This window comes from Xenopus tropicalis, chromosome 2, assembly GCF_000004195.4.
Source record: "Xenopus tropicalis strain Nigerian chromosome 2, UCB_Xtro_10.0, whole genome shotgun sequence".
Classification (NCBI taxonomy): Eukaryota; Metazoa; Chordata; class Amphibia; order Anura; family Pipidae; genus Xenopus; species Xenopus tropicalis.
Window position 1 is genome coordinate 140,399,093 of NC_030678.2, and position 144,179 is coordinate 140,543,271.

The 144,179-nt window shown below is 38.6% G+C and overlaps 3 protein-coding genes across 9 annotated transcripts in view; 2 read left to right on the forward strand and 1 right to left on the reverse strand.

Annotated features, from left to right (window-relative positions):
* Nucleotides 1–7,172: 7,172 nt before the first annotated feature.
* Nucleotides 7,173–56,004, forward strand: LOC116408883 (zinc finger E-box-binding homeobox 1-like). The gene is made up of 7 exons (XM_031897170.1): nucleotides 7,173–7,320; nucleotides 41,915–42,079; nucleotides 45,725–45,861; nucleotides 47,823–47,928; nucleotides 51,936–53,095; nucleotides 53,668–53,821; nucleotides 55,148–56,004. The coding sequence occupies exons 1-7, from the start codon at nucleotides 7,230–7,232 to the stop codon at nucleotides 55,375–55,377; spliced, it is 2,043 nt and encodes a 680-aa protein (XP_031753030.1). The 5' UTR covers nucleotides 7,173–7,229; the 3' UTR covers nucleotides 55,378–56,004.
* Nucleotides 56,005–62,673: 6,669 nt separating this feature from the next.
* On the reverse strand, nucleotides 62,674–121,536 carry arhgap9 (Rho GTPase activating protein 9). 6 transcript variants are annotated; one of them, XM_031897171.1, is made up of 19 exons: nucleotides 121,397–121,536; nucleotides 117,974–118,278; nucleotides 116,497–116,732; nucleotides 107,376–107,603; nucleotides 103,989–104,081; nucleotides 89,309–89,479; nucleotides 84,852–84,956; nucleotides 82,909–82,970; nucleotides 82,163–82,250; nucleotides 79,933–80,028; nucleotides 78,017–78,115; nucleotides 77,353–77,473; nucleotides 77,109–77,222; nucleotides 75,966–76,064; nucleotides 75,440–75,517; nucleotides 74,688–74,741; nucleotides 72,797–72,931; nucleotides 72,124–72,229; nucleotides 62,674–63,539 (listed from the first exon to the last, which is right to left on the reverse strand). In XM_031897171.1, the coding sequence occupies exons 2-19, from the start codon at nucleotides 118,266–118,268 to the stop codon at nucleotides 63,350–63,352; spliced, it is 2,370 nt and encodes a 789-aa protein (XP_031753031.1). In that variant the 5' UTR covers nucleotides 118,269–118,278; nucleotides 121,397–121,536; the 3' UTR covers nucleotides 62,674–63,349. The 6 variants fall into 6 exon arrangements, with proteins under 6 accessions (XP_031753031.1, XP_012813282.2, XP_031753033.1 ...); XM_012957828.3 differs by having other exon boundaries at nucleotides 117,974–118,281; XM_031897173.1 differs by lacking the exon at nucleotides 103,989–104,081 and having other exon boundaries at nucleotides 117,974–118,281; nucleotides 121,397–121,535.
* Nucleotides 121,537–136,429: 14,893 nt separating this feature from the next.
* Nucleotides 136,430–144,179, forward strand: part of mars1 (methionyl-tRNA synthetase 1) — a 42,761-nt gene continuing 35,011 nt past the window's right edge. Inside the window, exons 1-6 of one of the 2 annotated variants that reach the window (XM_031895993.1) lie at nucleotides 136,430–136,888; nucleotides 138,206–138,296; nucleotides 138,958–139,036; nucleotides 139,172–139,306; nucleotides 142,133–142,208; nucleotides 144,155–144,179. The exon at nucleotides 144,155–144,179 is cut by the window's right edge and continues 148 nt beyond it. In XM_031895993.1, coding sequence (XP_031751853.1) covers nucleotides 136,786–136,888; nucleotides 138,206–138,296; nucleotides 138,958–139,036; nucleotides 139,172–139,306; nucleotides 142,133–142,208; nucleotides 144,155–144,179 — 509 coding nt within the window. In that variant the 5' untranslated portion in view covers nucleotides 136,430–136,785. 2 annotated transcript variants of the gene reach the window in all.

A 144,179-nucleotide genomic window follows, 5' to 3' on the forward strand; every position in this document is an offset into this window, starting at 1 on the left:
GATCCTGTGGCAAAAACCTACACTATCAGCAAGTTCTCCATTTTGCTCAAATAATTTTTACCCAGCTTCTAATAGAGAAAGGTGAAAAGAAGGTGAATAGAAGCTGTGTCTTGTTTGCACAAAAATGACCACATCACGTGATGCCATTGTGCCCTTTGCAAACAAATATTGATGAATAAGGAAAACAAATAAGCCACTAGCTGAAACTGACCATTAGTGATAAGTGAATTTTATCATTTTTTTGTAAAACTGTGGCGAACAACAAAGTGCCCTTTGACTTTAAATAGATACTGACACCTGAACTCAAATCTTTTTTTTTTACATCTGTTATAACCTTGTCTTTGCATGCTATTAATTATTTTGCTATAAAAGTATTTGCCTAATGCTTTTACATTACCTCTCTGGACCCCCATATTCCTCTATGAGGGGGCTACCATATTTGTGCAGCAGTAATACGTTAGCATTAGAAGCTGTAACTGACTGGCTAAGAAGGGACAGACAGGTTGGCAAACCAGTCAGGTTTAGGAACTGCAAGTAACAACTATCTACAAAAGCAACACTATCGGCGAAAACGGTCAACATGACCTATAGGGAACTTTTAATGTACATTAATATTTTTAAGAGTTGTTTTTCAATGTCAGTATGACTTTAATGTATCTGGAGTTAGAAAAAAGTTGTGCACGTGGAAAAAAAGTTGTAAAAACTGACTTGCGCTAAAAGAAGTTGTGTGGTAGCAACAAATGCATTTCACATATTATTTGCCATTCCGTGTATTTTTCAACAGTTGGCTGTGATGTTGAGTGGATATATGGCCATGGGGAAGTAGGTGTGGCATATAAAAAAATTTGTGCACTGCGGCCCCTTCCTGTCCCTGGATTTGACTTTGTACATCTGGTAACCCTAGATTAAGCAGTCAACGATGGGATCACCTGGGGTCCATCAAGCAGTAGACCCCATTCATTGGCCCTATATAGTGCTTACCCAACAGCCGCTCCAGCCTAACCAATCTGAAAGAGCCCAAAGCTGCTTACAGTGGCCAATAGGATACCAACTTGGTCAAGAATGGTCAAATAGGTGGTGAAAATCTGCTTGTGTAAGGCATCAGTTTTTGTTGGTAAAGTTCTATGCTAATTGATATCTGCAAAATACTAAGTAAAAATCATGGATTCATCAATTCACATGGTGATTTACCCATTCCTGCACAGGGCACCTGATGTACCACATGTCCGCAACTGCTCCTTCTAATACTGAAAGAATGAAGGCTTGTAAGGAGCAGGCATGTAGGTTTCCATGAGCAGCCCATGTCCTACCTCTTTCAGACACTTCAACTAATCATGTTACTTTATATGTTAGAGATGGCAGGCAGGATGCAGTTCAATGTAAAATTATCTTGTGATTATCTAATAAAAAGGACATTGAAGCCTATTGGGGCATTTGTAACTGAATCTGAAATTACAATTTCTCATTTATTCTGATTCTCTATGTCACACCAGCAATTTGTAGTAAGGTCCAGAGTTTTTATTGTTTCATTGGTGTGCTGCAATATGTAGTACATGATTATTTCCAAAAAATCTGCTCTCTTTTCAGATAACTAAAGATAATCATCTACCTATATTACATTTATAGAGTGTACCTAGATGGTGCTATAACAGGAATTATGATGCACTCATTCATACCAATAATAATGCACCTGGGCTACCCAAGGGTCCTATCTTCTCCTTTACCAAGGCTGCCTGCCTCAGTCTTCTATTAAGGCCTCCTGCCTCTGGCTCCTACTGAGGACTTCTGGCTTGGGCTCTCCAGCAATGAATGGAGTCCAAAGAAAAAGAACATGGTTTTATACCAAGGATTACCCATAACCCTCCTGGGCCAATGAGAACTTATCCCTCCCACAGGGTATAGGCTATAGTTAGGCTATAATTTACACAGCTAATTATCAAGGATAAAGCACAAATGTAGAGAGAGGGCAGGCACTCCGGTATTGTCAGTAATGAAAAGCGATTGTTCATAATCATAGCCTATGATTAAGTACCATGAGGTATGAAACGCGTAAGGCTCTTTGTATCATGTGTTAACTTAATAAAAGTTTTTTTATTTTACTTTTACCTCTCATGAACAATCACTTTTCATTACTGACAATACCGGAGTGCCTGCCCTCTCTCTACATTTGTGACGTATCCATGATGGCTCCCTTTGGCTGAAGGCCTGGGGCATGAGCACCTGGGCCCACCTATACTACGGGTGAGATCCTTTTCTATGAGCATATGTACTATCAGAATGTTATTTATCTAGAGTAATTATCAAGGATAAAGGTCCTAATGAGGACCTTAAGCCTATGTAAGAGAGCAAGCACTTACAGACTGTGATATATAAGTATATATATATATATACACATCGGGAAAAAGCCGGCACTCACGTCAGTGGGGTCACAGTAGGTTTGGTGCAGGTCCAGATGAAGAACTAGTTACAGCAATGAAAAGATCTACACTCACAGGACTATTGAGAAGACTAACGTTTCGGCTATATCACAAGCCTTTTTCAAGCTGTTTATATATGTTTAACCAGTATTCTCCAAATGGTAATAATGTTGTTAACCATTCACATTGAGTTCCAGTACCTGACCACACACAGTCATCAACCCGACTTTTTGCCAAGGCCTCACAGTAATCTTGCCATTTTGCCATCTGCTTGTTAATTGATAGGGTTTAGTGGCTGTTTCTGCCCTGTGTATGTGTAAAAGTTAACCCCTTCAAAGCAGCTATTGACTTCCCATCAATGGAGGGGATCCCGGACTTTGTACTTTTTCTTAATTCAGTAATCCAAAGACCTGTTCTCATTATTTGTTGCCTTTTACCTACAGCACGAAAATCTTCAAAGCAAGTTAAAGATATGTGTGTGTACCGAGTTCTGCTGAAGGAACACAGATGACAAAACACACATAAAGGTTGATAGAGATAGAAATCAGCTTCTCATGCTGTAAAGGCCACGTTTTCATCATTTCCCTGATTACGGTGAAACAGTGTTCCCCCAAGCTCTGACTATGCATGTTCTGAGTAGGCTCTAAGAAGATAAATAATGTGTATAAGCCATATGAGTGATATCATCTTGAAAATTTGTAACGTGCAAACTAATAAGGTCAGTAAACAAATAATTAGCATTTCCTACTAACAAATTAGCATTTGTTAGAAGGAAATGGCAGTAAACACGTATATGTGCTGAAAGGAAATTTTGACTCACCTTACCAGCTAAATATACAATCTAGAGATTCTACTGAACAGCAAGAAAAAACATATACTGTATGAATGGCATTATATCCATTATAAAATACAGAAAATCTGGCCTCTGGCCACTTATCTACTGTACATGAAACTGTGTAGAAGCATGACAAAAATGTAGGCTCAGCCGACACTTTGTTTGAGATGCTATAAATATTCAAAATTCATAACAACTAAGAATATTTAAAGCAATTGAGAAAGACACATGTAAAGGACTGGCACACCTATAGACCCATAAAATCTAACCTTTATTATGAAATTAATTAAAAGGGAATTACAATGATAGAAAAGCAAGAAAAAGAAATTTAAAAATCGATACCCTATGCTTTAATTATAGATTACACTGACATGTCTGTGAATAATATCACGTTCACTGCTCTCCAAGGTTTCAGAGTTCCTTGGATCAATATAACAAGTAAGTAACAAATGTGCTAAATGTAAGCAAATGAGGCCTCCGCTCTGTTGCAATGTAATGGTAATTGTATCAAGTTTGTACCATCCACAGAAGCACAGTTGTGAGGTAAATTTATTAACCTGTTTATTTCACATATTTCACAACAACTAAGAATATACTAAATAAATATAGACAGTGATAGAGGCAGTGCAGATAATATTTGATATAATCTCTAATCACAAATACATACTGTATTTAAACTGCATAATGAAAATGTTTAGTTACAATTATAGAATTCTTGGGCAATAATTGAATTCTATCCCTGTCCATAGCACCAAGCTTAACAATATGAAACTGATAGGATATATTTCCACTTTGTTTATTAGGGCGTAAAGAAAGCATTAAAAAAAAGTTGAAAAGTAACTCACCGTCTAGGCTAGGACACGTGACAGGACAGAGCAACAAGTAATGAGATTCCTAGGGAGCTCAGATAGAAGTCGCTCTTCCTATCTGGACACGCTGGCATTAAGATAAGCCACCAAAATCAATACACAGGAATCATCCCGAACTTCATCTTTGGCACCTTCAACAGATATAAGTAGTTTGTTGCGCTAACTGACCTAAGTCTATTTAGCAAAATGTGAGATTACAGTTTACCACAGAATAAGTCAACCACTTCCTATTCATTCCAATAGGATTTTTAGAAGTGTATTTATTAATGGGTTAAAGTTCACCATTTGATAACTACACGTCTAAAAATCCCATAGCAATGAATAAAAAATGGGTGAATTTTTCTGTGGTAAACTCTAATCACATTTAGATAAATCTGTCCCTTGGTCTTAAGAGATCCTGGTAACAATCCTTCTGTTCTGATTTTTGGTGTCATGAGTTCAAGCAAAGCGCCAGCTGTAGAGAATGACCTCCTTCATAAAGCTCCCACACAGCCTGAAGGCCCTTGAAGATAAGAACATGGATTTTAGAGGCTGGGAGAGGAACAAGTGCCAGAATACTGCAGTGAAGTCAAAACAAGCAAAGTTTTGAGCAGGAAAAATAAGTCACAGTTCAGTGCCACGGAAGGTCAGGACATGATGGACACTTTTGGGGGTCAGAATCAGGCCAGAGTCAAAACCACAGTGGCTGAGAGGATTCAATGTCACCAGGGCTGGCTGAAGAACATTTAAGCAGAAATGTTTGAAAGCAAATATATAATTGGCTGCGAGGAGTTATTAGACTTGGTGCAAAGTAATATTAATACCCTGGTAGTGATTAAGTGGTTGCTTGGATATTATACTTTTCCAAGTCATCCAAGCCATTCAGGCAGTAATAGAATCTGCCATCACCACATCACCCAGCAGGGGTGCACAAATTAAAAAGCAAAGGGCCAAAGACTGACCCCTGCAGTACTCCACTTACAGCACTGGCCCAATCAGAAAATGCTCCACTTACTATCAATTTTTGTTATTTATCCTTCAGCTAGTACTCTATGAAAGCGCAAATATTATAATTCAGGCCAGTATTCCTTTTTTAATTGAATTTAATCAGTAACCTTCAGTGTGGTACTGTACCAAATGCTTTAGCAAAATCTAAGTAGATCACATCCACTGCCATCCCAGAATCTTCTACCACATCCCTTCTGTTTTTTTTATACAATAATTATACCATATTAGCAATTTGCTAATCTCTCGGTACCATGCCATACCTCAAAGAATGCTGGAAAATTAAGTATAGAGGTTTAGCAATCCCAGAGTTTGGATCTTTTAGTGCCCTGGGATGAATACTTTCCAGTCCTGGACCTTGTTTACAAAATAAACAAAAACAGTTTTAAATCTCTGATTTTCCCTGCACGTATTAAAGGAGATGGAAAGCCATTTTGGCATTTTACTGCCTATAGATTTGCCACATTAGTGCAAGTTAGAACACTATATTTATTCCGCAGAAAGCTTTACCATACCTGAGTAAACAGCAGTGGAAGCATTATTCATTTGTTTAAGACAGCAGCTGCCATTTTAGCTTTGTCTGAAGCTTCCGTGTTGCAGCTCTACAGGGTGGTAGCTCAGATGACACATTCTGATGGAAAGGGGAGTGAATTCTTATGGGAGGGGGAGCAGTAAAAGGGAGAGAGGAGAGAGCTGTACAGACTCCACCCCAGGAATGAAGGGTTTTTCTGAGAGGGATGTGTACACAAAGACAATAAATCCTGTGTTTTGATAGAGGACTGCAGATTTTCTGTGAGTGCCTGATTAATGTAATCTACTTGTAATCCACTTGTAATCAAAACTTTTAAAAATCAAGACACACATCAAGCAGGGGCTGAATTAGAGGTCTCTGTTAGGGCAATTACACATGGACATACTCAAAACACTGAACTACCAAACTAGGGTTGTCACCTGTTCAGTTTTGAATCAGACCACCTAGATTTTCCTTGGTCTGTACGGTTCAAATTTACCTGTCAAGGTTTCACAGTTTTGAGATCCAAATAAACATCTGTGCTAGAGACAGCCAATTCCTTTCGTCACATTGAATAATCATCCACTGGCGTCACAACACCATTACCCCGCCCACTGACTAGATAGATTATCTCTATGTCATCACTCTTGCCAGCATCACTGATGCACCCCCATTACATTATCACCCCACCCTCTTTTTAAAGGAGAAGGACTGGCTAATAAAGAGTTAATATCAAGCTGCAGGCATACCTTCAGTTGTCTCAATAGTGCCCTCAAGTCTCCCCACATTTTACCTGTTCAGAGGATCAGAAGCCAAACAGGAAGAAAAAATGCTGAACTGTGTAGGAGGGAGGGGGGAGCAGGAGAGAGCAGAGAGCTGCGTGTCTCTGGCACATGAATTACAGACACAAGAAATCTTTTGACAGAGAAGTCAGTGCAGCATTTCTGTGAGTGCTTATGGCTGTATTTACATAGACCTTTCTGATAAAGCTTACTTAGTTTTTACCTTTCTTTCTCCTTTAATCACCATCTGAAAAGGTGTCAACCCTACATGGGAGCTTGTGCAGCAATGCATGTTGTACTGGGGGGATAATTCAACAAATGCATTCTGTGCTGTGGAACACATCAAAAAGTTGCCACTGGCCCTAACCTGGTCATGTTCAGTAGTATTCAGCAATTAGTGTAAACGAAAAACAACACATATTTGTCCCCTCTAGGATGACACCATAGACAATACATAAAAACCCAAGTTCACCTATTGAAGGCATTCATGTCAGCAAAGCCTTTTCATCACTTCATAAAGACAGTTCTATTTTCTTCAAGTCCAGCACAAAAGTCTTTTAATTGGTTAATGAAGAATTTCTGCAAGACTGAAACTGAGTGTGCCAGAAGGGATACACTTGTTAAAATAGCCCCTTTTAGAAGTAAACAGGGTTAACAGATATTGGAGAGTTCCATTGCCGTTGTGAATCATCGAGGACAGCCCCTCCACATGTGCCTGTGACATCACTGACAGAGGGAGTTGTAGGGTACTCCCCAGCATGTGTGTGTGTTAGAGATAGAAACAGAAAGCTACATTCAAATCTTTCCACTGCTCCAAAAAGCACATATTGAATGCTGGTGTCCCCTCTTGCAACATGCAGTATCATGCCTGAGGATTTCAAAGAGAAACGCAGAAAGCAAACACAACCAACGAGGAATGACGGTGAGCTTTAATCTCTCAGGTACCACCAGTGTGGAAGGGAAACTGGATACAGTTTATCCTAAGATGCATTTGTAGTTACCCCTGTCTGTATGTATACAATATTCAGTATTGGATGCAGAGTAAAAGGTTTAGGAATAAGCAGGCTAATAAGATCTGGTTATAGAGTAAGTACTATAAAATACATGCCATTATATCAGGTACCTGTAATAACATTTTATTTTTAAGCAACGTGTTTTTTAAATTTTACTTTACCCGTAGGAAGACACAAGGATATGGCAGCCCCCGAAGTAAAAATAGATATAGAGATTTTGAAGCATATGTGGTTAAACACAGACACCCAGACATGTACACAGGAAAACACATTACTGGACCGATATATAGTTGAGAAATGTATGAGCATGGATATGTAACCACTGGCTCTGTAGTTATGGGGATGGGGATACAACTCCCAGCAAGCTCAGTAAAGCAAAGCGGCTGTTGTTAAAATTTCTGCTTGGGAGAAAGTATTTCAGGCACAAAATGCAGAGAGGTCCAAATTACATGACATCCGTTACCCTTAGTAAATAATTTAGAATTTTTTCTCTGTAATAATAAAACAGTACCTTGTGCTTGGTGGTAACTAAGCTTCGTTAATCCATGTTGCTGGGTTGCTGGCATGGCAGTCCTATTGTGTTTATTTCTTTATTAAATGTTTTTTTTAGCAGACTTAAGTTATGGCGATCCAAATTATGGAAAAAAACATTATCTTGAAAACCCAATGTCCCAAGCATTCCAGATAATAAGAGTCAATACCTAAGGTAGGGCATATTGTGATGGCATTTGTGTGTGTCTATACCAGTATTTCAAGTACAGTGTGGTCATAAAGGGAAAACTCCCACCTCCCACTCCCATGTGTGGTGAATGGGAATCTTGTGCCTTATCTGATAGACGGACGGACATAGAGAGACTGCAAATACAGTGTATGCACCTGATGCACTTAAATGTCTCTGGAAATATACAAGCGTATTAGGTGCAGGAACTGGAGGCTAGCAGAGGTTTCTGGAACTTGTAGTTTAGACTCAAAAGAACTTCATGTTGGGATTACATGCCCCAGTATAGGAGGATACAAATAACACTAAAGTGGTGTGAATCATGTGACCTGGAAAAATTGGCACACTGTTTTTCATTACAATTGGCATATAAAAATATAGGCATGGGATCCGTTATCCAGAAATGATAAAATTGTGGGATGGCCATTTTCCATGGACTCTATATCAATCAAATAATTCAGATTTTTAAAAGTGATTTCCTTTATCTGTAATAATAAGACGGTACCTTGTACTTTATGCCAGCTAACTTATAGTTAATTCTTATTACAAGCAAACAATCCTTTTGGATTTAATTAATGTTTAAACGAGGTAAGGTATAGGTATAGAGATCCCCGAGCATTCTGGATAACAGGTCCCATAACCGTATTCATTTATGCAGTTTTATTGAAATATGACCAACAGCAATTGCATAATAAAAGCACTGAAATCCCAGTGAAACAAATCCATGCATATGGATCACATGTTTGGATCATAGGCAAATTAATATCATAAATTACATTGTAGCTAAAGGAGATATAAAATATATAAAGTGCTTTGCAAAATGTTTAAACCCTTTGCCAATTCTCTCATTTTGTGCCAGATTTAAATCAGTGAGAAAAAGTTATCTTGTGGTTTATCACGTGAAAACTCATGGTGAGATTAAATTTGAGGAGAAAAAATGTTTCTTCTAATTCAATTAGAAAAAAATGAATTGAAAGTTTATCATTTGAAAACTCTATTGAGGTAACACAGTAACATAGTAAGTAAGGGTGAAAAAAGGCACATGTCCCTTAAGTTCAACCATAATGCCAATATATAACCTGCATAACTCCTAGTTGATCCAGAGGAAGGCAAAAACCCCATCTGAAGCCTCTCTAATTTGCCGCAGAGGGGAAAAAATTCCTTCCTGACTCCAAGATGGCAATCGGACCTGTCCCTGGATCAACTTGTACTAAGAGCTATCTCCCCTACCCCTGTATTCCCTCACTTGTACTGAGAGCTATCCCCCATACCCCTGTATTCCCTCACTTGTACTGAGAGCTATCTCCCCTACCCCTGTATTCCCTCACTTGTACTAAGAGCTATCCCCCCTACCCCTGTATTCCCTCACTTGTACTGAGAGCTATCCCCCTACCCCTGTATTCCCTCACTTGTACTGAGAGCTATCTCCCCTACCCCTGTATTCCCTCACTTGTACTAAGAGCTATCCCCCCAACCCCTGTATTCCCTCACTTGTACTGAGAGCTATCTCCCCTACCCCTGTATTCCCTCACTTGTACTGAGAGCTATCTCCCCTACCCCTATATTCCCTCACTTGTACTGAGAGCTATCTCCCCTACCCCTGTATTCCCTCACTTGTACTAAGAGCTATCTCCCCTACCCCTGTATTCCCTCACTTGTACTGAGAGCTATCTCCCATAACCCTGTATTCCCTCACTTGTACTGAGAGCTATCTCCCTACCCCTGTATTCCCTCACTTGTACTGAGAGCTATCTCCCATAACCCCTGTATTCCCTCACTTGTACTGAGAGCTTCTCCCCTACCCCTGTATTCCCTCACTTGTACTGAGAGCTATCTCCCATACCCCTGTATTCCCTCACTTGTACTGAGAGCTATCTCCCCTACCCTGTATTCCCTCACTTGTACTGAGAGCTATCTCCCCTACCCCCTGTATTCCCTCACTTGTACTGAGAGCTATCTCCCCTACCCCTGATTCCCTCACTTGTACTGAGAGCTATCTCCCATACCCCTGTATTCCCTCACTTGTACTGAGAGCTTATCTCCCCTACCCCTGTATTCCCTCACTTGTACTGAGAGCTATCTCCCCTAACCCCTGTATTCCCTCACTTGTACTGAGAGCTATCTCCCCTACCCCTGTATTCCCTCACTTGTACTGAGAGCTATCTCCCTACCCCTGTATTCCCTCACTTGTACTGAGAGCTATCTCCCTACCCTTCCTTTACCCCTGTATTCCCTCACTTGTACTGAGAGCTATCTCCCATACCCCTGTATTCCCTCACTTGTACTGAGAGCTATCTCCCATACCCCTGTATTCCCTCACTTGTACTGAGAGCTATCTCCCATACCCCTGTATTCCCTCACTTGTACTGAGAGCTATCTCCATACCCCTGTATTCCCTCACTTGTACTGAGAGCTATCTCCCATACCCCTGTATTCCCTCACTTGTACTGAGAGCTATCTCCCATACCCCTGTATTCCCTCACTTGTACTGAGAGCTATCTCCCCTACCCCTGTATTCCCTCACTTGCTAAGAAGGAAAGGGTTTTACTCATTTTTTAGTATGTAATAGAGGGCCCCTGCCCCTACCTGAACGCTGAAATCATTTCTTCTAAAAATGCTCCTTTGCCCAGTATGGTCCTCCCGAAGTACACACTATTTCTCCTTGTCTGCGCCGCCATGTTTTAAACATGGTGCTCCACTAGCCTCCCCGCTTGCCTCTCCCCCCCCAGCACCTGTCAGCTGTCACCGTTCCTCACCGCTCCTCTCCCCTCCCCTCCCTTCGTCCTCTCATCCCTGCTCCTCTTCTCGCTTGCCTCTCCGCCCCAGCACCTGTCAGTCCTCACCGCTCCCCTCCCTGCACCTGTGTCCTCTTGTCCCGCTCACCGCTCCGCCCCAGCACCGCCAGCCGACACGGTTCCTCACCCCTGCTCACCTCTCCCCCTCCCTGTACCTGCGTCCTCTCGTCCCCGCTCCTCTCCTCGCTTGCCTCTCCGCCCCTGCCGGCTGCGTCCTATAATGGCCCCAGCTGCTGCTTCTAATGGCAAATAGCGTCTCATAACCAGACGCTAAGGGGAGCGCGCCTGCTTGTGCGCATGCGCCGCCTTTAATAGTAAGTCTCCAAGTCTTGGAAAAGAGCGATGCATTATGGGAATCTTTCTACCCAGCTCAGAGGTTTTTTTTCCTGTTTTGCTTCTGATCATCTGAACTGGAGATATATGGGGAGACTTAAGGGCACTATTGAGGCAACTGAAGGTAAGCCTGCATTTTGAGATTAACTCTTTATTAGCCTTTCCTTCTCCTTTAAAGTTATATAATGTATCAGCCAGCACAACTGGTTCAGGGAGGGAGTTCCACAACTTCACAGCTCTTACAGTAAAAAATCCTTTCCGAATGTATAGATGGAGCCTCCTTTCTTCTAATCGGATTGAGTTGATGGGAAAAAAAACTGTACCTGAATTAAGGTAAAAAGGTTTTCCTCCTTGAATTTTATCTTGTCAATCAGTTTTCACGTAATAAACCATGAGATAACTTTGAATTGCATCTGGCCCTTTTTGGATGACAAATCCTACACTAAGAACTGTTTACTGTATTTGTGTTTTTAAATGTCTCATTCATTTCTGTAAATAAATCTCAAGAAACATTGAAAAAAAACCTCTTTAACATGAAACATTAGCGGCCATTCTGGTACCAGCCCATGATCAGAGACCTGCAACTGTTATGGCTCATTATAATTTTACTCAATAGACTATTTAGAATATGTGTAATGCAATAGTTGCCTGTTATTAAGAATTCAAGGTAAGAGTTCTGTTTTAATGCTTTCCTACTAATGATAGACATTTTAGTTAAAAGTAATTGTTTTATAAAAATCCTGAATTCTGAAATGCAGCAAATAGAGACCCACAAATCAACAGACAATTTTTTGTTTCCCTGTCAAATTGCACCATCAATTACCACAGATTAAATCTTTATGAAATTATTACTGTCATCTGCAACAGACTAGGGCTGGTAGGGATCAGCACTGAGACCATTGGGGAGGATGGTGATGGTAGATAAAGGGTTGGTGCTGCTCTAAGAGCGACATAACATAATTGTACTTTAGAACTAAGGGGAAGTCTGTGCACTATAACACTTGTAATATGGGGCGTGCATTACAGCTTGGTGGATACTCTTTCCCTTTATTTCATGGAGGTCATGGAAGGTTATTTTACAATAGCTTTGGAAGCTTTTCTTACCCAGAATTCCTTACCCCTCTATTGCCTTGGTGCTACCCAGGTTATTTTGCTGGTCTGCTAATACTCAGAGTTCTGCAGAAGGCCAGGCAAGATAGTGCCAAACATATATAGCTGTAAGAGGCTTAATTAAAAGGAATAAAGGTAATTGAAATACAATGTACTGTACTAAAGCTGTGTAGCCATGTGGGCAGCCATTCAAGCTGGAAAAAGGCACAGGTTACATAGCAGATAACACATATCTCTGTAGAATAAAATTGTAACCTGCACAGCTTTTCTGTAAACTGCTATGTAACCTGTGCCTTTTCTCCTTTTTTCAGTTTGAACAGCTGCCCCAATGGCTACACAGCAGCTGTGTTAATATAAAATATAGTAGGGTTTCTGAAGCAAACACACAACTTTTACCAGTGCAGGGCAATGGTACATAATAAATGAATTTTGATACACTTTTTGGTATTACTGTTCCTTTAAGGAAAGTACAACACGGGGCAATCACTATTTATTGGGCTGGTGGGGGGCTGTTTGGGCCTCTATGTACTTGAAATGCCAGGGCCTGGTTTGATCCCAGTCCAGACCTAAACCAGGGAAAACAACGACCAGGAAAACCAGGCAAGAAACAAAAATCAGAGAGGGATACAAACCAGGAAGAAGAACATGTGGCAATGACCAGGGCAATAAAAGCAGCTTCTGCTGAAGGGAATTACTTTATGTGATGCTGCTACTTCATACAGTCATAAGCAGAGCCCTGAGTAGGCCCTGGAGCCTGCAGATATTGTACCCTTAAATACAGGTCAGACAACAACCAAATATTAGGTACAATGATAATACTAACAATAAATATCCTGCCTTGGTATTTATCTAATTGTCAGGCATCAATCAGCCACATAGACAGGAAGAATAAAGGTAAATAAATAAATAGAAAAACAAGATCAACTGCAAAAGTTAATTTGAACATAAGGTTCCAAATGAAGTAGTTCTAGTAAATGCACTCTAAAGGTTAAGTACTGGAAGCAAGCAGTAGTATTGTGGTCACATACAGTATAGAACCAAAGGTAGATGCAAAGTTTAGGAAAGATTGTCAGGCTGCACAGCACAGTGTATAATGTTCCGTTATGAATAGCAGAGCACTTTTCACCAGCACATTTCGGGACTCACACGCCCTCTCTCTAAAGAGAAATCCCCACTCGTCAGTCTCTTCCTGTAACAGAAGCAACACCTGGAGAGAGTATATTCTTTTTCTAAGTATATATCTGATATGAATAATCAGCTGTGCTGCTGAGAGATAACCTATGCTCAGTGTAGCTTCTATTGCACATCAGAGCATTGCACACAAACTAATTTGGTAATACGTTAATAGAACTGTATGAATATTTCCACTGTGGTGTATAAGTAATGTCAGCACCCAGCTACTAGCAGTGCATACAGTAGAGCAATACTCCCCCTCACTCATAGCTTCCCCAGAGCATATGACTAATCAGACCCACTCTTTAGATGTGATCACTTTCAATAGGGTCTTTCCTTTCATTAGTTCCATTCACGGGATTCCCCCTTTGAACAATATGCCGTAAAAAGTAATGCACAAAGGTGAAAAGTGATTTTAATTTCTTACTGTAACACTGAGCCACTGAGAGTAAACACACTCTTGCCCAAAACCTTTAATAGGCAGCACATAGTATAGCCATAATGTTATGTTCTCACAGCTCAGACTGTCAGCCTTATTTACTGAGAGGTATGCACTAGCACTGGAGTACTAAGGGTTCCAAAGAGAATATAATCACGAATATGGGAGAGAGACAGAACATAGTTTTCTATAACAAATTTATAAAATGAGTTACAAATACATTTAGGAAATAGGAAAGGGGACATACAAAGGGCCATTTGCATAGCAGAACACAGTGTGCAAAGTGCAACAAAAGGCCGCAAACATTAGACTCATGGGGCACCCTTAGATCCCTGAACACCCTTTTGGCTCCAAAATTGAGTGGAGAGCTACAAAAATTCAGTAATGTGCAGGGAAGGATGCAAAGTGTGAAAAATGAAAACGCTTCATAAATGACCCTTTATTAATGCACAAGTAAAATGAAAACTATACCTCGCTCTGCGGGTTCTTCCCTTGTTGCCTAGAAGTCAGCAGAAAACAGCATGGCATGTGGGATGCTCCTACTATCTCTCATATATAGGAGAGGGGCATCATGGCATCAAGGGCCATGATGCCACTTATATTGTAATGTCACCCACTGTGACCTACAGCACTTATACTGCATTTGCCTTTTTGTGTCTGTAAGTTCCCCTCCCATATAGATTGTAAGCTCTACGGGGCAGGGACCTCCATCCTCTTGTGTCTTTGACTCTTAACTTATTGCAACTGTATTTATCTTGTATCTATCTGTATTTATTGTTGTATTTTGTATTTATCTATTATTATCTTAATAATCCCCTGTTTGTATTAATGTATTCTACTGTACAGCGCTGCGTACATAAATAGCGCTTTATAAATAAAGATATACATACATACAAGGGCCCCTGTACAGAAACAGTGTTTTGCCTTTACCCCAACTAAGCTGGCACTGTGAGCGTTCCCTTACTTAATATGACCTCAATATTCTTTTCTTCTTCTGTGACTTCAGTTTTTATATATATATATATATATATTATATGTATATTTTAAATGCATATAGATTTGTGCAGAGCAGGAAGTGACACATGAATATAAGTTGAAAAGATTAGTATGGCAGGAATGATTTCCTGATAAGCTTCTGAAATGTGTTTCTCTCCCTGTGGTTCTGTGCAAGCATATAAAGAGACCTGCCTTTATATATATGTTAGAAATCTTTTTGGAGGCATGATACATGAATAATGCTATAAATGTCACTTAGTATAGGACGTGGTACATTTGTTTGAACACTGCATTTCCTCTTATACAGTGCTATGCCTGGCACTTTTTGTGAATGATACCAATATTCAGATCAATGGGAAGTCCCAGTTTATAAGATAAAAAAATCCCTAGGCTGCAAAATTCTTGGGAAAAATCATAATTACATCAGTCTGTTCAAATAACAGTTTCAGAATTATGCCTGATGCTAATATTATTATAAACAAATGGGAAGGCCAGTAGTTTCTTCCAGGAAAGGTGGCAACCCTATTATTAAGTACAAATGACATATTAGGGCTGATTCACTAAAGTGCGTTAAAATGTGCGTTATTTATAGCATGTGTTAAAATTTTTATTGCGTCTAATTTTTCACGTCTTTATGCACGATTCACTAAAAGGATATTTGCGTTAATTTACGCGCGATACTGCTTGCGTTAATTTAGTCACGAAGACTATTTTCATGCAGTATTTGACGGAACAAGCGCTAATCAACGCACCGCGTATAAATAGTTGCCGCGTGCGAACGCCATGTTAGCCATAGATGCCAATACTTAAGGAAAATTACTGTACTGAAAATGCCCATTTCCCTGCAAACTGGAGGCTGCATCACTCTAGGGCCAACACAGACTTGAATAAATCCCACTGCAAAGTCCATATTTTATTGCCAAAAGCTCATGAACTGTACTTTTCTATAATTACCGCCTGCCTCAAGTAGGTGTTAATTTTCACATAGCCTAATGCGATATTTAGCGCGTCTAAGTGTTTGTGAATCATGCGTTAAAAACATGTCTATACCACCATCTTTTTCACACTTTTGCACCCTGCTCTGTACTTGAACAGGTGCATTACCTACGGCTGGCAGTAAGAACAGGGTGGGCCTGTGCCTTGCAACCCTGCTCTAAACACCTCATGACAAATTTATTTTGCGAGGTGCAGAACTACCACTGTTATTTAGTTCAATACCTTTGTAAAATGATATGGAGTAGAACCCTCATTTTACATTTGTCAGGGGCTGGAAAAAATAATGTAATATCCAGAAAAATTTTAAATCATAGAAATGCATTAGGCATTACATATTGGTGGGACAACAAAAAAGGTGTAAAATGGGGGAAAACTTAAATTAGGTAAACTTCAGAGGCTTCACTGCACATTGTATATAAAATATATATTTGAGAATAACAAAATATTTTTCAAATGTGCATTTTGTGAACGAGTGATGCAAATAACACAGTTGCCTAAAGGAGAGGAATAGAACTCACTATAAGTAAAGATGTAATACATCAAATTCTAATCCATGCTAGCAGAGAATACTGTGACAAAAGGAAAAATACAACTTGTATGCAGAGAATACATATTTATGAACCTGCTAAAGAAAAATATCAATCCTATCCAAGGGCAGAATATTATTAGAGAGGAAGAGAGGTACCTGGGGGAGACAGGTACACAGAAGCATATCTCTACCTGCAGAAAATGATTAATCTCTTACACCTTGTATCTCTTTAACCCCTACACCTGCAGTACACGAGGTAAAGCTGAAAAGGTGCCATTACTCTTCATAAGAGATGCAAAGAGGAACTGAAGAATGATTCACAATTCCCTATCAGAGATAAGTGCCCCTTAGTGAAATGAGTGTATGACTCATGTAGAACAGGCAGAGCTTGTAACAAACACCTGCCATTATTTATGGGTGTATTTACCCTAGAAACAAAAAGAGACAGGAACAAAAAAAAAACTGATTGTATGGAGCCCCACATATTAAGTCTGAGGGAGCCATTTACTAAGCCGATTCAGATATTTTAGCACATATTTTTGTTCACAGGAAAAATAACATGAATTTACTATGCGTAAAAACTGCTAAAATCCAAATAAGACAATTTACCAGCTAAAACTTGCCGAGAGCATGTAGAAGTCAATAGCAGATTGGAGGATCCTTCTTTTGCTTCTAAACTTTAGAGGTTTCAGATCTTTGACGCTGTTTTTGAGTCCAAATTTCAAAAAAGTAGAGGTTTCAGTGTGAAAATTCCAACATTCGTGGAAACAAGTTTATTTGAATTTTAAAATAAAAAAAATTAGATAATATGGCACAGAAAACAGCCCACTCAGTCACTCAAATTTGGTGACTGCCCTTTCCTATTTCCCACAGTAGGGGAGAGCTACCCACTTTGAGTAATACACTTGTGGAAGTGTTGGGTGCTTGTTCAGAAGACTACTCTCTTGTAGAGTGAAGGGTGTTTATTTAGCCCATATACACATGTACAGAGGGCAATGTTTTGGGCCCTTTTCTATTTCATCATGATAATGTTAACATACAGAATTGGCTTGCAGATATAGGAGCATAAGAATTAGACCTTACCAGATAGTGTTTGTGCACCTTTTTTTGCTGAAGGAACTCATGTCAAATAGATTTTCCCTTTAACTTGGAGTAACAGTTAAAATGGGGAGTCAGATGAAATCCTGTCTTCTACCTCAGCTATTGACCAGTTGCACAGGTTACCCTGCAACCTTCTCCCTCCAGCTGAGCCCTTGCAATGGTATTGGAGGAAGGGTGATGGTAAGTAAATTGTAACTCGCAACATCCAAATGCTTGAGAAATTGAATAGGCATAAGTAGTAAAAGTTATGGTTAATTAGGAGAGGATTATTACAATATAATAATAATGTGTTGCATATGCAGTAATATACAGTAGCACATAATTATATCTTATTTGATTTTTTTTGTATTTCTCTCTCTTCTTTTTTTTTTGACTATATTCTGTGTATTCTCAATAAGCTGATCCAGGCACCTCTTTACAAACTAAAGTCTGAGATATGTAATCTGAAGAAGAGATAAACATTGGCCTTATAAAATGAACACATGCTCTTAGGGTATATGTTGCCATATTGCATTGACCGTAGTTTGCCCTTCGAAAGGTTATTCTTCTGGTGGTTGGTCTTTGTGAGCTCTGCTTCTTGTGTTTCATAGTGTTTAATGTTGCTTCATTTTGAAACCTGTGCATCGTGGGGCAAAGGATTTCCCCTTATCTGGAATTGTTTATAGATCCTAAGAACTCACAGGATGTAATTTGGACTCTATCAGTGAATGTACAGGTACAACTTGGAACCAGCTCCTCCCATGTACTGAAACTGATAGATCTCTGACCACATATGTACCTGGTCCTCCCACACCAGACTCACCTCAGTTATCTGTTTCCAAACATTCTCTTTCCAAATGAATGCCTACAGAATGATATGAAGTAAAAATACCTTAATAAATCAGCTCCCTGATAGCCATCCAGTAAGCTGTAGTCCAGAAGTTACCCAATGTGTTTGGCATTCTACGTGTATTAATTGTTAAACTTCAGATAGGATTCTGGGCAAAAATAAACCGAAGAGATCATAATAGATTTATTGCAACATTAAATTCCTCATGTAAATTGTGGTTGATATCCCAAGCACACAGTGCTGCCAGTTAAAGACTTTACCTGAACTGGTGTCATCCCTATACAAAGAGTAAAACAGGGACATAATATTGGAGAGCTAGTACACTTTATTCCTGATTGCTCACTAAGGGCACATTCAGCAAATATAGGGTGCTTAATTAAGAACGGCTGATGATTTCCAAGTTGGCTTGGGTTCTTATGTGCAAGGGGGATGAAAAACGACATAATACTGACTGCAGCCATTCCAACTGTTGTTAAAATTAGAGATGCACTAAAGCCAGGATTCGGTTAGAAAATCTGCCTTTTTCAGCAGAATTTGGATTTGGCCGAATCCATAACTCTGGTTGAACCAAATCTGAATCTTTAAAGGAGAATGCAAGTCAAAATGTAAAAAGCCTACTGCCCAATAGTCCTCCTATTGTTTAGTAAAAACGCCACACTTTTGGCTCACCTAATCAAATATTTACTCAGTCACACTTACTTCACATTTTCTAGAACAGGCAGCCATCTCTAAAAAGGTATTCTCCCTTCCTTTCCCTCCTTGCTTCATACTGCACATGTGTTTCATTCCCTCCCCCCCCTCCCCTCTGCCAGATCCGCTTCTGATTGGCTGGTGGGCATGTGTAGCTCAGAACAGGAGACAGGATCAAGTTACACACATGCTCAGAGAATAGGAAGGCTGCCGCTGGCACCTACAGGAAGGGGAGAGAGATTTCAGTGATGTCACTGTAGGCTTCACACTGCTGTAGGCTGCCAGCACCATATCTCAGAGAAGCAAGCAGGGATCTGGGAATTTAGATATGCAGTAAGTACTTAAAAAGAATGCCTTTAGACTAACTTTTAATTTATTTTAACCTTTCATTGTCCTTTAAAATCATGTGAATTTTTGCCACATAAACACAGAAGCTGAAAACTTGAAAACGTTTCTCTTTCACCCTGCATATGCAAATTAGCATTTGGTTCATTATTCACCCGAATCTTTCACGGAGGGTTTGGCCAGATCCTAAAATAGTGGACCCTAGTTAAAATACAGCTATTTTTATTCCCTGGCAGCCTTATACAGTGTAAATGATTTCTATATGTATTTTAGTAAGCAAAAGAACCCTCTGATGCTAGGGTCATGGGTGAACGCCCCTCGTGCCCTATTCTGAAGCTGGCTTTGCTTAACAAGATGAAAAGTATCACCTTTTAGAAATACCATGCAACAATACCTCTGAGAGACTTCATGAATTTCATATTGCTAAGGCTTGCTCTTGGATTCACAAGGTTAGGCATTCAATAAGCCATCCTTATGTGTGAATAAACTTTATATGCAGTTTTCTTCTAGCAATGCCTGTTTTTAAACTAAGGAAACAAAGCCAAAAATGTTTGTTAATCACAGAAATACAACAAGTATTCTCATTGGTACTATGTAATGTGTATATATATATATATGTATAAAAATGGAATCATATACCCCCAGTTGTAAAATGGACCTTATAAATAACAGAGGAATTCCATAATCATATAATAGAATGAAAAAGCGAGGCCAAAGCTTGAATACTTTTATACAGATCAAAAAACACTGAGGTGACTTTTACACCTCTTAAAGCACCTTTTATAAGGATATAATACACAAGAGATATGCATATTCTGTAAATTATAGGTTTATAAATGGAGCTTAGTGATGTCATTGGTTATAATCAGTGCTTAGTGATGCCATTGGTTATAATCAGTGATTAGTGATGCCATTGGTTACAATCAGTGCTTAGTGATGCCATTGGTTATAATTAGTGCTTAGTGATGTCATTGGTTATAATCAGTGCTTAGTGATGCCATTGGTTATAATCAGTGCTTAGTGATGCCATTGGTTACAATCAGTGCTTAGTGATGCCATTGGTTATAATTAGTGCTTAGTGATGTCATTTTTGTCCCTTGACTCATTGAATCATGTGTATCATAATGAATAATGTACCGTTGTTGTAAAATATGAGGGAATTAGAAGTCACACTGGAGTTCCATAACCATTTCTGTGGTTGATGTGCCCTGTATACAAAATCTCATGGCAGTATAAATATTTTTATGGAGGTAGGTTTTATAGGTTATAGTACAGGTACTGTGGCCCCACTCTGGGACTCATAATAAATATTAACTGCATAAGGCATAGGTGTTTCATCTACTCTCAAATTTTAACATTTGCTGATTTAATACCAGTCTTTTATAACTCACAGCTGTGAATATGATGAGCACATTTTACCTTTCAAAAGTGTTCTACACTGGATACCTGGCTGGGAACAAGAGCCCCTGGAAGGGGTACAAATAGTAACTATCCCCTAGATTGGTACATCATGGTGTCAGTGTTAAATACACTCACAGTCTGTGTCTGTTGAACAGGAACCCATATCCAAAGAACACTGAGCATCATCAGAATTATGTTTGGTGATTTACTCCCCAGGTCGTTGTACTGATCATAAACAAGTCTATACACTGCTATTACACTGTCCATAATACACACACAAACATATATAAATTATTGTTTGGATAATATATTCATTTTATATTCCTTGTGCCCATAAAAGTCCCTTACTTAGTTACTATTGCACTGCATTGCTACAGGTTTGCACCAACGTAAGTTAACAAGGGCTACTTACTGGAGGTGTTCAAAAAATCCTACTATTATTCTTCTCTTGTAAATTAAATAGGTACTTTCTAATTCCCTCTCACAATATGCAAACACAAAAGGCCCCTTAGAAGAATGCCTGCTGGCTTATAGGCAGCAATATTACAGGAAAGGCCTTTCATAGCCCGTTATTAATAGATTTTCTCCTTGAAATCTTCCCATTGCCTCAGAGCTGTGGTTGGGAGTCTGGGAATAACTATGCAGTGAGAGCATTTACTAAATAAGTCCATAAGACTAAAGCCTTTGTCACACAATGAGCAGATGGGAACACATTCATTTCCCAGCTGCAAGTGCCCTGCAGGAGTTGGGTGCAAAAGAGGGCCTACTGTATGGCACTGGCATGCAAGCCTGTCTTGTTAGATCATTTGCTTGAACTATAATCTGAGATTTGATAAATATAAAAAATGAAATATACATATTTAAGTGCAAACATAATAAACTGTATGCTTTCCATGACATTAATCCACGTGCAATGGCATGTACACCTATTTGATCCATGTTTTTTGTTGGGTAATACAGTAACAAAATAAGTAATAAAACAATTTTGTTCTTAAACTTATGTATACAAGACGTACACTGTAAAAGCTTTGCCCTTTTTAGATACTACTACTACACATTTCTACAGAAACTACTATAGTACTTTTCTAAAAATAACCATTCATATCCAAGTGTATTCATAATACCATGCAGTCACTTAATGTGGGGTGATGACAGCCAATGTCCAATCCTAGAAACTACATTATATTGGGATACTGCCGATACGTTCAGTATTTTCTACTTTGGTTTGGTATGGCCAAAGAGCAAAGCTCCCTCAGTGCCTTCTTTGCAATCTTTAGTTCCCCAAAAATCATCACATTATTGAGTACTGAGTGCCACATATTCCTGATTAGACTTTGGAAAGAGCAAAAAACACTCTTATATTGCTAAACCAGTCTGATCAAAGAAGCCATAGGCTTCCATACTAAATATCCATATTAACTTGTATCAACATTTATTAAGGCTTTTTTTTTTATTAAATAGGTCTTGGCAATTTATAATACAATAAGTTCAAGTCTGTATTGGCCATACAAGAATTGTGTTATGATTTTGCATACTGGCTTGGCAACATGGTCAAATAAATAAGAAACAAGGGGCCAGATTCAATTCAATGAAAAAACATCTAATATAATTCCACATTTTTCAGTAGGGTGCAATGGAGTTTTCACATTTTAAAACATAATCAAACTAAATCTCTAAATGTATTTTAAATGTAAGATTCTAATCTACTTCAGATATCCATTTTTTGTGTTCACTGCGCATGGTATCTCACATAGGTGAGCACGGTAGTAGGCATAACTTTGAGATGGAAGGGGGTTGAAAAAAGTCAAGTATTAGGATATCAGACCCACAGTATTGTCTATTTACTAACCAACTCATTTTTATGGAACGGTTGCTGGCAATCCCATAGGCACATTGCACTTTTTCAGTCTTTAAGGCAACAAAGATATGCTGGGAAAAAATATGGGTAGGTCTGTGATTACATGACAGTATCAGTTTTTGGCTTTATAATGAGCTGGTCTGGGCAATCCCTTTCTCTTAAAAGCTACATGGGAGTAGGATTAAGCCTGTAAATCCAGTGTTTTGGTCTTGGCAAATTCCTATACTTTCCTATAAAAACTAATGGCAGGGGAGGACTAAGCCCTGCGAGACCAGTCCCTTGGTCAGGAGACGCTTATTCCAAAAATGACCACGCAGGAAGGTGCCAGCCTGTGACAAATGATCAAAGGTTAATAATTAGGGCCACCATATAGGGTTTTCCTTGACGTGGCATTGTGGCTTGCCAGTTTTGTGATCATAAATTTGTAACCCGTGTATTTGAAATTGTATGCACTTGCACAGATACTACATTAATAGTAAAACAGGGGATCAGGGAATGTACCTTGATCAATCCCCTCTTCTTTTAATGTTTATAGCTAACTTGGCTACATCAATTGCACTTCCATAGTACTTATACATTTTAATTAACCAAAAAAAACCTCTTTTGTGTCTATTTCTTTGCTTTGATATATCTAATTCAGCAGTTTCTTGGTGGTTTGGCTCTTGCTTGGTATTTAACTAACTAGGCATGCTGCCTACCCTGAATTGTGCTGTATTTCTGAATTCTGCCTGATGCCTACTTTCCCTGATCTCAGTTTGACTCACTGACCTCCCAGATCCTCTGGTTACAACAACAAGTGTCTTACAATTTGCACAATTGTACAGTTGCCTATCTGGGAATTGGAAGCTCTGATTGCTTGCCAGTATTTATATACCAGAGGCCTCAACCAGAATAAAGATGTGTCAGTAATAATGGTAAAAAATAAACATTTTTAGAGATATAAAAGCACAGAAAGTGGGAAGGGGCAGAGAACTAGGAGGTTTCCTTACATTCACCAACAAGTGTCTTTATTGAAACTAGATCATTTCCATTGGGCCACAAACAAACTGGGCAATCAGCTATGGTAGGTCCAAGGAGTGGGGCAGGATTACTGGGATTTATATATTAATATTCTGGAAGGTGATTCCTGCTCACTTTGTGCAAAAAGTACCGGTGTGTAGCTGTTTAGCAAGTGAAAGATGACATGCAGATTTTCATTACAGAAACTTTTATGTGGGGCTTGTACCACAGGTAGTATATATATATTATATTATCATTTGTACCTTTATTTAATATTCTAAGAAGTTATTCAGTGTGACACTCATATATCAACTACTACTGACCCTCTGCTTTATTGTTCAGAAGAATTTTAAAGGAAGCTAGTAGAAAAGATGGCTAGTAAAAATGAAAGGCCTTTAGGATTTGTGGCTAACACTTTGTCATTGTAAGCTTTTGGCTAGATGGTAGTGAAATGTATGCCTTCCTTTGCTTCCTTTCTGAAAGTATGGCATTATATGATCATAACATCCCCCCAGTGAGAACAAGTTACCTCATAACCAGTGAAAACCAAGATTCAACTGAAGGAGAAAAAACTTTTCTCCTAATTCAATTCAAAGTTTTTCCCATAGACTTCATTAGAACTTTTACTTGATAAACTGTGAGATATGTTTATCTAAAGTGAATATCTCAAATTTCCAGTTGTCATGTTTCATGTTTCTCATTAAACTGAATCTGGCCCAGAGTCTGCAGCATAAATGCCTGCAGCATAAAACATCTTCAAATAGTTATATAAAGATGGATTTTGATTACAAAGTTTCTTCGCTTGTGTCTATGTTTGCACCCATACTGCTCACTCAAAACTAGGCCGGCAACATCTTGTGAAATATGAAATATAGGTGTTTATTTGGAACCTTGGGTTAATTTGGGCAAGTTGGACAAAGTTAACATTTTATATAAAATTCAGTTGTTCCAGAGCAGGCATAAAACATTATTTCTGATGGAAAGCTAAAGAAATTTTCTTAACTTACTGAACTTTACAATTGTTGTGTAATTATTATGCTGATATGATAACTACCAGTATTAACTATTTCCTTCAATTTGTCAACAAAAAGAGGCTATTTTTCTCCAAAAAAACTTCAACTCCTACTGAAATATAATTTAGCTATAATTTGTCTGTTTATACAAAGAGCCCTTAATGGGGATGTGTTTCAGATTTTAAATAATAAGATTTCTGACTTTACCTTGTGTATAGATCAGTATTTGTATGTAATTTGTTTGCTTGATGTATACACCCTTCTGTTGTACAGTGCTGCAGAGTATGTTGGTGCTTCCTATATACATTTAATAATAGTATTTATTTGCATTTATTAATCTCACAGATAAAGGAAGGCCAATTAGTGAGGACAGTATAAACACCATGGAGGCAAAAAATGTTTTTCAACTGTCACTTCCATTTGCTAGAATTGAGATTCCTGGTGACTTTTAACTTGCCACTCCAACAACTGTTACAACATGCTGCAGTTTCAAAGTAATGATTTATGTAAAGAACCTTCCGTGTGAAAATATATGAAGAGATAGAGAGAAAAAATGTCTTTTCAGAGCTTCTAAACCAGTATTTTTATCATTACTTGATCCATAAACAGAGATAATATTCAGGTGAAGAATACAGATTAAGAAATAACCACAAGGATGCAGCATCAGCAGGAAGCAATATTTTTCCGACTACTTTAGTCAGCAGAAGAAGATTAATAAGATCTAAAGATCTTATGCATTCACCCAAATCTTTGCATTTCACTTTTATGACTGGTTAGGCCAATGCCTGGTACATATTAATTATCTTTATTAAAAGACTGTAGCCTTCCAGTCGTTTCATATGCTTTGCTGATAGGGTTAATTTATATATTTCTGGTGTGCTTCTTTTTATGGTAGAATAAGTGGCTCCCTACAATGAATAATTGTATCTAATGCAACCCCTATCTCTTAATTTGCTTCAACCTGTTGCTACTAGTTACTGTTTTTGTAATTTGATTCTTCCATCTTCCTATTTTTCTCTCCATTGTACATTTGTACCCCCCTTGCCCATCTCCCTTCACCCTCTTTTTTGCTTTTGCCCTTACCTTGTCTCCTTTCCGATATGTTCTCCCTTTCCTCCTATTTTCAATCCCATTTCCCTTTCTTTTTTGTCCATCCCACTACCCTTTCTCTCCTGCCCCCTACTTGATTCATTATCTGCCTGCCTTTCTCTAGGTCTTCTCTTCTTCATTCTCAAGCTTCCATTATCTCCCTTACTTTTTCTGAAGTCTTGACACAGAGCTCTTCTACAACACAGCACAGTACACTACAACAGGAAGCGACAGCTCCCTCACTGGTCAGTTAGCTACCCTACTCCTACCTCTCACTAATAGAGTCAGCTATTACAAGACTAGGCCTAATGCTACATTTCCCTAGTTTGTGGGGCCTTTCTCTTTGTAATGTTAGCATTACATCTTAGGAATCACTCACTCGTCTCTTGTTGTATAAATCCCTAATCTCTATGTATGTAAAGACTCAAGGACTCATTTTACAAATAAAGACACAGACAAATACAAAGCACAAACCTGATGGTTTTCCTTCTCAAAAATCTTTAGTGTATAAATTTTAGCAGTAAGTACAGAATCAAAATCAGCTTAGTAACAGATGAAGCACTAAAATGATTGAAGATGCTCCACGCTCTATACTATACAATATGGCCAAACAAATTACCTTCTGTGGTTTCTCCATGACAGAAATAGGAGCAGTTGCTCTAATAAAGGGTACTGTTTGCTAGTGAAGCAGTAAGAGAACTTTATACATTAGCATTTTGTTAACGGCCTCCATGTGGTGATTTGGTGATCTGGTGCCACTTTTGCCATTCTGTTAATAAATTGGTGGGAAGAGTCCCAGAGCTTTGCAAGTACGTTTACAATGTTTTCAGTTAATAGCTATTATGAGCTGGCCTACAAACAAAATATTGATCTTTGCTGGAGATAGAAATAACATTTAGAACATTTCTTTGGGTTGGTTTTTTGGGAAACCAACAGACTGACTAAATGTATGCTGCACACTTTATCTCCCTATAGCCATGTCCAAATAGCAGAAATATGTTATACGTAAAATACAAAAGTTTCCCTTTCACCAGCTACATATAATTATAGTCAAACTAAATGCTTGTACATAAGAGGTGTCATTTACAACTTAAACCACCTTGCAAAAATGTACAAAGTTGTTGCATTTATTGATGCCATTGTACTTGAAGCCGCTTTTTGCACTGCAATATATTCACACATAGTCACACACTTACTCTGGCGCTACCACCACCTTCAAGCTGGCAGTAATTTTCAGGTTCAATATGTGCAGTGAACTTTTTTTTAAATGTATATTTGTATTTAAGCTTACAGCGCGGTACATCTGTGCAATCATTTGCTTATTTATCAGTCTAAGTAGATTAAACCCACGTATTGAATGCTGGCTTATTTATTAATAAGAAAAACACGAATTAAAAAACTCAAATACCTAAAATTTTCGGGTTTTGAGTTTTTCTGAATGAAAAATATAGCTTGCCTTTGCCTAGGACAATTCCCATTGACTTCTATAGAAACTAGCTGAATTTGAGTTTTCATGTTTTTTGCACTTAATTAATACCACAAAATTTTGTTTTTGAACCATAACTTTGAATCATAAGTTTTATCTCTAAAAAAACTTGAATCCCGAAAGAAAAACACACTTGAACATTGATAAATCTCCCCCACATGTCAAATACATTTTTACTTTTATTTATTTATTTTTTCAAACAACTGAGCTGAGGTCTAAATTTTTAGTCCCGCCCCCAAATCAAATAATTTGGTTCCAGTTACCCCCACAAGCTGGTGGGTAAATGAGCGCAAGTCACTGTGCAAAGGGGTTGATCATTTCAGCTTGTACTATTTTCTACAGGGGAACCCATTTTGCATTGCTACATGCAGTATTTTGAATGCGTATATTAAATATTACACTTAAAGGAAAGTCATTATGGCATTTTACTGCCAATAGATTTGCCACATTAGTGCCACCTAGAACAATATATTTATTTTGCAGAAAGCATTACCATACCTGAGTAAAGAGCTGCCATTTTAGCTTGGTCTTCATAGCTTCCTGCTTGCAGGTCTAGCCATTATAGCATTACACATTCCTAAGGGAAGGGGGAGGGAATTCTTATATTCTTGTGGGAGGGGGGAGCAGGATAGGGGAGAGGGGAGAGAGCTGCACAGACTCAGGCCCCGTGAATTAAGGATTTTTCTGAGAGAGGAAGTCAGATACCCAAACAACATTTTCACAAAAAAGGAGACAAGAAATCCTGTGTTGCTTTTGATAGAGGACTCAGTGCAGAATTACTGTAAGTGCTTATGGCTGTATATACATAGACCTTTCTGATAAAGCTTACTTAGTTCTTACCTTTCCTTTTCCTTTAAAGTGAAATGGATTCAGTTCCGTTTTATAGGAATGTGCCATTATCAAAATATCCCTCAATCTTCTTTAGAAGATTCCATTCCAGCCTGCCCAGTCAAGAAGGCAGCCATGCAGGATTGTATTCTCTCACTCTTGGCTCAAAGGTGATTGTTCAAGTCCCTCTGTAAGGAAAAAGCTGGGGCAGTGTTTTTCCTAGTTCAAAACCTGGTGACCAAAACTGGATTTAAGCAAGGTCAACAAGTTCCTTCAGGTTTGTTACTTCAGGATAGAATTACTTGAAGCAGTAAGGTCAGCAATAGCTCCAGGAGATAGGATGTTTTCATTAGACATCAAAGATGCCTATCAGGGTGCCATGATACCTACATGAATATGCAAACGTTTAGAAGCCGAAGCTTTACATTTTTAAGTTTTTTAAATATTAAACATTTAAGTTTTGTGAAACCCCAAACAGGAGGCTCAATCACAAACAGGAAAGTGATTCTCTTCCTTCTACCAGGAAAGTGTCATTTTATCAAAGGACGTATCCATCATACTCCAACCGTTTTGCCTAGTAAGATTATATGCTCTTGTGAGCAGGGCCCTTTGATCCTATTTTTATACTGTTTGTTTTATTATTGTAAGACCCTTGATTTTTACAAACTAATGTAAAGTTCTGCGTATTTTGCTGGCACATCATAAATTAATGATGATAAATTGATTACTGATTGTGTGTAGTCTTGGTGAAAGAGAACACTACTTTGTACTACTTTGTACAATAATGGCAAGATCCCTTTTATTCACATTTATTATATAAAGGAGAAGGAAAGGTAAAAACTAAGTAAGCTTTATCAGAACGGTCTATGTAAATACAGCCATAAGCACTCACAGAAAAGCTGCACAGAGTCCTCTATCAAAAGAAACACAAGATTTCTTGTCTTCCCTTGTGTAAGCATGTTCTTTGGTATCAGACTTCCTCTCTCAAAAAAATCCTGGGGCCAGAGTCTGCACATCTCTCTTCTCTCTCCCTTCTCCTGCTCCCATAGAAATTCATAAGAATTCACTCCACCTCCCATCAAAATGTGTGATCTGAGCTACCAGCGGCTTCAGCACAGAAGCTACTGAGACCAAGCTAAAATGGCAGCTGCTATCAAACATGGAGCTTCAGGTACAGTAAAGCTTTCTGCAGAATAAATATAGCGTTCTAAGTGGCACTGATTTGGCAAATCTATTGGCAGTAAAATGACTTTTCTTCTCCTTTAAACTTGGGAAAGCACAAAACATGGACAAGTTGGACATAAAAAAAACATTGCTGATGAAATACCATCTCTAAGGGAGCATCCTGCAGGGATCTTTTCACCCCTCTACTTTCTACCAATAGTAAATTCAGGAAGAAGAAAGAATTTCACAGCAGAAGATTGGCTATTACAATAATATGCACATCTATATATGATACATTTATACACTGAGGCTGTAAAAACTAATTTTTACAACTTTAACTTTGGATAAAGTTTATGACCACCAGAAACTTATTTTTGCATTCAGATATAGCAGTTGGCAACACATTGCTGAGAAATAGCATGGTCACAATAGGAAGCTACGGAAGCATGCTAATAAACCATTCACATCTTGAAAACTGTAAGAAAAAAATAATACCTGTGAAAAAGAATTACTAAGAATTAATTTCAGTTTGGGAGCATGCTTCTTTCATTGACACTTCCCTTTAACAATTTTTCAACAATTACTACTTCTACTACAGGTATGGGATCCGTTATCCGGAAACCCATTATCCAGAAAGCTACAAATTACAGGAAGGCTATCTCCCATAGACTCCATTATAAGCAAATAATAGTTTTTGAATTTTGAAATCTGATGTGGGGGCTAGACATATTCTTAGTTTCCCAGATGCCCTTAGCCATGTGACATGTGCTCTAATAAACTTCAGTCTCTCCTTACTGCTGCAGTGCAAGTTGGAGTGATGTCACCTCGCTCTCTCTCCCCCCCCCCCCCCCCTGCAGCCAATCAGCATAACAATGAGAAGGCACAAAGATTACAGCTCCTTGACATCTACATTGCTAATAACGATCCTATTCCCCACCTAGTGGTAGATATGAGACTAGCAGTCAATAGTAAAACTTCCAAGTCTGGCCATGACTCCTCCAGTTACATTGAGTAGAAGAAACAATAGCTTATCTTAAAGCAGTTGCTCTGTGCAGGGTTGACCCATCTGAAAGCACAGAATCAGGCACAATGCATGGCTGCCTACACACAAATATTTCAGCTACAAATACATTTAATGGCTAAAGAATAAAAATTTTAATGATAAAATGAATTATTAGTACATTTAGGGGTGTATTTATTATGCTGTGTAAAACTAATTTGCCGATACAACGGAGTAAAAAGCTGTGTAAAATAAATGGAAAAGATCGCCGTCTGAACGCTGGATATTACGACGTTATTTTCCATAAGTTCCGGTGGAAGAAAAAACGCGTAAAAAAATGACGCTGATTTTATGTCGTTTTTACACGATGAAGCCTGCCGATGCGTGGCAAATTTTCTCGCCGTTTTTTACACAGCATAATAAATATGCCCCTTAGTAATAAAATCTACTCCGAAAAATCATGACAGAATCCCTTTAAATACAGTGTAAAGAAAAGAAACACCACTATACGGGTATGGGATCTGTTATCCAGAATGTTCAAGACCTGGGGTCTTCTGGATAAGGGATCTTTCCATAGTTTAGATCTCCATGCGTTACGTTTACTAAAAAATCATTTAAACAAAGATAAATCCGATTGGCTTGTTTTGCATCCAGTAAGGAGTACAAGGCACTGTTTTATTACTACAGAAAAAAAGAAATAATTTCTAAAAATTAGAATAATTTGTTTCAAATGGAGTCTATGGGAGGTGGCCTTTCCGTAATTTGGAACTTTCTGGATAATGGGTTTCTGGATAACAGATCCTACACCTGTATACACCTTAAAAATTCTTACAACCAAAGTCAGTGAGACCTTATTACAAAAAAATAAATTCATTTGACCTTTATTTTTAATAATGGCTAAATTAAAAGCAGAATGATGTTTAACTGTTCAAAGGCATTTTAAGACATTATGATGAATTGACGTATTATATTTGATACATTTCCTAATTCATTAAAAACTTTTCTTTAAACTATTGGGATTTTTTTTTTCCTGACAGTTAGAACAGTTTTGTAAAAAATATAAAATAGCTGGAAAAATATCAGGATTTCCCAGTTCCAAATGTAATAAATCTGCCCCCTTATTTATATTATTACCTGTCAACTTTTAGCTTCTGGATAATCTATGGCAAACAAAAAAATGCAATTATCAGAAAATGCAAACAAGTTAAGCAACTGATTTGCGTATTCTGCCATTGATTATGCCAAACATGAAATATGTACATATATGCCCTAGTGGCAGATTTATCAAAAACGGAATAAGCATTTTTTATCAATTGAGGAAAAAATGTGTTGGAAAAATACAAACAGGAATATACACCCAAGTATTTTCTTCAAGTCGGGATTTAAAAACACAAAAAGTAGCCAGAAAAAAACAGCAAGTAAAAGCTGTTGGGTTTCTGTAGAATTCGATAGGAATTGTCGCTAATAAATGTATTTATTTTCTCTGTTTATTAAACATTCGAGATGTTGAGCCTTGTTGATAAAGAATGGAGCAATGTAATTTTTGCTGAGACTAAATATTCTGTAGTGTTTTGTTCATGAATGATGTAGAAAAAAAGTGTGAAACAAAATTGAGATTTAGCATGTTTAATAGATAGAAAAGTGCTCCTAGCGAGAGTGCTGCTTTCAGTTTAGGTATGCTCACAGTTGCATTCGATCTATGCACATCATGTCCCCAGTATATGTATTATCCTATTTACACATCTGCAAAACAGCAGAAAACTATGGATGCCGAGATGCCTTCACACCAGCAGCTTCTGTATCTGGGCGACACCAATGACATTTCACATCACCACCTTTGGTCTATTTGTCAAGTTGTGGAGGTGGCTTTTAGATGTGGCACAGATGACTCAAAACAGAAACTTCAAACGCCTTTGTTCGATAGATATAGAGCAAGGGAGCCGAAAGGCCCTGTCATTCAATTGCATGTGTTTTGCAACTGGAAGGTAAGAGACTTTCTTCTTGCAGTTTAAGCAATGCGAGAGAGGTACGCTGTGCATTGCAGGTAAGTAATAATAAACATACAACAGACTGTATCATATATACATCTGCAATCCTGAATGATGATACAATTTAGGACTTGTTGCTTGCTGTATTTGGAGCCCCATGTCTATAAGCTTAAAAAAAAAAGACAAAAAAAAATAAATAGAACTTAATCTTGTAATGCACATAGATTTATAAAGGGTAAATTACAAGGCAGACATATTGCATCACAACAGTGAATTATGCTAGAAATAAAACAATTGTTTCAATAATAAAAAAATAAGAGATCTCATATCTGTCTTTACAAATCGTATCTTGCATTTTTTGCATTCTTCAACCTGAATGAAAGTTTAACTGTAGCTCATGAAAAGACATTTGTTTCGTTGTGACATTCTGGCTGATGTTCCATACGCAACTTTAGTTTTTTATTAGCAACAAGTTCCAAATCCGTTCTAAGAGCATTTTGTTATAAAGAAGATTTTAAGGCAGAATAACCCGTTAATGATTGTGAATGGGTTACTTCATATACAAATGCTTCCAGGTTTGGGATCAAAATTTTATGTAAAATTTTGCAAACTGCAGTCTGGCCACAAGCTGAAATCATTCATTGTACAACAAGACCCAGTTTCCAATAGCACAAATTCAGTCCAGCTATTTCACCCTACTGCTTCTAACTGACGAGAGACAATTTGGGGAGTTTTGCTAGTCCTATATCTGTGCCAGGGCATGGTCGTTTGTTCAAGGTACTTTTCTGTGTCTGACTTTGGGCAAGGGCTGCTATGATAAATGGGCAAAATGGTAATTTGCCAGGGGGCACCACCAACCATTATATCATCAATATCTTTTGAATAAAGCATCCCATAGACACCTTATTTCTCTATTTTAATCAATTAATCATTTATATAATATTTCCCTTTATTAGAAAAACAAATCCTGGAATCCTTATTCCTCTGTAGCTCACATTGCTTGTAGGCTGTGTAGAATAACCACATTTGTAGTGCTAGAAAATGCCCACAATAAGGAAGTAGACTGGGCCAATTAACTATGATTCATTTCAAATGTATTTATTTAGTAAGGCTGGTGGTGGCTGCAGAGGTCAGCCTGTGGGATTATTTCCCTGGGCCCACCAGTGCCTGAAAGCAGCCACACTTTGGGCATTCACATGTCTCTGAACAGAACAAAGGGGGCCTCTGGGCACACTGAAATTCCACAGGGCCATAAAACAGAAGTAAAAATCTTCTTTATTAAAGCTGAATTAAAAAACAAGCATCTCCAATGCCCCTACGTGTTTCGTAGTCATAGTCTTCACGTGTCTCAACTGATCTGAATAAATAGTGTCAGTACTTTTACAGCATACTGGTTTTATGAAACAGGTCAGGCTGTCTTAAGGATATTATATAAATAAATATTTATATTTTAATGTATCGTCTGATATGGTTCCAGATTACTACTGTTTTGTTCCTGTGCTTTTTCTTGTTTGTTGTTGTCATTGGTTGTTGCCCATGGGTTACTGCACAGCTGCAAAATTTGCCGGTGTTTATAAATTATTCCCATTGAATGCTAGATGAAGAAAAAGCCCAAGTATTGTATTAACAATTTGTATATGTGTATTTCTTTATAGCATATAAGAACATTTATACAACTTTATGTGTTTAGTTAACATTGAATTTGTTTTGTAAAATGTTCCCAGTGATAATCGTGCATGTGTAGTGCTAAAAACATTCCCTTTGATCATGAAGTTTTTGTAAAGAATCAAAATGCCACATTTTAGTAGATAAAGATACACAGGACACGTCCTGACGCTGCTGTCACTGAGCACCAGAGTGCAGAGGGCAGTGTGCAAGGGACACCAGTGCTCCATAGGTGAGCAATTAGGGGCTCCCCCTTATTGCACTTGCACCCCCTGGGGTTATGAATGACCCTTATATGTGCCACAATAAATGAAAACTTGTTTATGTGGAAATGAATCTGATGAGCAGACTTATCTTGGAGTGTTTTATTGGCCCCAGTCAGATGTATGAATGCATTTGTGCTTCCATTTTTTGGCATGCTAAGTTTGCCATTAACTGGAGATTTTAACTATGTATATATATGTCAAATATTTGGAATTGGAGTGCGCTTGATTCATGGAGAAATTTATATATGGAACAACCATTTGCAGCACCCAGAAAGACTCTGTGATATGTGAGTAAAAAGGAAGTGCGGACCGATTGCAATATATATATATATATATATATATATATATATATATTTATTTAATTATTTATTTAATTATTTATATAAGAACATAGAGGAGCACTACCCTTAACTGTAGGGCCAACTGTCCCGGGTTCAGGTAAAGAAAATTATAAAGAATGAAAGTACTGCACTCACAGAAACTTCTCAAAAAGAAAAGTGTTTTATTTACAAAATTCCAACATTTATATACAGTATGTATGCATAAACAAATACAAAAAGTTTATTAGGTTAAATACATATACTACAGGTATGGGATCCCTTATCTGGAAACCCGTTATCCAGAAAGTTACAAATTACAGAAAGGCCACCTCCCATAGACTCCATTATAAGCAAATAATTCTAATATTTAAAAATGATTTATTTTTCCCTGTATTAATAAAACAGTACCTTGTACTTGATCCCAACTAAGATATAATTAATCCTTATTGGGGGCAAAACAATCCTATTGGGTTCATTGAATTAAATGATTTTTAGCAGACTTAAGCTATGGAGATCCAAATTATGAAAAGATCCCTTATCTGGAAACCCCCAGGTCCCGCACATTCTGGATAACAGGTCCCATACCTGTAGTGGCCTAATAGTAAATTTTTTTTCACCAAATAGATTTTCTGTTTGGTCCTACTACTATACGTGTGCACCAGTTCTACTGATTATTCATTCTGTGCTGCCCTGAGGACATTGTTTTGTGTATATATATATATATATATATATACATACATTTAAACATATAATCAGCATTGTATATAGAACGTGTGCAAGAGTGTGCAGTGGCTTTCCCCCAGGATGGCGTCAGTCCTGCTACCTGAACTCACAATTTTTTAGTTTTTGATGTAGAATGAGGAAAAGGTTTTTGATTAGTTATCCTCAGCTACATGAAGCTGGTTGTTTATTTTATTCTATTAGCAGAGCTGTCAGCCTAGTCGCATTGGTTCTTGGGGGGATGGGGGGGTTGCAATACCCAGCAGCTGCGCATGCATGCTCAGAATTCACTGTAGGAGAATCTGGAAAAATTGGGAGAATGCTGCTGGGTGACCAGGGGAGAGTCACCAAAATTGAGTATCTCCCCAACAAATAGGGGGGGTTGACAGATCTGCATTAGAGTAAGACTGCCAGTAGTCAGATCTTGGCCAAGAATCTGCAGTGTTTTGTGGCCGGCACAGGCTATCAGCTTATTCCCATAAAGGCTTGCCTGCATCAGAGTGAAACAAGAACTTGTATGTATCATTCTTTAGGGCTCGGTTTCTTTGGTCTGGTGCCACCTCAGAATATTAATAACAAATGTGTAGGTACAGTCCCTCTGAAAAAGCTTTTCAGATTAGGGCAGTGATACAAGGTAGTGATATGCATATTCACGGCTTGTTTTTGCAAAGCAATTTTCTAATGATAGATGCCCCTTTTCTAACCTCAGTTTGATGAATTTCCCTGAGCAATGCACTGGCGTACTAATACTACAATCGAAAGCTGAAATTTATTTTTGTCATTTTGACATCACTGAAAAATTCCCACGCTAGGACCAGGGCAGAATAAATAGTTCAAACCAGTGTGGTTACTTTAAAGAACAGTGATTTGATACCTAAGGTACAAACCTTCACCCTTAGTCACATGCTCTGCAAACTTTTATTGTCTTTCTGCTTTAAAAATAATTTCATAAAACCAACTTAAATACCATGGGCAGTCTTGGTGGCCACCTGAACCACAAATGGAAAATTGCTCGCAGACTATAATTATTATCATAGGGATAATGGACCAGTCCAACGAAATAAAAGATAGTGGGCCTTGTCTTGATATCCTGTGAAAAAAATCTGGAGCAATCAGAGCAACCATAAAAAACACAAAAAACGGTTTGCACCATGCTACTTAGTCACAGCAGCAACTATGAAGTGCAAAAGGTGGCTTTAGACATAAGTACTTATAGTGAATGTAGTCTCTATTGTTATCCGGATTCCCTTATTTTACTGAGAGTCCTCTTAAAGCAAAGGATGTTGTACAGATGATAACAACTTACCCCTCCACTTTCTCTATAAAAGGAGAAACATTCCTTAGCCACATACTCATCCAGAACATCATTTGCTACTGGAGAATATGAATGCTGCTGGATTATAACATATTTCTGCTATGGAGAGTGCAGTTGATGCCCCTGTTCAGCTCTTCCATTGGACAAATCCAAAGCATAAATAGAAGGTATTATTTTTATAATGTAATTCTTTCTGAAACAATTATGGGCTTATTTAATCATTTTCAAGTTTGTGAATCCGATTTTGTTTTTCTAAATCAAATAAACTTGCATATTGAATGCTCTCTTATTTATTATTAAGGAATAAAAAACTCAAAAAACTTGAGTTTGAAAATAGAGCTTGACTTTGCCTAGGACAACTCTCATTGAATTCTATAGCAAACTCTGAAAATATTGCTTGGCTTTACCTAGGACAACTCTCATTGAATTCTATAGCAAACTCTGAAAATATTGCTTGGCTTTGCCTAGGATAACTAATGGTCTATGCATCAAAGACTTCCAATGAGCTTTAGGTTATTGTAGTTGCTGCAATGTGTGGGGTGCTGATGAGGGGTATGGTGCAGCAGATCTTACTTTCTCTTTGTCCCTCAATAATTCTTACCACATGGCAAATTTACGCTGTTGAATTGCTTTCACACCTGTCACTGAAATAAACCTTGAGAATGTGTGGCCGGATATCATTAGGGACCTCCACCCTTGAGAAAACCTCACTTAGATGTAGCATGCTCACCTCTTTGTCCATTGTGAGGAATAAGAGTGCAAAAGGTTGGCTGTGATGAAGAAACAAAGCCGCATGAATATGTGTATAAACTCACATCAAGTGCCTTATCATATCTGTGAAACGATGACAGGCCGACTGTGCAGAGTTTGTTATTAGATGTTATTAGATGAGCATAGCCATATGGTACCTCACTAGTGGTAATGTTACAGTGTTAGTGATACAAAGAACAGTCCCCAAAATGCTGTAAGAAAACATTTGTAACCATTGCAATGAAATAGGATTGTTTAAAAGAATAATAAAGGGGCAAGAAACCAAATTAGATTGACTGGATGGCACACACTCAAACCTAGAGACCAAGGGAACTAACTATCTAGGAAAGGGTTATAAAGAGTCCTCCACACATCTACATCAGTGCATTGCTTGTAATATAACATATCCACACACAAATGTATATAGAGCAGGAAGAGAGACACACACAAATAAAGCTGGCTTTATTGTATAATGGTGTATAATCTGGTTTAAAAAAAACAAAACTCCATCATGTTCATCCCCAGCACATATAGCATAGAAATCTATTCATACACTCCATACACTACATATTTAGAAAAAATTTATACTGGAGAAATATATATATATATATATATATATATATCTCCAGTGATCTCAAAATCTACTGTTACTTTCATATATATACTTTATATACTATATATACTGTATATATGTACATGCAAGGAGAGCCAGCACTCCCTGACGAAAGTTCCTGTGAGGAACTGAAACGTTGGATTAATAAACTACCATGTAAGAATACTTTTTGTCAACCATTTCTTGCTTTTTTTTTTCACAAAAAGCCCTGTGAGTGCTGGCTCTCATTGCATGTACATTTGTATTTTTCTGCTGCAGCACCCAGGTTCAACCCCTCTTTCTGTGGTGTGCTATCCATATTGGAACTGCCTATATATATATATATATATATATATATATATATACTGGATATATATTAGTAACTGTAGATTTTGAGATCATTGTGGCCCTGGATACTATGCGCATTGGGGTGCAATACCCTTTACATTTCCTTCCAGAATTGTGTTTACTACAAGGCAATACATCGTCTGGTATAGAATACCTAGCCCTGTGCAGAGAACCATTTCTGACCCTGTCCCTTACTACTTATATCCCCCAAGGTGAGCATTTCCTATTCATGTGCCTTCCAGACAAGGGGATAACAGGGGGGAATCAATAGCACACACTTAACATATAACATTCAACCCCAATGTTCCTGATCATGAACTTTCCTGATGAAGGGAGGGTCACCCCCCCTGGAAACATTGATGCACAGGTGGTCAGAATAAATGAGGTAAGTTCCCTGCCTGCATGTTATATAGAGTGTGTGCAGCTAATACTTTGTATTACAGTGTAGGGCATATGCACCACCAATGTTTGGACTGTAATTTGTGTGGCTGCATATACTTTATAGCTGGCACACATTTGAAGTCATTAATGGAAGAAATAGATATGTGATGCTTACAGTAATGTCAGTATAGTTAGAGGACCTCTTAGGAGATGTGGTGATGAGTAATTTAGAGATCTGTTTTTTTCTGGCAAAAAAGGGCATTTGCGGTTTTAATACCAATTTACCGTATAAAATATAATCTTTAGGGGGGAAACAAAAGTTATAAATAGGGGAAAAAATGCATAAAACAGAACAAAATTTGCATTTCACAATGAAATAGTCTTTATTTGACAGTTGTTACACTGCCATTTTTTTATTGAACAAAGCGCATTTTTACGGCCTGCTTAAGGTGGTGCTATATTGTGGTGCAAAAGTAATGACTCCTTCTAGTAAGTTTTACATTATTAACTACATTTAACCCTGCGCGCTTTGAGTCAAACTTAAAAATTAACTAACTATTAAATTTCCCCATTAGTGTTTCCCCCCCCCCCCCCCACCCGCTGTAGAACTGAAGGTGCCAGCACCATGGATTCTGTAGCTCTAGGTTTCAATTTGATCTGTGAGGCAACACATTTTCTGGCATCAAAAAGAGCTGGCAATAAAAGGGTTAATATCTCTTTACCCAGAATATGATGACCCATTCCGTGTACTAACACCACTGTCTATTTAAGCTCACTTACACCGTCACTTATTTTAACACCTAATGTGAATACCCTGTAATGTGAATGGTTAGCAATGATAATGATGGTTAACACTGCTTCACACCTAGACCTGCTGACCTTTTCCTTAGCACAAGAACCCACAGCTTTCTGCGCATATATACAGTATATATATATATATATATATATATCTGCACTCAGATGCAAAAATCATATACGCGGGGGTGCACATTTACAATAGATACACAAAAAAATATATAAAACCGGCACACCCTATAAAAAATGTCCAACGTTTCAGTCCTTATTAGGATCTTTCTCAAGGATAGTTGAATATTATTTAAACAAACTTTAATGCACTACAGGTATTGTTTAAAATATATATTTCTAATTATCATCTCTGCTGGACTGATATAAAAGCCTAAAGGGCTCATATACGAAAACAATGCAACAGGCAAAGTGCAAAATTCGGATACAAAGAATGTTGGTGTAACTTGCATGTGATGCAGTAATATGGTTTTGGTAACCTGAGTGCAAGTTGGGTTATACATTTTTCCACAGTTTAATACAAAAATACCAAAACTTGCTCTAAGTCACTCAGCACATTAAGCCTAATTTAAAATTTGAAACAGCCAGTCTCAATTTGCTTCACAGAGTTGGTCCAGGTGCCTTGCCCCGGACCCTTCACCCAGGGAATTTTTGTTTATTCTCACGACAATTTCTTCATTAAATTATCACGTGAATGACAGTTTTTCATGGACACTCACCCCACTGATCCGGTGGTCCGGGTGCAGCACCCCAGACCCATAGCAAAGGGAGACCCAGCAGTCCCAAGCACAATTTCTCAATGGGTACGCACTTCAGACACAGGTGAAGGTGGTTAAGAAATAACTTTATTCACAATTGTCCTGACACATTTTGTGTCTTTCAACACGTAGTCATAGGTATCATTTATGGTTACCTATGACTACTTGTTAAAAGACAGGAAACGTGTCAGGACAATTGTGAATAAAGCCATTTCTTAACTACCCTCACCCATGTCTGGAGTGCGCACCAGTCAAGAAATTATTCTTATACATTTTCCCCCATCTGCATTCGAGGCCAAAAGCTGTCACTTCCAGTACGTCAGAAATGGCGTCAAACTCACTTTGCTCAAGTCAGTTGTTTACTACTTGGTCCAGGCTGCTGGTAATTCAAGGGTTCCCTTGCACTTGTGCATAATCCATGTACAACCAGGCATAAGGACACAAATACATTTTTTGGATCCCAGTAATGCATGCTCATTTTTTTCTCCATTAAAGCACTTTGTACGTGTCTCTTTTTATACAGAACCACTTTCAGTCTAACTAGTTTCTAGGGTCAGTGTTGGCAGCAACCAGGTACTAACTTCATTGTTAAACCAGAGAGAGGGCCAGTAACTTCAAAAAAATATCAGCCCTAAAAAGATTTCTATATCAGTTCAACATAGTCTGCACTTAAAAAAAAATAAATTGCCATTTCTAGAAAGTGAGCTAGTTTTATTTGAAAATAGCAGTAGTTCTTCTGCTAACAGCGTACTTCATAAACAAATATGAACTTTGTTAAGACAACAGATACAAGAAAACTTTAAGCATAAATAGGCAAGTCAAATTATTCATTTATTTTGGTGGTACTGGGCCTTAAGTGCCGGCAAATGCAGAATCTGTGTTGGCATGAATGTACCATCATGATCGTGGTAGAGGTGTAGATAATATGTTTCTGGGTTTCAATTGATTTATGTCATGCTGCCCAGTCCGACCCTGACCCCTTGATAAAGGTGTCAATTCTATAAAGACCATTGGGTTTTTCATTTAGTAAAAGTGCAAATTATATAAATGGCCTGAGATGCTGTTTATATCTGTTATGGAAACACCATTGCATGCTGCCAGACATTATGTACTCAGAGATGCTGACTACTGCTGATTGGGATGATGATTTAGTGGTACAAAGTCATAATCTGCTTTAGAAAGTGGAGATGATATCAGTTCATTGGTGGTGCTCATTTGCATACCAGGGACCAAGATATAATACACAGATACATTACAGACACATTAATATGAGAAAAATATGAATATATCATTAATAACTAGTTAACTCAACTTGCTAAAATAAAATATTACTCATTCACTTTCCAAGTAGTCAGAAAACTTTTGTATAACATCAGTCACTTTATATATCTAAAAAAAGGAAGGGCAACTTAAAACCAGAATTAGAAGTTGTAAATTTGGTTTAACCTTTGGGGTTACTAATACAGATGGAGAGACTGTGATGATCTGGTAGAGATTCCCCCATTGAACCTCAGTAAAAAATGAATTTCTACTTCTCATTGGGCAACTATGTTTTCTTTCTTTTTGTATTAATGCATTAAAGATCTCCCTGTGTAAACACAACCTGTTCAAAATCAATGTATTCCCTGAATGTTTATATCATACAAAGATTCACAGCATATAATGTAACCAATAGTGATGTGTTTTGTTTGATACCCCATTCAGGTGATGGTGACAATGATGAGCAGTGTCTAATGGGAATGGAGACCATCACTAACTCAGATACAGAGGGAGGAGAAGTTATTGCCGGCAGGTGTCTGTCCTTGACATTATCACCAGCACACCAAGGCATTTCTTATAGGGCCAACAAATCTGGGGAGCCTTCAGACCGTAAGTTATCACTGTGGTTTAGCTTAGTCAGAGTGCAACGCCAGTAAGCTGGATAGTCAATAATGCTTTGCAGTATGGATAACACAACAATGTATGTAATATATGGCACAATGATTATTAATTATTTAATATTTTAGATTTGTCCGTAACATTGCCAGGTGAAGGTGGGTACTTTCTGAAAACCCTCAAATTATGCAAGTAAAGAGAAATGAAAGAAAGAGTATTTTTCTTTCCACAGAAAGTATTTTAATTCCTATAGAACATACAGTTCTTAATTTCGCCTGGCCTATTATCTTACATGACCCTGATGTTGAAGGGCCTTTATGTTCCTTCTGCTCATTTTCATACTTTTATCAATGATCCACGTAAACCCACCCATTTTCTAGTTATAGATATAATAGTCTTAGGTATCACCTACTATCGGTATTACTGCCTATCAGCACAATATGTTGTAGGTGTCACTGCACACATAGATATCTTGAAGAAATGTCACACAGTGAAGTCTAACAATCACCCACAAAGATGACAATACCCCTTGTCTATTTCTGTAACAGAAGGCACATTCCTATGACGGACAAATGCATTTATCTAAAAGGACTCAAATCCTATGTTTTAAATTAAATGACATAAATGACATAAACAACTACAGAGAACAACAACTAACATAGAATTATACATGTAAAAAATAATACTCATATATAAATGTACAAAAAGGTTTATTATAAACTCACTCCTTCTAAAAATCATCAGTCTTCTCCTAATGCCACCTTGTCACTCCACATTCAACCAGTGTTCTATTTAAACCTTAACCATGCTGTTAGTAGCTAGACATTAATCAGGAGTTATTGTTATATAGTGTTATATGATTTCTAATATATACAGAGGAACCCATGTACATTTTGTGAAGCAAATTACCTATTATTAATGGGGTAATCTGGTAGCAATGGGTTACTAGATACGGGCAAACCTTACATTTTTTTTTATTACATTACCTTGTGATCTGCAGATATTACAATAGTTAGGCTGCATTCATTAATCATATCACTAGAGCAAGGAGAGAAACTATGTTTTTTTTTACATTCGGGTAACTGTTAAATGTCCTCAAAAATTAGGGAAATAATTAGGGAAAGAAAAGACAGTATCCCTTACAGATACAGCTACTTATATTGTAGTTAAAATGGGCACTATTAGTTTCAGAGCATGTTAAAAAATGTTGAAAGGGTTAAAGTCTGATGAAATTATATGTGATATTGTAAAATAAAGTAATAACAGAAATAATAGAAGATGCCAGATTGTTCTTTTTGTGTCCACATCAGAAATTATTTCTGCCACAAACTGCAACTGGTCCTTATGTGTGCTTGTGTACATACTATTTGTGCATTAGCGCTCTAAACAGGGGACTGGTAGATTAGTTTAGGTGGTATTTTCCATTAATGACAGGTGTAAGAGTATTTCAGGGACAGTGGTTATTATGATAATAAGAGCTTATTCAGTAAAGGTCATATATAAATAAATGTGTTTGTAAATGCAACGTGTTTGGTCACTGACCAATGAGTGATATTTGTTAATTGTCCATCTAATAAATCAAGTAGGGCCAGGCACTCCAACTAGAGGTGTGCAGACTGGATTTTGCTTTCTAACAGATTTTATGGGCTCCAGTCTATTAGACAATATCACTGAGTTTCATTCAGCTCCCCAAATATATATTGGATAACTGTGCCACCATACTGAAGCCTCCTGATTACTTTCTTATGTTCTAGTGTTTTGGCTTCCCTCTAGAGTCTATTACAAAGGAGACCTTCATTAACTGGTTTCTGAGTGGTGTAAACTGAAGCAAAGAAGCAATTTAAATTGTCTGCCTTTTCCCTGTTTCCATAAACCAATTTACCTGTCACCAATAATATTACTATTTACTATTAAAGTATATAGAGACAAAATAATGTAGGATTTGCTTTATGCTTTCTATAACTTCTGCTTGCATGATTGCTTGTTTCAGATAATCCAGGTAAGGTAAATGCCTAAGATGTATGTTTTTTCTTACCTATTCACTAACGTTTCTGGTAAAACAAAATGGTTACTATTAATAGATACAATAGTATAATTGATTACAAAATGCAAATACAGGAAGATTATTTTTTATTAGTAGCCATGCATGTTATCATATACAAAAAATATTAATTTGCAAAGGTTTTTTGAGTGCTCAAATTAAAGTATCAGGCTAGGTCAACCAGATACTCTCGGTGGCCCGCATTTCCATTGCAGTCAATTGGAAGACAATCGCTATCCCCTCACTCTCAGAAGTAAAACAAAAAATCAATTACATCAAACAATTTGAATACAATCTAGCCTGGCTACAAAATAGAACCCCACTGTGGGTAAAAATATGGTCACCCTGGGACCTACTCACACAGCCAACACAAACTTAAACTTGAATACCTCCCCCCTTTTTTCACCCATATGTTTCCCATTCAGTGTCCTCTTTTTCTCCTTTTCCTCTCACTCCAATACATGACTGTAACAGTAACTGTATAACTAAGGATACAACATGTTTTACTATGCTCTGTCCACCTGTGGAAGTGAAATTGCTAACCCCCTCCCCTCTTCCTTTCTGTACCCCCCAAATTTCAAAAAAAAAAAATTAAAGTATCAGGCTAATGACACAGGTGGTGGTTTTACCTCTGTCTATTTCAGCCATCACAGAAATGCCCAAAACCGCCAATGTTGCTCCCCATTGGATTTAATGGAAATTGTCTTAAACTGCTAGAACAAATGGTAATCAGCCTAAAAATCCAGCTTCTTAGATGGTGGACTTTGCAATATAATAAAAATAATTTTATTCAATAAATTAATCCACTCAGGCAAACAACCACTATCTACTCAAATTCAGCCAGGCCAATATCTAGTATTTACACTTACATTTGCCTCTGTGAGGGTGTAGTGAGATTAGAGTTTGGACTGTTCTGTGGAGCCCAGCCATTTCTGGTTATAGCTTTCAAAATACAGACAATAAAATCCTGTGTGCAAACCTAGAATGCATGAACACCTCATACTAGTGTGTTTTTATTTTTAACTCTTTAAAGTGTTTAAATCATTTTATATTTGGTTCTAGAGTGCTCTTTCTCCTAGCAACCTGGTTGTGGTTTAATTAAAAGACTAGAAGATTAATCTGTGAAAGCTTAGATAGAAAGATAAGCAATAAAAATAATAATTATACAAATCTAGCCTCTCAATGAATCTGTTTCTAGTTTCCATATAAGTTGGACAGAAAAACAATGTACAGTATCAAAGCCTACACCAATAGGTTTGACATTAATGAACGTGACTTATTAAAAAAAGGGGTGTGAAGCGTGTACACAGGTAATAACTATAGTCCATAACTTGTGTTCCTGCCAATGCAAGTCTTGTGTGTCCACAGTCTAAGTGGTGTAGATGTGAAACCACAACAGCTCAGTGTGTTGTACCACCACAATTATTTTAGTCATTGGCATCAATGATTGGCTGAATTTGGCCATTACCAAATGGCTTTAGAATTGCATTGCATTGCTTTATATGAGGCACTTCTGTTATATATTGCTGTAACCACAGATTTTGTACTTTGCAATTTATTGCACTTATTATATTGTTTTCTTACTATCTTATTCTAAGGAGTGGCTGTGAACTCTTGTGAAGTGTATAAGAGTAATTGCAAGGGTTACTCATCTCCCAGCAATCATCACCATGTACAGAGTGACCTGCCATTCTCCCTTTGCCCTTCAGATGGGATAAATGAAGACATCCTTCAGGTACTGGCTACATACCATTGGACTCACCATTAGTGACATATTTATCAAACAAGGGAAAGAATTGTCCATGAATTTCTACATCTCAATTAGATTTTTGTGTTTGTAATATTCATTTTCTAAAATGCCATTATTATTTCTGCCAATTATTCAACATTGAAACATTTGTCATTAATTTACATTCTTGAATTAAAAGCACTCTATGGAAAGATCAGCATATTGTAGCAAACAGCAATGATAGTTTCCACTTGGTAAACATTACTGAAAACAAATGTCCGAATCCTTTCTCCCCACATGAGATTGGCATCTGGGATTAATAATTCAGATGGCTGTTAGTAGTGAGAACAGAAGCCAGAGCCAAGAGTGCAGCGAATGTAAACAGTCAGGCAGATATTGCTTTCAGTAGAAAGTACATTTACAAACAGCTTTAAAACCATTGAAAAATATTAAAGAATGTATTTTGGAAAAATTCTTAGAATTATGTTTTCTTTCACTGGATAGGAAAAACAATAGATCTTTCTGAATTCCCCAGTTTGATCCTCAATAAATCTGCCCCAATAGCTTTTTAAGTGCTATAAGTTTAAGCCTTCATTGAACATATCCAAAAAGTAAATACAAAAGTATTGTTCAGCCATAAACTCCTTCATTGCACAGAAAACTTACAGGGTAATGGCACACAATACGATTTGTCACCCATGTTGCATGGGCAAGAGCAAGTCAGAAAATACTCTCACGTTGGTGTCAGTGTGGATCCTTGTTAAAACATTTGAAATTGCTTCTTCTGCATTTTCTGGCACTTACGTCACTCAAATGTTTTACCACAGACATTTTACACTGGCACCAATGTGAAGGTAATGAAACACACTATTTTGAATTAATGGGAAAATCTCTGCCTCTTGTACAAGATGGTTATGTCAGCAGCCTCATATCACCATTTTTATCATAATGTGTAAACTAACATTAACCAAGATGTTGCCCATAGCAACCAATCAGATCTTTGCTTTTGTTTTCTAACTTGTAGGTGACCATTCAAATCTAATAATATAATAACAGTGTTTTTAATTAATTTGACTTAGAATTGAGTGCAGGTGAGACTTTATTATCTTATGGTCCAATGTACTAAAGTTGGGACTCATTCACACTCCAAACTTTTTTACCCATGAGCCACATTATAATATAAAAAAAGTTCAAGAGCAGCACAAGCATGCAAAAAATTCCTGGGGGTGCCACATTTGGGCTGTGCTTGGCTATTGGTAGGCCATATGCAGACTGGCAGCCTACAGGAGGCTCTGTTACTCAGTACATATGGTTTTTATTTTACTAAAACTTGCCAAGAATTCAAAAATAAGCACCTGCTTTGAGGCCACTGGGAGCAACATCCAAGGGGTTGGGGAGCAACATGATGCTTGCGAAATACTGGTTGGGGATCACTGCTCTAGATGTTGCATACCACAACTTCTGGTATCTATGGGGTATGGGCGGAGTTGCAAGAGTTGCGTGTGACAGGTTCCATTTTTTTACTCTAAGGTTACCAGGTCACATAAAAAGTCAGGTACACATTTAACATTCCAGCAAGAAGGGCTGCGCTCATTGCAATTTAATTGGAACATGCATTAATTAGAAGTGTCCCTGAATTTTCAAGTGATCTAGACAAAGATTGCTCTTGACTGTAAAGCGAGAGATAAAACAATCTTCCAGATGGCACCATTTAGTACTGCTAATGTAAAAAGGGGATATGTAATAAAAGGCACTGAGTTTGCCCAGAAGCAGTGACCTATGGCAACCAATAGCAGCTAGAATTTACTGGTCACCTGTTAAAAAGCAAACACCTTATTGGTTGCTATAGGTTACTTCTCCTGGGCAAACTTAGTGCCTTTTATTACATATGGGGGTTAGGGGTTTGAGTGACCTAATTCTTGTACCAATAAAAAACAAATAAAATCTGTTTTCTTTCACTCTTTTAGACACCTACCAAGAAAGATACAGACATGAGAAAATTCAAATGTGTAGAATGTGGAAAGGCTTTTAAGTTTAAACATCATTTAAAAGAGCATGTTCGAATACATAGTGGTAAGTGGATTGAAGGATGTGTGTGCAGAACAGTATGCAAAAGGAACAGAATCAAATCTGCCTCCAGCAACCAAAAACAAGTACTGGAATAAAAAATTTAGCATAAAGCATCCATTCCAGTTCCCATAACAGACTGACATACAGCCAGTAAGTTCAATATGTATGTACGTACGAAACCAGCTCTTCCAGAGTCATTTATGCTAAAGTAATGCACATTATAAAATAATATATATAAATAAAAGAAATACCTGCACATTTTATTGTTGGCTTCCAACTCATACCCTTTTACCAGGGACCCATTTCAGGAACTTGGTCCCAGGGAAATTTCATTCTTTTGCAAAAGTCCCCATATTCTGGTTGCCTAATCCCATTCCCAAACTCTGATTGATTAAAAAAACACCCAAGTTGTGCCATTTGGAATTGTCTGGTGGAGGAATTTCCTGCTCAGCGTGCAGATTATAGAACAATACAGGACTCTTTTGGTGGCATTGCATAAAGATATCCGTGGTGAGGAAGTAGGGGTTGTAGCAGTACCAGTGGATTACATATTGCCCATTGTAGAAGCAGCCTGGCCCTTAGAACTTGGAATTCTCCCAATGCTAATTACAATTTAGCCAGTACATTGCAATGTGCTTAGTGTTTATTAAATGCAACACTATTTAGTGTATCTACTTTACTCAGGAGATATGTGTCCTGATACTTGCTCTCAGTGGGAGTGGGAAAACTGCCTTGTGCCTATTAAATAGCCTGGGGATGGTTGTGTCATGGTGCATATTGTAAGTATTACCATCTCTGCAATTTAGCAACAAGTAGAATTTGAGTTGCATATAATTTAACACTATGCACATTTTAATGTACCAGCCCTGTTTGTGAAGAAAAAAACATGAAGGCAGAAGGGGAATAAAAGGTAATGAGAGTCGACAATGAGAGACGGCAAAAGAAAACGTCAGGGGGCAGAAATTTGTACAAAGATCTGTATATTTATATTCATTTGCACCCATTGCATGCAGTGCTATTAGTCATTTTGATTGAACACAAGCAATCATGATGTTCTGTTCCATAAGTAACTATCAGGATCTTGTTCATCATCCCCTGATACTTGACTTAAATTTGTTTACCCCAGAGTAGGAGCCAAGCCTTTCTGTAATGACTAGGATGTCTTGACCTCTAATGCCCAACCCTAGTGTTGGGATTATAAGTTTTAAGAAGTGAACATGGGCAATATTTATTCAGTTATTTGTAGCAGTGTCTCTGAGTAATTATTATAAGCAGGGAAGACAGATCAGCAGATATGCTTCAATCTCTTTCCACAATTCCATTTTTGATCCAAGTGTCTAAACTCTAATTAGGCTTTGTGAGAAATCAAAGAAACACGTTCACTAAAGTACATGCACCGCTTATTCACCACAAGTAACTGGTTCTGGTATTAGCAAAAGGTGACAACCCTAGGGCCACCATATCTCTAAATCAAGTTTCCATGCTTTAGAGGTGTAGAATAGAAGAACTGATTTTGTATCAGAAAAAAAAATTGTGGTTTGTGGGAGTGTGATCAAAAATGGGCATTACCAGTCCTTCTAATCACTGCACAATCATATCATTACCATTTTCTTTTTAATACTAATGTTATACTAAAAATCAGTTAACCTCTCTTTAAGTCCTTGTATGTTTGGGTATACAAAGCCTTTAATGATTGCCAGTGGGTGCATGCTCAATAAAACATTCTGCTCATGGTAAGAGACCAAGCCTGGGGTGGAACAAGGAACATTCCCCAAAGTTGATCATATCCTGTTTAGAGAGATACCATAGGAATATGTCAGCACACTGTAGGCATTTCTCAGAACCAGTTACAGCATTTGTGTAATAATAAAACTTCCCCTACTATTAACAGTTAAATGACCTTCCATTCAAAAGTTTTTTCACATAGGCCAGGTAAGTAACCTTCAGCAAGCTATTGCAAAACTACATACCCTATTAATGCTCTGAAGGTTTAACTCATTGGGCATATTGGATGTTTTTTACCACAGCACACGGGCTACCCTGACATATAATGCCATTAGTGTTAGCTAGACTGTCTATATCTTTATGAACCACTTTGAAGCAGTGTTGTCAGTTTCCCTCAGTAGAGGGAATCTAATTACTTCCTATCTAATAACTTTACGCCAGTACAACAACATTACTTTACCCATCCAGCACATTCAATACATTTACAAACTATATCATATACTCAAAACCTCTTACTGGATTTAGAACAACCTACAGAATGCAGTATTTGCATCATATTTAACAGTATAAATACATATAAAATGTAACCATATATTTTATAGTGGTTATTAGACAAATCTTGTATGGAAATGTAATGAAACCAGCTGGCTCAAAGATGACATTTCATAAGTCTTTGTGGTCAGTGGTTTGGCCTAAAGTACCAGAGCAGTATGCCACATAAAGAGCCTTCTCCATACAGGCCGGAAACCAACCACACATCCTGTTTCAAGGAAGTTGCTGTGTTGTTCCCCCTATTGGCTGCCAGCCAGTTATGAGTAAACAGGAATATAAAAGATAAGGATTTATTTGCATACAATGGGGGAGGGTATATGTTTAATACCAGTCTGGTAATTGAAGACATTTTGTTTACAGTGGGCCCAGATGTGGCCCATTGTACCTATAAAATAATGAATAATAAATTGGGCCCAAACAACATCCTGTGCAGCCAAGCAGCCAAGCAGGCAACATGATATAATACACATATATGGGACCTATTGTATGTAATGTTATGTTGGTTTCTATCACTTGTATCACCATAGCATACAAAAACATTTAAACATTAAATAATCCCAACATAATTGTTTTGCTACCAGTATGAATTTATGCAGCTTAGGTACCATCAAGTACTAGCAACTTTCTTATTATTACAGAGAAAAAGGAATTCATTTTAAAAAAAATTGGAATTATTTAGTTAAAATGTACTATATAGGAAATAGCCTTCCTGTAATTCAGAACTTTCTGGATCATGGGTTTTTGGATAAGAGATCCCATTCATGTTCTAAGCCACATTCCCACTGGCATTCCCTACTGCCCAGCACACGAGGAACACATTCTGCCTTATTCTGCAGGCAAAGTGCATGTTCATAAATCAGCCTCTAAAGTAGCCTTGATCCTGTAATAAAACAATTGCACATCATCTAAAGAGTTACCCATTTGCAAATAAAATACATGGCCAATAGAGAGACTATAATAACTTGTTATGGATTCTGAACACAAGAATTGCACAAAGTGATGGTTATTATGGGCTGTCACACAGGCACTACAGATTAGTAGACTATCTTGAAGCTACCCAAGATCTATGTACCACATTGTGAAAATGCACAGTGTAAGGCATTTGGCATAAAAAACCTGTTCAAATATTTTTAAATTTTTAATTTTGCTTATAATTTATCCATTCTGGATTTTCTCATTATATTTTACTGACATAGGACTGAATGGGGAACTCCAGCTTCTAAACCAAAATTTGTTAATAAGCCCCACACAACATAGAAAACCCTAATATGCCTATCACTGTAAGTCTCTTTAAGAAGTATAAATGAATACCATTTTTATATGCTGAAATCCAGACAAACAGTTCTTCTCTTTCTGCATCATTTGAATTTCTACCAGGGAGGAGGGACTAAAACAAATTGTAACATCTTCTCCAGCTTACAGACAGCATGCAGTAACTATGTAACACAATGAACTGCTCTTTGATTTGACTGTTACATTTTATTTGAGTCTCAAAGTAGTCAGCCAGATCAGCAGGAGAAAAGAGAGCCAGGCTTAGAGAACTGTTCCAGATCATATTATTACATTAAAAATCATGAAAAGAGTGCATACATTTTAATTGATGTATATTGCAAAGTTTCTTCAAATGATATTTACTTTTCGATTTCGAGTTGTGTTTGGGTGGAGTTCCCCTTTAAAAGAGTGCAGAACACATGCAAATCTACTTTCCCTCCTTTCCCTCACTGTTTTTGTAGGTGAGAAGCCATATCAGTGTTCCAGATGCAAACGAAGATTCTCACATTCAGGATCGTACAGCTCTCACCTTAACAACAGAAAATGCTTTTCTAGTGACCAGACACCTACAATGCCTTCTGTTTTACCTTGCATATCGCAGGAAAGGACTGCCAGATTCACAAAACAAAATGAAGAGAGAAAACACCGCCACCCAGCCAGCCCAGGCCATGGAAATTGGCTGATTTATGATCCAGTTGTTGGACCTCTTGCAAAGATGCCAGTAACATGGTTAGATTATGACTTAAATAGTTTCTGTGGATCCATTGATAGGTTGTCAGTTGATATGAGGATGACACCAATGAGAACACATTTGGAACAGGCTACTGAAAACTGGTACAGCAATGCATGTTGGAGCAATGTACAACAATCCAAGGCTTATGGTTGGTCAGGAGTTGATATTGGACAGTATGGTGTTCATTTTCCAATGACCGTGCCAAAACCGTCTCTTATAACCAGTAACCCCCAACATGATCAGTACTTTTCAGATTCATTTTTACTTAGTCAACACAATCAACCAAGTTTATGTCATACAGAGTTTAAATGTGACCATTTAGTTCAAATGACCAATAGTTCTCTTACCAGCTGTCAAAATGCAGATGCAAGATTCCATAAAACAGAGCCTGGAAATTCCAAAAGTTCTACAGACCAAAAAGACACAAAGATCAGTGAGTCTCAACCAACATCAACCTCTGAGACTGAACTTGAGACTTCAGACTGTTGCCAACCAGATTTTCATGACTCTGCAATCCATATTCTTCCATCTCTCAGGAATATTATTCCCATGCCTTCTAACAGTATTCATAATGAACCACAAATGGAACCATTAGACTTATCTTTGCCAAAGTTAAACAGGACACTGCCCATAAATAATGGGTTTAAAATGAGCAATAATAGTAACCCATCTACTGTTTCTGTGTTGGCATATGATGCGCCACTAACTCCACCCTTTAACCTGCCTTACCTTCCAACCAGTGTGTTACACAGTTTCATGGGTAACAACAACTCTGTTTTTCAGACCAACCATCCTTTTAAAAACCTACAACTTTACCCATTTTTAAACAATCTTGACAGATATAAGACATTTTTTAAACCACTTTCTGTTGGGGTCCAAGGCCCAATGGTGAGTCAACTTGTTTCAATATTATATTCATTTCAGAGAACATAATGTTCTAAAGGGACGTTATGATGTTATTTGTTGCTTGCTAGAATATGGATTGAATGGATTTTGTTGCACGGGTCTATTTAGCCCCTTCAAAAACTAAAAAATAGAAACCTGTTTCTAGCCACTGGCATCCAGCCAAAAATGTGCATGCACACCACATGTGACCCTCCTGTTTCCCTTGGCACAGTTGCAGAATATGTCCCCCACAAAGTTATGACATTGCACTGAATCCAGGAATCCATTTAGAATTCAGCCAAATCCTAGCACTTTTTGCAGGGTCCAGATTTGCCAAATCCTAAATTGTAAACAACTGATGTAACTGATCCATTGCTATACATTTGTTTTTATCGACTACCTAGCGCACCATTATTACAGATCCAACTCAGTTGGAAGGTGCCAGTTTTTACATAGTTCCACCTTCCCCATTGTTCAATGAGCCCTGCTTAAATCCTGTATAATAAATTCTTTGTTAGCTCAATAGATAATATATCATTCTTACTGTGATTTTAACCCTCTGTTCCCCCCAAAAGGAAAGCATTTTAAAAGAAGTCTCTGGAAATGGTCAGAAGGCAGCTATAAGGAACAGGCTTCCGAAGGCAGAAAATGGATTATATGCATGTGATCAGTGTCATAAAATGTTTCAGAAAGGCAGTTCCCTCTTACGTCACAAATATGAACATACAGGTAAGCATGTTTTATCTTGTCAGACACTCCCTACAACCACAATGGGACCTTAGATATATTTATAAATAATTAACCAGAATCAATAAGATGAAAATATGGCATCTCTTAATTCAATTTCAAAATTTGATATTAAGATAAACTTATCTCTAACTGTTAATCAGATGCAATCTCTATTAAAGTCTATGGGGAAAAACTGGCACTGAGGTAAGAGAAAATTTGATCTCCTCAAATTCAATCTCACCCTTTAGTTTTCATGTGACAAACCATAAAAATAGTTTTATCATGAAACAGAATCTGGCCTAATATTTGATATATTTATTTGCTAAGCTAGGTCAGAGTTGGAGAATGGATATCAACCATAGATGTTTGACTTGTAACCCTCTAGCTCAGAGATCCCCAACCTTTCTTTCTTTTGAGCTACACTCAGATTTAAAATGTGTTGGTGATTTGGGATGCCAAATAAGGGCTGTGATTGGCTATTTGGTAGGTTTACCTGCAGGTTGGATTGGTTCAGGTCAGTATTTGCACAAAATGGGCAGATACGGGTGGATACAGGCTGAGTTCTTCCTTCCGCCCTCCCTGCCAACCTTACTGTGCCCGCTTTAAACTCTGGCAGTCTCTATATATAGGTGCCTGTCTGCCCCGCTCCCTTTGTAACATCAGAGATGGGCTGGGTCATGCTTGGGCTATAAATAGAGCTTGATTGCCAGTTGGAGATGGGTACAGGTTGGGAGTCTACAGGTTAATGCCGGGTTCCTGAAAGAGCACTAAGGGGCACGCTCTTGCACAAATTTATTTAAATATATTTATTGGAAATTCTCAATTTCAAGTTATTTACTTCAATGGTACACGGAACCAGCAATTCAGTGAATAGCAATGGGCAGACAGATTGAATATGTTGCAGTGGCACTTCACCATCAGCCTACAATCCATTTCCCAGACATCTTCATTTCTTTTTTTTTTTTTTACACACAGAGCATGCAAGGCATTGAGGGAAGCAGAGTTCTGGGTAGGGGGGAACTGACTATGGCAACATTGTTTCAATGGTAGATGAAGCCACAACCAGCAGTGCAGTGTATAGCAAAGAACAAACAGATACTATTGTGTTTTGTATAGGTTATGTAGAGATAGTGAGAAAATATCTAATGAGCATGTTAAAGGGATACAGGATACAAAATAGATAAAAAGAAAATAAATTGCGTTATCAGAAATGCAAAGATACTTTCAGTTCAAGCAGGCAGGAATAGACTCCCAATCACTACTTTATAAATCAAAAAGCCTATTTAGGAGCAGCCAAGGCTAACATAAACTTTATATTTAACTCAGGTAGCCGGCCTTATAAATGTGAAGTCTGCAGGAAGGCATTCAAGCACAAACACCACCTTATTGAACATGTCCGCCTGCATTCCGGAGAGAAGCCTTACCATTGTGAGAAGTGTGGAAAAAGGTTCTCCCACTCTGGATCCTTCTCTCAGCATATGAACCATCGATATTCCTACTGCCGTAAGCACGGAACAGACCCCTCTAATAAAGATCAGGAGAGCGGTGATCAGTGAGGCTGGTGCAATTTATTTTTTAATTTTAGTGATTCACTGGCCAGCAAGGCATCTGTACAATGAGCCACAGGGAACAAGGACACACTGAAGAAAAGAGTGGTTTTCCATACATCCAATTATTATTAGTCATGTAAAACATGGCAGGCAGGCTTTCTGCAGTGCATGTTTGGTATAAACTACTGTGTATTGAACTTCCAATGCATTTATTATGTTCAGCAAAAGCTTATGGATTCATATCATAAAGATCAGTCCTATTGCCAGTATATGAACCACTCCCGTTGCTATATACTTTCATATAACTCTATACCCAGGCAAGGCATGCAAGAAAAATATTTCCTGTAAAAACATCTTACAAGTGTCATGCATATTCTTAACTAGGATATCTACAGATCAAGATTAGATATGGTCTTTGTATCTCAAAAACAGTATGAGTGGTTGGTCAGCTCCACCTTAGGTGACAGAATTATTTAGAGTTTACAAGCCTTAAAACTTATTGGTTAAATGGGGTGATTACATAACCAGGCACAGTAACCAGCAGCAACCAATCTAGTAGCTTTTATTTGTCACCTTATTAGTTGCTATGGGTTACTGCTCCTGGGCAAACTTAGGGGCTGATTTATTAAAGTACGGCAATTACGAAATACAAATAATTTGTATTTGTTCGTACTGTGCGTATTTTCTGCGACTTTATCGTACTTTGCGTGACTTTTTCGTACTTTGCGTGACTTTTTCATACTTTGCGACAAAATTTGTGCGACTAAATTGTATTGTCACACCGTGTACGAAAGTTTCGAATTCATTCAAGCTTCAGTATCGTGACTTTCCTTGGGCCAGGTTGGAGCTGCAGAGTGCCATTGAGCCCTATGGGAGACTTTCCTTGGGCCGGGTTGGAGCTGCAGAGTGCCATTGAGCCCTATGGGAGACTTTCCTTGGGCCGGGTTGGAGCTGCAGAGTGCCATTGAGCCCTATGGGAGACTTTCCTTGGGCCAGGTTGGAGCTGCAGAGTGCCATTGAGCCCTATGGGAGACTTTCCTTGGGCCAGGTTGGAGCTGCAGAGTGCCATTGAGCCCTATGGGAGACTTTCCTTGGGCCAGGTTGGAGCTGCAGAGTGCCATTGAGCCCTATGGGAGACTTTCCTTGGGCCGGGTTAGAGCTACAGAGTGCCATTGAGCCCTATGGGAGACTTTCCTTGGGCCGGGTTGGAGCTGCAGAGTGCCATTGAGCCCTATGGGAGACTTTCCTTGGGCTGGGTTGGAGTTGCAGAGTGCCATTGAGTCCTATGGGAGGCTTTCCTTGGGCCACGTTGGAGCTGCAGAGTGCCACTGAGCCCTATGGGAGACTTTCCTTGGGCCAGGTTGGAGCTGCAGAGTGCCATTGAGCCCTATGGGAGACTTTCCTTGGGCCGGGTTGGAGCTGCAGAGTGCCATTGAGCCCTACGGGAGACTTTCCTTGGTCCGGGTTGGAGCTGCAGAGTGCCATTGAGCCCTATGGGAGACTTTCCTTGGGCCAGGTTGGAGCTGCAGAGTGCCATTGAGCCCTATGGGAGACTTTCCTTGGGCCAGGTTGGAGCTGCAGAGTGCCATTGAGCCCTATGGGAGACTTTCCTTGGGCCAGGTTGGAGCTGCAGAGTGCCACTGAGCCCTTTGGGAGATTTTCCTTGGGCCAGGTTGGAGCTGCAGAGTGCCATTGAGCCCTATGGGAGACTTTCCTTGGGCCGGGTTGAAGCTGCAGAGTGCCATTGAGCCCTATGGGAGACTTTCCTTGGGCCGGGTTGGAGCTGCAGAGTGCCATTGAGCCCTATGGGAGACTTTCCTTGGGCCAGGTTGGAGCTGCAGAGTGCCATTGAGTCCTATGGGAGGCTTCCAAAATCATGCATTGAAGGATCAAAGTTTACGATCATTCGGATATGAAAATTTTGTGACTTTCGATACACCAATACGATATTATCATGACTAATACGATTTTTTCATAAGCATTTTCGTGATATTTGCGATCATCAGAAATTATCGTATTTAATCCGAATTTTTCCCATTTTGAGATTCAAACTCTTACTTTGATGAATCAGCCCCTTAATGTCTTTTATTACACATGGGGTAAGTGCCTTATTAAAAATTATTATTTTAGAAGCAAAAACACATAACCTACATGGCAGGATGGGTAAATTATAAGTCAACTGTTCGCCTTATGATAATATAGAGACATTTCTATTTCCTACATATAACGCACTTAGTTCCACAGCACTAAATACAGGTCCAAGCTGATATACATTGCCCTTTGAAGTTTTAGCAAAGTGAAATATTTCCCATTAGAATAAATTATGTAGCATACCATGTACCTTTATAGCCATTGTTCATTTCCTTCCTATAGTTTCCTATAACTGGGTGCTGATGACACTGGGGGAGCAATCAGTTGAAAGTTATATAGTTAAGTTGGGTTGAAAAAAAACCATAGTCCATCAAGTTCAACACCTCAAAGTAAACCCTTCCTATGCTTATGCTTGTTCAAGAACTCATCCAGGCCCCTCTTATAGGCATTAACAGAATCTGTCATAACTACATCACTAGGAAGGGCATTCCCCAACCTCACTGCCCTCACCGTGAAAAACCACCTACGCTGCTTCAAATGAATATTGAATATGCATCTCATAACTTTAGCAGGATCCACCCCAGTTTTTGCTGTGACCCCCATGCTGTGTGCCTGTAATATGATAAATCGTAAAACTATGCCAGGCAATGTTAGCATATTCTGGGCATTTAATACAAATGCAGGCCAAATGCTCTAATATATATATATCTCCAATCTGAATTAAATGCCCTCAGGTCAACTTTAAACATAAAACTATCCAGAAAATGATTACTGCTAATAGTACACATTTGTGAACATAATAATGTGTAAAGAAATGATGGTAAATAATTGTAATATTAACAAACATAATGTTTTAAAAGAAATCACACTGCAGGGTTATAAATAAATGTGTAAATGGCTTCAATGCGCATTGTGTATAGCTAAAGCCAAAACGCACGCAGTTGTATTGGCAGCTTGTTTTGAATATATCAGTTCTCTCCTTGTGATGCTTGCTAATGCAGCCTAGAATCTGAGAGCATCCCCCTCCCACAAGTGTTGGCTGGAAGGAAAGAAGAAGAATCTAGTAAAGTTCTTTATTTAATCTCTTTGTGACTACACACTATATATCACGCACACAAGGCTTCCTTTCTCCAGTACACGCTGTCCCATTTCTCTTCCAAAAATGCTGCCCAGTTAACACACCCTAGCATCCTCAGGGTGGATTTGTTTAATGAAACAAACATATGTTTAATGAAACAAACATAGTTACAGTGGCCAAGGCTGAATGCATTGCATCTAGGTGGTGGGTAAGGGGAACACTATTCAGCTTTTTACAGAGGGCTACAGTGGCCTAGGCCTAGGTATTTTGGCATGCTTATAGACCCCCCTTGCATAGTAACCAAGTACAAAGGAATTTTTTATCTCATTTAACATTCAGCATCTGATGTGTCTGGTCCTCCCAAATGTTCACCCATCTTCTTATTTTTTTTTAATTTAATTTTCCATCTCGTCTCTATTTCTCGCAGGGTTTCAGTGTGTCTCTGCCTCCTTTCTTTCCTCCCTCCCTGTTTGCCACATGGCCCTATTCTCAGTACACTATATTAATATTTCCTGGAGCCTTTGCATCCTCCACTCAGGTACGGTGCTATTCTTGTTTTCCAATGTTTTTCCTTTCTCCAGACCCACATATGCCATTCTCCCATTTTACCTTTTTCCCCATGTGCCAATATTCTCTCTTTCCATTATCCCTATCTGCTATTCTTTCCTCTCTGTCTCACTGTGTGCCATTCTCTCTACTACCCTTCCCCATGTTCCAGTCTCTCCTTCTTTGCCCTAATTTCCTCATGAGCCAATCTCACCCTTTACCTACAGTATCTCCCATTCTCTGCCCCTTTATTCATTTTCCCCATATACTTTTTTATTCTAAATGTGCCAATCTCTTTTCCGTTCCCCCAACCCCATTTGCCACTGTATCCTAATGTTTCCTTAACCTGTGCCCATAACTTTATTTTTTTTTCTAAGCAAGATCTACCTAATGGCTGGGATTGATCTCAGCCGAGACAGGAAAAAGAGGGCTCCTGCATGAAAATACATTACATAGTTACATAGTTACATAGTTACATAGGGTTGAAAAAAGACCAGTGTCCATCAAGTTCAACCCATCCAAGTAAACCCAGCACACCTAACCCACACCTACCAATCTATACACTCACATACATAAACTATAAATACAACCACTAGTACTAACTGTAGATATTAGTATCACAATAGCCTTGGATATTCTGATTGATCAAGAACTCATCCAGGCCCCTCTTAAAGGGGCCTGGATTGTAAAGCTTTCTGCAAACAAAACAAAAGTGAGAGGTTTTTATCCTTAAATATGGAATTATGGGCAGAGACATGCAAATCACTCCTTAATCTTGATGTGGCCAAGTATGCATTCCAAGCAACTGGTTCAATAGCATACAACCTGTGTAATAATTCAGAGCCAGATACCCAAAGCTGCAGACACCATAGGGTTGATTCACTAAAGGTCGATAAAACGTGTGTTATTTATAGCGTGCGTTAAAAATTTTATCGCGTCTAATTTTTCATGAATTAAGGCACGATTCACTAAAAGCATACTTGCGTTAATTTACACGCGATGCTGCTTGCGTTATTTTAGTCGCGAAGACTATTTTCATGCGGTATTTGACGGAACACGTGCTAATCAACGCACCACGTACAAATAATCGCCGCGTGCGAAAAAACGCACACCATGTTAGCCATACATGCCATTACTTTCGGAAAATTACTGTTCTGAAAACTCCCATTTCCCTGGGTGCATCATAGACCCCTGAGCCCACAGGAGTTATACTTTTATCTTGTTTATAAACATATCAGTGAGTGTATCACAGGAGCCTGTATGTCACTGATAGGGATGCCTGTACAGTTCATGCAGTAGTAGAAAATATGTCTGTATTTGGATATTATTCACTAAATATTTATAGCTCCTAAGTATTATAAATATAATAGGAGTTACCTTGGAGTTGTATGACCTGAAGCCTATTTTAATATATTTTATTTAATATAATATTATCTCTTTTAAATAACCCCAATACCAGTATTACCTATGCAAATGTCATAATTGTATCTACTACTAAACCTTATTTCAGTATTTCAGTATAAACTAACTAACTATGCAGAATGAAGAAATGTAAATGTCCCTGCTTATGACAAGGGGGTTTGTATTTTTTTTTTACAATAAATATATTTTCTGTTTACATGCTTAAAAAAAATAGCTATTGTTTTTTTTTTAAAATGTGCTTTCTACACATGATAAATAGCAAATAAAGTATGCTCTTATTCCATTGTTCTTGCCTGTGTATTTTTAAAGAGAATGAAGAAGGAACCTGATTTAGTTCCAGGTTTCTTTTTTTCTACTACAAAGAAAATAAAATCAAATTGGTGCAGCTTTAGCAGTGCTGTGTGCCAAAGTCTGTAGAAAGAGATTTAACCCACCAGAACCTTACAGTGGCCTGAAGCTTTCCCTGGCTGCCCAGGTTCAGCATGCTGTGTATCCCCAGATCCAATTCAGTGAGATAAAGTTATCTTGTGGTTTATCATGTGAAAACTTACGGACAAGATTCAATACAAGGAAAAAAAATGTTTCTCCTAATTCAGTTCCAGTTTTTTCCCATAGAGTTTTCATGTGGGATACGTTTTTCTGAATTAAATTGCATCTTAAAATCGTGATAAACCATGAGATAACTTTTTCTCATTTTTTTGGCTCATTTTTGAGTGTAAGGAGTGTAGAGCACAAGTCATGTTCTGCTGGTGTGAGCACTAGGGGGCTTATGTTGCACAAAAAGGTCAATAATATTTTAGAAAAGTCAAAAGCTAATTTTTACATTTTTTATTGTAAATATCGTAAAAATATAGACTATACAGATTCACATCTTTGACACTACAAATGAACTGCATTGCTTTAGATTCAACATCTGCTTGTTTCATATATCACAAGTTACAAGAAGAAAGAAATTAAACCTCCAGCTTCCACCACCTAGCAGGTCTCCTAATTAATGGATCTGTACCAATAACAAGAGGATACTTATTAAGGCATTTGGAACCAGGGTTGTCATGTGATCTTGTTAGTTTTCCATTAATCATGATCCAGTTATTATTTGTTTATACAAGTGCTATTCTGAGTGCTTTAGATTTACAGCATCTCCTAACATTAACTCCTGTCACGGATTCTTATTGGTTTCCTTTCATGTGTATGCTGGCCTTGTAGTCTTTATACAGTTCTACCTTAAGACACTTCCACCATAAGTGGACTGTTGCCCCTGGTTTGGACCACACCCTGAAACATCGGAGTTCACACCATGAAATGTATTTGGAAATCCAAGCATATGTTAAATGATATCTGTGAAATAATTTGTATTCTGACTCCAGTAGACAGAGCTTCTCCGAACATTGCACCATCCCCTCAACCAATCAGAAAGTTTAGGGTCCAGCTCATCATCATCATCATCATAGAGATGAAAAGGAAATTAGGAATGTATGTTTTACAAAAGACACTCAAGTTTTGTTGCATTAAAAAAACAGATTTGAAAAAATCCTAATTACACTGAATAAAAGGAGTCCTCCACCCAAGCATAATACAACAAAATGTAACTCAAAGAAACTTTCTAATACATTTTCAGCGATAATGGATAAGGAATTTAGACATTTCCCATTTTACTTTCTCTTAATTCATAGAAATAAGTAAAATATTAAGAAAATATCTATTTAATATGCCTCGCCATAGCCACAGACTACAGTATTTGTTTTGGAGAAAGAAACTAAATGTTTGGTAAGGCAGTCTGGCACTCCCAACCTTGGGCCAGATTTAATTAGATGAAAAACTTCTTATGGTTAGGGCCTGTTCAATTAGACGAGAAAAGCTTATTCCCTAATTCAGTTCTGTATTTTCCCAGTTCTGTATTTGCCCAATGCAATTCAATAAGAATTCCCAAATTGAATCTCGCCCATATGTTTTCACAGCATAAACCATAAAATAACGTTTTTTAATGGAATTAAATCTGACTTGAAATATGAATCTCACCCAAAAGTTTTCACATGATTAACCAAAAAAAATAATGTTTTCTCATTTATTTAAATCTGGCCCATTGTACCTTAAGGAGAATGATAATATTCAATATCCCACTGATTTTGAGCAAACAGTTGTTGGTGCAAAAAAAAAATTTCCAGCCCGAGTAAGGTTTTTAATTATCACCCAAAATATGGCAAAAACAAATATGATAAGCTGAAGACAAACACAAATCCATACAAACAGAACATTAAACACACACAAGAGCTACTTTTAAGTGGTTGAGGGAAACAGTCTTCGTCTGCAATAGTAACATAATATTTGAAGTCCTAGCATAGATTACAGTAATCAGTATTATTATTTAGGTTGTGTTGTTTGTTGCACAGAATGATGTGACTCTAGAACTCAATAATGTAAACAAATGTAAAGCCAGAATCTTCCAGTGTTTAATTCTGTTTGAAGTCCTCTCATCTTGAGGCAAGACCTATTTCTGGTGGCCCTTGCCATAAGAAGAAAAGAACTCATCAATCGACGATAACCATCATGATAAAGGTCTTATTTTATCTGTAATTTGTGCTGTGTAAGTATATTTTATTTCTATAGCATTCCATGTACATGCAGTACTGGATATTTCAAAATGTTGAATTCCAGACTCTGAATTAGCTTATGCTGTTTAGACAAAGGCCATCTCCGGTGCTTGTATTTATCCACTGACGCATTCATATTATTGTTACTGCAATCAACTCAAACTAATCTGTAACATCTTAAAGTTTGAATGTAGCTTCAACTGCAGTTTTTAGGCTTGAAAACTGCACAACCTAGATCAAAGTTTTTTCTCTACTCCTCAGGGCCATCTGAAAAGAGCTCCTCATAGTAAGTGAGAAAGTGCTCCACTACTTGGTTCTGATATACCATATTTGCTGCAATGTTGGAAAACAGCTCTTTTTCTGGTCGCATCAACGTTGGTCCGAAAACAATCCCAATGTTCTGAGTGGTCATGCGGTTTGTTTCCGAGTGCTCCATTACTCTGAAAATAAACAGGGGCAAATAAATGATTTCATTAGGAAGTGCTGCCAATCAAAAACTAAACTTGTTCTGAAGAAGAAATTCTTCAAATACCTTCAGGTTTTACTGATTTCACAAATTTCCTTATATCTATAGTTTTATATTAGATCACTGTAATGTAAAAAGTCATCGAAAAGCAAGAGTTTTACCGTGGAGTAACCAGACATCACTGGGCCCTACAGCAACATTTTAAGAGCCCCTAAACCAATGAGGTGATGATCTATCATATATATATGCTACACAAGAGCAATGAATCACCTGTAAAATATAACCTTATAAACAATAATAAAAAAAATACATATATATATATATATATATATATATGATTAGTATCATTTGACAAAAAGAACTTTATGAATTACAGAAAATAATGCAACCCATCTATAAACCATGAGGTTAGAAGACACCTTGGCATATAAAAGCTCTTGCCCTTCAATCATGTGCTTTCATAAGGTCTTCAAACCCCTTGGTGATTTCTAAAATCCCTATTTTTTTACAGCAGGGGGAAATTATTAGTAAATAATATTGCAAATCAGTCATGACCTTCACAGTGGACTTTTGAGTCCACCCTAGTAGGTCTCCTGCCGTATTGTTATGCCCTTGGTACTGTCTTTAGTCATCTGTCTTTAGTTATCTCATTAAAAATAGTCCAGTGTTGTAACTATGATGAAGCAGACCCCGCGGTTGTTGGGGGGGTCTGGACCACAGGGTCTGCTTTCACTAAAGTTTTAGAAACTATAGTACCCATTTGCTAGAATCGCTTGTGTCCCCCGCTCTCCAGCTATGCTCGTATTGATTTATTTATTTATTTTATGTTTTTATTGAGCTTTAACAGTCCACAGTCAGAGTCAGTTCACATGTTGAGTTTTCTTTTCCTGCATAGTTAACAGAAGTATATGTATAGACATCATGGTAATTTGTTTACAGTGATATACAATTTAATTGTTAACATTAAAGTTTTACCTCCTGTATGTAACTCAATTAACAAAATAATGAATAGTAAACCAATAAAACATAATGACTCGCCTTCGAGTCCAGCCTGTTTTTGTGTTTAGGACACGTTCACTCTTGTTAGCAGCACCTATCTTTACCCTTGACTCCTGGGAGGCTCCGTTTGTTGTGATCTCTCATCACGTGGTAGTGTTTGTATGTAGTTTTGTGTTTCTATTAATAGTTGACTGTTTCTTATGAGTTCCGTGTCGTACCAAGTAGTATTCTGTAGGAAGTGTATTGTAAGATATTTTGTGTGGTCAGGGAGGGATGTTATGTAATTTGTCCAGTGTGTAAAGAATGTGTTTGTGTTTTGTTCTCTATGTGTCATTGTCTCCAGCCAATCCATATAGAAAATGTGGTGCAGTTTTTGCTTGGTCATTTCTTTTGTTGGTGTTCCGGGGTCAGCCAAAGGTGTAAAATTGTCTTACGTGCAGTTGCAGCAAAGGTATTCCGCGAGGACTCTTTGGAGTTGATTTGTTTAATTTACTAAAAAGGGCCCATTCGGGAGAGGGATGTAGCGGTTTACTTGTTAAGCAGGACTGATGGCTGATTTGAGTCTTGATTTATCTTTTGTTTAGCTGTTACATACAGACGTGGCCAAGAGTATTGTCCCTTTGAAATTTTAGCCAATTGCAAATAAAACCATTCACACAGTGTGTCTCAGTAATGGCAGCCTATACATTATGGTACCTGGCTGGTAAGGGTGCTCGGGGCACATTCCCAAACATCTTTTTTGAGAATGATAACATGCAATACAAGGCTACTCAACTTACCTACCCTGTCATTGGATTTCATTTAAACTATCTGATCAGTGTAAAGCAACTTTATATGCTGCCATATCTGGCAAAATGGAGTACAAAAATGCTGTTTTAAGAGAACTTTTACTGCCCATGTGGCATTGCACTCTTTTCTTGAAAATTATATTTATAATGAAACCTGATTTGCATCCAATCATTTAATGATCTCTCACAGGAAGCAAGTCAAGCTCTCTGTCATTTCCCACAGACCCTGAATCATAGTGGCCAACCTAGCTCTTAGAAAGAGTCTGCTGCAGCTGCTCCCCACCCGAGAGAAATGAGACTGCTACAGGGGGAGGCAGGAACTAAAAATATGACTCAACACAAAATATTAATCAGAGTAACTACTTGGCTGGTAACTCAACCTCATCTGCTGAAAAAGTCTGTAGATTATATAAAAGCTTGGGGACACACTATCTTTGATGTTCCAACTATCTACAGTGCCCAGTATCCCTTTGTCCCTTATCTGAGTTGGAGAGGAAATAGTGAGAGTTTTAAGTCTTCAAGATCTGCTTATTAACTGAAATGATCTCCGGTATCTCCAAGCAGCAAAGCTCTACTGAATGTAGAACAATCATGCCCAGCATTCCCTTTGGCTTTTAGTAGAGGTTGCAGTTTAAAGGAAAACTATGACCCAAGAATGAATACTTAAACAACAGTTAGTTTTTATCACATTAATTGGCCAATTAGAGAATCTTACCAAAATGGAATATATATATCAGTAAATATTATACTTTTACATCTTTTCCCTTGAGCCACCATTTAGTGATGGGCTGTGTGCTCCCTCAGAGATCAGCTGACAGGAAATAATGCAGCTCTAACTGTATCCTCTATGGCCTAGCATGTATGTGTGCCCTTGGTTTGTTTGTGAGCACCATGAATCATATGATCCCAGGAGCAGGTCCTTAGTAGTTAAAATGGCATAAAATTACAATTTTCTATTTAAAGGAGACATATCCTGTATAAATTAAGAACGTAACAGTGAATTATACTCCTCTAGATATAGAAGGATTGTGCTGAAAAAAGTTGTATTTCAGACTGATTTATTGAGAAATTCCCCCAAAACCCCACTAGTCCCACTAGTCCCGCCCATCTGTTCCACTTCCTGCTGGCTGAATTCTCTGGATGTGCAGGGGAGCCGGCGGCCCTCCGTACACTGCACTGTAGGATAGGAACCAATCAGCAGCTAGGCTGACCTGATAGGGAACTGAAGTCTGTCTGTGCTTGTGTGACTGCAGGGCTGTGATTGGCTATCCCCTTACTGCTGTGCTTCTGGCAGGGACCATTAGGACACACCCACCCTTAATTTGAAACACAGACAGCCAAATGATAGGATCTATAGGGAGCTCCAATAAAGGGGCCATTTTTACAGATAGGATTAATGTTTAGCCCAAAGTGAAACCAGCCATATATTATTCATAATTGCCTACAAAATTAGGGGTTTTTCCATTTATCCAATATGTCTCCTTTAACAGTACCCAATAGCACATACTACTAAAAAAGTACATTTTTATGAAAAGGTTTATATAGATGAAGCAGGGTTTTACATATGAGCAGGTTTATGCAATATATATTTTATAGAGACCTACATTGCTTGAGGGTAAGGAATTGTTCTCATGCCAAATTCATTGGAGTTAATGAGCATTTTTTTCTCAAGTACATTCATAAAAAATTTGCAAGTTTTCACCCCCCATAAAATAAAACACATGGTGAAATTCTAGCCCAGATTTGAGAAAATCTTCACTTCTTGTGGAAATGCAAATTTTGCTGCTATTCCTTACCAGGAGAAACATTCAATCATCCCTAAAAGCAAATTCATTTTGCCATCACTAGGCATACAAGTGTTTATATAGAAGGATCATTTTCATGGCAAATTGCACCGACACAGCAGCAATAACATGTAAAAAAAAACAAAGACAGAACTACATGCACTTTTTCTCCTTCAGTTTGTGGCCCATTAACTTGTTTATCTATATCCTTTCCTGCTGAAAAATGTTCTCTTATCTAATATAAACGGCTCTATGATAATAATGCACTGTTAGATAATGTGAATCAGTTGAAGGGAGCAAAAATATCAGAACTTTAGAGGCTGATTACTGTTTAAAAGATACTTAAGTTTCTTAAACTTTGTAAAAATGATTATAGGTCAGTCATGCATCCCACAGGCATTACTCAAGGGTAACTCATAGCCATGTTTATAAAGTGTATGTGTAACACCAACTGCGCTGACCAAGTTGTGTACTGCAAATCCTACTCCTGCTGAAATTCTTTCTAGTCATTTAGTCATTTTAAGGGAATTCTACAAGTTTCCTATAAAATTTATGCAGTAGATGCCTAGTAATTAAAATATAATGTGCTGTTGCTCTGCAAAAAAACTGGTGTTTTTGCTACAGAAAAGCTACTATGTGTAGCTACTATGTGTAGCCATGGGGGCAGCCATTCAAGCTGTAAAAAAGGAGAAAAGGCACAGGTTACATAGCAGATAACTAGTAGATAAGCCCCATATAATGGTGGTTTGTCTGTTATCTGCTAAGTAACCTGTGCCTTTTCTCCTTTGAATGGCTGCCCCCAGGGCTACACAGCAGCTAACGTATATAAACTATAGTAGTCTTTCTGAGGCAAACACACCAGTTGTACCAGTGCAGGGCAACAGTACATTATATTGTAATTACATTTATACACTTTCATTTTTTGGTGTTACTGTTCCTTTAAATGAGAATGTGATAGAACTGTGTTCTTCCTCTATTGCCCAGGCAAAAGAAATGTATGATACAGCTGCAGCTGTGCAACTCTATAACTGCTTCGCCCTGCCATATGGAGGTGGGAGGTTCCCAGAGGATTTGGAGAAAAGTTCTCCGAGACTACTACTCAGCATTGCTATATGGGTGTAACTTTGCATTACTTGTATTTTACTTTATAGGCACATGGACTGGGATTCAAAATAGATTCAGGCATTTCAAATACACAGAGGCCCAAACAGCCCCCCCATCAGCCCTTTAAATAGTGACTGTCTATGGGATCTGCCAGTTTGGGCCTGCATTGCCAACCTCCAAGGGAAGATCAGTTTGATAAAATTGCGATTATTTTAATAGTCCCTATATTCATTCAGCATATTTCTTACTAACCCCTTGGCTGTTGCTCCCAGTGGCCTTGAAGGAGGTGTTTATTTTTGAACTCATGGCTTGGAAGCAAGTTTTGTTTGTGTAAAAACTAGGTGTACTGCTAAACAGAGCCTCTCAAAGATTGCCAGCCCACATAGGGGCTACCAATAGCCAGACACAGTCCTTATTTGGTACATTTTTCATGCTTGTGTTGCTCCCCAACTCTTTTTACATTTGAATGTGGCTCACGGGTTAAAAAAAAAAAAAAAGATTGGGGATCTCTGCCTTAAAGGAAAACTATACCCCCAAACAATATATGTCTCTATAAAAACATATTGCATAAACAAGCTCATATGTAAAACCCTGCTTCATCTTAATAAACCATTTTCATAAAAATATACTTTTTTAGTAGTATGTGCTATTGGGTACTGTTAAATAGAAAATTGCCATTTTAAGAATTAAGGGCCGCCTCCTGGGATCATAGGATTCACAGTGCACACAAACAAGCCAAGGCACACATACATTCTAGGCCCCATCAGCCAATTAATGGACAGAGTTCTGCCTTTTGCTCCCACACTACTTCCTGTTACAGTTAGAGCTGCATTATTTCCTGTCAGGTGATCTCTGAGGGGGCACACATCCCATCACTAAATGGTGGCTCAAGAGAAAGGATGTAAAAGAGCAATATTTACTGATATATATATTCCAGTTTGGAGAGATTCTTTAATAGGTCACTTAACATAATATAAACTACCTGTTGGTTAAATTTCATTCTGGGGTTATAGTTCTCCTTTAAGGCAGTGATCCCCAACCAGTGGCTCGTGAGCAACATCCAAGGGGTTGGCGAGCAGCATGTTGCTCACGAGCCACTGGTTGGGGATCAAAAGTGGCCTCAAAGCAAGTGCTTATTTTTAAATTTCTGGTTAGGAGGGAAGTTTGATTGCATAAAAACCCAGTGAAATAGCCAAACAGAGCCTTCTCTAGGCTGCCAATCAACATAGGAGCTACCAAATAGCCAATTATACCTTTTATTGGCACCTCCAGGAACTTTTTTCATGCTGGTGTTGCTCTCCAAAACATTTTCCATTTGAATGTGGCTCACGGGTATAAAAGGTTGGGGATCCCTGTTAAGGTATGGTGCACCCCTTATACAGAAAAACACATATCCTGTGCATTCTGTATTCCTCTGCATTCCTAAACTTTACACCACAAATAATAGTCTGTTTTTGCTTATTTCATTTTTGCTTTTATTTTGTTTGTAATTCTCTTACATTATGTTTTTATTTCTTTAATGTTTTTGGCTCTTTTTAACGCAAATGAGAGATAATGTTTTAGAAAGAAGCCCCTTTGCTTTCATGATGTGACACACAACTGTATTCTGGAAACACAAGAGTGCATCTAAGCTACTTGGCAGCTTGGGGGAAACCAGCTCAGAGCTCTAAATTAATATCACCTGGGCTTTTGGCTAACGCTTTCTCATTTCTAGAATCCCTGTGGGGCCGTGTAGGCGGCTTTATTTGAGGCTTGTTTATTTAGAAATATCTTCATCCGGCTGAGTCATTCTCTTAACAAATGTTTTATTATTTATATAAACTTGAACTGTGTGATTTTGTTTGGTACCAGAAGATAAAAAGCAATACATGCATTAATGTATGTTCTGAAGTGTGGAACATGCAGTGAACGTAATCAGAAATGCACTGCAATGCAAAGTATCTGCAATCATACATGTAATGAATCCATAATGCCAGGATGGAAGTGCACTTCACAGGAGAAAGATTGGAAGTAAAAGATGATGAAGAGTGAGAGGCTGAACAAGAAACCAGGTTGCTGATTTGAAGGAATATTTGAACAGAAGTTTTTAAGCATGTTTATGAGATACCACCAAGAAAATTTGTAAATTGTGCTGCTTTACAAATTGTCCATGCACTAAATCATTTGGTTATCTGTCCAACTGGCCCCTGAACTCAAGAGTGGGCCAAGCCGACCGGGTGCCCCAGGCATTTAAATGGATGGTTGGTTGGTGTAACAGGGGGTGGAGGGGCAGGAAAAGCAGGCACGGTGTGCTCCTGATAATACCCTAAACACTATAGGGCTCATGTGCCTTGGTAAAAACCCAAATGCTAAAATTGTGCCCCTTAGGATCATTACAGATATTGTTTGCTTTTGTGCTAATGGTAGTTGGCTGCACTAGGTGCCTTGTGCCAGAATAAAAATGCAGTGAAACAGCACAGAGCAGCTCACACTGGAACAAATGAGCTCTGGCATTAAGGACAGGGCTTTCTTGCACGTTGTGACCCCTGGTACTCCAGCCTTCCTATTCCTCAAGCAAGGAGAAATATAGGGGCCTGTCGTTTGGGAGCCTATGTCTCCCTCATATACAACCAAACTCTTTGTAACTGTTCTACATCAAAAACATGCCCTGCACATCCCATTTAGCACTTGCCCCCCCTTTATAAATAAGCCCTTAAATATACTACACTGTAATCTTTTATCTTCTCTCCATTGTATTGTCCTCTGAGTGTGGTGTTCAGTAATATGCTGTATCACTTTCTTTATTCATTTAAGCATGGAATCAGCACTCCAAAAAGGACATGAAGTTAACATTTTAAGAAACTGAAACCTTGATTGTGTGGGTTCCCCTTAAAAGCCTTATGTGACCTGTGTGGTCAAAGACATACTGGAACGTTTAATTGTGCATATTGGTAGAATGTTCTGTTTTGGTTTTGTTTAGCTAGAAGCTAGCTCTTCAGATTTCAAAACCCTCTTAGCAGGTGACATAATTAAGTAATGATTAAGTACTTACCTGGGTCATTAATAAAAATAGAGCCCCCCCCCTAAAATTTCAGTACAAACTTTTACTCAACCAAAGTCATAAACATATTTAGATAAAAGCCAATGAAATACAAAGTGAATTAGCTGTCATGGAAAACCGCAGTGATCCAACAGGGAAATAAGTGCTGGATAATTGCCATTGTTTTTAATGGGAACTGCATTGTACATGGCTCATGGGAGTGACGAATATAAGAGAACACGGACTTTACCATTTTCTAAGAATTAGATTACCACATGAGCCATACACAATGTATTGGTTCACCCTGCTAAAAAATTGTGCTGATCCAATATCTTAGTATTACAATTATAGGTTTGTGTCAGGCTGTTAGTGTTACATCTCATACTTCATGTTCAGTGTCAAAAAAGCTGTAGAGAATTTAGCAAGTGGCACAGCAGCAGAGAAAGCAGACCTTGCAACTGGAAGGCCCGGGGCAGACCACCTCTGTGAGGCCTTTTGTAATGCATAATTTTAATATATCTTTGAGTAAAAAGTTCCCTTCCTGAAGTTTTTGGTTTCCTAAATGTCTACTTAATTCACTACAAAGACTAGCATACTATCAGTCACATATAATGCTACATCTTTGATTCTCTCAGAGTTCTTTACTTTTGCTGCCACCTAGAGACATAAGGCAAAATAGACACACATGTTGCATTAATAATAATCACTTATTTACTTTGCTGAAAATGAATAGCCTTGGTGTCCATAGTCAGAGTCATGAATTTGAAAGGCAGAGTTAAACATGACTACTGGGTACAAGTGTGTAGCCACTAGGTAATAGGTACAATTAGTTACAAGTGAAGAAAAGGGATATTAAATTCCTACCTTTTTAGATGAGATAACATGTGCTTTAATGTGTCATGGTTAGGCTCTGGCAAGGTGCTCACTAGATCTTTAATAGTTTCTATCCTTTCATCAAGATCTGGAATTTCTGTGCAAAGAATCAAGAATGTAAAAAGGTAGCACGTTATTTTTAAATACACACATGACAATGACATTACAATACATTTTGCAAAGTACCCGTGTGTTTTAGACATTTGTATTCTTCCACACAGCACAGTAAGACTGGCAGCATTATGTTATATTAGATTTTGCTCAATAAAGACCAGCTTGACTTTACTGTGGTGTTCTTACCCCTTACTCCCTTTGTTAGAAGAGGTAAGAACACCTTGAAACATTGTGTCTTTCTGGTATGTCATAATAAAAGCTAAGATTTATAACATTATAACATAGCTAATGGAAAGGGGGCCCAATTTTAACAGCTCAGCACGCAGTCCCGGTTCTTACTGAAAAGTCCCTAATTTCCCTTTGATCTCCTGCACTGAATACCAAAAAGATACAAAGTTTCTTAAACTTAATTAGACAAGTAGGCTTTTGGCAGAGAGTCCAGAATACTCAACTCCTGCAATGAAATACCTTGATATTACCTTGATGCACAATAAATGAACATTGTATATAGTTTTTGTAATGAGTGATAGCAACATGAGTGTCTACTTACGGACTGCTTCTACATACTGCTCAAACATGCTGAATGGAATGAGGGGTTCCGGGAGTTCTCGAAAGAACATTTTCAAAGCACCAGTGATCACATGCACATCTTCCCAATCACTGGTACTGAGGTCCAGCTTCTCCTCTAAATAAATCAGAAATCAAAAGGTAACAGAATATGTCATGGTACAGATTTCTCCATACCTACAAGGATAGGGTATATGCACTAGGGCTGTATTTAGGTCCGCGGCCACCCTAGGCTGAAGTCACTTCCCGCCTAAACTGTCTACAGCCTCACCCTCGCAGGTTTCATCTGGCGGTTGAGGAAGTTTTTTATTTTTTTTAAAAAAATGTTTCAATTATATAGGAACCTGAGGGCTGCCCCCCTTAAAGCTGCTGCCCTAGGCACAGGCCCTCGGTGCCTATATATAAATACGCCCCTGATATGCACCAATCATTTCATTAGGCAAACAAGCAATACACATTCTTCTGCACTGTCTTCTCTGCAAACCATGGAAAGACAATGAGGAATAACCTGTTAAGATGCTTGGTGTATGCAATGTCAGGACAAACAACATGGAAGCTTTTGTGTCCTCTTACTAGCTTTTTATTTGATATAACAGCAGTGGGTGTTATCAGTCAGCTTATGTGATTATAAAACATGTCAAGCTCAGGAGCTTATATGGTATTTTACAGATAAAGCAAATATAGCTACACTGCTTTCTTTCCCAAGTGCAGATACAAATGCAAAGCCTTAAGACAGCATGTAATGTCTCTTTAGATGTGTTACGAATCTTCCAAGCTGTATTTTAAATGCTGGCCAAATTCAGTTAAAAAGTCTACATAAACTACATAGTCAGAATGTAGACAAGGTACTCTTGCTGCGTTCAAGGTAGAGCACGTTAAGCAGTAGAATCTCCCATTAGTACCTCCTTCATTCAAAGGACCGCCTCCCAGACTTCTAAAGAGGTAATCTACATATCTTAGGATTCTTTCTCGATACTGAGGCCTGCTTAGTCTGCCCACCCTCAGTGGAGTGGAGGCCAAAGAGGCTAAAACTTAAATCCTCACCATAGGATACAGAGAGTGTGGATTAATTTGTGCTTCTGCAAGAATCAAATCACTCACATATGAGACTTTAATATAATATGTTATATTATATTATGGTCATTTAAAAAGCTGGCCAATAAAAGCTTTTGACTCAGTCAGGCTAGAAATGCCATATTTTATATACTGAACTTATTGCACCAACCTAATGGTTCAGGATCTCTATATTAGTAATGGTCCAGGTCTTCAGAGTTGTCACAGGAGCTCCCCTTGGATTGTTAGAAGTGTCAGTGACACTGCACATGCTCAGTGAGCTCTGGGCAGCTGTTGAGAAGATGAATGTGCAGCATTTCTGCCCTACTTCTTCAGCTGAGCTTTAGTTCTCCTTTAACATGTGTATAGGGCGCTCACAACTGCCAAACCAATATCTGTCCGAAATTGGGGGGGGGGGTACAGTATCTACTGGGCAGGTTTGAAAATCCCACTGGAAGAGGACTTGATTAATGTGGTCCTCCCGACAGGCCTGCAGAATGATATGATCTGACGCATTTGTCCCTGCATGTTGCCAAATGAGTAAATTGTGTCTGTATGGCCAGCTTAAGACAAAGCCTGCATTGTTCAGACAATTCCAGGATAATTCCTTAAGATCTAAAGGATGTTAGACCAAGCAACAGGAAGCAGAATATGCACAGATATGCAATATGTTTCAGTGCAAAGCTTTGTAGCGGTACAGAATTCTGACATACTGTAACAGACAATATTGTATTTAGTCATGGAAAGCACAGCAAAAGCAATGGTTATTAGGAACATTACAACTAACAGACACAGCCACAATGCAAAAGCTATGTGGCTACCTTGGGACAACTGCTCCGGGAATAGGTACCGTCCATCCGTTGTTACTGCCCTTTCTGTAAGAGAATAGGTGGGGCTACTGGTCGATTACAAGGAGAAGATTACAGTAGATTTTTGCTCCTATCAGCCACAGCGTTTTTTTAGGGGAAGGAATATTTAACTAAATAGTAAAGTTAATAAGCACAATTTAAGTGGATCCTGTATACTAACCAATCCTGGTTTTACCTCAGTTTTTAAACACTTAGCAAAATGTTATGTGATTATCTGTCTCACATTTGGCCACATTTGCACAGTAGCCTAAACCAAACAATCAGAATTGATTGTGAATTCAGTATTCTACTCAAAATCTAGTTACTGATAGGTTATTATGGATTAAGGCCTAGGGCCTGGGCCTATCTTTTCAGGAAAAGAAGGGTGTTGGGAATAAAAGTTTTATTGTAGACAAAGTTAACAAAATTTTATGGTGAAAAGCGTTTCTCAGGTGAACCCAAATATAACTGGCCATATACCTGCAATATTGTGTTGACTGCGGCAGTCCTTAAAAGTATTTCTTGAATTGTTATTGCTGTAAATATGGCCACAGGAGTCAATATTTGCAAGTGGATATGTGTAACGTATTGTAAAGTGTTAGTTATGGGCATGTAAAAACATATAAAACGTGTTTTATTTGTTTCTGTTACGAAGCATTGAATATTAAACACACTGAAGTTAAAACTCATCCTTATAGGCTAGAATCTGAGAAGCTTTGTCTTACCTCTGTCAACAATGAATCGCAGTTTCTGTATAGTTGCCAAGTTACCATTGACTCTATAAATCCCATCCGCCTCCAGACCTGTGGACAGAAAAAGTAAAAATGAATATATATAATTTAGAATACACAGATTTAATGTGACAGGTATTAAACAGTATCTTGACTAGGCAATAACAATTAGCTAGTATGAAATATCACAAAATGATTACAAATTTTAGCTTGTCCTATATCCCTCTATTATTAAGCTGACTATAGATAGCCCAGTCTGCCCATTTGGTTGAACAGGCAAATGTACAGTATATACTATTAGTTATCAATATTTTCACTAAACAAATATAAAAAGTTAAAAAAAAAAAACTTATAATGGCCCTTTACGTAAGTTCAAATCTATTTTAAAAACTTTTATTGAGCCTAATCATTTAGAATCCTGGCTGATGGAGTCTTGTTTGTGAAACAAAGGAAGGCTCTGCAGTACCTACAACACAGGAATTCAATAATATCTCTATAATACACAAAAATGTATTTGTACCTCGCTCATTTACAGCCTCTATGCACATACACACAAACTTAGGGACTGTACTGTTCTCTCGGTGACAAAGAGCATCAAGGCGGCATCCAAAAACCTGATCTGTGGAACAGAAAAATATTATAATATACAGTATTTTGGCATTTGATATGTTGCATCTTGATTAGCATAGTTACTTAACACACACAATATCTACAAGCTAAAACAGACTCCAAAAGACCCATATAACTATGCACCATATGTCCGCAGTCCATTATCTTGGATAAAGGCTTTTTCTGTCATTTAAATCACTTATATCTTAAAGTCTACTAAACATTTAAACATTAAATAAACCCAATAAGATTTTTTAACACTATAGATTTACACAGCTTAGTTAGCATCAAGTACAAGGTACTGTTTTATTATTATAAAAACATAAATTAAAATCGTTTATTTACGTTGTAACAAGGACTCTATTAGAGATGGCTCCTTAATAAGAGCTTTCTGGATACTGGGTCTCTGGATAAGTAATAACTGTATATGTTACATTAAAGTACAAGTTGGGCACATCTCCTCCACCCAAACCACACCATATACCCCTATGTTCGCCAGCACCATCACATCTTCCTAAAAAAAATGGCATCTTTCACCCAGCAGTCATTTTCCCTCTTACATATATTCAGTGACGTTTACATCTGCAAACAGCACATGTGCAATGCAAAGTTTATGCTTTGAAGAATGCAGGTCTACAAAGGCAGAACTTGGCCTGCTTGGATTGAACACTGTAATGGTTAAGTTAAACTCAGGACAGGAGGTTAGGATAAAAAAAACATGTTTCTCCAGCAGAATGCACAGCTAGAGCAGAGTTTCTAGGGAAACCAGCTTTACCATCTTTTAATTGGCTGCTAGACCAGAAGGTTTTTTGGTAACCTGAGGTAAGAAGAACTGAGCATGCTCAGTTAGCCCAGAGCCAAAGTCAGTTTGTGGGGGAAGTGATTAATGGGATAAATAAGTAAACTATTAAATAAAACAAAAACATGCTAAATAGGGGCACTGTACAATTTGCCGGTAAAGTGTATTATTTATATTCATAATGAGGATATATAGGACAATGTGATATATCTATGCACACAGAGAATAAGCAGCTGGGTCAGTAACATATATTACCTTTAATAAGGCCTTTTTCTTGAAGAGTCTGCAGTGGAGGTCTCCTTACCAACAGTTTCTTTAGTCTTGTTCTCACTTTCTTTTTGTCTGATGGATTCGAGCTCACCCAAGATACTAACAATAGGACACATTAAATAGATCAGTAGGTTGTGTTACCATCTTTTATTATATATGGAGCCACTTTCATCTGTTCTGTTTCTTAATAGACAAATGTTGGACTGTCCATAAATACTCTAATACATACATGAGAATTTTCGGTTGTCTTTGGTTTTTAGTGGACTTTCTTCCTCCCCGCCACTCCCATCCAAGACCTCCACACTGCCCGCTCTCCTTAAAATAATGTCATCCAGTGGGTTTTCTCGGTCCTGATTTGATTTAATATTAGACACACTAATTAAGCAAGTATAGTAAGAGGTAAAAGGTGCTCAAATATATATTTTTTTAATAATACTTTGCTTCTTTTAAATGCAAGGGATAACATTTCTGTTATCCAGAAAGTTTCACATGACAAAAAGGTCATCATCTATAGGGTCCATTTTAATCCAATAAATTTAATTGGTAAAAATGATTTCCTTTACTGTATAATAATAAAACAGTACCTTGATCCCAACTAAAATATAGTTAATCCTTAATGGAGGCAAAACAATCCTATTGTGTTTAATTAATGTTTCACTGATATTGTAATAGATTAATAACATTAATAATTTAATATGGTGATCCAAATTGTCAAAAAAAAACTTTTTTGGAAAACCCCAGGTACCAAGCATTCTGGATAAAAGGTCTTAAACCTGCACTGGGTGCTATTTTACATTTATTTTCAGTCAGTAGGCTCAGTAAGCTAGCTTGACATAATGCATTAATTTATCAATTACACTTTAGAAATTGTGTTTCTTAAAGAGGTCACCCACCAGCCTCTCAATGACTCTTTGTAGGGCATCATACCACTCCTGGATTAGGAGATCTTTGTCAGACTGCAAAAGGTACTCATTTCCTGTCACCATACGAAGCTGTACAGGGCACAGAGCATAGACAATAGTCATGATGTTGGTACTGTTGCCACCTTACATTCTTTTAGTTTAAAGCAAATGTTACAATGTGCTAGAAAACCACATCAAATAAAATCTCTTATATAATTCTTTAAGCTTCTTTAATACACATTCTTGTTTCCTTTGTAATCATGTAACCTTGAATTTATGGGGCAAATTTATCAAAAATGTTTAGAGCAGATGTATCAAAATGTTTACAGCTTAGTACATAAAATCTCACCCATGTCCTATTCATTCCTAACGCGTTTCGCACAAAGTGCTTCATCAGAGGATCCTCTGATAAAGCACTTTGTGCGAAACGCGTTAGGAGAGGCGCTAGGATGCACCTTGCCACTGTTTGGTATAGTATATATCTGAATTTGTTTTGTATTATGTTTTGAAAGAATCTTTGAGCCATTAAAATGTGGTTTTATTTTCACTGAATTTTCTGCTGTTATTTGTATATTGGTTCAGGGCCTATCAGTGAAATATAAAATGTGATTTCCTTTCCTAATCTATATTGTTGCAAGTAAGTGGGATTTTTCGAAGCATAGAGTTCACCATTTGATAAATACACTTCTAAAAATCCCATATGGATGAACAGAACGTGGGTAAGTTTTTATGTTTTATGTACAAAGCTTTCTAAGTTTTCATTTATCAATTGAATAATACAAACTCAAACGATGAGTATCTGCTGCAAAGACATTTATAAACCTGAAAGGGTTTTAGTATTATGCATTAACCTTTTTTCGAACCCAGTAGTATAGAATTATCTGTCTTTTTCACATGAGTGGCTTCTTTAAATACCTTACTTTAAAGGTTTAACAAAACATGCTGAAGGCATGGGGATATCCAAATTCCATACACATAATACAAAATATTTCTAATATATAGTCAATGTCTTTAAAGTGTTTATCTATACCTTATAGCTAGGGATGGCCAAATCAATTTGCTTGGCAAAAAAAATCACCAAACCACAATAAAATTCTCCGTGCCACTTCCTTTGATGCGGGTGTCGCTTTCTCTGATGCGCACGTCGGCTTTTAACATGCACGTCAAAATAATGATGCACGCGTTAAAAAACTACGGGCGCATCTGAGAAAATGATGCCCGCAACAAAGGAAGTGGCGCGGAGAATTTTATTGTGGTTTGGTGAAATTTTTTGCCAAGCAAATTGATTTGCCCATCCCTAGCTATAAGGTATAGATGAACACTTTAAAGACATTGACTATATATTAGAAATATTTTGTATTATATGTATGGAATTTGGAAATCCCCATGCCTTCGGCATGTTTTGTTAAACCTTTAAAGTAAAATATTTAAAGGAACATTATTTCACCCATCACTACTTATAGCACCTAAATTACAAAAAAATGTGTTAGATTTAGAAAGTTTGATTGCCCTTAAAATGAAAATATATTGTATATAGTTTTCCTAGGTAAACTAAGTTCCCCCCAAGAAATACAATTAAAGTGAAAGACCACAAAATGTTCATATATCAGCTAACACTTCATGAAAATGTAGTGCAAAAATTGACTGGCATTGAAATAGTTACATGTATGCAAAACCTTATGTTTTTTTTTTTTTTTATTGGTCCTTTATTTAACGTGTCTTCAGTACCTTAATCTACACTGATATACACAGATTGAACAAATTCATTCAGTCAGTTATAGAAAGGGTTTCATTCACTAAAACCAGACTGGTTGTTTTGTGCTATGAACCCCTATATTGTCTCATAATATATATGCAACATGATATCTCTTAAACGTCTAATATTTCAGTGGTTTATCATGACTTACATGGATCACATTTTTCTTGCTTGACATCTCCTGAGTCGAGTCAATTGTCGCACCTCTGAGGTCCACACTGCTTTCAGGCTTACTGTTGGATGGTTTCTAATACCAAAAAAAAATCAAAGTTTTTTAGAAATCAAAGTTTTAGAGGAACGGAACTTTCATTTGAAGCAGCGTAGGTGGTTTCTCACGGTGAGGGCAGTGAAGTTGGGGAATGCCCTTCCTGGCATATTCTGGCATATTCTGTTAATAATGCCTTTAAGAGGGGCCTGGATGAGTTCTTGAACAAGCATAATATCCAAGGCTATTGTGATACTAATATCTACAGTTTGTATTGATGTTTGTATTTGTAGTTTGTGTATGTGAGTGTATAGATAGGTCAGTATGGGTCTGTATGTGAGTGTATAGATAGGTCAATGTGGGTCTGTATGTGAGTGTATAGATAGGTCAATGTGGGTCTGTATGTGAGTGTATAGATAGGTCAATGTGGGTCTGTATGTGAGTGTATAGATAGGTCAGTATGTGTCTGTATGTGAGTGTATAGATAGGTCAGTATGGGTCTGTATGTGAGTGTATAGATAGGTCAGTATGTGTCTGTATGTGAGTGTATAGATAGGTCAGTATGGGTCTGTATGTGAGTGTATAGATAGGTCAGTATGGGTCTGTATGTTAGTGTATAGATAGGTCAGTCTGGGTCTGTATGTGAGTGTATAGATAGGTCAGTATGGGTCTGTATGTGAGTGTATAGATAGGTCAGTATGGGTCTGTATGTCAGTGTATAGATAGGTCAGTATGGGTCTGTATGTGAGCGTATAGATAGGTCAGTATGGGTCTGTATGTGAGTGTATAGATAGGTCAGTATGGGTCTGTATGTCAGTGTATAGATAGGTCAGTATGGGTCTGTATGTGAGCGTATAGATAGGTCAGTATGGGTCTGTATGTGAGCGTATAGATAGGTCAGTATGGGTCTGTATGTGAGTGGATAGATAGGTCAGTATGGGTCTGTATGTGAGCGTATAGATAGGTCAGTATGGGTCTGTATGTGAGTGGATAGATAGGTCAGTATGGGTCTGTATGTGAGTGTATAGATAGGTCAGTATGGGTCTGTATGTGAGTGGATAGATAGGTCAGTATGGGTCTGTATGTGAGTGTATAGATAGGTCAGTATGGGTCTGTATGTGAGTGTATAGATAGGTCAGTATGGGTCTGTATGTGAGTGGATAGATAGGTCAGTATGGGTCTGTATGTGAGTGTATAGATAGGTCAGTATGGGTCTGTATGTGAGTGGATAGATAGGTCAGTATGGGTCTGTATGTGAGTGGATAGATAGGTCAGTATGGGTCTGTATGTGAGTGGATAGATAGGTCAGTATGGGTCTGTGTGCAAGTGTATAGATAGGTCAGTATGGGTCTGTATGTGAGTGTATAGATAGGTCAGTATGGGTCTGTATGTCAGTATATAGATAGGTCAGTATGGGTCTGTATGTGAGTGTATAGATAGGTCAGTATGGGTCTGTATGTGAGTGTATAGATAGGTAAGTATAGGTTGTGGGTGCTGGGTTTTTGATGCAAGTACCATTAATGAAAGTGGTTTTAAATGCAACTGACTGCGGGGAAATTGTGGTGGCCACAACTGCAATTGCTGATGTAAATGAGCCCTCATATCGCTTAATTTACGAAATGTTAAGTCAGAGATTGGATACCTGTCTTTCTGGGCTGCTTTTGAAAAGTGGTATGATGTTCTATTTCAAAACAAAGAGGGCTTAATTTATGAACCGTGGTTATTTATGAAGTAGTAACTTCTTTTTAAAAAGCAAAATACCAATCGGTTAAGCTGTACCAAGGTCTTAATAATAATCATTAATTCCCCCCCCCCTTCATTAATTCCCCCTACTATTTGGATGGGTATTAGACATCAACATTGCTATTGTGCTCTAATAGCCCATGGAATAGAATTGTGTTCAATTATTCAGGGCAAAATTACACCTCTACTACATCTTCTACATCTACTTTCAAGTAAAGTGTTCAGTAACTATGACAAAATTTGACCTGGTAGGCATTATGATTTATTAACTTAGGATTCCCCAGTTAATAAATTTGCACCCATATTTTGTAAACAACTGATGATACACAATAAACAGGTTCTTGAAAACAAGCTGACACGCAAGGGAAGGCAATCTTAGCACTGATCACACAATATACGTGCAAGTATTACAGTTTATTATAAATGTCCTTACCCAACCAGAAGGCACCAGTACTTTTGGGTCCTTGTAAAACATAAGACTGTTTCCTGTCAAAACTACCCAAGATGCACTCCAGTTTTTTCTTGGAGGAAAAAAATACTTTGATCAGATGCAAGTACTTGTCTTTTTTATACGTCAATACAGTTTACAAGCAGCTTTGGGGAAGGTGGCTGTAAATATTTTTTTTAATACACTTTTTTTATATTCTTTAGCTATTGACAACAGTCAAACTGGAGATTTTAAACTCCGATCCATTTCACAGCCCCAAGATATTTTTTGCTGTTGCCGACTTTTGCCTGTTTGTTTGATTATCATTTATATTTTAGTCCCAAAGTTATTTGTTTCTAATGTTAAACCTCGTTCTAAAAATAATTCAGAAATGATCATTCAGAAGCTATGAGATAAAAAACATGTAATTATTTAGATTACCAGAGGCTATATAATTCCCAGTAAACATACGACTCATATAATACATTATGCAGAGTAATTTCAACAGTTACAGAATAGAGGGCAAACTATAAAAACAATACAGTTCCTTCTACTTACAGTAATGGTACCTAAGCTAGCATAAGTCAACACAAATGTAATTCTAATGGTCTTTTATGTTTTAATGTTTTTATCCTTCATATGTTGATTCCCCTTTTCTATAAAAACACTGGGTCCACCTCCTGAGTGTCTTTGTTTTAGGGTGAAAATCAGGCAAATAATGTTGTAGAAATGTCAAATACATTCATACATACTTCAGCTTTCTTCCACCTTCAGCAATCTTCGTCTTGTTTAGCTGGCTTGCCTTTTCCACCTCCTGGAAAAATGAAGGTAGAGCTGTATGTTCGCAGTGAATGTTGTAGCTGTAATCTTTTTTTTATAAATACCCATAGTAGAATGTCTAAACCCATCTATAAATGAGATCAGAATTTTAAAAAAAATTGTGGAAAATAGGGTCTGGAACTTTGATTGAATTAAATATTGTACCCTTTTGTAAGGCAACCTTCTGTTTTTTCCCACAAGTCCTTCACACCTGCTGATTTTATGGGGACATGTGCAGTGCCTCTGGTTTAAGGAGATGGTGCCAAAATGTACTGAAAGATTCTTTTCTGAGCTGAACCCCTGCCTTTTTAAAATAATTTCAAAGTACTTTGGGTAGAAAGCATGTACTGAAAATACTGTAAAAAGGAGCTGGAGCCATATGGTGGTTTTGCATGTGCCCTGTTAATAAGTTCTACATTATAAATATAGCTCATAATTTTTTGACCAGTAGCTTGTTACACAGTAGGTGTTTAAGGGGTTGTTTACCTTAAAGTTAACTTTTAGTATGATGTAGAGCAGGGGACCCAACCTTTTTAACCTGTGAAAAAAAAGTTGGGGAGCAACACAAGCATGAAAAAAGTTCTTGGGGGTGACCAAAAAAGGCTGAAATTGGTTATTTTGTAGCCCTTATGTGGATTGGCAGACCACAGAAAGCTCTCTTTGGTAGTACCCATGGTCTTTATGCCTCCAAAACTTTGGGAGCAACGTGTTGTTTCCGAGCCACTGGTTGGGGATCACTGATGTACAGCTTGATAGCTTGATATTTGCATTTGGTTTTAGTTTATTATTTTCTGTGTTTTTTGCATTATTTAGCTTTTTATTCAGCAGCTCTTAAGATGGGAATTTCAGCAGGTATCTGGTTGCTAGGGTTCAAATTACTCTAGCAACCAGGCGGTGGTTTGAATTAGAAACTGCAACACAATGTAGCAATAACAATACATTTGCAGCCTCACAGAGCACAGAATTTTTGGCTGCTGGGGTCAGTGAACCCCTTTTGAGCTGGATTTGGTGACTCAATTTAACTGATTTTTACTTTCATGACAAAATGTTTGAGCATATATGGATCCTTGTGGGTGACTCTACTGACCATGCTGTAAACAGCTTAAAGGAACAGTAACACCAAAAAATGAAAATGTATAAAAATAATTAATATATTATATACTATTGCCCTGCACTGGTAAAGTTGTGTATTTTCTTCATAAACACTACTACAGTTTAGATAAATACCCTGCTGTGTAGCCATGGGGGCAGCCATTTAAATTAAAAAAAAGGAGAAAAGGCACAGGTTACTAAGCATATAACAGATAAGTAGCATAGATTCCCATTGTATTCTACACAGTTTATCTGTTATCTTCTTATGTACAATTTATTAGCAATGAATAAAGACTGACAAACATGTAAAGCCAATGAAGATAACCACTAGAAAGGGCAATACGGGTATGGGATCCCTTATAAGGGAACCTGTTACCCAGAAAGTTCCAAATTTTGGAAAGGCCATCTCCCATAGACTCCATTATAAGCAAATAATTCTAAGTTTTAAAAATGATTTCCTTTTTCTCTGTAATAATAAAATAGTACCTTGTACTTGATCAAAACTAAGATATATTTAGTTCTTATTGGAGGCAAAACCCTATTTGGTTTATTTAATATTTAAATGATTTTTAGCAGACTTAAGGTATGGGGATCTAAATTACAGAAAGATCCCTTATCCAGAAAACCACAGATCCCTAGCATTTTGGATAACAGGTCCCTGTACTATGAGCGGCAGTGTTATTAGCCTGCAGTTTTTAGGTTCATTTGCAGCCCATGGGTTGTCTGATGCAGTATGTGCAGTTAAACTATTCTAAGACACTTTAGAACAGGGAATTAGGCTTACATGGGGAACATCAAGGACAGTCACCACAGGGACCCTGTGCAGTTCTGCAGTTGTATCACTATAGTTTTCAGCATTAGATTGTGAGAGGTTCCGCCTATGGTTTGCCTGCAAAGGAAATTACATTTATATGGTGAGAAAACTTTAAGCCACAGTTGGTGTGAACAGAACAGCTATTTACTAAACTATGCAATACACACACACACACAAGGGTAGAAAAAAATAACAGAAACATCTAACAATGAATTCATAACAAACACCTATTAAGGAGTAGGGTCACCCTTTGTGTGCAGAACAAGTTTCAGTCCTTCTCCATTACTTCATGGAATGCTGTCATGCAAGTTCTGAACTGTGTGTTATTGGAAATTAGCCTATTTAAATAGATTATAAACTCCTGTTCTTTGAGAGGACATAGAAACATATTAGGTACTCTGCCTCCCAGACCTGTAAAACTGCAATCATGTTTAAATATTTAGAGAAGTCATGTTTAGATATTTAGAGCTTGGACAGCTCAAAGAGGGCATTTAAGTACAGCATGGTCTTGAGGAAACCATTCTTGAATTTAAAGGGAATATATGGGGCATTATTATCTTGGAATACAGATATGTAATAAAAGAAAATTGAACACAGCCTAATCTTCTCTATAGCCATAAAAAGCATTCATCTCATGCATGTAATGGCTGCCAACACCAAAATGGGCATAATGTTACACCACTGTGTGTAACAGTTAGCATCAGCTGGCCACAGTTTGTGCCACTTTCACCATTTTATGCATCAATATACATTGGCCTTGGATACTGAATGGCAGCTCTGCCATAAATTCTAAATTTGTAAAGCACATGAAATGCAAGGTGTCATTTATTAAATCCCCTGAGCTACAAGGCATACATTTGTGCCCCTTAGTGTTTATTTATAAGTCACTTGCAGCTGATTTGAGGGCAGTCTGTGCCCTGCACTTAGGATCTAGTGCATTGTGCAGTGCAGCATGTGTAATGCAGCTCTGTACTTAATGCCTGCCATAGGCAGTAAAGCCTGTAGCAGAGGTGTCAAACTCAATCACATAAGGGGGCCGAAATCTAAAACACAGGCTAAGTCGCGGGCCAAATTTTTTATTAATATACTGTACTTAGTATACTTAAGTACTTAATATACTTAAGTATACTTATACTAAGGGGTATATTTATCACAATGTGTAAAAAGTGGAGTAAGACATTACCGGTGATGTTGCTCATAGCAGCCAATAGATGCTTTGCTACTGTTGAAATCTGATTACTGATTACTGGATGCCTTGGGCAACATTACTGGTAATGCTTCACTCCACTTTATACACAGCATGATAAATATACCCCTTAGTCTTAGTTACTATGTGAGGAAAATGGAAATTGATCAGGCCGGATGGTCAGACACAAGGCCCGGGGGCCACATAAAACAGCCAGGTGGGCCGGATTTGGCCCCCGGGCCTTGTGTTTGACATATATGGCCTATAGCATCAAGAACCCACCAGAGCACCCTAAGTTAAGGTATAAAAAATGGTACACCTCTGGAATACCTCAGGAATACCGTGCTATTAAATGCAGACCCTTGTATTACCATAAAATCAGGGTATTCAGATAATAAGTGCCCTACTATTTTCATATAGCCAATTATATTTCACACTATATTTACTTGCATTCTGTTACAAACCACAAACTGCTGAAAAAAATCTGTCAATATAATAATCCTAGTTATTAGAAATTCTAACAGACAGGTTATAAAGGGCCAGTCAGGCTGGTAAAACAGTCAGGTTAAGAACTTAAAGTAACAATTACTTACAACCTTAAATAGTTACATATGGTTGACAAAAGTCCATCAAGTTCATCCCTTCCAAGTAAACCCAGTACACACAAACCCATACTGACCTATCTATACACTCACATACAGACCCATACTGACCTATCTATTCACTCACATACAGACCCATACTGACCTAACTATCCACTCACATACAGACCCATACTCACCTATCTATACACTCACATACATCAACCCATACTGACCTATCTATCCACTCACATACATCAACCCATACTGACCTATCTATACACTCACATTCATCAACCCATACTGACCTATCTATACACTCACATACAGACCCATACTGACCTATCTATCCACTCACATACAGACCCATACCGACTTATCTATACACTCACATACAGACCCATACTGACCTATCTATACACTCACATACATCAACCCATACTGACCTATCTATACACTCACATACAGACCCATACTGACCTATCTATACACTCACATACATAAACCCATACTGACCTATCTATCCACTCACATACAGACCCATACTGACCTATCTATACACTCACATACAGACCCATACTGACTTATCTATACACTCACATACAGACCCATACTGACCTATCTATCCACTCACATACAGACCCATACTGACCTATCTATCCACTCACATACAGACCCATACTGACCTATCTATACACTCACATACAGACCCATACTGACCTAACTATCCACTCACATACAGACCCATACTGACCTATCTATACACTCACATACATCAACCCATACTGACCTATCTATACACTCACATACATCAACCCATACTGACCTATCTATACACTCACATACATAAACCCATACTGACCTATCTATACACTCACATACAGACCCATACTGACCTATCTATCCACTCACATACAGACCCATACTGACCTATCTATACACTCACATACATAAACCCATACTGACCTATCTATACACTCACATACAGACCCATACTGACCTAACTATCCACTCACATACAGACCCATACTGACCTATCTATACACTCACATACATCAACCCATACTGACCTATCTATACACTCACATACATAAACCCATACTGACCTATCTATACACTCACATACAGACCCATACTGACCTATCTATACACTCACATATAGACCCATACTGACCCATCTATAGACTCACATACAGACCCATACTGACCTATCTATCCACTCACATACAGACCCATACTGACCTATCTATACACTCACATACAGACCCATACTGACCTATCTATATACTCACATACAGACCCATACTGACCTATCTATACACTCACATACAGACCCATACTGACCTATCTATACACTTGCATACATAAACCATATATATATATAAACCATGACATTTATACTAACTGTAGGTTTTAGTATCACAATAGCCTTGGATACTATGCTTGTTCAAGAACTCATCCAAGCCCCTCTTAAAGGCATTAACAGAATCTGCCATTACAACATTACTAGGAAGGACATTTCCCAACCTCGCTGCCCTCATCATTAAAAAACCACCTACGCTACTTCAAATGGAAGCTCCGGTCCTCCAATCTAAAGGGGGGGGCCTCTGGTTTAAATCTTCCATCCCCTTTACCAGTTTAGTTGCAGTCTCTGCACTCTCTCCAGCTCATTAATATCCTTCTTAAGGACTGGAGCCCAAAACTGCACTGCATACTCAAGGTGAGGCCTTACCAGAGACCTATAAGGGCTCTGGCACACGGAGAGATTAGTCGCCCTCGACAAATCTCCCTTGTCACGGGCGACTAATCTCCCCGAGCTACCATCCCACCAGCGAACATGTAAGTCGCGGTGGGATGGTACACACTGCGCAGGCAATTTCGGCAAATCGCCGAAGTTGCCTTGCGAGGCATTTTCGGCGATTTGCCGAAATCGCGCTGCCGCGTGTGCCATCCTACCGGCGACTTACATTTTCGCCGGTGGGATGGCAACTGATGGCAACTCGGGGAGATTAGTCGCCCGCGAACAGGGATATTTGTCGCGGGTGACTAATCTCCCCGTGTGCCAGAGCCCTAAAGAGGCAAAATCATGTTTTCATCCCTTGAGTCAATGCCCTTTTTTATACAAGACAGCACTTTATTTGCTTTAGTAGCCACAGAATGACACTGCCTGGAATTAGACAACTTGTTATCTACAAAAAAAAACCCAGCTCCTTCTCCATTAAGGAAACCCCCAACACGCTACCATTTAGTAGATAGTTTGCGTTTATATTATTTCTACCAAAGTGCACAACTTTTCCGCATTTAACCTCATTTTCCATTTTGCTGCCCAGTTTTCCGATTTTGTCAAATCGCTCTGCAAAATGGCAGCATCCTGCATAGAACAGTTTATAGAATAGTTTTGCACACTTTAGTATCATCAGCAAAAATAGAAACAGTACTTTCTATGCCCACCTCCAGGTAATTAACCTAGCAGAGAAAAAGATAAGCATGATAACTTTAAGGGGCAGATTTATTAAAATACGATTTTAAAGCTTAATACATTGAAACTCATCCACATTCTATTCATTCCTACAGGATTTTTAGAAGTGAGCCCGGATAAGAAATCTTGCCCATAGGGTGAGTTTTTTATGTATTAAGCATTTGCAATAATGGCCTTTTACCTTTGAAACTCTTGAATTAGACAGTATCATAGATTTGGTGTAGGTAAGTTTTGGTAGCAGAGGCTTCTCCCCATCCAATTGTCCATCATTACTTATTCTGTGTAAGCTGCCAAACGATTGTGAGCTGCTTAGTGGGCTTATGCTGTGCTGCTCCAAGGTGGGGTCACTGATCTGAAAACAAGAAAACACAGATAGACTTGTTCTTTAATATTTTTGCTAAAACATTTTCAAATACATATTGCAGTTTGGCAGTGTTGTGTGTTTTACTGCTAACTTTACTACAGATAGCAAGGAGCAGAAAAAATAGGTGTAGCCTATAACAAGACCAAAAACTTACAAACTCTTTTGCTGCCCATAGATTTATTTCAAATATAAAAACTCAGCCATAGCATTTTAGATTTGAAGTCCACTAGACATATTAAACAAGCTCATGTAATATACAAATAAATATAAAACCCTCATACATATACAGTATACAGCTTTGATAGTGGCGATAGGTTTGTTTATTAAATATGGCTTCATTTTATGTATTTTAGGTTTAGTTTCCCTTAAAAATTAGTTTTTCACAGCTGTTTCTTACTACTTATATCACAGTTAGATTGTAAGCTCTACAGGGCAGGGACCTCCTTCCTACTGTGTCTCATACCACATGGAACTTATATATATATATATATATTTATTGTATTTATTTATTATATCACTTGTCCTCCCTGTGTGTAATTTTGTATTCTGTAAAATTGTACAGCGCTGCGTACCCTTGTGGCACTTTATAAATAAAGTTATACATACATACATACAGTTGGTGTAGTACCTCAGTTGTGTGGAAAACCTTACATTGAAGGTACTTGTGTCAACATACACTCATTCTACCTCTGTATAGTTGTGCTCAGTGCGCCAGTACCATCTTCCCGCCTTGAATCAAGCGTTGCTGCACCTATTGACATAAGGGAACCCTGGAGCAACAACCACAATTACACCAGGTTGCAGCTCCAGAGTTTCCACAATGACCCGTCAAGTGCAGTGGAGATGTGCCAAATGTATATAGGTCACTCTCACCCTGTATGCTGGAAATTACTTCAACTGGACATAGAAAATTTTAGGCTTAACTGTATACAAATTGTGTCAATGTGCATCCATTTTAACACATTAGTCCCAATTGTGTCACAAGGTGACTGCAATGGTATTTTCTAGGGGAAACACTATGTTGTGAGTAAAAGCATATTGGGAAAATTGCACTTTGCACAGCGTGGGTGTGAAGGTAAATGACCCCTAAAGTCTTTCAGCATTTTAAATACACCACTGGGCAAATCAATCCCCTGTTACAAATTATACTTTTAAGCAAAACATTGTCTCAGCTATAAGAGAATTAACCTGCCTTTTGTCAGGGGTGTAACTATGGAGAATGCTGGCCCTTTGTCTGCTGGGAGTAGGTATAGTAAGGTGACCAAAGTGAAATCTGGGGACAGGGGTAAAAATAGTGAAGCATGCCACAGCAACATTTTTAGATAGCACCCACTTTGGGAGACAAACCCCCAATAAACCACTCACCATTTTACAGAGTATAAATGAACACAGTGTCGATTCCATGTTTAATAATTACTACAGTAGAATATAAAGATACATTTCCTAAATAGGTGCAATCAAGAATCCTATTAACTGAAATGCAAAGCTTAATGGGCAAGTGACACTGCAAAACAAGTTAAGGGTAGCAGGTCTTAGAGCCCTGAGGTAGGGGCATGAGTAAAGTAAGATGGGCTATATCTTCATCAGCTATTCATAGGAATAAGGGCAGCAGCACTATCTATTACATGTAGCAAGGACGCCCTCTTTGCCTTGAGGCTTTATATGACATTTACGCCAGGAATCCAGAACCAAATCTTAAAACAACAACGCTCACTGGAAGGTTATTATTACATGGGAAAAACAAACTGTAAAAAGATTTTTCAGACCATTCTGAAAAATAAAGAACATTTAAAAAAATAAACCTGAGAAGAGAATGTAAGCATACAAATGTTTGATTAGTGTAAAGAAACTGAAACAGAAGGCATCAGTTCCAGTCAAGAACATTAAAAGTTTTTTTCTGAAAGCTAGAAAACATGGCAAGAGGGTCACTTAAAAGATGTAATGAGATCTGGGGAGGTTAGTGCCAGGGGGGCTGTGGTCCCATACATAACTAAACAACCTATTATAACTACCTTCCCTTTGCATGTTCTACTTAAAAAACATTCTGTTTGAGGTGTTCAAATGTATTTCCCATTCTAGCAATGTATGTCTATTACCATTCTACCATTCTACCATTCTACCATTCTACTACACCATTCTACTATAAAACTTTACTAGCAGTTGCTTCTTGCTATCTCTGATAAGGTATCTCTGTTATTATATTGTCTGTAGTTTCTTTATTACTTAAATGGTATACCAATAAATAGACTTTTTATAGAATTGTTTTGTATTTTGAGCTGTCAGCAATATATGTGACATGACAAAGCTGCAGGGTAATGAGGCAGCAAAGCAGAAGGCCATAAAAATGCTTTCTTTTTATCTTTTAAAAAAGGTGTAAGCCTTCTTTAGCATTGTGTAGAGCTTTACTTCTAAATATGCAGTAAGAATGAAGTATAGTTTATTGTACACTGAATATTATATATATATATTATGCTTAACAGTAGGAACTGCCAGGGATATTACTGTCATAAAGAATTAGTTCACCGTGATATTAACATTTAGTATGATGCAGACAATAATACTCTTGGAGTAGTTTATTTTCTTTATTTTTTTTTTTTTTTTTGGAATTTCAAAAGCAATCTAGAAGCTAGTGTCCAGTTTACCCCAGTAACTAGGAAGTGATAGGACTGAGTGACTGGATTATGAATAGAAGAGGGCTTGAAAGGAAAGTAATAGAAAGTAAAAGTAACAATAAAGTTAGAGTAGGAGTCATCAAACTTTGTAAACAGTGGGCCAGTTCACGGTCCTTAGACTGTTGGGGGGCCAGATTATAGTTAGTCCTCAAACTACTTCCTCACCCCCGCTGCATCCTCACCCCGGGCTACTACCTGTCTGCCTCAGTGTGGTCCTTGGCCCCAGAGTGCCAGCCGCTTTGACACGGTGAGATGACGTGCTGGGACCACACTGAGGCAGACAGGTAGTAGCCAGGGGTGAGAACGCAGCTGGGGCAGGGGCCGGGTAAATGACCTTGGGGGCCGTATTCATGGAGAATTACCCTTTTAAGACGTAGGAGACACTCGCTTCAGACAATGGCTTTCTAGGGGTGGCAAAAAGACAACCACATGGAATGTGACTGAGGTCTCAAAGGTACCATTTCACACTGGTTTGCCCCATTAAAGGATAACCTTTTCATTTTGTGACTCGGCCTTACCAGTGGAACTCCAAAAGCCAATCTCCCATACAGTATATAAAGTGTATGTTCTCTGGAAATGTAAATACAGTCAGTGCAAATATGTGCAGCAACCTAAACCAATCGTAATTTTTTTTAACTGCACAAAACCAATGTTTTCTGGACCAGACGCTTTTGATTTCTGCTCAGGATAAAATATGCTAGTTAGTAAATCTAACTGAGAGTGTCAAACATTACATGACAAAGTGAACTGTCATGTGATATTTATTCTCAGTTTGCTAATCAAGAGTAAAAAGTCCAGGGGACAATTTACAATTATTTAGGGCATTCATTGTGTTTTATACCAGATTTAACTGGTTCTGGTTACAGAGATCCTCTGGCTACTTAACATGGCAGTTGTGCTTCAAAGATAAGCTGCCCACTGAGGTTTTACAGTATAAAGTGTAAAGTATATAAGGAATTAATGTACCCTCTATTGTATAACACAAGATATTAGAAGTCACCAAGAAGCTCCATGACTATATAATATAACCCTAAAATACACAAGAGCCATTACAGTCCTGGATAGTAATGTCATCAATTATAATCAGTGCTTAGTGGTGTCATTTTTTGATATAAACGAACCAAAATGTTTGTATTATAAAATAAAAAAAGGAACTCCTCAGTGAGTTCTGAGCCTAATATTTTACAGTATGGGTACATGATTTACTGTATAAACAGTGCATTCTTAATTCAGAATGCGTCATTTATAATTTAAAGATATAAACACAAACTACAATCCAAAGTCTGGTGGTGGGGGTACATACGTTTGAGGGGATCATGCAGAGCTAACTGATGTACAATAGGGATGTGTGGAGCAGGGAGAAGTAAGGAGAAGATGGAGGGAGAAGTAGATGGTGAGGGAACTGGTCATATATCCAAGTAGAAGGTTACGAGCTATATGGACATCTAATAATAGTAAGTGGTCATATTAATTTGTGGTAGTATGTGACCTTCTAACTTTAAGGAAAGCTACTAACCTAGGGAACAAGTAAAGAAACTGGGGACCCCAAAATGGAAATTAGGTTATTATAGGAGTCTTAGTAAGTGATAGAATAGAATTAATATTCCTTTGCTGCACCAACTTAAGAGGGTAGCAGCCTTAATCACCAATAAACTATGGTATCCAAATTATTCACAGAAGAGTTGTATGAGACCAACGCTTAATGGGAGACATTTATTCCATGATTATGTTGTGCATTAAAGACTTGCAACAGTCCTCAACAGTGTCATCTGACTGGGGAATGCTAGAGGTAGAATTTTAGGGAACATTTTGATTCCAGCGCTGGCCTAGGGAAAGTGCTGGGGAACTGGCCAGTCCAGCACTTACAGTAAATGCACCATAATGCTTTTTGTCCTAAAAGTACTGATAAGAGAACAGGCATGGATTCTGCATTTCATGACCACAATGCTTTATGTGAGAAACCATGGAAAAATTTTGCAGGGTAAAACGGCTATTAACTTTAATGCATTTCTCAAATTTTTGCAAATTCATGAATTTTCCAGCAAAGCAAAATGGGACCGATTCACTCATCTTTACAAGCAAGTAATTTTCCTGAGGCTTCCAATCACATCAGCAATAATATACCTTCACGCTCCCTAACTGGCACTGAATAACAAGGACTATCTATACCAGGTAAGGAGCCCTGGGTGCTTTATTTACTGTGTTGAGATTTGCAAGCATAGATTCCTCATCACCTACCAAAAATACAGCAGGTTGTTGTGAGGTCTAAAATATACAGTACACATTTTGCATTCACATCTTATTAAGAAAGATGACTCCTGTTTAGTTAGAAATATTTGCATGGAGGAGATGAAAGGAGCAGCTGCACTGCAGGTGTAAAGCAGTTGATATTGCAAAAACAACATATCTGCATAGTGTTATACTGTACATACAAAATAATATCTGATGGAGCAGTAATCTGATATCTTGCCTTATCATGCTAAATAAACCAAAATAAACCAAATAAACCAAATTAGAATTATGGGCTGGTGTTTAAATAAATTTCCCTTTTGTATTTGTTATGAGCTGTTTTTGTATGTAATGGTTAATGTATACATCCACTTATTGTACCATGCTGTGGAATATGTAGGCGCTTTATATGCTAATAATAATAATGCCACATTTATGAAACACAGACTAACCATTTTCTTAAACTGGAATGGCACACTACTCAGTAATAAGAAAATGTGTGCTCTCTGTGGGAGACTACCTGAAGGCCTCCAAACATAAATTAGGATAGTTAAACATAATATTAAATTATAATAAAATTATTTTTATTGTTTTATAGTGAACACAAAAATCCCAACTTTTGGATTTCTGTGAAGATGCAACAATAAAAATATAAAAAATATTTTATTACAATGGAATGCGAGGTTTAATAAAACTATTACTAACTCTTTCTGACTAAAAAGCATTTACCTGTACCTTTAATCTTCAGTAAATACACAGATTAATTACAATATACTAGTTGATTATATTAGGCACCAAGGAAGAAGTTAGGCACTAGTTGCTTTATTCACCGGGGTTGTGTGACTACATGGGAGAGAGCTAGGCCTTGATGCTTGAGAACACACCATATTCACAAAAAAAAAAAAAAGAAAGGCAACAAAGTCCCCCACGCCAAGTTAGGTTGCCACCCAGCAGGCATTGCATTGGCTAGCTAGAAATCACCAGCTAGGTGGCAACATTAATGCCAAGGTTGAGAAATGCAGAGGGGATCGAACTAAGAAAAAAAAAAGGGATCACAGATAAAGTTCAGCACTAAGGCCTTTGGGCCTCAAGTTATACTTCTGAATAACTGGAACCAAACAACTATATAAATTCAAGGCAAATGCTTATAATCACTACTTTTTCCCTCTGATTTAAAGGAACCATAAGCCTAGGTTCATATATTCTTCCCACTGTTTAAAAGGGTATTTATACCTCTTTTTATTATCCTTAGTTATATTTCTCTGATGTGTTATTTAGCTTTTTACAGAGACTGTTTATCTTTCATATAAGCCCAAGCCCTACTGGAGCTTAAACAAACTAGGTTTCAGTTACACCCTATAACCACAAATTTGATGAACAGTTTGAAGGACGGTCTATAACTTCTTGTGAAAATAAATGTGTAGTACAACTTGCCTGGCTGATTGTAGCAGTGCCTGTCACTAGATTTCTTATTCGGAGCTGAAAGATTACATGCAATACCAGTTATCAGATGTTGCAGAAGAGACTCCCCTACTGTATCTATGACAAACATTTTACATTTTCATTGTATTTGTATCTGAAGTGCTTCCTGGATCACCAGCATAGATCTGAAGGATTTGACAGCAGAGTTAACCTGGCCATACATTATAATATCTGCTGGTTTAGCGAGGTTGCAAACAAAAGGGTCTTTCCTCAAATATACCCACCTAAGGTGAATAGATGGGCAAGGAAATTTCAGGTGACTTCAGAAAACAAAGTGCCATGTATGCCTTCCCACCAGCAATTCACTTTATTGCTAGTTGAAAGGCATTTCAGAGAGATTAGTTGCCTGTGATAGCCATTTAATCTTTATTTGACTAATCTTACCATGTGCAATCAACTTTAGCCTGATGTCCGACAGATCGGTTCAGACGCATAGATCTCTGCTACGACGGGTGACGATCTGCTTTGAAATGCCTTCAACAACTTTGGAATAACGAAGCAATAGACTTTCCACCTGCAACTCCTATGCTTGCCAGTGGAAAGGCATTTAAGAGAGGTTAGCCACTTGTGAAAGTTGAGATCTATCACAGGCCTTAGCAGGAAGGGAGACAGCAGAAGCTTTAAGTGCTACTTTGCATGCCCCTTGCATGCTATTTCTCCAATATTTGCATAGCATTTAACATATTGGTTGCTAATGGCTATACAAGTGAGTAAAGGTGGCCATACACGTTAAGATCCACTAGCTTGGTGAGGTCGCCAAGCGAGCAGATCTTCTCCCGATATCCCCACCTACGGGTGGACGAAATCAGGCAAATTCAAGCTTATTGGCCTGTGTAGGGGCACTAACAATGGGCCTGCCCAACGACATCTGGCCTGGAATCGGCCAGATATTGATCAGGCAGGTTAATTTTGCCCGATCGATATCTGCCCTATTCCAGGCCAGATGTCGGGCAGGCCCGTTGTTAGTGCCCCTACACAGGCCGATAAACTGCCAAATCGGTCCAAGTGACCAATATCGGCAGCTAGAATCAATTAAAGTATGCCCACTTTAATTGAGAGACAGACACTGCCTCTCTGTTAGGCCTGTCTAGCTGATGACTGCCTGGTATCCTACAAGTGAGAGCCTAAAATTGGAAAAGTGAGGAGGCAGTTTTAGGGCAGTGACACACGGGGAGATTAGTCGCCCGTGATAAAGCTTCGCTACTGCGGGCGACTAGTCTCCCTGAAATGCCATTCCATCAGCGATTTATATTCTTCCCAGTGGGATGGTATTTTGGGGGGGATCTGTTGCCCGCAATAGCTAAGATTTATCGCAGGCAACTAATCTCCCTGTGTGTCACTGCCCTTAGTGTTTTGGGGGAACTTTTCATCAAAGCAGTAAAAAAAGGAACTTTCTTCTTTTTTTAGAGGTGTATAATGAACTGGCAAACAATTATTCTTTTTACTATAGGCTTTCCACATGCAGCAAGCACAAGTGAAAAGGGGTTGTTCACCTTTTAGTATGATGTAATATACTAGTCTTTATATGGTTTATCTTTGTTTATACATGCCTTTATTGGGAGGAATGTATGACCTTAGCACCTTTCTATTGGTAGAATTGTTTAAGAGCAAATATTTATAGTCCAGAGTGGCCTCCATTATTAGTGATTTTTAAATAGTCCTTTAGATCCTGGATCCCAAGCATGCTGATCAGATGCTCCAACTAGCATTAACCCCCTCTCATAAATATACAACAAAACATACAGAAGGGCTGCACGGGAAAACATATCACTGAAAAAAAATGTTCCTGTGTTAAAAAATATATGGCTTTAAAGCTGTGCTATTGCATATTCACTACCCCCCCCCCCCCCCCAAGTTGTACCCTGTGAAGTAACAAAGACCCAGTTTTCCATTACTTCTCACATGCACTGATCCAATATACAGGTACCAGCTGTAACCAGCTCCATGCTATCTGCTAACACACAGTGGGGGTATATAATACATACATATATATACATATGTTGTCCCTGAGGAAAGTTCCAAACAGGAACTGAAACGTTGGACTGAATAAACCTCATTATCTTTTCACTCCATGGCTCTTGTGTGAAAATCCCTGTGAGTGCTGTCATTCCCGCTACATGTTTACATATATATATGTATGACAGGTATATATGTCATATATATGACAGGTACACAAATGATTTGCTAGCTCAGGCTGTGCTTTAGCAATTACACCCATTGCAGAGAAAATCTGATCTCTCTGTGGTCCATATGACCTCCTGAACCTCCGACTAAAGCAAAGATACATCTAAAACCTACCACATCCCTCTTGATAGCAATGCAGTGAGGGAACGGGTTGCTCTGGGTAGACTTACAAATCCAGGTTCTCTACAGAGAAAGATCTCTAGGAGGCTGCCATCTTTGTGTCCCTCCTGGGGTCTCGGTGCATATTCTACTTGATCCATGATCTGACTGAGCAACAAGGAAGTTGTGTGGTAACTAGAGTACAGGCTTGGCAATGAACTGAGAGGAGGGGGTGAGGGCTGCTCCGTGTAGAATGAGGAAGGAAGATAGAAAAATGCAAAGGTGTCAGAGAACTGAAATAACAGGCAATAGAGAAAATAACTCTCTGCTTGGATTTAGGGGGCAAAAGCTTTGCAGGGCAGAAATCATGGCTGGGATTCTAACGCTATCTGTTGTGCAACCACCAAATTCTGCACACATTACCAAAATATGTGCTTTTTATACAGATATAAAGCTGATTTTTTTCTTTCTTTTGTTTTTCAGATCTCCAATTTGGAACTTCTAAGGGGGTGTATACCCGAAAACTGCATTTTTTTGATAATACAGAAAAACTAAGTACATTTCAATGATACAGTAACTCAACATTTTCTATCTTTTTTAAAGTTATTTGTAAATGTAATTGCTGTTGGATCCTGAAGTCAGTTACCTGCCAGGTCTGTAAATCAGCTGGCTTCTGCTACATTGTTTCTAGAGACACAACCACCAGTGCAGATAACACATAACAGCTAGGCAGACAGTAATTATAGTTATTAATAACTTTTAAACTGTTGTCATGGTTTAAATGAATGGAACACAGGAATGTTGCTTCCAATTACATTTTTTTTATGACGCAACTAAATTTTGGTAAGTGTGTGCACTTGCTAAACCTGCCTGTGTATGTAAATGTGTGTGTAAAAATGTATAAAAGAAACCTTTTGTTAAATATGTGTTTCGTCTTATAAGGAAGTCTGCAGGAGGACCCCAGGCACTGGCATCATGGCTCCAAAGTACAGCTGGGGGTAGCACTTAAGGCTGTAGGGGATGTCCCATACGGCAAAATAAACATTCTTGTCACATGTCTGCTTGAATAATTGATTCAAGAGTTTCCTCTTCTAGGCTGTTAGCAGCATGTTGGGCACTTAAAGAAATGCATCTAGCAAAGACTGTGCTATAGTAAATAATCTACCTGATCAAACTCCCAGCTATGTAATAACTAATAGCAGTTACTTGTTTATTAATTAAGTTCTCAGTACTCAAGCAAACTGAAGTTGGTGTTTAAACATGAACCAAATACATTAAAATACACTTGTGTGTATGAATTCTAAAGGCTATTGCACACTGGTGTCTGAATTTGCATCAGTTCAAATGCATGCTAAACACATGACAGCAGGTTTACAGGTAAGAAAAATCATTACAACACAATGGTGCACATGTCTGAGTGCTTGAGGGTACACGCAGATAAAAAAATATGTTATCGATTCACTCAATCACTTCGGTGATTAGTACAGGTATGTCTGCCTATGATTAAGTGCATCTGTGCACGAAACGCGTTAGGCGTGGCATGTTTTTAAATGGATGAATAAAGACTAAGTTTTAAGAAAATATCCTGGCGTCCGGTGCGTTTGGAGTTACCTTTACAATCTTTAGTACAGGTATGGGACATGTTATCCAGAATGCTTAGGACCTGGGATTTTACAGATAAGAGGTCTTTTTGTAATTTGGATCTCCATACCTTAGGTCTGGTAAAATTAATTTTAACATTATGGCCCCAATAAGGATTAATTCTATTTTAGTTGGGATCAAGTACAAGGTACTGTTTTATTATTACAGGGAAAAAGATAATAATTTTTTTTTTTTTTTTAATTACTTGACTAAAATGGGTCTTTGAGAAATGGCTTTCCCTGTAATTTGGAACTTTGTAGATAATGGCTTTCTGGATAATGAATCTCATATCTTTTGTGTAGTGAAGCCCACATCCTATTCCATGTGGGAACTGGAACGGCCTTCAGTTTCCAGCCCCCATTGACAAATGGCTATACACATCTATTAAATACTGATAGGATGGGTTCCTAGTTTCAGTGGCACCACTGTTTCCTGAAATTGAATACTGCTTGTCATGGGGGTCCAAAAATGAAGTCCTTCAACTGGGCCTCATTATTCTCATTATTTCTGATTACAGGCCTGGGTCCAAAAAGGGGAATTACACTTTCTAAAAAATGCATAAAGTGCAGGCTAAGCAGGTATTATGTCTTTTTTCAACCCGACTTACTATGTTACTATGTTCAGGTACTTAGGGCGTTTCCATTTACTTGTGTTTCTGGCTCTTTAAAACAGTGGCTTCCTTCCTGCCCAACTGCTTTTGAAGATTCAGCAGAAAACAGATTTTTCACTTGAAGATGAAGATGCTAGGTGAAGAGAAGTACATCCTTCTTTTGTACATTAAGCATAAAGAAAACAATGAGCCACTTGCACCAACTGTATTGATAACATGATAAGTGTGCACTCCTACTGCAATGCTTAATATGGTGATATGGTGGATAAGGGATAAACAGCACTATACAAATGACTTGTTGTAATACTGGTATTTCTTACCTAAAACAAGCACAAAAAGGCACTGTAAACAAAGCTTTGAGGATATGGAACAAAAGAACTATAGAACTAACTAGAGAAAATAAAATCTGCACACAGTTAACTGGCATTGCATATCTACTAATAATAAACCAAAGACAAAAAATGCAGCTACTGAAATGCATGTAATTTCTGTTTATTGCCTCGTGTACATTCCAAATGATGTTCCATTATTAATGTTTAGTACCTTTAAAGCTAATATTTCCTTGTGTATTTGCTTGGGAGCCTTTCTAAACTCAAGCCTTTGCGCTTCATAAAGGGAGATTACACATTCAAAGGATCCACTAGGTTTATCATTTTTGAATTCATACAGATACTGAATCCCTAACAAAATTTGAGAAAAATGTAAAAAAAGGCAATTGTTATGTCCAATTATACTGCCATGAGTCAAGAGTTTGGATACAGAACTATAGATTTTGGCACATTGAAACCCTGCAAATAGTGCTAAGATTTGGCTGAATCCCAAAATGAATCTTGGATTTGGTGCATGCCTAACAAATAACCATGTGCCACTGGACTTATTTATTTGCTTAACACACACAACAAAAAATATAGCCCGAAAAAACCTATACAGTAAAAGTAACTGACCGGTTTCCTCATTTATAAGGGGCTGAAGTGAAGAAATGCTAAATAAGGTAACACACAGAATCCCTCTATTATTTACAAAACACAGAAAAAAACATGGATTTTCTAGAGGTCCTATGCTTAAAATATCAGGGCCATCTGGTGCCATTCTGTCTATGAAGCCACCCATGGACACTTGTCTGTTTTGGCACACCTTTCTAAAAAATAAATGGTCAGGCTCAATCAACGTGATTTCAGTCAGATATTTGCCGCCTGTTCATTCAGCAATAAGTTAAAATCATCAAAATGACAGCACTCACAGGGATTTTACACAAAAAGTATAGCTAAATAAGAATGAAGTTTATTGGGTCCAACGTTTCATCAGGGATAACAACACTGAGTGTATGCAGACGCTAATGTAGCAGAATTGGCGCTAATGTTGTTTCTAAGCAACCATAACACATACACAAACAAGCAAAAAAATGAAATTAAAACAAATGCATACAGCTAAATAAACAAAAGGGGAAAGAAAAGAAAAATACCGCATCGTACAGGAACATGCGTGTATCACAGGACCAGCATATAGACATGCTTTTACTTCTTCCGGGGCGCCCCGTCCTTCTAGGTAGGAAGCAATTAGCGTAGCTCACATACTTTTGCACTGGCACCCAGGTAATATGCCTACTGGCTATATATATATACTGTATATATTAAACACAAGAGCCTTGAATATCCTGTAAATTTTACCCTTAAAAACAGTGCATAGTGATGTCATAAGTTAAAATCAGTTCTTAGTGATATAATTTGTCACATGACTCCCTTATAATAAATAAAGTATTCCCATTGTAAAATGAGCAGGGGGCCTTGTGCCTTTATATGGTCATGGAATTCCTTGGTGACTTGTAAAATTCTTATATGTTACAACAGGGGGTACTTTATTCACTATACACACACATATATATATACATATATATGTATATTTATAATTGACAGCATCTTACTAAGTGTCCTAATAAATTGTGCTTATCTGTTATAAATGGTGCTTTGTGATGTCATTTGCTGTTATAATGTGTAAGGGTATTTGATGTCATGGAACTCCTCAGTGGGTATCCTTATATTTCACAATAGGGCTTACAGTATTTGAGATATATATATATTCTGTATGCTGCAGCACTCCAGTTACAAGGTGAAAAGGTGCCTTAATTGCGGTTACAAGAACATGTGGTGTAAAAATGTTATCAAAGGAAATTTCCTTACACACCCACACAGGAAGGAGTTTTGCCATTAAGCAGCAGTTCACGTGAATCATGTTTAGTATCACGTGTCATAAAATATCTTTTTGGAGTAGCATATGTTCCATCAGATAAATATTTTTGCAATAACAAAGGTCTATTGAATTATATGGAGTATTGTAGTATGGAGTATGAAATTTATGCAGAATTAATATTTTTTTTCTATAACCTTTTGTACGTTTGAATGACTTTTGCATATTAAGGTTGTCTTTGGGTATTTTCTCCTGATCCTAAAGGTGGCCACATACATGGCGATTTGCGATCTTTTGTGCGACCATCGGATCGCGACCAAAAGATCGTTCAATCGGCCACTAACGTTCAGGGCTGAAACGGCAGATAAGAAGGTAGAAACAATAGGATATCTACCTCCTTCTGCCGATTCAGCCCTGAAGGCAGATTTTGCTCAGACGCCTTCTATGGCGCCCGATCAAAATCTTTTTATCGGCAAGTCGACCGATATCAGCAGCCTCCTGCAATATCGCCCGACTTGCCATACACGCACCGAATATCGTACGAAACGAGGTTGATAAAGATAATGGTGGGTTTAGTTATGCCACTGATCATACCCTTGAGTCTCTGTGGAGACGGCATCAGGTATTTCTTCATGCACAGGTTTCTCCAACTATTAGTGAATTACTCAAGCAGAATTCTGCTGAGAGCTATATTTTAACATGTGGAGGACTTCTGCTAGCCCTACTGTATAATATAGTTTGTCATTCTGTTCAATATATTTATACCAAACATGTATAATATTCTTAGAGCAGTTGTAAGATACAATATTCTAATGGAACCTAATTCAACTGGTATGTACAGGCTTCAGAGATGTAGCTTCAAATTAAAGCCCTGCTAGAATGCAAGTCACTTCTCTCTCATCCCCTCTTAGAGCCAAAGTTTCAGGTTAAGAAAGGCAGATGTTGCACCCACTTTGTTGCATTGCACCCACTGACTTTCCCTGCATTGTGCAGACAAGGTTTTAGCCTTGTTCAACTGACTAAGTAACCAGGGAGGAGGAAACCAACTTTGCATTTCATAATCTTATGGTATTAAATTATACTTGCCAATCACAACTAAGCATGCATGCATATGTACTCCTGTGATTGGATAATCTCTGTCAGCCATAGACAGAATGCACACATACAAACACACATGGACATCAACTGCAAGTGGCCACAGCTGGCCTTTTCCATTAAAGCAAATGTAAATGAATAAGCTGCAAGACTAACAGGCACTTCCAGGGCCTGTTTGTCTTGCAGCTTATTCTGGTGGTGCACGGAGAATGTAAACTGAAATTCATGGTATACAACTTGTATCAAGACATAAAAATATAAAAAAAAAAAAATAGTAGGTTCTTCAAAAGGATGTTGTTACCTGTTCCCCCTTCACTTGCATAAACGGTGTTCTGGGGATTTGATACTTGTCATACTCCCCAGATGATTCCACATCTTTAGGAAGTGTATCAGCCTGTCCAAAAAAGACAATACATGTAATACATGTAACAGTCCAAATGCAGTTCATTTCTACAAGATTTACTACAACTGCATTTTTGCTATGATTGCTTTTATTATCTGCAGTTGTGTTTTTTGTCATTATCTGACACTCACAGAAATTAGAGCAACCATTAAAATCTTATGTCTACTACAACCTTCACCAACCCCACTGTTTCTGAACATCAAGGCAAATATACTTAGGTGCAGATTTATCAAAGTGTAAAATTAGAACACACCACAAACAAAATCACCTAAATATCCATAAGAATTCCCAACAGTTTTACACTTTTTCTCATTTTTCAACACTTTGCTGACAAAATGTTCCTGAAAGACAGGAGACACCGTAATTGTGTCAGCTGATCTAGATGTGTTAGATTACAGTCAAATACATTCATGTACTAATAGAAATGTTAGTAAATTCAAACGAAAGAAGCACCAAGCACTCCGGATTTCAAACGATAAAACCCATCTTTATTAGTCCATTAAAATGCGAATACCTAACGCGTTTCGTGCGCGTGCGCACTTAATCATAGGCATGCCTATGCCTATGATTAAGTGCGCACGCGCACGAAACGCGTTAGGTATTCGCATTTTAATGGACTAATAAAGATGGGTTTTATCGTTTGAAATCCGGAGTGCTTGGTGCTTCTTTCGTTTTAATTTGGAATAATCTCCTTGGCTACGGGTTCGGGGCCCTGAGCACCCGGACCACCTTGGGACCTGGGTGAGTGTAACTGATTTCATTGGACCTTATGGGCTTTGCCTGTCTACATTAGCGTTAGGTTCGGGGTATCTACACCTGGACCTTAACGCTTAATTTGGTACGAATTTCGTAGTTTATATAATTTGTTTTATTTATTGCACATTGGTTCTTTAGATAGATTTTGACTTTCATTATTTATTTATTTATTTATTATATAATAAAATGATATAAAAATGATTTATTTATGAAAATATAAGGGGAAGGGTGGAAAGTTAAAGTGTAATCATGGTATAATGTGATGCCAAAAGGGAAAAGAACAAAGGCAGCAAAAAGGGAGCACACTCGATAGGAGGGAGGGGAAAGAAAAGGCATGAGAAGACTTTTAGATAAACTTTTTGAATGAATCAATGAATTTTCTGTTCTGTGAACAGGGCATACATCCTAGTTTGTTTCAAAACCACAAAAGTGAAAGTGAAACACAATATAGTTTGTAAGAAAAAAAGCAGAGTGTTAAAGGTAAACAAACAGCCATCACAGACTCATATGGCAAGTTACCAGAGGCAAAAAAACCAGACAGATGGACAATTAGATGGACTGATAGATACAGTAGATACTTAGCTAGTAAATGAAACAGATGCACCTAATTTTCAAATGCAAGCATGCCCAGATGACACATCAATTTCTATATATGCAGAAGGGTATCACATGCCAAAGAAACAAAATACTATATTTAATTATAAAGGGCCAACCATAAAGCAGAAAATAAAAAATAAGTTTATCTTATGAATTTATATATAGTGTGGCTTCCTTGGCTATCCTTTATCCCACAAACAATCCTCACCACCTTCTACAGAGGAACTATTGAGAGCATCCTGTGCAGCTGCATCACTGTCTGGTTTGGGAATTGTGCCATATCAGACCGAAAGTCTTTACAGGGGATAGTGAGGACAGCTGAGAAGATCATCGGGGTCTCTCACCCCTCTATTGATGACATATACACCATACGCTGTATTCGCAAAGCCACCAGCATTGTGGCTGATCAGTCACATCCCTCACACTCACTCTTCACCCTCCTGCCATCTGTAAAAAGATACCGAAGCATTCGGGCACTCACATCCAGACTATGTAACAGTTTTTACCCACAAGCCATCCGCCTTCTCAACTCAATGGACTGGTTACATACAAAAATCATTCACACGAACTAAACAACATCAGGCCTGAACTGACAATCACAATCACTTATGGTAAATCATCTGATCCACCTGATCTACCTGAACTGCTCTTAGCAATTTGCAATTATTTGCACTATATTTTTAATTTTTTAATTTATGTTGTTAAACTTATGTTGTGCTGTAAATTTTTTTCATGGGTTGCATGTATGTAGCATCTTGGGCCTGGAGGAACGCTGTTTCGTTTCACTGTGTACTGTACTGTATATGGTTGAAATTACAATAAAAAACCTACTTGACTTGGTTTTACATCAAAATAACTACCATGTAGGTGTAGCTACAGTGGAAAAGAAATTCTGCTTAGCAATCATATAGAATGAAAAACACTAGTTATGTTATGGGGCCTACTGGAAAGTTAGTCAGTACATAGTACCTTGATCTAGGCAATGTTTCCCATACTACTAGTTCAGATATTTACCTGTGTAATTACTATGTCCTTGCAAGCTATCTGGTAAATTAATTTTGCAAACATGCTGCTAGTACTACTTGATGTGCCATTTGGGTCTGCATTACCACCTTCCTCAGACACTTCTATTTTTTGGACATGCCATGGTATACCACTAACCACATGCACCCAGCAACGCCAAGTTTGTCTATCAACTGAATATTTGATTTAGGCATCTTCTTTTCTCATACTTGAGATTGGTGTAGAACAAATGATGTGCTTAAAGGGGTTGTTTGCTGTTAAGTTAACTTATAGTATGTTATAGAATGGCTAATTCTAATTCAATTGGTCTTCATTATTTCTTTTTTATAGTTTTGAATTATTTGCCTTCTTCTTCTGCCTCTGTCCAGCTCACAAATTGGGGTCACTGACCCCAGCAGCCAAAAACCTATTGCTCTGTGAGGCTACGATTTTATTGTTACTGTTTATAATTACTTACCTTTCAATTCATATTCCAGTCTCTCCTTCAAAGCAATACCAGGTTGCAAGGGTAACTTGGACCCTAGCAACCAGACAACTGCTGAAATTCCAAGCTGTAGTTTCTATATAAAGAACTAATAATTTAAAAAACACAAGTAATAAAAAATGAAAACTAGTTGTAAAGCGTCTCAGAATATCACTCTCTACATCATACTAAAAGTTAATTTAAAGGTGATGACCAACCCCTTAAAGCAGAAAAACAGTTGCTTTTGTGGTATTCTGCACAGTATTTGCCTATTGACAAAAGTGCATAAAAGGACAAGTTCACTTTTCACAGAGATAAAGAAACAGAGAGACAGACCGATACAAACAGATGCAAACATACATACATAGCTTCATAAATTTCATACAGATGACCTAATTAACCACATCTAGGTAAATCCTTTGTCTGTAAAATTAGATAGTACATACCCTTCCAGGGGTGTGGTCCCTTGTTTTCCTGGGGGGCTTCCATGTTTTCTCCTTGGTTTCTGTATTGATGTAGAAGTTTCTGCCTGAGAGAGGGTCAAAGTGGCACTCCCAGTTGTCAATCATGTGGATAGGAGGATGGGTGGGGCTGGGAGGAATACCTTTCCCCATCTTCATCTCCTCTAGGTTACTATATACTGGATTTTCCTGCATTGGGTTTGCTAAGCTCACCTTTACATAATTAATAAGCAGTATTAGCCATGAAGCAGGATATGCATATTGTACTTTTATTACAAAAACATGTCAGATATCATTTATACATGGCACAGAAGCAAACAACTGCTATTGTGGGTGGCAATGCCACTTACAGTTTATGCACTAAATACAAAGGGACACACTACTATACTACACAAACTATATGTGCTATATTAAAAACTAACCCACAATATATTTTTATACTATAGCTAACTATGTACCACACATTGCAATCCTGTACTAATACTTTACAGCATCAAACTCTTACAACAATTTAATATGAGTTATAGTTTGGGTAGTGGGAAGTTGTTAGTTAAACGGGTTGTCCACGGGTTGTTAACTTTTAGTATGATGTAGAGAGTGATATTCTGAGACAACTTGCAATTGGTCTTCTTGTTTTATTATCTGTAGTTTTTTAATTGTTTCAGCTTTTGTTTGGAAGCTCTCTAGCTTGGAGTTTCAGCAGCTATTTTGGTTGCTAGGATCCAAGTTACCTTAGCAACCAGGGTATAGTATGAATAAAAGACTGATATATGAATTGAAGAGGCCTGAATAGAAAAATAAGTAATATAAAGTCAAAAACAATAAAGCCGTAGCCTCACAGAGTAATAGTTTTTTCTCTGCTGGGGTCAGTGACCCCCATTTAAAAACTCCAAAGAGTTGGAAGAAGAAGGCAAATCATTAAAAAACTATAAAAATAAATAATAAACACCAGCTGAAAAGTTGCTTAGAATTGGCCATTCTATGACATTCTAATATTGTGGCAACTGGCTGAATACTGAGCAAAATCTATAAAACAGTCACAATAAAAACTATTTCAGCCTATATTAAACTGTATAACAAAGCATTTGTTTCATCCTAAAACTGCATACAAATACCAGCATATAGTTGGTCTCATTTTACTGCAGTTCTTCCTTTTCCTTCCTTTTAATGTACATGGAAAAAAAACCTATAGAAAAGTCTTATAGAGAGGGCTTTGCAAACTCTGGCCCCAGTTCTGGACTGGTATTAAAAATAGGCCCTGGCATTTTTGGTACACAGCTGCCCAAACAGCCCCCTACAGCCCCATTAAATAGTGACTGTCTATGGCATCATATAGCAGCCCCTCTGGTATTTGCCAGAACCCACAGATAATGCCCGAGGATGTACTCCAGAACCTGAAGAACCACCATCAACAAAATAGGACCCACTAGAGTGTGTACATTGTGAAAACAGCAGAGAATGGATATGTCACAGACAGCAAAGGAATACAGATATTATACAGTGTTCAGGAATCGTATTCCTAGATATATTAGAAAAGAAACTTACAGTAGTTCCCCTTTTTAAAATGTATTCCACTAAAAAGCATAAATTATAAGAAATAATGGACACACGACTACATACAAGGTTAAAAGACACTGATTTTACCTGAGATGCCCAATCAAACAGCACAATACTCCTTATGATCAGGACACTACAAACTCCATTGTGCCTTGTAATAGCATATCCACCACACAATCCTCTTTCTACCACTTGCCTATCACTGCTTTTCTATATCCTGTTTCCACACTAAAAAGAGGAAACTGGCCTTGTAATATTTTGCAAGAAAATATTTATAAAGCCACATCCTACTTTACCCTGCCTTTATTGTGTACTACGTATATAATTCTGCCTAAAGCTGCTTGTACCCTGCTAATAATAAATATTGTTATCACACCTTTGCCCAGATAGGACATGGGGGGCAGGATTACTGAACAGCTTATAACTGATTATTAACAAAATGCAAAGCAAACCAATTTTGAGATGTGGGATGACATTTTTTCCAACGTACCAGCATACCTGTGTTTGATGGTTCCGTGTATCACTTTATGCACAATATAGCACTTTCATATTGTATGGGCCAGTAGTCTGGGAAAAGGTTCCATGGGCATGGGCAGGTATTTTAGCCCCCTTGTGTTTTACATTAGTGCAAGGGTATACCAAGTCAGACATGCAATTTCCACCCACTTCAATATGCATATTTTAGTGTCATGCCAAGGTGTAAAGCCAATTGTCTGTATGACTTGGAGTTTGGCATCCTTGGTACAGTGTTGGATTAAGACCCTCTGGGACCCTGAAGCACTAACAGTTTTCTGCCCCTATTCAGACCCTAGTGTTTTGAATAAAGAGATTTTATTAACTTCCTAGTTTGTAATGGAGTAAACTAGAAAGGGAAGTTTGAGAACAAACTTCATGTTGGGTTGAAAAACGTGAGGTCAATAATGACATCTGATCTGTTGTTGGCTCCGCCCACTTTTTCTAACCTTGGACCATAGTTATATAGTAAAAACTATTGTGCAAAGTGTGGGGGCCCTGGTTTTATTAGACTCTGAATGGCAGCAATTTGAATTTCCCCACTGAAAGTCAACGAGTGACATCTGATTGGCAGTTGGTGGCTCCACCCACTTTTTCTAACGTGGAACTGCAGTTACCCAGTGACTAACTTAGGGACCCTAAGGTTAATAGTTAAAAAACGGCAGCAGTTTAAATTTAAACCAATAAAAGTCAATAGGTAAATTGTGATTGGTGGTTGGTGGGTGTGTCCACTTTTTATAACCTTGAGTCAAAGTCACCCAGTGACAAACAGTGGGCACCCTGGCATAAATCGTGTGAGAATGGCAGAATTTTAAATTTAAACCAATAAAATTCAATGGATGAAATCTGATTGGCTGTTAGTGGCCCAACCCACTTTTCCTAATTTTGAACTGCAGTCCCCCAGTGACCAACTTTGCAAAGTCTGGGGACAGCATTTTACACTTTTTTCTAACTTTGAACCCTGGAATTAATACTTAAATCAGTTTAAATATAAACCAATGAAATTTAATGGGTGGAAATGGATTGGCTGTTGGTGGCTCCGCCTACTTGTTCTAACCCTGAATACATAGTCAGCCAGTGACTGACTGTGCAAAGTTGGGGAACCTTGACATAAATATTGTGAGAAAGGCAGCATTTTAAACTGAAACCAAAAAAATTCAATAGGTGAAGTTTGATCGGCTGTTGGTGGCTCCACCCACTCCATCCAACCTAAAAATGCAGTCCCATAGTGACCCTGGTGTTAATACTGTGAGAATGGCAGCAGGTTGAATTTCCCAATTGAAAATCTTAAAATCTGATTGGCTGTTGGTGGCTCCACCCACTTTTTCTAACTCTAAACTCCCCACCCACTTTTCAAAACTAAAACTGCAGTCCCCTAGTGACCAACTGTGAAAAGCTTGGGGACCCTGGTGTTAATACTGTGAGAATGGCAGCAGGTTGGATTTCCCCATTGAAAGTCAATAGGTAAAATCTGATTGGCTGTTAGAGGCTGCCCACTTTTTCTAACTTTGACCTGCAGTTACCAGGTGCCTAACCCTGCAAAATTTGGGGACCACAACATGTGAGAATGGCAGCAGGTTGAATTTCCGCTAGGACAATAGGTAAAATCTGATTGGCTGTTCACAGCTCTGCCCACTTTTGGGAATCCAACAATCATATTTTCGTTCAGGCTGACCCCATAACTATGTAATTCAAGTTTGGGGAGTGTAGTCTCAAAGCGATAAGATTGGCAGTAGTTTCAATTTCCCCATAAAAGTCACTGGGTGAAATTTGATTGGCTGTTGTTGACCCCTCCCACTTTGGGGTCATCCAACAAATGTCATTCGGGGTGACCCCATGATTATGTTATTCAAGTTTGAGGGGCGTAGCTTCAAAGCTGTAAGCGTGGCAGCAGTTTGAATATCTTCCCTGTCAAAGTCAATGCTTAGAAAAGCACAAGCAACCTGATCCGCTATAGGGCGAAGAAGTGTGAAGAGTTTGGGTGTTGTACCCCTAAAACTGTAGGAGAAGTAGCATTTAGAAAATGGGGGAACTAAGAATAAGAAGAAAAAGCGAAAGAATAAGCTGAAGTCGAAGAACAGTATGTTGGGTTTTTCAACCCAACATAATTAAAGGTTATACATTAGAATGGTATTGGTTTTGAGTATTTTCTCAGCAATCCTTTAGTCACTTCTTTGTAACCAACTAGCGTAAAAAAAATCTATAAACATATTAAAGAAAGGAAGTGACAAATACATGTATAAGTCCAAAAACACCTAAGGGCTTGTTTGCAAGAGCAGTGAGCAATTTTGAAAGTGAGAGTGCAACCCTCTGGCATCATTTCCAGTCAACCAAGGGTGGAAAGGGAATCCTGGAGCTACAACCTGGTCAGAAGGGTTCCCCTGCATCAGTAGGCACAACAGCACTCAATTAGGAACAGAAGGCAGGTATGACTTGCTAAGCGCCACTATACAGAAATGCAAGGAGCCAATAACTGACAGCAGAGAAATAGCGGGGACCACAGCTGCACTTGCAGACATAAATGAGCCCTATAGAATTGAAGGCACTAACCACAGAAGAAGCCTTGAGTAAAAAAGAATGTCCCACTCACAATATTTCATAGCAGGGACGCCAAGTGCCAAGCTACAGATGTCAACTAAAACTCCCAGCATCCCCCTCCAGATATGCTGTTAGGGGACTAGATTTATATACAGTAGCAGAGAAAGAGATGTGCCAAAGCACATAGGTCAGTGTCGGACTGGGCCACCAGAATACCAGGAAAACTCCCGGTGGGCCCAGGTGTCAGTGGACCCTCCTGCTCCCAACCATTTGGCCTACTTCATTGTCATTTGCTATTTCTGAATGGGAACAGAGAAGCAAAATGGATGGAAGGATAGATGCTATCATGTAATTAAAATAATAGGAGAATAAAGATGTTGAGTGAGGAAAGGAGGAAAAATATTTTGGAGAGTGGGCTCATGGTCTAAGGTTTTCTGGTGGGCCCCTGGGGTTCCAGTCCGTCACTGGTTGAGGTGATCACAAAGTTACAAACGTACACATTTTTATTAGAGGGATATCAGAGGATTCAGGCAGCCAGCCTCACTTTCCAGCATTCAACAGCAACTATGGCAGCAAAACGTGGGTGTAATGCGGTAACAGATGTAGCGTTTGCTCCACTTACTGTTCAGGTGTTGCTATAGGTTACTAGACCTAGAGCAAACTTACTCATTAGTGCAACATAATAGTATTTTAATAAAAACTATAATGGCAAACTGAAAGTACCTTCAGTGCAGATGGAAAACTGCACTCTAGACACTGGATAGCAAAGGTGCTTCAAATCTATCTCTATACGGACATCTGTCAGTAATTAAGAATTTCATTTAAATTTCAATGCTGGGTTAAATTCATGTGGGTTGGTATGTTATGTCTTGTTACTGAGTGGGAAGCAGAGTTTAAAGGAAGTAAGAGGATCTAGTGAATGCCCAGGCTGTAGTGGACCCCAGCTTAATTGTTGTTAAAGTAGGACCTGGATGTCAGGGTCTCTGGTGGGCTTTTGGAGGGACTATGCATGTGAGTATAATTCAAGTTTGCTACTCTGCTAGTTGGCTTTCATAAAACAATCATATTTACTGTTATGACTCATAAAGATTCCTTTGTTAAAAACTAATTTAGAAAACTAAGTGAATTAGAAGGTAATTAGACATTCTAATTCTAGCAGCTAAGTGCAGGATGTGCCCTGCTACCACCACCATCATGTAGATTAAAGAAACACCTACTCGTTATTTTTTAGGAAACCCTAAAGGGGAACTAACATTACATCCACTACATTTTATTGAAATCATTAACTAGTCTGCATTCCAAATAGTCAATATAAACCATTCCAAAGAAAATGATATATTTGTGAGTCCTTTACCCAACCATTTCCCCTGCTGCAAACCATTCAGTCTGAAAGCCAAAGACTGACCCCCTCCTATTACTAATACTTTATTAATAACATGTATTTATAAAGCCCCGACATATATTGCAGCTCTGTACAATAAATGGGTGTATACATTTAACATACAGATTATATACAAAAATAAAAACAATACTAGAGATAAAGAGGGGCCTGCTCAATAGAACTAAAATGATAAATAGAGAGACACAAAAGGAGCCATGTACTTTAAGAGAGGCAGTGTGCAAAGTCCAAATAACTGAGGGTTTCTACAATATATGGACATCTGTGTAGGGTTCCTAATTGCCTTACAGAGCAAGTCTTCCAAGATTTGTCTATAAAAGTTGCCTAAAATTGTGAATTGTCTGTTGCTTCATTAGTCCATGTAAAATTTTATTTCAAAATGTAGCAAAAGCCAGTGTACATGGTGGCAGTGCAGGAGCAGTTGCTGATGTGTATGAACCTGGCAGCAGTATATATGTATTATGGACTAGAGAGGTGACAGCCTCTGGAGAGAAAGGCCAATTAACAGACAGTTAATACATGATAACGTGAGAGTCAGAATTTTGTTGACAACTTGGGTGATAAATTATCATATTTTGGAAATATTCCCGAGGTGGAAGTGACATGATTTACAAACGAGCCATACAGTGCTATGTTCAGGCTTTATAAATTTATACCAAAACTCTCACATTAAAAATTAAAGAGATTCTGTCAAGATTTTTATGGTATAGTTTATTAAATGCATTTTTTTAAGTTGTAATATTGGTGTATAGGAGCCATATCAGTGCATTGTGCCTGATCCTAAGCATTTAGAAGGATCCAGCACTACACCATAGAACTGCTTTCAGATAAGCTATTGTTTCTCCTATTCCCATGTACCTGAAGGAGTCATGAGCCAGACTTGGATTTTTACTATTAAGTGGTATTCTGATATCTACCATTAGGTGCGGCATGGGAGCATTTTTAAGCAATACAGGTGTCAGGTAGCTGCTAACTTGCTACCTTCTCATTGTTCTGGTGATCGGAAACTGGGGGGGGGGACGACATCACAGAACAAATCACACAACTGTGGGAATCTGGGAAAGTAAGAATATGTCTGCCCTCATGTCAAATTTTAAAATTAAATATAAAAAAATCTGTTTGCTCATTTGAAAAAAAGATATAAATGCATTATTTTGTTGGCAGAACGCTATTAACTGACGCATTTCTAATAAAAACTGATCACAGAGCAGTACCCTTCCTCAGTGGTTTAGTAGGATAAATAGGTTCTGAAATGGGTGAAGCATTTCAATTCTATTTTCCATCATCATAAAGGAAACCTCATATAAGGTTACTAATCAGGCAGGGTTTTGTGCCAAAAAAAGCTTGGCAACAAAGATAACCCTATACAAGCAAATACTGTATATCATATATTTTACTTGTAACACAACTTGCAAGAACTCAAATGTCCTAGAGGTCATGAGAACACAAATGAAAGTTCCTCAAATGGTACTGCACTAATATAAAAACATCAACAATCCCCACACATTGTTGGAATTATGGAACAGATTATTAAACACCAAAGTTATAAGATGTCACCATGCAAGGCACCTTTTTGGTGTTATATTTGCTTTGAAAAAGGCACCGTTTGTGATGCACAAATTTTAGCACTTTTTCTAAAGATGCTTTATAGAAATTCTTGAGTGCTCTAGACTGCTGCTGTACGATAAGACAGACCCTTTCATGTGTAGAGGTTAGACTTGCAGGAGAGCAGTCTGCTACTTCAGCGTATTCAATGCCAGAAGCCCAGGTGCTTGTAACAGAGGTTAATTTATGAAATCAGTACCTTATGATGCTTTAGTATAATCCAACTACAGCTGTCACATGCAAAATAATATGAACTAGAAAGCTACATTGTTAAGCTACATCCACAATCCCTAGGAATTCTGTGGGATTTTTTCATTTTCTTAAAAGCAGAGTGCAATAGGTCCAATTACTTATTTATGGAAATTTGTTTCTTTTATCTCTACAGTAATATTGTGTTCAGATGTTGTACATACACCAGGCATGAAAGTTAAGGTGGCCATACATGGGCCAATAAATATATCAGCCAGTGTACGGGGCCCTTAGGTGCTCCTAGCAAAGCAATTTTTGGCAGGTGGGGTGGAGCACATTGGCCCATAGATGCGGTCCTCCCCCTAACAACCTACATCCTTTTAGTGTCTGATCATCTGTAGATGGAGGCTGAAGAGTCATAAGGGGGATATACTATGCATCCAATGCCTTCCCTTTGTTATCTTTGTTATCGTAAGGTTAGTGGGCACAAAACGATTGCACATCTTTTGATTTTTCATGGCCCTGCAAAAATTCTTCCCTTTCTTTCACAGGCAACAGCTTAAACACTCATGCATCTAGCCTTTTGCAACTTGCAACTAACTGGACTCCCCAACTCCCACTACCATCTTTATTATATTTTATTTATATATTTATAATGCTGCCAAAATTCTCCTCCTTTCATCCAAGAGAGAACACTCCCATCCCGTGTTGAAGTCCTTATCATAGTTTTCCATTAAACAAAGAATAAATTATAAACTTCTTTTCATAACCTCCAAAGCCCTTCATTCCTATGCACCTCACTACACCTCTTCTCTTGTGTTTCTGGTCAACTCTTCTGCTTCTCTCAGAGAAACCATCTGTTTTTCTGCCTTGAACTTTTCTGCCTTCCTTACATTTGGAATGTTATTCCTTCAGTCTCTTCTGAAATAAACTCACAGACTCCCTCTTGGAGCACTCGCATAGAATTTGATCCAGTTCTGTCACTTATATTGTTATGTCAACCACTGTAACCATCAGCACTTTAATATCCTTCTATTTGTGTCTATAAGTTACCCACCCACTTAGATTGCAAGCTCTTTGACACTTACTTCTTTATCTTTAATGTAACTGTACTTTGTACTTATTTATTGTTGTATTGACCCTGTATGTTTTATTAATTATTGCTCTGCTGTACAGTGTTGGTACAAAAGTACTGGATAAATACAAATTTGCATACAATATATATAGTCGAGGGGACAGAATATATTAGAGAAAACAGGAACTGTAAAATTATAGTGAATTTCTGCTTTTAATAATGAAACTCACCTTCTCTGACACACTCTTGTAAAATGGGGATTTCTCCTTCTCACATTTAGGAAAATAACCATGCCAAGAGGAACTAAGGGAGAAGCTGGCAGATTTCTTATGCTTGGAAGACGGAGGAATTGTCGGTGTTAAAGACTCGCCAGAGTAAAACTTAAGGTAAGACTGATCATCCATTGTAGAAGGAACAGAACTAAAAAACAGCAAGTTCTCTTGTGATCTAGTAAAATGTTTGATGCCTGTGGATTTAAAAAAAATAATAATTTGCATGTCAGAACCACTACTCTTTAATTAAAGTAAATGAAAGAATATACAGTACCATATATGTGTTTAGCGGAAGGATTTCCTTAGTTTGTAATTATTAATACAAAATTATTAATAATTACATTATTGGTCATTTATATAGCACACCCTTTAGTGTTTATTCAAAGACCACATCCAACCAGGATCTGGCTGCACTCTGCACCTCACAGCAGAAAAAATAACACAAAGGGCAGAATGCAATCCAATGCAAGGCAGTTCTTTCCTCACCTTCTGTCACAGGGCCAGTGGTACATGCAGGTTCCCATTGCAGTCTGTAGCCACCAGCACTTATTAACTTGCACCTCTGAATGATTAGGGGAAGGGTTGGGGTGAAAGGATGATTGCCTACTTGGCCTTCTTGTCCGCCATAATAAATACAAGGTTACCAAACACAGGCAGTGTTGTGTTCATGGGAGAAATGCAGATCTTTGCATTGTGTTTTGGAGCACAAAGGCCTCAGCATGGGCATGGCAGGACTCAAACTACAAAAGTATGGTGATTGCAAATATAATAAATGACCCCTTTTAAATTTCTGATAAATGTTTTTCCATTTAAAGTCAATAACTGCAGATTACAGAAAGGCTGATTTTTGTGAACCCATATTTTTTACACCATAATTTGTTTTTTACACACTCTGCCTGTCCCATGCTGCCTGTGTGTGCCATACTCTGTGAGCCCTATGCTGCTTGTGTGTGCCATACGCTGCCTGCCCTATGCTGTTTGTGTGTGCCATACTCTGCCTACCCTATGCTGCCTGTTTGTGCAGTACATACAGTGACACAATGCTTGCACTGCTCTTAAAGTCTGAGGTGTGAACAGGAGAACAATGTGGGGTCTTACAGTCTGAGCCTGAGGTGTGAACAATGCAGGGGGAGAACAATGCAGGAATTAAAAAGTGCGAACAATAACAGAGGATTACATGTTTAACCAATACAGGGGGTTACAGCCTGAATCTGAGGTGTGAACAACGCAGTTAATCTCAGTACTGATACCATTTAAAGCTTAAGCAAAGGTAAGCAGTCACAGCAGCCCGACAGCTGGGGGGCCACACAGAGGGGGACTGCGGGTCGGATGCAGCCGCCAGTGGGACATCCCTGATCTATGGCACTAAAAAGACATGTATGCGCCTAGATTAATAATGAATTGGTGTAAAATATGCACATTACTGATGTATTACCTTCCTTGTCTTTGCTTCTTTGTTCTTTGTTCTTCTCTAAGATCAGTTGGCTGATATACGAAGAGGGTGCATGGAAAGGTTTGGTGGTTTCACTTTCTTCAACTTTCCTGACTTGCCACCAATCTTTATCAGACTTTTTCAACACTACAAGTGTATCTCCTTCGTTCAAATTGACGGTGCTGCCACCAGGCGCCTTGAACATGCAGCTCTTCTGAATTCTAAGGACAACAGGTTTCTTTTGCAAGGAAGATTTTTTCCAGTTGCGGCCATCCAGCTTCCAAGATTCAGAGAACATCTCAGGCAACCTACTAATTCAGAAAAACCGAATGTTTCTGAGGCTCATTAAACAATATTTTATGTTACACTCAATGTAAGATACAAAACATGTGCTAATTACTTTGCAAATTTATGTGAATATGATGAAAAAGCACTTGCATAGTGGATGTCATTTAAGGCACCCCAATACTCAAAAATAGAATTAAAGGATAACTAAACCCTTAAAATAATATGGCTAGAATGCCATATTTTTTATACTTATCTTATTGCACCAACCTAAAGGTTTAGCCACCCTTTTACAGTAATGATCCTGGCTTTCAAAATTGTCACTGGTGGTCACCATCTTGGATTTTGTTAGGAGTGTCAGTGACACACACAAGTTCATTGTTCTCAGAGCAGCTGTTGAGAAAAGCTTAGGGACACACAAGTCACCAAGCATAAAATTAGGTTTGCCTGTCATATAAGATGATTCTACAGGGCTGAATAGTAAATAATTCCGATTATTAGTACATGGTAGCTCTGAAACCAGTGCAAATAACATCAGAATTTAATAATCAGCCATATACCGCGATATTTATATTCTATATATACAGTATATTGAGTATATACAGTATATTGTTGGTGGGTCCATAAGCAGTAAATCAACAGAAAAGAGGATGAGGAGCTACTGGGGGTATCTCTGGAGATACAGATCATACCTGCTAAACAGTTTTGGTTGCCTGGGGCTGGTACAGAAGCCCAAAATGTAATGTTCAACATTTCTACCCTACTTTAGTTAAGCTTTAGTTCTCCTTGAACCTGTGATTTTTTTGGTGCAAGTCAGTAATGCCAGTTGCATTGCACATAATTCTTCAAAGAACTGCATTTGCAGTTGCATTCCTAATTGAGCCTTCTTGCATACAATATGTAAACAACATTATTTCTAGTTGTGAAATTTGTGTAGAACTACCTTTATTTCCAGCTGTAACAATTCTCAAGTAAAATTTAGTCACTTGCAGTCCCGGCTGTCTCAAGGTATGTCCTACTGACCCATGCCACAACAACTGCTTAGTACTGAGCTCTGCAGCCCTCAAATGCATATATATAAATATTTTCAAAAACTACATTTTGGGGGCAGATTTATCAAAATGTGAGTTTAGAACTTAATACATAAAAACTCACCCACGTTCTATTCATTCCTATGGGATTTTGAGAAGTGTATTTATCAAATGGTGGACTTTCACCCATCGATAAATACACTTCTAAAAATCCCATAGGAATGAATAGAACAAGGTTGAGTTTTTATGTACTAAGCTCTAAACTCACATTTTTATAAATCTGTCCCCAACTGTAGGGGTTTCCCAACAACACATCAAAAGTACCAATCATCCCCTTTAAGCTGGGAAAAAAATTGCCAAGTTGTATGGCTCAGCAGTGACACACTGAAAAACAATGGACTTTTGATGAGCAATGTGAAAAGAGCGCTGATGATCAGTGCTATTGGAATGATTTTGGGGGCATCCAAATTCATTTAGGAAAAACGTTTGTACAGGTATACTGTATTTTTAAAATAGCTTATTTTAGTATTTCCTTAGTATTCAACCTACTTTTTGGTTTTTTTCTTACAATAAGGAGAGGAATATATGAAGAGAGAGAAGCATCCATCAGAGTGATGTGCAAGTTTGGGGAGAAGTGCAAAACCAAGTGCAGAAACCTACAACAATTCAACTGGGAATGATGTGTAGTACATGTGTAAATTCTTTTAAAAATTTATATTATCATGTCAGCTATGTGCGTGCACTTGGACTTGCAGCTGTGTTTTACGGTCAAAAAACAAAATGAAATTAGCATGGAAAAACCACCCCATGGACTGATCGACTGCTAGAACAAAAGTATAGGCACAGTACTTCCTTATCAAAATAATGAAATGTCATTCAATGACATAGGGCAATAATTATAAATTCTGATGTTCCCCTAGTTTGTTCCTGAAATCTGATGGGTGAGTCAGTAAGGGACTTTTTCTGTTGTTTTTTTTAGCATTAAATATGAACACCTTTTCCAGAGAACAAACTATTTATTTGTTTTCTCTCTCTCGCTTATGATTTAGCATATAGTACAGCTTAGTGTGTGTATATACTTTACACTGACCTGACTTACTCTATAGTAATATATATTACAAGTACCGGTATAGGATCCGTTATACGGAAACTTGTTATGCAAAAAGTTCCAATTCACAGGACAGCCATCTCCCATAAACTCCATTTTAATTCAATAATTCAATATTTTTAAGATGATTTCCTTTTTGCCTGTAGTAATCAAACAGTACCAGTCCTTGATCCCAAATAAGATATAATTAATCCTTACTTTAAGAAAATTCAAATCATGGAAATATCACTTATTATTATAAGTATTCTATGGTTATAAAATGTATACAACATAGTTCTATCTATCTATCTTTCTATCTATCTATCTATTCATCCTATAAAAGTTATGCTTTTAGTAGATAACCATACTGCATAGTTCATAGTTTAACGAGTTTACAACTGCACATTTAGGGTATTAAACAATAAATATTTAAGCTTTAGAAAAAGCACCTCTCTCTCTCTCTCTACATATATACATATACATACATATATACATATATGTAAACCATAGCTCTACTATACATATATACCATTCAATTTAGGACAGTAATTTCTAAAATTGACATTTATGGCATTATGGGTTTCCACGTAGTACAAATGTTGTAAAGGTTAAGATGATTAAGAGGAAGTTAACTATAAAGATATAAAAGCTGTATTATCTGTACCTTATAAAAATAACAAACAAAGACTTCCAATCATAAAAAGCTTGCGGGCAGACAACACAAAGCCCTTAACAATGGTTCTGTGAAGGAATATAAATACAACGATACATAATAGTTGTCAAAGCGAGAACCCAATTGTTTATTGGGCCCTGCATGCTGTATACTTTAATCTATTCTAGAAGAGAACTTAGGAGCATTGTTCATTTTAGTGGTTAGAACAATCACACAAAACAGCAATAAATGTAGAACGGATGTGCCAAAGGCTGACGTGCCAGCAGCAATGCAATGCCCTATGTGGTTGTTGGAGACTTACCCCTTCGTCTTGCATTTTATTAGTGACTGACAATAGGTTTGCAACTTACCAAGTACAAAGGAGTAGAGTGGTAATATTAAACCTTCCCACCAAAGATGCCTTTCATAGCTGCATAGCTGATTTCAGTTACCTTCAGCAACAAAAAAAAACATTTAGAAGTGTCGCTCTGTCATTCTTACTGTACTGCAGCTCTCACCACCAGGCACTAAAAGGAAAGCACACACTCTGTATGAAGTCGATAGGGCTCCTTATAGTGACAATCATCACCACTTCCTGTCAGTTCATGCTGCTGTTTCTTTGCCTGTTTCTGCTTACAGCTTTAACCACATTCTCAGTTTACTTAACTTACTCCCTTTACATCTTGCCATTGATATCATATATACTGTCCTCTGTAGAACAGGTGATCACCTGTCTGTCTAATACTGTGGGTCTCCATGACTATTATTATTATTATAGACACCAAAATACAAATAATGTAGCATTTATTTCTACGGACTTATTCAAGGATCAAGCAGAATTTTTTTGATAGTGGAATGATAATAGGCTACAGTATAGCTGTTTTATGTATTAAGTATTTTCTACTTTTTTTTTTTCCACCTTGAGATGGCCAGATCAGGCCACCTCAGGGTGGAAAGATCCACTTGCCAAACCAGCAGATCTCAAAGTAAGACAGTTAGCAAAGAGGTCCCCTGAGCTATCTTGCCTCAAAGGCAGGCGGTCCCCACTTATTTCTTTTCTTTATAATGAAACGTTCTGGGGGAAAAACCATGGCTATCAAGGTCTAAATTGCACTTTGCTCACTGCCCTTGCGGATGTACATGTGCCCTCAGGTTTACAAGACCATATGTACTCAGATAAGCCACTATCTGAAATCCATTTATACTACCTTAATAGCAGCATTGAAATTACTGTGTATTAGAATAGGGTAGAATAAACGCCATATATACTAAATATACAATATTCTCAACTCTCACTTTGTGGAAGAAAACCCCCATACCTATATGTGACACTAGGACAGATCCTTAAATGCTTTTATTTGAGTGAATCACTGGTAACATATATATGATCAAATGTTGCAAAAACTTCAATCTGTGCTAACATAAGGGAGAATATTTACAAGATTCTGTTTGGCTGGTACCACACCTCCACCTTTTACTTTTCCCAGGTACAGCTCCAAACTGCTTGGGATGTGGTGTTGGCCTGGCAGCACTTTACCACAAATTCTGGTCCTGCCCAAAGATCATCTGTGGTCCACAGTACAGAAATTGAGAAATTAACATTTCAGGTTCTGAACAACCCTCTGACTTCCTTACTAGGGCATCTAGTCCAGGGAGTAAGATGTGCAATAACTTCACATTGGAAATTCCCTTCTACTCCTATACCACTGGACATGATACATAAAACTAAATAGGTGAGGAAAATGAAATATATTTGTCATGGCACCTCATTTGCCGCAGAACCTTAATGCCTTTTACAACAACCTACAGGACCATATACAGCAGCTGTAGTAAATACATTCATGTAGTTCATATATATATAGAGGGGCCACAGCGGGAGATGCCCGGCCCAGGGAGATTGCTTAAGAGTCAGAGAAAGTATAAGTTGGTGAAAACCAGAGAAGGTAGATATATTTATATATATATCGGATGCATTACAATGCTGCTCCTACATGAGCTTTACTACAACCCGGATTCCAAAAAAGTTGGGACACTAAACAAATTGTGAATAAAAACTGAATGCAATGATGTGGAGGTGCCAATTTCTAATATTTTATTCAGAATAGAACATAAATCACGGAACAAAAGTTTAAACTGAGAAAATGTACCATTTTAAGGGAAAAATATGTTGCTTCAGAATTTCATGGTGTCAACAAATCCCAAAAAAGTTGGGACAAGGCCATTTTCCCCACTGTGTGGCATCTCCCCTTCTTCTTACAACACTCAGCAGACGTCTGGGGACCGAGGAGACCAGTTTCTCAAGTTTAGGAATAGGAATGCTCTCCCATTCTTGTCTAATACAGGCCTCTAACTGTTCAATCGTCTTGGGCCTTCTTTGTCGCACCTTCCTCTTTATGATGCGCCAAATGTTCTCTATAGGTGAAAGATCTGGACTGCAGACTGGCCATTTCAGAACCCGGATCCTTCTCCTACGCAGCCATGATGTTGTGATTGATGCAGAATGTGGTTTGGCATTATCTTGTTGAAAAATGCAGGGTCTTCCCTGAAGAGATGACGTCTGGATGGGAGCATATGTTGTTCGAGAACCTGAATATATTTTTCTGCATTGATGCTGCCTTTCCAGACATGCAAGCTGCCCATGCCACACGCACTCATGCAACCCCATACCATCAGAGATGCAGGCTTCTGAACTGAGCGTTGATAACAACTTGGGTTGTCCTTGTCCTCTTTGGTCCGGATGACATGGCGTCCCAGATTTCCAAAAAGAACTTCGAATCGTGACTCACAGAACAGTCTTCCATTTTGCCACACTCCATTTTAAATGATCCCTGGCCCAGTGAAAACGCCTGAGCTTGTGGATCTTGCTTAGAAATGGCTTCTTCTTTGCACTGTAGAGTTTTAGCTGGCAACGGCGGATGGCACGGTGGATTGTGTTCACTGACAATGGTTTCTGGAAGTATTCCTGAGCCCATTCTGTGATTTCCTTTACAGTAGCATTCCTGTTTGTGGTGCAGTGTCGTTTAAGGGCCCGGAGATCACGGGCATCCAGTATGGTTTTACGGCCTTGACCCTTACGCACAGAGATTGTTCCAGATTCTCTGAATCTTCGGATGATGTTATGCACAGTTGATGATGATAGATGCAAAATCTTTGCAATTTTTCGCTGGGTAACACCTTTCTGATATTGCCCCACTATCTTTCTGTGCAACATTGTGGGAATTGGTGATCCTCTACCCATCTTGGCTTCTGAGAGACACTGCCACTCTGAGAAGCTCTTTTTATACCCAATCATGTTGCCAATTGACCTAATTAGTGTTATTTGGTCTTCCAGCTCTTTGTTATGCTCAAATTTACTTTTTCCAGCCTCTTATTGCTACTTGTCCCAACTTTTTTGGGATTTGTTGACTCCATGAAATTCTGAATCATATTTTTCCCTTAAAATGGTACATTTTCTCAGTTTAAACTTTTGTTCCGTGATTTATGTTCTATTCTAAATAAAATATTAGAATTTGGCACCTCCACATCATTGCATTCAGTTTTTATTCACAATTTGTTTAGTGTCCCAACTTTTTTGGAATCCGGTTTGTACATACCAACTTTGGATCTGATTTTTAAAGTTTTTTGCATTGCACAAGCTGTCAATTAAGCAATTCACCAACATACATTTAGTTGTTTTACATTCTGGGAAAGAGCAGAATACCTTAAGTCAGTGCTGTCCAACTTCTGTGGTGCTGAGGGCCGGAATTTCTCTAGCATACATAGTGGAGGGCCGCTAATGGAAGCCAGTTTTGACCACTCCCCCTTTTAAACCACATCCACTTTAAGCCACACCCATGTTATCCCAAGAGCTGTTAAGACTATGCCCACATTAACGGTGCTAGTGTAGCATAAACCCAAATGGTTGGTACTCACTGTAGGGATATCACCCATCATTCATATACCAATGAAAACGTCGAATCTCTTTGGGTAGAAATTTCAGTAGGGCTGAAGGTCACAAAGAAAATGATCATTGGTGTATGTTATAAACCACCCCGTATAGATGAGGGGGATGAGGCCCAGCTATTGTTGCAAATGGAGGAGGCTTCAAAACTGGGTCAAGTTGTTGTTATGGGGGACTTTAATTATCCGGACATTGACTGGAGTAATGGGGTGGCTAAGTCAGAAAAAGCTAGTAGGTTTGTAAATATGCTAAATGACAACTTTTTATTTCAGGCAGTTCAAGAACCCACTAGGAATGACGCTATTTTGGACCTGGTGATTTCTAATAATAATGAACTTATCTCTAACATTTGTGTGGGTGAGCATTTGGGGAACAGTGATCACAACATGGTCTCCTTTGAGATAATGCTGCAGAGACAGCGCTATAAGGGAGTAACTAAAACACTCAATTTTAGACGTGCAGACTTTGCCAGTATAAGGGCATCTCTGCAATGTGTCAACTGGGAAAGGCTTTTCATGGGGTTAGACACAGAAGGAAAATGGAACATCTTTAAAACATTGCTTTGTAGGTATACGCAACAGTATATCCCCCTAGTAAGCAAGGAGAGGCATCGCAAAGCAAAACCTTTATGGCTGAATAAAAGTGTTATTGTCGAGGTTGGTAAGAAAAAATGTGCTTTTAGGGCATTCAAGTTAGCTGGGACAGCAGAAACTTTCATCAGGTACAAGGAAGCAAATAAAGCATGCAAAAAAGCTATCAGGCAAGCTAAAATAGAGATGGAAAGGGATATTGCTGCTAGGAGTAAAAAGAATCCAAAATTATTTTTTAATTATGTGAATAGTAAAAAAATGAAGCAAGAAGGGGTGGGAACTTTATTATCACGGGGGGGTACGTTGGTTGATGAAAGCGGGGAAAAAGCTGAAATTTTGAACTCTTATTTTTCATCTGTCTATACATCTGAGGAGCCAGATAATGAAGGCTTCCCTTGTAATATGCCCAGTTCTAGTAATTTAGCTACTGACGCATGGGTCACTCGGGAGGAAATTCAAAAGAGACTTGAACATGTAAAGGTAAACAAAGGTCCAGGGCCGGATGGGATTCATCCCAGGGTATTAAATGAGCTGAGCGCTGTGATTGCCAAACCTCTTCACTTAATTTTTCAGGATTCATTGAGGTCTGGCATGGTGCCAAGAGACTGGCGGATTGCTAATGTGGTGCCGTTATTTAAAAAGGGATCCCGTTCTCAGCCTGAAAACTATAGGCCTGTTAGTCTGACATCAGTAGTAGGAAAACTTTTGGAAGGGGTAATAAGGGATAGGGTACTTGAATACATTGCAGTTCACAAGACTATTAGTTTGTGCCAGCATGGTTTTATGCGTAACAGATCTTGCCAGACTAATTTAGTTGCCTTTTATGAGGAGGTGAGTAGGAACCTTGATGCTGGAATGGCAGTTGATGTCATCTACTTGGACTTTGCTAAAGCGTTTGATACAGTACCTCACAGAAGGTTAATGATCAAATTAAGGAATATTGGCCTAGAACATAATATTTGTAATTGGATAGAGAACTGGCTGAAGGATAGAGTACAAAGAGTGGTTGTAAATGGAACATTTTCTAATTGGACCAGTGTGGTTAGTGGAGTACCGCAGGGGTCAGTCCTTGGGCCTTTGCTGTTTAACTTGTTTATTAATGACCTGGAGGTGGGCATAGACAGTATTGTTTCTATTTTTGCTGATGACACTAAATTGTGCAAAACTATAAGTTCCATGCAGGATGCTGCCGCTTTGCAGAGCGATTTGACAAAATTAGATAACTGGGCAGCAAACTGGAAAATGAGGTTCAATGTTGATAAGTGCAAAGTTATGCACTTTGGTAGAAATAATATAAACGCAAACTATCTACTGAATGGTAGTGTGTTGGGGGTTTCCTTAATGGAGAAGGATCTAGGGGTTTTTGTTGATAACAAGTTGTCTAATTCCAGGCAGTGTCATTCTGTGGCTACTAAAGCAAATAAAGTGCTGTCTTGTATAAAAAAGGGCATTGACTCAAGGGATGAGAACATAATTTTGCCCCTTTATAGGTCCCTGGTAAGGCCTCACCTTGAGTATGCAGTGCAGTTTTGGGCTCCAGTCCTTAAGAAGGATATTAATGAGCTGGAGAGAGTGCAGAGACGTGCAACTAAACTGGTTAAGGGGATGGAAGATTTAAACTATGAGGTTAGACTGTCGAGGTTGGGGTTGTTTTCTCTGGAAAAGAGGCGCTTGCGAGGGGACATGATTACTCTGTACAAGTACATTAGAGGGGATTATAGGCAGTTGGGGGATGTTCTTTTTTCCCATAAAAACAATCAACGCACCAGAGGTCACCCCTTTAGATTAGAGGAACGGAGCTTCCATTTGAAGCAGCGTAGGTGGTTTTTCACGGTGAGGGCAGTGAGGTTATGGAATGCCCTTCCTAGTGATGTGGTAATGGCAGATTCTGTTAATGCCTTTAAGAGGGGCCTGGATGAGTTCTTGATCAATCAGAATATCCAAGGCTATTGTGATACTAATATCTACAGTTAGTACTAGTGGTTGTATTTATAGTTTATGTATGTGAGTATAGATTGGTAGGTGTGGGTTAGGTGTGCTGGGTTTACTTGGATGGGTTGAACTTGATGGACACAGGTCTTTTTTCAACCCTATGTAACTATGTAACTATGTAACTATATGTGAAAAAATTATATTATGTCATATTAAGACATACCCTTACATCTATATTCCTCCTACTCCCCTGTGGATAGCACAGCAACCCCCAACTCATACTTACACACCTTAGGGACCATTTAATGGCTATATCAAACTGCTAACAGAACAAACCCCTGCCAGGTTCACCTCCCACAGACAGCATAGGGCAGGCAGAGTATGACACACACAGGCAGCATAGGGCAGGAACAGTATGGGACACACAGGTAGCACAGGGCAGGTAGAATATGGCACACACAGGTAGCACAGGGCAGGCAGAGTATGGCACACACAGGTAGCATAGGGCAGGCAGAGTTTGGCACACACAGGCAGCATAGGGCAGGCAGAGTATGGAACACAGGCAGCATAGGGCAGGCAGAGTATGGCACACACAGGCAGCATAGGGCAGGCAGAGTTTGGCACACACAGGCAGCATAGGGCAGGCAGAGTATGGCACACACAGGCAGTACTCTTCCTGCACTATGCTGCCTGTGTGTGCCATACTCTGCATGCTCTACCCTGCCTGTGTGTGTCATACTCTGCCTGCCCTATGCTACCTGTGTGTGCCATACTCGGCCTGCCCTATGCTGCCTGTGTGTGCCATAGTCTGCCTGCCCTATGCTACCTGTGTGCCATACTCTGCCTGCCCTACTCCCCCTGTGTGTGCCATACTCTCCCTGCCGTACCCCGCCTGCCCTATGCTGCTGTGTGTGTCATACTCTGCCTGCCCTATGCTGCCTGTGTGTGCCATACTCTGCCTGCCCTATGCTACCTGTGTGTGCATACTCTGCCTGCCCTATGCTGCTGTGTGTTCCATTCTCTGTACACACACTACACACAATCCTGGCACTGCTCCTATAGTCAGAGGTGTGAATAGGTAAACAATGTAGGTGATTACAGCCTGAGCCTGAGATGTGAACCTTGAAGGGGGTGAACAATGCAGAAACTAAAAGGTGTGAACAACATAGGGTATTACATGTTTAAACAACACAGGGGGATTACAGCCTGAATCTGAGGTGTGAACCATGCAGGGGGGGGGGGGCAGTTAATCTCAATTCTGATGCCATTTAAATCTTACACAAAGGTAAGGCATCAAAGCAGTCAGACAGGTGGGGGGGCCACACGGGGGGGGGGGGGGTCTGGCCCGCGGGCCGCCAGTTGGACAGCACTGCCTTAAGTCATAAAGACAAATTACACTTTGGGGCCTACTTATCAAAAGATCAAAAATTATTGTTTTTCTTAAAATTTCTTTTCATCCCAAGATAAAGTTAAAGTCTTTTTTAAAATATTGTATCGCAGTCAGTTGTGCAGAAAAAGCTCAGATGTTTATTATTAATTAAAATATCTTTTATGATAACATTAAACTAAAACCAAAAATGTTGCCAGAAAAATATGTCCAATTACAGTGGCTTGCAAAAGTATTCGGCCCCCTTGAACTTTTCCACATTTTGTCACATTACAGCCACAAACATGAATCAATTTTATTGGAATTCCACGTGAAAGACCAATACAAAGTGGTGTACACGTGAGAAGTGGAACGAAAATCATACATGATTCCAAACATTTTTTACAAATAAATAACTGCAAAGTGGGGTGTGCGTAATTATTCAGCCCCCTGAGTCAATACTTTGTAGAACCACCTTTTGCTGCAATTCCAGCTGCCAGTCTTTTAGGGTATGTCGCTACCAGCTTTGCACATCTACAGACTGAAATCCTTGCCCATTCTTCTTTGCAAAACAGCTCCAGCTCAGTCAGATTAGATGGACAGCGTTTGGGAACAGCAGTTTTCAGATCTTGCCACAGATTCTCCATTGGATTTAGATCTGGACTTTGACTGGGCCATTCTAACACATGGATATGTTTTGTTTTAAACCATTCCATTGTTGCCCTGGCTTTATGTTTAGGGTCGTTGTCCTGCTGGAAGGTGAACCTCCACCCCAGTCTCAAGTCTTTTGCAGACTCCAAGAGGTTTTCTTCCAAGATTGCCCTGTATTTGGCTCCATCCATCTTCCCATCAACTCTGACCAGCTTCCCTGTCCCTGTTAAAGAGAAGCACCCCCAGAGCATGATATTGCCACCACCATATGTGACAGTGGGGATGGTGTGTTCAGAGTGATATGCAGTGTTAGTTTTCCGCCACACATAGCGTTTTGCATTTTGGCCAAAAAGTTCCATTTTGGTCTCATCTGACCAGAGCACCCTCTTCCACATGTTTGCTGTGTCCCCCACATGGCTTGTGGCAAACTGCAAACGGGACTTCTTATGGCTTTCTGTTAACAATGGCTTTCTTCTTGCCACTCTTCCATAAAGGCCAACTTTGTGCAGTGCACGACTAATAGTTGTCCTATGGACAGATTCCCCCACCTGAGCTGTAGATCTCTGCAGCTCGTCCAGAGTCATCATGGGCCTCTTGGCTGCATTTCTGATCAGCGCTCTCCTTGTTCGGCCTGTGAGTTTAGGTGGGCGGCCTTGTCTTGGTAGGTTTACAGTTGTGCCATACTCCTTCCATTTCTGAATGATCGCTTGAACAGTGCTCCGTGGGATGTTCAAGACTTGGAAATCTTTTTGTAGCCTAAGCCTGCTTTAAATTTCTCAATAACTTTATCCCTGACCTGTCTGGTGTGTTCTTTGGACTTCATGGTGTTGTTGCTCCCAATATTCTCTTAGACAACCTCTGAGGCCGTCACAGAGCAGCTGTATTTGTACTGACATTAGATTACACACAGGGGCACTCTATTTAGTCATTAGCACTCATCAGGCAATGTCTATGGGCAACTGACTGCACTCAGACCAAAGGGGGCTGAATAATTACGCACACCCCACTTTGCAGTTATTTATTTGTAAAAAATGTTTGGAATCATGTATGATTTTCGTTCCACTTCTCACATGTACACCACTTTGTATTGGTCTTTCATGTGGAATTCCAATAAAATTGATTCATGTTTGTGACTGTAATGTGACAAAATGTGGAAAAGTTCAAGGGGGCCGAATACTTTTGCAAGCCACTGTATATTCATGGGCATTCTCAGCTTTGGAGATGCACACGAAAACTTCTCACATTTGGCATGACATTTGCTCGTTTTACCAAGTATAAAACATGATTTTACATAAAAATCCATAATTCTGGATTCATTAGTGGCGTAACCAAAGAAGGATCAAACCTAATGGTTGAGGGCGGCACTGGGGACAGGGGGGCCCAAACCATTGGGTCTGCTTCCTTTATAGTTAATAAAATCCCCCTCCCTGGCCTGCTCTCCTAATTGCATGCAAGTGACAGCAGCAGGAGGGAGTGGGGAGGGTTTGCAGGCGTGCCAGGCCCCTCCAGATATTTTCTTGCCGGGGGGGGCAAGCACCTTATTGTTATGCCACTGATTATGCACGCTGATATCACGCAGATATCACTTCTGGACAAAAATAATGAGCTCCCACAGCCAATCACAGCCCTGCAGTCGCACAAGCATAGACAGGCTTGAGTTCCTTATCAGGTCAGCCTAGCTGCTGATTGGTTCCTATCCTACAGTGCAGTGTGCTGCATGCCGCTGGCTCCCTTGCACAGCCTGGGAAAAGAACCAGCAAGAAATGGAAGAGATTGGTGAGACTAGTAGGGTTTGTGCAGAAATGTTCAATAGGTCAACTTAAAATGCTACTTTTAAAGCATTTTCCATCCATATTTAGAGGAGTATAATGCACTTGCACATTCCATTTATCACACAATATGTTCCCTTTCAATACTGCTACAAATTCTCTGAGGTACCGATTGCTGTGACTATGTAATTGCAGGACACTAACCTTTCTGTACTTAAGTCACTCCAATGCTACTTTGGCCTTGTGTTTGGGATAACTGTCCAGCAAAAGAGGAACTTCCTCCCAAGATGCAGTTTCAAGAATACTGAAACAGGTTCTTTTGCAGTATTTTATCCGTATTTGTCATCATATTTTCCCTTTCTTTTTAAAGAAAATGCCCAGTCCCTGCTGTTGAAAAGCAGCCACATACTATAATACCACCCCACCCCCACTTCTCTAGGTATAAGAGATAATTTGAACAAAATATTCCCCTCTCCAGTTGTGATATTTTTTCTAAATACCAATTACTATACCAGCCAAGAATGGAGAGGCCCTACTGACTGGTGTTTCTCAAATTCATATTTTTTGATTAGCCCTCATTATGGTAGCTATGGCACAGCACATGGGTTAATTTCTGGTTATGGAGCCCAGAAAACAAGATTGGTCACATGTTCCAACACTGTGGATTGTTTGAGCAATAAGTAGGTCAACTCAAGTTACACAGGGGATGATTCTGGTTTTCACCTTCACTGAACACAAAAATTTCCCATTGTTCAGGGCTAACTACAAATCAGCCCATTTCAGGCCTGCCACAGCACAGATTATGTTTAGAAAAGAAGTTAGAGACAGTAACCAAATACCATGGGCACTGGTCCAGTTTTGTACATCTCTGCTTGTACAATAAGATACATTTAAACTTGCTAGTTTATGATTAAAATGATGCACAAAGCACAGATGTGTAAGACTTACATTTGCAAATGGCTGTTTAAAAAAAATATATATTATGAATTCATATGCCAATGGTTTGTGCCTTCTAGGAATGTTCTTATACAAACAATAATACAAAAGAAGGCAGTGGAAGTGCTTCTGTAATGTTAGGGACCAGTTCTTCAGGTGTAAATAAAGTATGCCTTGTCCTCTAAAGAAAAAGACAATAATCTCTTGCTTATTTGTAAGACAATGCCCTACTTTGTTTCCTAGCTACTATGAGTTATTGCCTCAAGTTCTTTTTTTAATAGGGTAACTATCATAAAAATAATTCTCTCTATTAAAGGAGAATGCAAGTCAAAATTTAAAAAGCATACTGCCCAATAGTCCTCCTATTGTTTAGCAGGGGCGGGCCAAGCCGACCGGGCGCCCTAGGCAACCCGGTCAGCCAACTCCGCCCACCTCCCCGCCCCCCGAGCGGCGCATGCGCGCCGAAGCACAGGAGGAGGTGCGGGGGGGGGGGGCGGTGCGATTAGATCGGTCATTGCCTCCACCGCTAATGACAAGCGGCGGAGGCAATGACAAAGTAGCACTAGGGGTAGGCAGGAGAGGCTCCTGCCTGGCGCCCCCCAATCATTGCGCCCTAGGCAGCTGCCTCTTCTGCCTACCCCTAGTTCTGGCCCTGTTGTTTAGTAAAAACAACACACTTTTGGCTCACCTAATCAAATATTTACTCAGTCACACTTACTTCACATTTTCTAGAACAGGCAGCCATCTCTAAAAAGGTATTCTCCCTTCATTTCCCTCCTTGCTTCATACTTGCTACACACATGCTCAGAGAATAGGAAGGCTGCCGCTGGCACCTACAGGAAGGACAGAGATATTTCAGTGATGTCACTGTAGTCTTTACACTGCTGTAGGCTGCCAGCACCATATCTCAGAGATGCAAGCAGGGATCTGGGAATTTAGATATGCAGTAAGTTCTTAAAAAGAATGCCTTTAGACTTACTTTTAATTTATATTAACCTTTCATTGTCCTTTAAACTAGAGCTCATTTAAACAAGGAACTCCGTAAATGTGTTTTATTAAAATGGTAAATTTTAACATTAACCTTAGTGCTCTCTATAGCCCCTGTACATAATTACATTTTATTATTCACTAAAATTATAAAATACAATTATAAAAGAAATAAAGATGCTCTTCCATTCTAATTAGCTTTTAAATATATTGTAACTTGTTTTGTGCCTTTTTTTTTGCACCATGTGTCATCAGTGCCAATAGGCGCTAGAGACAGCAACACATGCACTTTTTTAAGGCCTGAGAGTGGGAGCAAGGTGAGTATGACAGATGAAAAGTAGTCCAACAGGCAACCAATAACATACAACCCCTGTACTGCAGGAACTGGGTCTAGACTTGAAGCTTAGCAGAAAAAGCTTCAAGGTGCGATGCTAAGAGAAGCATTGAGAGCACTAAGGTTAATGCTGAAAAAAATCTATGTTTTTGAAACATAGAAACTATATTTCGTACGAGATTCAGACCATGAGTGGGTTCTGAATTATTGGTCCGATCATTTCCGTACCATGGCAATCGATCGTTTAGGTGATTGGACAGGTTAGAAAATTTTGGTTGGATAACAATAATATCTGCACGTGTATTGTATCTGACGATATCCTTGGGGGACCTACAATGCATTTCCAGGAAGTCACTTTCACCAACTATTTCATGTTCAGAAAATCCTTCGGTTTATTATTTTTAATACAATTTCAGTGTGAACGTTAGTTTTAGATTGTTGCATTTAAATTTATGATTGATATCCAATTTTTGTTACTAAAATCTGAATGTGTATGGCCCCCTTTAGCGAGCTCTAGTTTATTAGAGAGAATTATTTTGCTGAAAGTTTCCTTTCAACTGATGGTGCAATGGAATTTACATAAAAATGTTATCTCACCACTTTATAAACTGAAATGGTTTCAAAAGCACTTTGGCACTTTGTCATGTGCTTTCGTAATAACAAAACTGAGTGGTGAAGTTTCACAATTTCAGAAAGTGCAGTAATAGGCAAGGATGTATGGGGGAGACGTGACAAAAATGTACTATATTTAACAAACTAAAATATAATTCTTGGTACCTGTTTTTGTCCACATTGTATATATATATATATTTTTTTTTTTTTTTCTTCAACAATTCTGTTTATTGAAAAAAGTGCATATAGTGTACATACATACATTGGTTGGTCATCATACTTGTACATGTTTCTCAAGATTAATTTTAATACAAAACTGAATAAACAATAAACATGACATTCTACATTGAAATATGTCTACCTCATATTTATTTTGGGTGGTCTTTTGTTGTAGAGCGTTGAGTTGTGTTTATCCATTTCCCAGTGGGGTGTAGAGAGGGTGGTATGTGCAATGCTTAAGGGCAGCGCTGTCCAACTTCTGTGGTACCGAGGGCCGGAATTTTTCTGGCCAACGCGGTAGAGGGCCGATAATGGAAGCCAGTTTGACCACTCCCCGTTTTTAAACCACACCTATGTAATCACAAGAGCTTTTAAGACTATACCCACATTAATGGTGGTAGCGCAGCAAAATCCAAAATGGTTGTGCTCACTATAGGGATATCAACCTTCATTCATATGTGAAAGAATTACATTATGTCATATTAAGACACAACCTTAAATCCATATGCCTCCCCTGTGGATAGCACAGCAGCCCCCAGCACATAATTACACACCTTAGGGACCATATAATGACTATTATCAAATGCTAACAAACTCCCAGAACAAACCCCTGCCAGGTTCACCTCCCACAGGCAGCATAGGGCAGGCAGAGTATGGCATATTCAGGCAGCATAGGGCAGGCAGAGTATGGCACACACAGGCAGCATAGAGCAGGTAGAGTATGGCACACACAGGCAGCATAGGGCAGGTAGAGTATGGCACACACAGGCAGGGTAGGGCAGGCAGAGTATGGCACACACAGGCAGCATAGAGCAGGCAGAGTATGGGACACACAGGCAGCATAGAGCAGGCAGAGTATGGCACATACTCTGCCTGCCCTACCCTGCCTGTGTGTGCCATACTCTGCCTGCCCTACCCTGCCTATGTGTGCCATACTCTCTCTGCCCTATGCTGCCGGTGTGTATAGCACACACAGACAGCATACACTGACACAATGCTGGCATGGTGCCAAAATGTTAGGCACCCCCAAGTGACTTTAATCGCCTACCTTTTACCTCGGGCTGGTGCCCGTTAGGAGAAAACAGCACCAGCCCAGGGAACCTGTAACGATGCGCTTCCTCCTTCCTTTTGCTGGGCCCCCGGGACCAGCCCATGCGCAAGTAGAGTGAAAAGCCAACTTCACTGTTAAAGTTCGGCTTTTTCACTCTACTGCGCATGCGCACATGAAGCAGGAAGCGCTGGCAGCTACCCCGGGCTGGTGCTGTTCTCTCAGAACAGGGGCACCAGCCCAAGGTAAAAAGTAGGCGATTTAAGTCACTTGGTGGTGCCTAACATTTTGGTACCCCCAAGTGACTTTGTCTTTCCTTGTCCTTTAATCGCTTACCTTTTACCCCGGGCTGGTGCTCCTGTTAGGATAAAACCGCACCAGCCCGGAGTACCTGCAGCGATCGCTTCCGTCTGTGTCAAAATCCCTGGGCCAGCACATGCGCAGTAGAGTGAAAAGCCAACTTTTTTGTTAAAGTTCGGCTTTTTACTCTACTGCGCATGCACAAGTGTGCAACGAAGGAAAAGGAGACCATGCTCGCAGATACCCCGGCTGGTGCAGTTTTCTCCTAACAGGGGCACCAGCCCGGGGTAAAAGGTAAGCGATTAAAGTCACTTTGGGGTGCCTAACATTTTGGCACCCCAAAGTGCCTTAGACTTAACCTTTCCTTCTCCTTTAATAGCAATTATATATACAAATAACTCAAAAACCTTTAAAAAACTGTAATGAATGTATATTGCAAAGCTGCTTAGAATAGTTTTCTTTTATTAGGCAAAAATTATATTTTGGGTTGACTTGTCCTTTAAATCCGACTCCAACTCCAGCAAGCACATCTACAAGCGCCCTGTCTCCATGCTGCCCGTGTCTAGGTCAGTTTCCTGAAGTTACTCTGTATTCCTCCCACACGCCCCAAACATACAGCCCAATTAACCAGTTGATAATAAAATAGTGTATTGACTTGTATTCCTGACAGACTATACGCTTTACAGGTCAGAGTGCAGCAAACTGCTCTAATCTCTGCTAAGACCTACGTAATAAGTGATGTGGGCGCTATAAAATGATAAATAATGATAATTATAACAAAATGCAATAACGTTGTAATTCACTACTGAGCACCACAGTGCAACCTCCTCACGTACTTCACGCATGCGGCATGCGTAGGCATGCGCACACGGAAGAACGTGTCCCTCGCAATGTACTCTGGGCAATGTAGTCCGCACAGGGTTAGTTCGCTTCCTTCCACCCTGGTATAGCGTTGTGAGGGACTCTACTTCCCGATGCGCCTTGCGACACACGTGTAGCCGGTTTTCATATGCGTTGCATCAGCTGTGGCTTTTGGGCTGCTTGCAGGTAGAGAAGTATTTGTTCGCTGAGTGAACATGAAGTTGTTCGTGGGCGAGGGGAACCCTCATGGGGTGAAGGTGTTGGCTGCTGCCGCTCTCTGGGCTGAACATGTACATATCAACAGGCTACAGCAGGAAGGTAAGAGCTGTACGGTAGGTGGGTGTCACTAGGCAAGGATAGGAGAGATCTCTTGGGCTGGTCTGGATCTTGGTCACAGGGCAGATGGACTACTTTGAAACGTACTACTTCACATTGCCATTTACTTTGCCTGCCTCCAAGAACAGTTATCGTACTGCTAGTAGATACTAAACACTACTACTAGTGATCATCTGGCTGACTTTGTGTCATGGGTTGTGTCCGTGTGACAGGCATACCTATCTGCTGGTAGCTGGAGGAGGACATTGAAAGCAAGGGATTTGAACTGCTAGAGGGGGATTGTAGGGGACAGCACAGTGCTAAGTCAAAGGCAGCCAGTCTACTTGTCCAACAAGATTGTTCTTTTTTTTTTCTCTAACATATCCTCTTTCTTTTCTATTTTGTGTTTGTGTATGAGAAAAGTTATTGTCTCTCTTGAGAAAATAGGAAAAAATTGAGAAAATGTTTTCTTAGTACCCTTTACCACTTGTTTTTCATCTGGGTGGCACTTCTGCTGTGTTTTATAGTAGCTTTACTAAGGAAATGAGGATATTCCAACAGGGCTGACCACTGATCCATTTTATTGGGCCAGTAACAGAAATTAACAATAAAGAGGTATTTTATTATTATTTTGGGTGCATTAGTGCGGAGTTTCTAAATAGTTGACAGGTCAACCTGTGTGGTAATCTCTTGGATCACTGTCTGAGCCCTGCAATTCAAAATAAACCAAATTAAATAAAACCATATGCATAATCAATAAAAATCAAATAAACCTATATGCGCAGCATTTTTTGTGAACGCAAGACAGCCATACAGTTTGTTGATGGATTTACTGTAGTGCATAAAAATACATACACTACTGCTGCAGGTAGCTGCTTAAAAAAACAGAACATGTTGCCTTTGCTATACCATGTTGTATTTACAGAGAAGTAAGTAGCTGATTGGTCATTTTACAATATATTTGGAATATTGAATAAATATATTGGGGAGTGGTGGAGAAGTTTAATAAGATGAAAAATATTGACAAAAGACAGGCGACTGGAGGCATGCAATTTATCTCTATTAATAAAGCATATAGTTTTCAATGCATATACGGTTTGCATACACTATAAGTAAAAGAATACATTCTTCAGCCAGCCCAACTGACATCTGGCAAAGCTTTTACTAGATAATGATTGAGCAACAAGCATGTTTTGTCCAGCTTTAGTGTGTTTATTTTTTAAATGGCCTTTAAGTTCAGTAACCTGCTCTGGACAGAATAAAACATTAGTGGGCTTTTACTAAAATATATATATTTTTTTTTTACTTCTTTCTCCTTAGAAAAGATTGTTCCTTTTATGTCACAACCAAGACTGCCAGCACTGGACTTGGAAAATGGAAATTATCTCTTCTTATCTAATGCAGTCTGCAGGTAAGGAACCTTATATATATATATATATATATATATATATATATATATATATATATATATATATATATATATATATATATTGCTACTACTTTAGACTGGTAGTGCTTTTTTTTTTTATCTAAAGACTCACCCACCCAGGGTACTGTTTGCTTAAATTCGTGCTGCCATTCCTGTTGTCCTTTCAGGTGACCCAAGTACCTTTTCTGCTAGGGTGAGAATGAAGTACAGAAACCTTGGAAAAAGTTGTGTACTGTAAATATGCATGCCTGAGCCTGCCAGGGGATGTCTGGGAGAAAGAAAAAATATGTGGTGTTCAGCAAACATTACCCCCAGCTGGTGTGTGTTTATGTGCTATGCTGGGTGCCCCCCAACCAGTGATTTGACCTTTCTATCTCCTTTAGAATCTTTAAAATTTCAATAGGTTGAACCAACCCTAAATCGACCAATAATTTAGTTACAGAAGAATGTTTGTTATGTATGAGATTGTTATATAACAGAGAATAGTATCTCTAAGAACAGTGGTACAGTACTATAACTGTGGTTAATCGAAAAGATTTCCGGAAGAGATTTTGTTCTGTGTTAGGTTAATATGAAATTATAAAGGGAGTATTTCTTATAAAGAAAGTGAAAGTACTAAGATTTTTTTCCCCTCACCCTTTAGATACTTCTACTTGTCATCTGGTCATGATGTGTGCAATCTAAGTAATCAGTGGTTGGAATGGGAAGCAGTCGAGCTTCAGGTAGGATATCTGGAACATAATTTATGATAAATGGACTTGCATCTGTGTCTAATAAAATTTTCTCAGACTGAAATAATCTTTGTTGTCTGGCATTTATATGTTACTTAATAAGCATATCACTTATATTCACTTTAGCCAGCACTTTCTGCTGCATTATATGCACATGTGGTTCAGGGAAGGAAAAAGGAAGAAGTTATAGCATCTCTCAGTGCATCACTTAGTCATCTGGATCAAAGCCTTGCAGGAAAGCCCAGTCCGTACCTTGTCAAAGTGAGTATGCCTAGGGTTTTTTCCATGATGTTACTTGAGTTTGTCATCCCATGTGATATTAATTCTTATCCACAGGAAAAGGTCCCTGTCCCTATTTTTTTCCTCTAAAACCTGAATGTAGGTTTCTTAGAAGAATGTGCAGAACATTACAACTGCACAGATACTGTAAGCTGCCCAACTGAGAAATATTTTGTGCATTCTAACCCAAATGGGTTATTGAGGGTCAGCTAGCAGCCCCAAGGATTTGAAATCCTGGGGGACCACAATGTTGGACATCCCTGATTAAACTTCTAGCCTGAAATTTTAAACCTCTGACCTTGTGTGTCTTCTAGGAATGGTACCACTCACACCTGCAATGATGTTATAATATAAAAGAACTAGGGATGCACCAAACCCACTTTTTTGGGTTCGCCCGAACCCACCCTGAGGGATTCTGCTGAATCCCGAACCAAATCCTAATTAACATGTGCTAATTAGGACCAGATATGAATTAGCGTATGCTGATTTATGCTAATTACGATTTGGATTTGGCTCAGCCGGGACCTAGAATTCGGGTAAGCGAAAGGGCACACATTTAATTAAGGCACACCAAGTATCGAGTTAAAATCAATTTTTATTATTAATTGCTACTAAAAATTGGTTAAAATACACTAAAGGGGGACAGGAAAGGTTAAAAGAAGTAAAGCCGTGTGTTTGTTAATGTAGACAGTATCACTTTTACTATTGCAACATTATAACACTGTTGCAACTGGAAGTGTAATTACTATAGTTGACACTAAGAGAGCTATTACAGAGTTAGGGAAGTAAATGGATCGCACCAACTGGCTTATTAAGGATTTTTACTACTATTAGTGCGATTTTCTTAAGATGCGTAAAGGATTTCTCCCAATAGCATCTCAGGGATCATTTATACCGCTTTTGGTCACTAGCCTAATACTTTCTCAATAGAGGAATATATTGAGACCCTCACCGTTATGATCCGTGAAATAACACTAAACTAATAGTAATGATCGGCACTGAGAGAGAATAGGGACAGCTAATGTTGATGGCACCAGCTTTTGGTTGCCAAGGGACACAAATATCCGCCTGTGTAACTCTGGCTTTAAAGTTGCAATTGTGATTAGTAGTGTAAGTACAGAAGTACCGCCGAACAACGCTCGATACAGGCGGCCCACCGGATGGAATTAGCGGCACATTAAGCTAATAAGTGATTCCCGGGTAGGTTGGGTGGCACTGAACAAAACCGGACACTTATTAATTTATTTATTAACAACCTTAATAGCGCTGGACTAAGCTCACAAAGATGCGCCGGGTGTTTTACAGCACTGGCAATTAGCACGTTAATGACCTTTGACCCCGCACCCTGTATATTAAAAGGATATATAGGATACCGATACTTCTGTCAATACAAAAGTAGAATTGGGACACGATAGAGAGTCACTGTGTAAGAACAGAAATAAGGATAGTCTCCTCATGCTTAAGCGGATTCATGTGTAATTGGCAATTCAACCTCTTCTATTGCGGAGCCGTATTTGAGACCGAACCGGTGCAGACTATATATATTATTTCTCCTCAAAATATTAGTGAGAGAACTACCTATGTGTGCATGGCATAACGGTGAGGGTCTCAATATATTCCTCTATTGAGAAAGTATTAGGCTAGTGACCAAAAGCGGTATAAATGATCCCTGAGATGCTATTGGGAGAAATCCTTTACGCATCTTAAGAAAATCGCACTAATAGTAGTAAAAATCCTTAATAAGCCAGTTGGTGCAATCCATTTACTTCCCTAACTCTGTAATAGCTCTCTTAGTGTCAACTATAGTAATTACACTTCCAGTTGCAACAGTGTTATAATGTTGCAATAGTAAAAGTGATACTGTCTACATTAACAAACACACGGCTTTACTTCTTTTAACCTTTCCTGTCCCCCTTTAGTGTATTTTAACCAATTTTTAGTAGCAATTAATAATAAAAATTGATTTTAACTCGATACTTGGTGTGCCTTAATTAAATGTGTGCCCTTTCGCTTACCCAAACTATAAACTACTACATTTAAGTGCACCCACCATATAAGCTATAGTGCGAGGCTTACCCCCAACTCCGGGACCTAGAATTCGGCCAAAACCGAATCCTTCAAAAAAAGGCTGGATTCGGCCCGAATCCCAAACCGAATCCGGGATTCGGTGCATCCCTAAAAAGGACACACTCACTATAATAAACATTTTAAGCATACTAACCTAGAAGTGACTTTCATTTATTGTGCTTTTTAAATGTTGCTTTTTATTTATTACTTATTTAATAACCAACTGAACACATTGACTTGTCTATCACAGATTCAAATTATTAAAGGATAAGCATAAGTACTTTTGAAATTTACATAGCTTAAATGCTATGGAACTAGCTGAAATTGCTGCCTTAAACAATTGGATTACAACAATGGAAATATAAGGTGTCAGAGATAGGATCGCATCAGTGAGCTAATGCAGTCCTCTATCCACTGGGAAAATTAAGGCGGTCTGATAGACATCTGGCCAATTTTTAGCCAGATATGAGTCGAGGAGGCTCGATATGCTGCCAAGTTGGTCTAAAGGGCCAGAATCGTCAGCTTAAACATTCCTGTGTATGGCCACTTTAACTATCACCATTTATTGGTTGTTGAATCAGTGACTGCTACCCTATGAACTCTTGTTTTGAAATGATGAGGTAGAAGGATCTAACGGTACACAAATTTCCTTTTTATAAGACTACATCATAAACAAACTGTGGGGTTCCCCTGTTCTACGGTCTTTATTCTTGGTTCATCACGGTTTCTCTTTTTCTTTAGGATGCACTCACTGTTGCTGATATTGTTGTGTGGGGCTCTCTCTATCCTCTTATTGAGGACGCGTCTAGTCTGCCAGGTAATATTAGCGTAAAAATGTGCAGTTCTCCGCTTCTCCCAAACCAGAACCAGTGCAACACTCGGAAATAGAACAAAATTCTTATCATTTTAAATAATTTTATGTGGAAGTTAAATTGCATTAGACATTGAAATCAGTAGAAGCCCTAAATTTGTATTTGTTGTTTGTAAAAAAAAAAAAAAAAATCAATTATCTTGATGCTCACCCTCCCTACACCTACAAAATTCGGTCTAATACCCCTCATAGTAGGATGCTGATTTTTTTCAGGAACAAGCATGTAAAACCATTAATAACCGGCAGTATATCCAGGATATGCTTGTTGCAGCTCAGTATAAACTAGCAAGCTGAGGATCTCTTTGACCATTTATTATCTGTAATTTACATATATCGGTAATTATTCTGTATAGGGAAGAGTAAGCTATATTGAAATTATGTTCTGAAGTTGAACAACCCCTTTAAAGGAGAAGGAAAGGCTACCAAAGAGTTAATCTCAAGCTGCAGGCTTACCTTCAGTTGTCTCAATATTGCCCTTAAGTCTCCCCAAATTGCGATCGCTCAGATGATCAGAAGCCAAACAGGAAAAAAAAAACGCTGTGCTGGGTAAAGAGGATTCCCATAATGCCTCGCTCCGGCATTGACTTCGTGACCAGGACTGTTGGCGGCACATGCGCACATGTCCCTCTTCAGCAGCACAAGAAGGCGCGCTCCCCTTCCGAGATAGACCGGCAAGCGTCCGGTTGCCATGGCGACACGCTATATAAATAGTGCGTACAGCGGTGAGCCAGGCCATTTGAAGTGGAAGCTGCAGGACAGGCGAGTGTTGGGGGGGGGGGGGGGGGGGGGGGGGCGAGCGGGCAGTGCAACCTGTTAATCTTGTCAGCCCAAGATATGGCAGCACAGTTGTATTTTTACCAGGAAGCGGAGGGGAGGTGCTGGTGGCGGCTCTGCAACACGACAGGCGAGTGCTGCTGGGGGGGAGCGGGCATCGGGCAGCGCAAACAGTTCGGACGGGGGGGTGCTGGTGGCTCTGCACACTGGTGGGTGGGTGCTGGTGGCTCTGCACACTGGTGGGTGGGTGCCGGCGGGTGCGGGGGGGCAGTTGATTTGTGAGCTGGTCAAAGTCGCAGGATGTTGGGGACGCATGCGCAGTAGAGACGTTGAGGGAAAGGGTATGGGCATCCCTTTTTAAAGATGGCGGCGCCGTTCACTGAAACAAGTATGTAGTTTGTAGTAAGTGTATCTCTGTTAATCTTTCATTAGGCAAGCCAGAAATATAGCGTTTTTACACAGCAATAGTAGTACTATTTAAAAGTGTGCTTAATAGATTTTGACTTTCCTTGTCCTTTAAGACTCAGTAACTAGAGCCTAACACATGTTCTATCCTGCTACTTTGGGATGTGAATAGTGAGAAAAGGTTTGATCAACAATATGCAATATTATATATATGATATATAGCATACTTTCTAATATAAAAAGAGATGTTATTAATTTTTGTTTTATAATATACTTGTTAAATCTACTATATGAAATTATTTGGTCACACTTGGGTGGTAGCCTTTAAAAGGCTCCTATCTCCAACAAAATGCTTCCTTCAAAGCAGACTGTATCAGCCAGCAGCTCAGAAAATAGTGGAAAATAGTATGATATTGTCATGGCCAAGGCAGACTTTAGACTGGAGACACTGCCAGCCATATCTTGGAATGCTATGCAGGTTTGGAGCCTATTCATGAAAGTGTGCCACGTATTTGATATGTCCATGTGCTTGTGACTGCAGTGGTTACAGGCGTAAGCCTACCTTGTAATGTATATGTCAATATTTGTATTTTTTCCTCACATGGAGAGAGTGGGCTGTGGCTGCCTTTAACACTAGTATGGGAAACTTTTCAGTGTGATATGGTGCCTTTTTAAATCCACTAACTCATAATCCATGTTTCCTTCTTCTGTAGAAGAGATGAAATTACTTAAGCATTG

What these genes read in the sequence shown, in the direction of transcription:
- LOC116408883 (XM_031897170.1), top strand. Translation starts at nt 7,230, where the DNA reads ATGCTGGTGTCCCCTCTTGCAACATGCAGTATCATGCCTGAGGATTTC. An exon ending in TAAATGAAGACATCCTTCAG is followed by an intron (nt 45,862 to 47,822) that starts GTACTGGCTACA and finishes TCACTCTTTTAG; the next exon opens with ACACCTACCAAGAAAGATAC. An exon ending in GCATGTTCGAATACATAGTG is followed by an intron (nt 47,929 to 51,935) that starts GTAAGTGGATTG and finishes CTGTTTTTGTAG; the next exon opens with GTGAGAAGCCATATCAGTGT.
- arhgap9 (XM_031897171.1), bottom strand. Translation starts at nt 118,268, where the DNA reads ATGTTCTCTGAATCTTGGAAGCTGGATGGCCGCAACTGGAAAAAATCT. An exon ending in GCAAGAAAAATGTGATCCAT is followed by an intron (nt 78,116 to 79,932) that starts GTAAGTCATGAT and finishes TGCCCTGTACAG; the next exon opens with CTTCGTATGGTGACAGGAAA. An exon ending in AGACAACCGAAAATTCTCAT is followed by an intron (nt 77,223 to 77,352) that starts GTATGTATTAGA and finishes TCCTATTGTTAG; the next exon opens with TATCTTGGGTGAGCTCGAAT.